Source organism: Corvus cornix, chromosome 11, assembly GCF_000738735.6.
Source record: "Corvus cornix cornix isolate S_Up_H32 chromosome 11, ASM73873v5, whole genome shotgun sequence".
Classification (NCBI taxonomy): Eukaryota; Metazoa; Chordata; class Aves; order Passeriformes; family Corvidae; genus Corvus; species Corvus cornix.
This window is the reverse complement of record NC_046341.1, coordinates 3051096-3164332: the sequence shown is the minus strand read 5'-3', so window position 1 is coordinate 3164332 and position 113237 is coordinate 3051096. Positions and strand designations below refer to the sequence as shown.

The following is a 113237-nucleotide window of genomic DNA, read 5'->3' as shown; positions in this document are numbered from 1 at the left end:
TTTGTGTTTTCCATTACCTATGCAACAAGATAAACATTAAATCCAGAGAGGTTTGCATTACTCCGAGGTTGGGCTGATGCAGTTATGGTGGAACAATATTTCCCTGTAAATCCCAGCCTAGGAGTGATGAATTAACACCATCATTGCACTGTCAGTGGTTTCTCAAGAAGGGAAGTTCCATGGCTCCTGCATGCTCTGCAATTCAAAACTGCCCCTTTGAATTTACTTTGTGCTTTCATTCCCCCATTCCTATTGCTGCAGAAATATCTCCTTCGCTGAAAGTATTCGGGAAGATTTTCATAAGCAGAGCTTAAAGGTAAGCAGAGAGGGGAATTCAGGCTAATGGTTAGTGTGAGGCTGATTAGAGCATCCTGTTAATGACAACAGTTGTTTGATATCCTATTTGGTGGTGCTACAAAATGTCCCGCTCTGTGATTTGGAGCAGGGTGATCTTTAAGGTCCCTTCCAACCAAATCCACTCTGTGATTCCTTGAATTCTGTGCTAAAATTCAGGTCCTGGTTGGCCTAGAGAGCAAAATAGCGTAACACTCAAGATTTAGGGCTGAAGCCAACCCATCCTTTGGGTCAGCCTCCCCTCCTTTGACACTGTCTCTGGTTTTGTCTCCTCCTGCTCGAGCCATGTGCTTTGTCCTCATCCACCAGAAACTGGTGTTATCACCAGTGCTGCGTGAGAGCACCATGGCAAACAAAGCTGTGCCTTCTTCCTGTACAACAGGTGTGAAAAGCAGGTAAGTGAAGGCTTGGGGCGAAACACAGAGGCAGGAGAAAGATTTATTCTTTTTTTCCCACATGGGGTGGGATTCAGATTCTGCTTTAGCTGAGAAGGCATAAAAACTGGAAGGTTGAAAGAAAGTAGAGGGGAAGGGAAAGAGAAACCCAAAGAGAAAGAGAAAGTGGAACTGAGTGAGGGTGGCTGATCTGATAGCCCTGAATTCCCGCATTGCTGGGAACCCTTGGGGATCAACAAGGAGCCGGGCTCTCCCTGCTTGCCGCCTCAGGGAGAAATAGCTTGTTGCTGGTTGTTTTGCCTTCTGCTGGCTGCTCCTCAGCCCGTGCTGAGCTCATCAGAGCCTATGTATAGCACGGGCATACCTTGGGGTGGGTGTCCTTCCAAAAACCCACAGTCATTTATAGGATGCGCCCCCGGCGATGTTTTCAAAGCCATTTTGCAAACGATGGGGTTGGCTCTCATTTATACTAAGGACCTACTTTAAGGCACTTAGGAGGCATTTATGCCACTTTAGGGTGTGGAGAGAGCAGTGTAAAGAAGCCTCAGTGTAAACAGAAGCCACCCTTCTATCTTGTTGACAGTGGTTAAAATTGGGTTACAGAGTTAAGTCAACAGACAAGGTCTGCCTTATGCAGCTCCCTCTGCTCCTCACCCTCTGTGCCACGGCAGCAGGGAGGGCTGTCCACACTGTCCCTCAGCCACTGCACAACCCAGCACATGGCAGGGAGATTAAGTGTCGAAAGGAATACAAGGATATTTATAGCGGTGGAAAAGTCAGGAGGCTCAGGTGGAACATGAGAGCTGAAAGCAGAAGGGAGCAAAATAAATTCAGAGCTTTGGGATGTCTTACAAGGGCTGCTTCTGTCAGGTTTGGGCTCCTGTGGTTTAGGGAATGTGGGTGACCATGACCCCAGGGGGGGACCTGCCAACACATACAACTGTCCTCAGAAGTTCTTGACTGATATCCTGAAGTTTTCATTTCAGTAGCTGCCTCGAGGCTTGTTTCTGCACATCTCTCTTTTGCACAAGTGGAAGCTGAGAAAACACCACCTCTGAACTAAATCCAGAGGAGAAGTTTGTCAGAAACAAATCTCAAAAGCAGCCTAATTTCCCTGTTCATCGGCTGAGCAGGCTTTGTAAGTTTGAAAAAAGAGAGTAAAATCCAGTACAGATGGACTGTAGGAGGGGTATTCACACCATCTTATTTGATGTGCTTGTAATGAAAATATGGTTTATATCAATGCAGGGAGCTCCAAAACTGCATCAGTACCTGTGCTGGAAGAAACAGTCTGGAAAAATCATAAGACACTTGGAAGAGTACAAGGAATAATAAAAGATGGAGACCAACTGGTAGGGAATAGCTCAACCCAACCAAGATAAATTAGAATCGAAAGCATCACATTACCAAGGAGATAAAAGTCATATCAAGTGTGAAAGGAGGGGCACGATCAGCAAGGCAGGTGAGAAAACTTTCAGCTTTGCTTGGTCTGTTCAGGTCTCTGGTGCAAAATGACAATGTCTGGGTTTGTACTGTTACTGCCTGGAAAATACTCAACTGGCTGTGGGAAGTCCAGGAGGAAGCAAAGAGAGACCTGAGAGCTAAAACAATTCCTGAGAAAGCAGGAGAGATCTTTGAGGATGAAAAAGGTGAGGAAGAGGATGCCTGAAGTGTGTAAAGGTACAGTAAAGGGAGAGAGGGCATTTGTTCTTCATGCCCCAAGGGGCCCCACTGGGAAGGGATGGTCTTAAATGTAGTAGGAAACACTGAGACCATTGATAAAGACTCTGACTGGAGAAGATTATCTGTGTGGTCTTTTCAAGCCATATGGGTTTTAAGAATATTCTGGATGGCAGCTCCTAAAATGAGATCCTGCTCTGAGTAGAGGATGGACTAAAAAATGTCTTGATGGTCTTCCCAGGTGGTTTTTTGCTATAATTTTCAAGGGTGAAGGAAACATTCCATCACTGTTGGGCCAGGATGGTGCACAAGCAGGGACTGTCATTTTTCCATGGGCGACACAGACAGAGATGACCTGGTGGAAGTGGCCTAAGTAAAGGTGTGCAGTGTCATGGCATCATGGACTGAGATGATAAAAAATAGTCAATTTTCTCTTAATTCTTTGTTGCTCAGGTTTTTCAGTTGGGTTTTTGGGTTTTTTAGGTCTTTTGGCAGTGAAATTATTTTTGAGGTGTGTTTGACCAGTGGCCATCATGTCTGAGGTAAAATACTGGGGACAACCCTCCAAAAATGCTGCTCTGAGATGCTGGCAAGGGGTGATTTAGGGCATCCCCTGGAGGTCACTGTGCAGAGTAACCCAGACTGAGTGCTGGCTGCTGCAGAGCAGCACAGACAGAGAAGGCTTCTCCTCCCAGTGCCAGGCGTGCAGCCACCATCTGAGGACAGGCTTCGGGTGGGGAGAAGGGAGACCATGGAAATTTTCTCATCTGCAGAGTCAAGAAACCATCTCAGGCGTCTGAGGGCAGCTGGCCAGCTCAGCAGGCTGTGTGTGCCTTTCCAAAGACACGAGGGAAGTCAAGCTGTCCCAAGCCCTTACAGCAAAACAGATGCAGGGATCTGAGTAGCCCAGTGCTGGACAATGCTTTCCTTGGGAACAGCTTCATTATCAGCAAACAATGATCTCTGCAAATCCAAAGCATTAAATGGGGATTTGTTTGGATACCGACCACTTTAACGAGGGCAATAAAATTAAGAAAACACCCAAGTTTTCATGAGCTCCAAAGTTTCGAGTCTAGACCAAGAAAAGGACTTTAGGAGCCAACTCTAGTTGATGTTGTGGACAGCTCTGGATGCAGTTCCAGAAAATGCTTGTGATCCACTTTTAAGGAGAGTTACTGGAAAAGAGGTCAAGCCCTGTCCCCTTGGCCATGGGCACGGTGTGGCACAACGGGGGGGCTTGGAGTGGAGGGTCCCTCCTGCCCCGGGTGTCCTGCACTGACGCAGGAGAAAGTTGTGTGAGGTCTCTGCTCTTCTCTTATATAATCCATGACTTCAGATAAAGTTAATGCCAAGTACCCAAAAAAGGGATTGTGTGTGTGCTCTCTCGCAGCCTCTTCCCGTAATCTGAACACAACTTTCGACTGTGACAGTTTTGCCAGTAAAATCGAGGTTTTTCCTTTGCCATGAGATCCAGATTTAAAATTAGCTGTGTCCCAGCAGGGCCATCCCTGCCAGCCTCAGTGCTCAGCATTGGAGGGTCAGGGCCTCAAAAGAGCCCAGCAGCCCAGTTTAAACAGTGACCAGAAAAGTTTGTTCAGGGAGGGCTCCCTGGCTGTTAACAACAGGAGCCTCCGTTAGCTCCTACTTCGAGAAAACAGTCAAACTTTATAAAAATACCTCCTAAAGTAAATATTAGTGAGTCACAGATACTAATTACTAATAATTCATACATTGGGAACAGAAATATCGGCAGGACCTGTCAGGCAGGCCTTTTTAATGAGCAATAGCACAGAATTAGGTAAGTGTTCCTCTGGTTTTTTTCTTTTTCTTTGTGTGTGCCAACCTTTCCCATTTGAGACCCAGGCTTGGAGCTGCTCCGAGGCCTTGGGTCAGTGAAACCAGCTGGAGTCTCAGTCCCACGAGGGGAGCAACTTCCCTGGAAGGGACCCAAGCTGGGAGGGCGTTGAGCAGCGCTCCTCATCTGAGGGTCAGTAGTGGGGCACTCCTGGGGAATTGGAGGGTCTGACCCTGTAATTGCAAATTACAGATAAATTGAGGTTTTTTTCATTGACTGACCTTTAGAAAGAAAAAAAAAAATCAACCCCAAACCAACCACATTATTTAAATTTCATGCAACTACCCAAACCCCCAAAGCACTTTTGTTTCATTAAGGATCAAAATGGAGTGAAAGCCAATCCTCATTTTTGTTGTGAGGCAGTTTAAACTGAAAAGTGGTTTTGGTCAAAATATATTAAAAAAAAAATTTGAAAATATGCCGAGTTTTAAAAAGTGAAATTGCAGTTATTTCAGTAATTTCTTTTCATGTTTGAAAGTGTGGCTTCTTAAAAGCTTGTTGGCACTGCAAAGTATTAATGAAAAATTTAAATTAATTTTTTGCTTGGTTTTTTTTAATTTTCCCATGGTGTTTCACTGGCATTTGCTGGCTCATGCAGCGACTGAGATGCTGTCTGGGTGAAGAGAGGAGCAATCTCTTTTGCTGAAATTGAAAAGGAGTGTCAGCTGAAAAAACCTAAGAAGTTCCAGGCAGAACTGCAAAGGAGAAAGGCTTTTCTTGAGGAATGGAGCTAAAGGAGGAGTGAAGAGCAAAGAGCCAAGACAAGGACTCAGCCTGGAGCCTAACACCTTATTTTTGTGAAATCTGAGGGGAGTTCTGCTGTGCACTTTGAATGAAAGCCAATCCCCAAAATCCAGAGGGGTGAGCAGAAGACAGAGTGTGAGGTGATCCTGGTGCTTTGAAGCCCCTCAAACTAATTTTCCTTTTCTTCCCCAAAAGAAAAGTGTTTCATTCTGGCAGTTATGAAAGGCTCCGTTTCATCACCGGTAACTCCACGATGCCTTGTCCTGGCTCTGCAGCCCATCCTGCCAAGCCTGCTGCCACTTAGGTGGTCCCAAATTACTTCTTGCTTCCAGTTCCTCAGCTCCTTTAAGCCAAACCTCGGCTTTGGAAGGACTCTGTGAGAGCTTTTAGCTCTGAGCAGTTGATTCATCAATTAGCACACACATTAGCTCGAAGGGTTGTAGCTTTTTGGTCCCACACGGCCGTGCAGGTGGAGGTTCTTTTCCAGGAACGGGGAATGGAGTCTCCTCTTCACATTTTGCTTTTTAACCCTGAAGTTGATCCAATGGAAAGAGAAAAGGGACACTGTGGTTGTAGGGACAACGCTCCCTCCTGAGCTGTGTTGGCACAGAGATGCCAGCAAGGACACATGGAGCCAGTTTTCCTTTCCTCTTAGCCCGAGGGTCTCAGGGTTGTCAGACATAAGTCCATGAACTGCAACTCTGCTCCAGACAGATTCTCATGTGGTGCTGAAATTATCCAGAAATGCTGAGGACACATTTTTCCCTTCCCCTGAAAGCACCTGGAAAGAGTTTGACTATTGGCTCTGCCTTCTTCCAGGAAAGCCATCTCCTGTGGGATACCAGAGGGTGTCATTCTTCCAGCTCAATGCAATGTAAAGGAAATTTTCTCACTAGGAAAAGACAGCCACAAGCAGCCTCGCTTTTCCTGAGCTAACGTTTGGGTTTTCTGGAAATTATGTGCACCTTTCCAGCTCGGTGGCTGGGCAGACAACACAGCCGTTGTTTTCTACCTCTTCATATCAACGGCTTCCCCGCGGACTTTCCTCAGGGAAAATTGATGGAACAGCTCACTCAGCTGGTCAAACAGCACAGGCAGCCTGGAAAACTGCCAAGGATGACAAGCCTGGATAAAAATCCAACTCCTGTTGTTACGGCAGCGATAGACACCATTGGATTTGTGCTTGGTCACTGACGAGTAGAAGGGTCCCTTGCAGCTGCTCCATTTGTAGAGCCAGCTTGAACAGCCCTGTGCTGAGGGGTGCCTTGCTGGGTGCAGTGAGATTTTGTGTCTGGATAATCTGCATCCTGTCTGTGGGAGCATCTCTGGTTTGGTGGATGGGTAAAGGAGTCATTCCCAGAGCTGGGGGCATGCAAAGCAGAGGGAAATCCTATTCCCACCAACACCTCTGACCCACCAGCCCTCTGGGCATGGTGATTTTGGCAGATGTGAGTTTCTCATCAAAGCCACATTTTAAGCTGAGCTCTCCTGTACCTTCTCATTATCTTCTGTGATCTCTATCTTTAATTAAAGGCAGACCTGAGACCCCTGGGACTTGCACACCACCCCCCCTTTTCGTTTCCCCTTCCTTCCCTGGTGGCAGAGAAGGGCAGGCAGGGCTGTGCTGCTCACAGGGGATAGTGGTGGCAGCAGTTGTGGGCACAGACTGAGCTCAGGGAACCCCCTCACACTGATGGTGGGGAAGGTTTTTCCTGGGAGAGGAGGGAGACAAGAAAATTATTGGAAGAGGAAGCAAAAATGAACCACAGACTGTTTTTTAATGAGTGTACTGAGAATTACTCTAGATTTCAACATCTGTTTTGACTGGACAGGAAGAGAGTTTTGCAAAGGGTGCAAGGATACAGATCCCCTGTGAAGAGAAAGGCTCACAAAGCCCTCTCAGGATCTCCTTTATGGAACCATTAACAGGGGCCTGAGCTGGTGATTGCAGGTCTGCTCATAGTTTGCATGCGAACCTCAGTTCTGCACAAATCAGAGGCTCCAAACCAGCCATGCAGAGAAATGTAGATTTTCTGGAGTGGTGACATCTTTGAGAGGATATGTTTACAGATGAGTGATTTCCACCATGGCAGAAGAGGACAGGAGATGGCATCAGACCATGCCTCTTGTTGCTGCTGGCTGTGCTGTCCCCTCTGGCACTAAGAAAAAGGTGTGGCAACGCTGCTGTGGGAATCCATGGGGCTGTGGGAAGCGGGTTGTAATACTGGCTCACCAATTTTCTAATTAAAGGTCATGAGTGGTCCTCACGATCTGTTAAAGGATATTGCACAGAAATTAAAAAACAGGCAAATGTGTCACAGGAAGCCCAAAGACTGGAACCACAGCTGCGTAATTCTTCCTCTGGAAACTGCGCTGTGGACTCGAATCATGATGCACCGCTTGGTCACAGCCACTCACTGAGCTGAAAGTGTCCCACTGCTCTTTTCCTTCCTGATTTTATTGAGCTCTGCTTCAGGCCCATTGTTGAAATCGCTGCAGAGTGTTGGTGGGCTAATGTGGAGCAATGTCTGGGCGGTGTCACTATTGAATGAAGTGTCTGGCACAGACGATGCCCTCCAGGCACGGCAGCACCTCTTCCCGAACATAATCACCCTCATTTAGCCCCATTAGTGCCAGCTGAGTCGGCGGTGATGGACGGCGTCACACCTTCTGCTGCAGCCTCATGCCACGGTGTAACACGAGCTTTTGGTGTCTGGACCTGTTTTATGGCAGGAGCAGGATTTACGGGGCAGGAAAGGCGTTTCCCATTCCAAATCCAGAACCAAGGCATCGTGAGATGAGGCCTGTGATGCACAGCAGAAGCGAGAAGGACATTTCCAAGTAAGTCTTGACTTTGGGGAACGGGATATGACAGTGATGGGGCTGATGGGATGCATCCTCTTATCTTTTTAGTCACTCTTCTGCCCACACCAGCTGGAACAGTTGTGCACAAAGCTGTCATTGTGACAGGGCTTAGAATTAGTGCTTTAAGGACATGTACTCCTCAGTACTGCATATCTGGTAACAAGGCAGGAGGGGATAAAATGAACTTTCATGAGGAGAGACCACATTTTCATAAAATATATATCAGAAAAGCGAGAAAGGCTCAAGGGAACAAAACAGAGCTACTGCAGTTCTTGACTGTGTCTAGAGCAGATGTGAAGGTCTTCATGGTGTGCCAGGAGGTGAAATCAGCCACCAAGAAATGCCTGTCAGCAGGACAGTGTTGCTCCAGGTCAGTGAGTTATGGATTCTGGACAGGAGGGCTGGGAAGAAGAAAGTTTGCTCGTCTCCTTATTAGTAAGGCCAACTGTTCCCTTCCAGCAGCAGGGAAGGCAGATGTGGAACATCTTTCCAATAACATCAGGGATGTCATTGCATTGTTTGCAGCCCCGTTTGGCTGAGTCAAGATTTCCAGTGCTTGTGCCTCATCCAAATAAAAGCAGGAGCTGCTCACATCCTTGTCCACCCAGAGGAACCAACCTTAACCAGGAGCTTTTGGAGCCAAAGTAAGGAACTGTGGCCACGTCCTGAGCCACAGGAAAGGCAGCCACGTGTTGAAGCTTGCTGGATTTTCCTTCATTGTGCTTTTGCTCATGTTGGATCCCTGTGCACAGCCTGACTCATGGCTTTGGGAAAGAGAGAAGTCAGCGTTGCCCACTCAGAAATCCAACTGCTTTCAATTCACCCAAACCACCAGCTGGACGCTGAAGTTCCTTGTGTGGATGATTTCCAACTAAAATTTCCCATCTGTAGTCATCAAAGGATGCAAGCAACAAACAGTTCCACATTTCACTTCGCTGCTCTTGTACTCTGCTTTACCCCTATCTTGTCCTCTTTGGCATAATGTCCACTTGCATCAATCTGAGGTTTATTTTTGGAATGAACATGAGTTTGCCTGGCACCTCTCCAAAAAGCTCATTAACTCAGGTCACTCTTTTGATCATGGAGCAGATAAACATAATTCTGTTCTCGCCTTTATTCTCCCCGAGAAAGTAACTGGGTTTTTGTCCATGGACAGTAGAGCTTGCAGTATTTCTTTGGGTAGCCAGGAACAGGGATGCCCAGGACATTTGACGGGTTTTGGTGCCTGCTTTAGCAATATTGGTCTGAGGTGTGGTCGTTTTCTGATCAAACCTTTTTTTGGTGGGAAAGTTGAACTTCTGACATCTGAATTTTGTGGCATTTCAAGCTGGGAGTTGACTTTTCCTCTGGAAAGTTTTAGTTCTCTCGTGGGAAAATGAGAGCATGGCCAATCTAAATACAAAATAAAGTCACATATTACTTGAAACACTTTTTCTGTGCTCAGGGAAGTGGTCAGTTACTCTGTGTTGCTCTGTTGCTTTACAGAAAATCCCTCCACCCTGCCCTGTAGATGTGTCATCCTGAGTTTTGATGTTACGTGGTCTGGATTTGAGCAGCAGAAGAGACAGGCCTTGCATTGTGCTCTGAATATTGGGGTACTCCTGATTTTAGAAGAATGTCCTTACACACACAATTTCTCTGCCTTGTGGTAAATCTTTTAATCTCTTTTGATGTCTCAGAGAATCTTGTCCCGGGTATCTGGGAAATACAATTTGTAACCCAACTTCTCGGCCAAATGAATGAGAATCTTGAGGAAAGTTTCATCCCAGAAATTTCTTTTTCCCTAATGAAAGCAAACTGATATTCTGTGCTGGGTTTGTAACCTGGGAGCATGTGGCTCAGGCTGGGTTGTCTGGGAGGCTGAAACTGTAAACGGCTTTCCCAGGGTGTGAATGGGACACTCAGTTCTTCAGGCACAGTAAACCCTCATCAGAAATACCCGAGGGGGTGTAAATTGGCACAACCTCACTGCTGCTGCTGGACCTACTTCACACCTTGGCTGCAGCCCTCCAAAGCCCCACACTGGTGATACCAACAGAGTGATATGGGGCAAGTCAAACATGCTCAAGCTATTCCCAAATTCAGGGGCAGTTGGACTGGGGACAAGCCCACCACTGACCAAGCTTCGGAACAATTCTTGGAGGGGCTTGCAGGTCTCAGCTGTGAATTATGACATTGCTGAGGGTGGTTTCCTGTTCCAGTTGGAAATACTGCATGGATTCGGGCAGAGCTGCCTTCTCCCAGGGAATCACATGGGCCTAGAAACAGAAATAAACTTCCCATGGCATTTCTTTGATGTGCCTGCTTGCTCCTCTGAGGTATAGGGTGTATCCAGAGGCCAGCGTCAGCAAATGCATCACTCCTCCCTTACTGCAGTGTTATTTCTAGACCCTTGCTTGGTTTACAATGGACAAAAATCTGATCAAATGCCTGGATGAAGCACAGGACAAATTCAGCTGTTCTACAGATGTGAAAGGATAGAGAGCCTTTTGGTTCTGTCCCTTTTTAAAACAAACCAGCTCCTCCACTTCTTCAGCCTCTTAAGCACTGTCACAGCCTGTCCCCCCCAGGGATAAGAACAAATACCCTCCCCATCTTTCCCGGCTGGAAACCCATCTGCCAGAGATGTGTTCGAGTTATTTTTCATATTGTTCGAATTATTTTTCATAGTCTCAGGGCTCTCTGTGGGTAAAATAATGTGAGTAAAGCAATTTTGACGAACATCACAGTTGTCAATAAAACGAGGAACAATGTTTAATAAGAACAACTTAACGGTGAACTTGACTTTGTTGCTGTTAATCTGTTTTCTCAAGCTGAATTTCTGTGGAGAGGTTGCCAAAGAAGTTCAAGGATTTCCTACGTGCCTTTGTCCATCGGATGAACTCAGCTCTTCTCTTGGCCTTCAGATTTCTTCACTTTTCCTGATGTGCCCAACTGGAATTGCAGGTAAATTGCATGAGAGACTTTCTTCAGGTGTTCTGATGGAAAAATTGCACCTGTCTCATTTTTTCAGTGCATTTAAAGCTGAAACAAAATTGTCATTTATCCTTTTTTCCTGTTGCAAGGTTTTATGGAAATACACTCTATTTTCTCCTCTGTTCTGCTCTCCATGTTGTGATACGCTGGAAGATATTAAACAACAAAACAGCAAAGAGGATATGTTTTTTATTATTTTGTTTGTAAGAACACTCTGGACTGGTAAATAGCTACACCCTTCATAAATGTTTTCAATTTTCCCTTTGAAATAAGAAACAAGTAATGCTTTCAGCAAGCAGCTCTTCTTGGTCAAGGGTTTTTCTCTTTTTCTCATTTTAGGGTACATACATAATTTGCAAATCAAAATGTTTCCAGAAAACATGTTTGGGGCATGTGGGGTTTTTTATGTTTTGTTGTTGGTTTTACTTTTGGTTTTTTAGAGCTATGTGAAATCCAAGCTGTGGCTATAAAGACATGGCTGTTCATGATGCTGAGGGCTTTGTGCTGAGTAGAATATCTTTCAGTATGAGAACCTGCAAGGGATCTGTAAAAAACCATAGCAATCCCATAAAGTCACTTGCAGGAGAGACTTCACTCGATTTATTTCTTATTAATTTCAGCAAAAAGCCTCTTGTATAACTAACCAATAACTTGAGCTGTGTAGGGAAGAGTTGCACCTTCAGACACAAGTCAGTGGCCTGGATTAAGATCATTCCTTGGAAACAAATGGCCAGGCCGTGGTGTTTCTGTTCTCCTGCTTTGTTGCTCCCAACAGTATGGAATGACCTCAAAAATCTCTTTTTTTCCCAGGCCGTGCTTTTTCCCTGAAGGATTCCTGAGGGCATGCCAGGTACTTGGTCCCAATTCCCAAGCTGGGCACAGGCATGGGATCCTCCTTGACTTCACCATGAGAGAGCTTGAACAATTAGGTCCAAAAGTGAGATGGCCTAGACCCATCTCATTCTAGGTTGGCCTTACATCCTCCCTAAAGGCTTTTGGTCTTGCTCTGGCTGGGATGGTTTTCTCTGAATGTGCTGTATCGTTCTGGACTTCCAGAGAGTGTTTGTGCAACCCAGTTTGAGGTCACCTTGAGAGTGGCTGGGCTTGGCAGAGCTGACTTCTGGGCCCAGGCCTTGCTGTTGATGTCGAGCTTTTGACTGATTACACAAAACATTTTATAGATTAAGTTTGAATGAACCCTTCAATTAAGGTCATAGTAAATAAGATTCTAAGGTTAAAGCACTTTATGGCAAGCAGACTTTTGGGAACTGGTTGTATTAAGAGGAATGGTTTGATTAGAGAATGAGAAACAGGACTGGGGAGACAGGAACCTGACCTCAGCAGTAAAATGCACAGAGTTGCTTTTTTTTCTCCTTCTTGGAATCTGGTGTACAAAGGTACAGTTAAACAACATGGCCAACATTTCAGCAGGCCAAGGCAAACCATCTGTGCTTTTCCTGACTCTGGGCATCTGCACAGGGTTTTGCTTTGCTTTGCTTTAAAATTCTGGGCCAAATCTGCTTCTTAGCATGCAGCAGGAAGAGGTTGCAAGGTGGGAGCCGGAGTGGGACCCTCGGGAGGCTGGAGGTGCCCCTGGAGCTGAACTGACCACACTGAAATCCAGAGCTCTTGGGCTCCTCCAACTCAGAATCAGCTTCTGGACACCACCAATCAGTACAAGCTGAATTTAAGGATATCTGCAGGCAGGATGTAATTTGGAAGAGCTACCAGGGCAGATAGTCTGGGTCACATTGTTGGAGTCAGCTCAAGTTGGAATAGCAGGGAGGCGGAGGGGATAACAGAGAAGCAGCCAAACACCCACACGACCCCAGTGCCAACCTTCATTGCTTTTGCAGTGTTTGATTTGTTGTTTCCTTAGAAAACCAGGCTGAGCTCCCAGCAGCAGATCATTTTCAATCTCTATGTCTGAGTTAGAACGAAAAGGCTTTGTCCCGAAAGTGGGTATTTCCAGTATCACTGGAAATGCTGAGTGGGGTTTTCATTCCTCTTATTCTTCCTTATCTTTCTGCAGGAGGAAGCCTGTCCTGGGAGCAGGGCTCAGACACTTGGATGCTGCTGCTGAGGTGAGAATCAGATGGCCCCTGGTTTGCTCATAAGCCAAGAGGGCTGGGAGAGAAAAGGATGGACACAGGGAGGATGAATCAGCATTTATGCCTGGTAGCCTTTAACCAAGTTTGGGTGTCCTGCTCTACAGGATGAATGTGATTGTCCCAGTTCATATGGGAATTGCAAGGTAAGACCCGCTGAGCCAGCAAATATTTCCATTTACTTCACTCAACCCCTTCATCTGAGTATTGAAGCCCTGCACTGGAGGTAACACAAGTTGAAGAGACTCAGACAAAATTTAAACATGTGCTTTTTCACAGGCAAACACTGAGTAAAGATTGCACTGGCTCAGGAGAAATGCCCTGGTCTGAAGGCAACACTTTTCAGCTCCAAATCAGCTCGTGTTTGGGGAAGTTTGATGCCATTTTGCAAAGTTTACTTTCTCAAACGAGAAAGAAACAGCCAAAATATTATTATTTCTAGAAAAAAACAAGCTGGAATAGGCCAAATAAAATGACAATCTCCATTTGGCAGGGAGAAGAGGTGATGCAATTAGCTGGTTTTTATGAAGAAATGAGTAGGAAGTTGGGAATTTGATACATAACCCTTTTCTGGCAAGAAATACCTCAGCAAGGAGAGCAGAAAAGATAAACAGCTAAATGCTTTAGCAAAGATGACCGGTGTCTATAATCAGATAATGCTCGAATATAACACTAAAGAAATGAAATAATAGGCTAAAATAAATCTCCTTAATTTATTTTCCTCCTCTGTTCTGCCAGTTTCAAGTTTCCTTCAAATCCCTCCCATTTGCTGAATTTTTCTCTGGCAGAAATTTGGCCGGGCCTTTTGCAAACCAGAGCAAAGGGAATGCTTTCAAATATCCCAGACAGATAATTTTCTCTTTGCAGTTCTCTTGATGGTGTTAGAAAACACAAGCTGTTTGTGTGAGACCTCTGCTGCTGTCACCATGTAGGAAGAAACATCCAGGAGATGACATATACAATTCAGAATGAGTAAAAATAAAAAAAAATATAATCTGCTGATGCTTTGAGAAAACCCTGTGTCTCTACATAAACCTCTGGATTTGGGGTTTGGGGTTTGTTTTCGCTGTTCCCATGGGGATCCATGAGATCATAGGTACCTTAAAGCACCTAATGAGAAGCAAGAGAATCTTGCTGATCATCTGGGTTGCCTCTGCGTCCCTGGAGAACAACAAACATCCCTGGGGACCCCACAAATCTTCTATTGATGGCTGAAAGACCGGAGAAGGAGGTCAGCTCTTAATTGAGGTAAGGAAGTTCTGTGTTATGGGAGGAACAAGGAGGTTAACCCAGTCTAAACTGGTGCTGAGGGCAGCTACCCCTGAGGTTATGGTGTTGGGCTTGGCTGTGTGAGAAGCACCAAGGGTCAGAGAGAGGGTTTGGAGGGATCCCACAGATCCCTCCAGGTCCTGTCATCCCCTCTGAAAAGTGGGATTTGATATCTCCAGGTGTCAACATTGCTGCTCTTTCTCACCCTCCAAACCCTATAGCTGTCCTGCCTTTATTAGAGAAGTGTGGGTTTAATTACGTGTCTCTATGGCCATTTTTCAGGCCGTGGTTGACAAATCATCGTGTGTGGCTGACCCAGCAAAGCTCCACCTCTCTCCATAACTGTGTTTTCCATGGGAGCACATCTGTTCTGGCTGCTCCACCTATTTTTGAAGGTATATCAACAAACTCCCTCTGGCTCTGACCTCCCAGCAGGCCAACAGTCCAACCCTCACCTCTCTCATTAATCAGCCTTACATCATTAGCTCAATTTAGTGGCAGTTTTATCCTTTTTCTCTCTTTCACTGGTGGAGAAATGTCTGCAAAATATTTGGGTTACCTGTGGCAAAGCATGAAATGTCACTCGGGATGGAGCCCAAGCCGGCAATGCTCTGCTGCTTCAGAGGTCTTTGGAATGCAGTCCCTCCTATAAAAACCAGAGTTCTCTGAGGTTACATCACCAGAGGTGACCCTGAGAGTTGTCTTATGTTGAGGCAGCTTCTTGCTTTTATTTTGGGGTTTTTTTGGGTGTCTCTGGGACTATTTCTGGTGGTGTTGCACTGGCGTCTCCTCAGAGCAGAGGTGCTGGATGAAAAGCTGCCTCTGGTGGCACTGCTGGGGCTCAGTGTGTGGCTGCAGAGCTGTGCTGACAGAGGAACTTTGAAAATCTTGCTTGAAAGTATTTTTCCCACTTGGCAGCTGAACAGAGCAAACACACACAAAACATCATTCTCGTGAAGGTTAGAGCTGATCCATCCACCACAGGCTGTGAGAAATGAGAATAAGCCCATTGTCCTGAATGTTTCTTTGTCTTAAGCCTGGTAGAATTTATTTCCCAATATCATTTCTTGACCAAACGCTGCTCTGCACTAGATTTTATCATTTCCTCATACAATAATAACCAAATCTTTTCAATTAGAGGACATTCTCCTACCGGTGCAGCCGACATCCTGTTTTGCCTTCCGTGCTGCAGCTGCGCATGGAGTATAAAAGCTTCAGGAATATTTCCTAAATCTCCAGTGTAATGTTCTAGCTGCAGCCCCTGTCAGCTCTTACAGCCCCTCCCATCTGGATCATGGGATGGATTGCTCCAGGAAACATTGCCCAGCGTGGTTATACGTCACAGAGTAAAACCTTGATTATTTGCATCCTATTTAGGACAGCAGAGCTTGGAATGTCCCCCGGGGTTTGCCTGGCACTGCAGGAGTGCAGGTGCTCCAGGAATTTTGCTCCCACAAAGCTCAAACAGAGCAGGAGACAAAAATGAGTGGTTTTGGGTGAGATTTGTGCCTTGCACAAAGGATGCACTGGAGGCTGTTGAGGGCGCTGGTGGGGCTTTGGGGGAATTTCAGCTTGTGCCTCAGTGATTTAATTTTCTGCCATTCAGTTACTGAGGGTGCAAAGGTCACCCTAATGCCACTGTGTTCCTCAAGGGCAGTAGCAGGATGTGCTACAGGACAGCAGGTGAAGGAAAAGACAGTGGGCATCTGTTGATGTAAATGGTGCTGGATCCTCCCCCTTTTCTTTTAATTGTCTTAAAATCCTGAGGCAAATTAAACCCATATTTTAAAAGAAGTCTGATTGTGAAGCGTAGTTTAGTGCTGCTTGGTGCATTTGGACCTCATGTTCTGCAATAACAGCAGCCTTGCATGTCGATGGCAGAAAGCTCAGCGTGTGACTCACTGCTCCTGCTGGTCCCAGGGGTTCAGGTGTCATCATTTTTATGGGCTTAGTGCAAAAATTGCGGTGAAAACAGAGTCCTTGTGGCAAAATCAACCATGTTTGTGTGCCAAATTGAAGTTTTCCCAGGGTTTCTACGACTAAGACGTGTTGTTCATATATATTTGTATATTTATTTGTTTTATATATATATATATATATATTTAGTGCTGCCTTCAGGTTGTTTCACGCCAAGAAGGGAAAAAGAAATCCCAACAAACAGCGAGTTCATAGAGTCCTTAAATCTGAAGACATGTTCAAGGTATTTGTTGCAAATAATGCCAAAGGTCTCATGTACTCCTTGGAGCATTCCTGGAGAGCTGCTGGCTGCCTTTTCCTAGATAATGATCTTTATGTGTTTAGCTGTGAACACACATTTCCCATCTCCTGTTGCTGCTTTTCTAGGTTAGACAAAAAATTCTTGTTCATGCATGGTGTTCTCCAAAATTGGTTTGGATTTTTTTCCCCAGCTGTTCTCTTCTGCCTCCCTTTGAGTTTATTGCCATCACCTTTCCAATCTTCACATCCCCTCCAGCCCCTGTTCCCAGCCCCCCCACTCACACCTGGTTTTCCCTTTCTTTCTTTGCTCTTCTTTGTGCAATTTGATGATTTTCATTTCAGCAGTTTTCCAAGAATATTTGGAATTTAATCTTGGCCTGTAAACCCTTCCTACTGCAACACAAGCTCAGCCTTTTGAAAGTTCTCTCCTTGTTCCTTTGTCTAAGTCCTGAGCACAAACACCACCCAGAGCAGACTTACGGGTCTACCCAAAGACCTGGCTCTGAACTGATAAAGCAGAGCAGAGTGTTTTAATTAGCTCCAGATTCATTTTAAAGGGGTTTTGTCTCCACCACACTCCCCCTGTTACTGATCTGAACACCACGCAGAGTCACAGCCAGATTCCTAGGATATAAATCTCCAAAACTTTGTCTCTGCTCCAGGCTCACTGGTGCCCTGCTAGGAGCACTATCTAGCTCTTAGCTAAGGAATGCCACATTTTTTCATCTCTCTTGATAAAAACGATGCTCTCAGCCCAGCCCTTTTGCCTTCACAATGCTGGTTCTGTGCTTCCCCCTACATTCCTCTTCCCAACAAACCCCTGGTTTTGCTCTACTTAACACAGGGCTCCACAGAGAGAGTGAATCCCTTTGCTTTTGTCAAGGAGAGAGAGATGAGAAGCCTCAGCAAAACAGGAAGCAATGACAAGATGTGGGTTTATTGGGTTATTAGCCCTGGGGCACAAAGACTGCATGAGATGGTATTTTTAAAGCAGCAGCATCCAAAGGTCACTGAAAGTGTCAGGCCTGAGATACAGGATGGTGATTTCTTGAAGTCCAGGTGCCTGATCACAGGGTTTGTTGGGAGCCATATGTTGGGTTATCCACATGGATTATGTTGGCCTGAATTGCAGGATTTGGTTGGGAGTTTGTTCTTGTTAAGCAGAATTTACTGTGCAGTTTTCTTTGGTAATTCAGCACCTTGTTGCCAGTCTGTGAACTTTTATGTGGAGGAAAGCTATGGAGACGGACTGTAAAGGCTTGGATTTATATTTTCTGGGGTAGAAATCTCTACCTGGGCAAGAGCTGCTAAAATGGGATCTGCACTTGAGGTGCTGTACAATTAAACAGGATCAGAGCTCATGCAAAGAGAGGTTCAGCTGCAGCACTGCAGAGTCAAACTCTGGATGAAGGGAATTAATTTTCTGGTCCACAGATGTAGCAGTTAGAGAGGTTATTCTCTTTATTCTGCTTCACTGGGCCTTGTATTCCCTCTTATCGCAGGAATCTACTCTCAGAAATACCTGACATATTCGAATTCTGCTCAATTTGGGCTAGAAATGTCTCGATTAAGTCGCAAAATGAAAGAACTCCCAGTTTATACTTCCATTTCTTAATTACGTTTTATTATATAAATGTGATTACACTTCATAGCGATGGAACACAACGTACCAAACATCCAGGGAAAAAAAAGAGATTGGAAAGAAAACAAGCTTCATCCTTGAGCTGAATTTGGACCCTTTGCCTTTTAAATAAAACCATCTGTATTTATATTTTAAAAGTTTGTCAGGGCCAGATGTTGACAAACCCTACTATTTCCTAATCAGTAACCTGGAGGGTGACCCCTTTGTACAGCCAGGCATGTCCTGAGCCTTCCTATACAAAATAGGGTGTGAGAAGCCAGAGATGGAAATTATTTGCCAAAAATCTTTAGGAAAAAGAAAGAAAAATGAAGGGTTGTATACTACTGGGATTGGAGCCTTGGGAAAAACAATCATTCATCCTTATGGCAATCAGGTAGGCTCAGATAAAATAAAAATGAGGTAGAATAATATTCCGTAGACTAAGAAACTCTTCTCACCAAACTGAAATATTTTTTTCCTTGATTTCAAGCACAAAATTTAGATTGGAGCATGGGCTTTCCTTAAGCCTGGAGTGTGTTTGGATCCTTGGCTTGGTTCATGCCTACATCCCGATTCTGTTTTAATTTAAGGCAGCAAGAGAAAGATATGTTTTTAGTGCCAGTTAACCAATTCATATTAATTAACTCTAATGAAAATAAGGATAAAGAGAAAGAAGGAAAACCAACATAGGTTCTTAATAAATTCAGCAATTTTAATTCAGCCCCAACCTAAACCCAAATCACCTCTGGGCTCTTACTTTGACCTGAAGGAGCTGGGGTGCCCACACAGCAGGTTTAAATCAGCTGAGGAGCAGTAATTTGTCCCACAGTCCATCCACCAACCCAGGAGCTCACTTTTGTGGGATTTTGTGGAGGCTCAGCTGTTGCATGAAGGGTTGGCCCACGAGAGGCTCATAAATATGTCCATGTTGGGACCTGTGACTTCAAACCTTCCTAAAGCTGGGGGTTTCTGAGGGCTGCATATGGTGTGGGAATTAGTCACAGCTTCCTATGCTTGGGTGTTCCTCCCTGAGCACATGGGGACCTTTGATGTGACCCAGTCCACCCCTGTCCTGTTCCCGTAGTCTTTTCACCTCTATTTTAGCCCAGGTTAGCTCATGGGCCTTGGCCAAACTGAAATGGAAACTTTTTTTTTCTTTTCAATGTAGACATAACATCAGGCATCCTTGTTCAAACAAAATCCTCTTGGAGTGACTGCAATTAAACCGAGAAAGGACATGGGCCTGGTCTTTATTTTTGAGCTCTTGCCTCTACAGTGATTCAGATTGGCTTGGATAATAAAAATAAATCCCTCTTCCTCTTGCCATGCATCAGCATGTTCTGGCTTTTGTCCCCAGGAAGAGCCTGTCTGTTCTCTTGCCAGTGTTATTCCCAGTTCTTTGTCCCAGTTCTAGGACTGGATTATCTTCAGGGACAGGCTGTTGCCTCATGGTCACTCTAACAGCTTTCAGAGGAGTGGGGAGATCTTTGTGAGTCATCTCCTTCTTGTCTCTTCTCTAACCAAACTGTCCTCAACACCAGCTGAGCTGCAGAAGGGTTTGTGTTCTGGACATTTGGCATTTTTTGCCCAAATTTACTGAAATGTGGGATGGATGGGACACGTGGAGCAGAAGATGGGGCAGGTGATGTCCTTTGGTGCAGAAACACCACCAGTGCTGCGTGTGCATTGATGCCCAGGCCACCCAACCACCACCCTCTGGTTCCCTCTCCCTTTTTAAATCCTTCTCCATGTCCCTGCTCCCTTTCCCTCAGCCTCCATCCCTCCCCAGCACTCAATGTCTTAAGATTTCATCCCTCTTAAAGGCCTTCTTTTGCTAAAGATACTACAGGTAATATTTCCCTCTGGAAACTCAGTGTTGGGACACCAAGGAGGCTCATTCCAAATTTCTATCAAAATGATGCATATTAGAATAAGCAAATGCGGGGTTTGCTGTTGCCAAAAATTGGAAGCCAGGTGTATAAGACTTCAGGTTCTTCCTCTGTGAGAAGGGTGTTTTTTCTTTGGCTTTTTTTTTTTTTCCCTGTTGGATGTCATCTGTCTGAAGGCTTTAGAAAGAATCCACAGGAGTTGCACAATTTCAGCAATTGGTGCAATAAATTAAATAAAGAAGGTGTGTGGTTTTGATAGGGAGAAAACAAGTATGAGCATAACAGCCTCACTGGTAAATAGAGGACTTAAGGAGCTCATGCAGAGAAATCTGTAAAAAAAAAAACAAATTAATTTCCAGACCAGGCTTGGAGTTGCATCAAATATAATTGAAAAATTTCTTGGTTTTACTCCATGGCTTTCTCAACAAGTTCCCCACTAATGCTACATTTCAAGAATGCACATAAATGCAAGTTTCACTACAGTTAACTTCAAAACAATGTGAAAAATTATTTAAAGTCCCACCAAAATCACACAGGATATTTGAGGTTGGGTGGAATCTCTGCTTAAATCAGGGTCTACAAGAGCAGGTTCCTCAGGAGCAATTTAGGTGCTGATTTTATTTAATAATTTTTTTCCTGAATGATGACTTCAGTTTTTCTATTGTATTTCTCAGGTCAGTGGGACACCAGGGAAATTGTGTTTTGTGTTTTTGAGTTGCCAGGTCTGTGTCTAATGCAGTTGCAGTTCAGATGATTTTCAGGCTTTCTGCTTTTTTTTGAGATGACAGCAGCCCTGACACTGCAGCAATATTGGACAGTGAGTCACCATGAGAAAAACCAGCATATTCCTGACTTCTGAATACTTTGAATCCATCAATAAAGGCTTCATTTCAAATTTCAGTTAATTCTGTCCCCCTAAGAATAGTGCCCAGTGCTGATGTTCCATGTAATGTAACTGTCTAGTGGGAGTAAGAATCTGCAGGAGCTGATGTTGCTGGGCCCATGAAGGAGTCAGCACTGAGAGGAGCCGCTCAAAAACTGCTCAAATGCTGGACCAAAGCCTTGGAGACTCTGTGAAATCCCCTTTTTTGGAGATTTTCAAAGCTTGGCTGGATGAGGTCGTGAGTAACCTGATGTAATTCCTTCTCACAGAAGGTGTCCCTGCCCATGGAAGGGGGTTGGATCTAGATGATCTCCTTCCAACCCAAACCATTCTGTGAGTCCATGAATTTAGAAGTTAGCCCTGTTTCAGTTGGTCCCACCAGAGCCCCCCTGGAGCCCACAGTGACTCCTGACTTTTGCAACCAGGGCTTGGAGGGTCTTATCACCCTCATGGTCTCACACTCCCTCATCAGTCTAAGATTGCCTAAAACCTGATTTTTTTCCCAGGATTCCTTTGCTTTTTGAAAGGATCTGCTGGCATTTATCTCCCCAGCTCTCTCTGAGCGAAGGCAGGCGGGCTGGCAGACGCAGGTGGCTGAAGGAGTGCAGCATAAACTCCAGATGATTGTCTGGACTGGCTCAAAGTGCCATCAGGTGTGAGGCTTGGATGGAGATTTGTGGAGTTTGATGCCTTGCCCAGACAGAGCTGGAGTTCAATCACTTGAAGGCACGTCCGGCCAGACACAGCCATTGTGTCGGATCCTGGAACGGGAATATCCTGAGATTTCTATCGGAGCCGCAGAAGTGTTTGGCTTCACAGGTCACTTCACTTCTTCCTGACCCCTGCTGATGATAAATAGCTCCATCTCCTGTGCTTGCAGAGCTGTTTGCTTGGTGCCTGTAGGCATTAAGATCTACCTGAGATGATTTTTGCCTTTTGGCCGAGGTGGTTCAGCCCCCGGGCTGGAAAGCTGTGCTCTGTGAGCTTGGCATGAGCCAGATTTATTGGAGTCTTCTCTCCCACTCATTAGAAAAAGCCTGAGGTGCAGACGGTGTATCTTAGTAATGGTATCAAGGGGATTTATTTGGAGACAGGTTGAGATTTAGAGTGTCACTTTGGATTGTTATAAATTGAGCTGTTTCCTATTTGCCCGATTGTTTATGCTGCGATAATATTGCAGCTGTAAAATCCACTGCTCTGGCAGGATCAGCCCCTGATCCCACTGCTGGAGGGCCGTGGCCAAAGCTCCTCCATCACAGATGCTCTGTGCCCAGAGCTGTCACTGCAGTGTCCCTTCTTTAATCTTTACACCACAGCAAGAGCCACCATCAGGATTGCAGTGACCAGACAGCCCAGGGTGACTCCCAGAACGGTGATGCCAAAAATACTCAGATTATTTTATCCGTGCCAAATCCCAGACTGATCCATCATCCCCCAGAGAGCAGTGAGACCACCCCAACAGCTGAGGGACAGCACCCACCCTCTTCCTACAGCACATCTGAGGGGGCTGGTGGCCTCCTGCCTGCTGCAGAGCTGTCTCTGTCAGGAAAGTGGCGTGGGTAGCAAAGTACACCCATTTTTAAAGGCCTGGAGAGGTAAGAATAATCCAACCTCAGGCTTGGCAAGGCACAGCATTGCAGCACATTCCTTCAGCAGTGTAACTGCAGGCTGGGGCTGCACAGACAGACGACACTGGCAAGGCAGCAGGAGTTGAGTTTATGTTTTTTGGTGGGGGGAAAAAGATTAATGCACTGACTCTAAACTCAGGGTGGGGCAATTTCAGGAGAGCAAAAAAAATGTCCTGACTCCGAGTTGTGCCAGAAATTAATATCCCAGTTCTTGTAAGAAATACAGTATTGCCTTTCCAGTATAGCCAGGGCTGAATAGCTCCTTCTCATCTGAAAAGAATAATATCTCTCAGGCAGCATATCCAACCAGACTTGGATGGCTTTGCTTTTAGGTACAGGTGTCCTGACTCTGTTCCTCAATCCACAGGGTGGAAGGAGTCCAGGGCTGAACGGAGCATCATTCCCCAGCAGCTCGGACCAGCTGCTGGAGAAATGATCAGGAATGAGAGGCAGCATTCCCTGGGACAACGGTATCGAGGTATTTCCTAGGGTTCAGTTTCATTTCTGGAAAGCTTGAGTGGGTCCTGTGTGTTGGTTTTGAATGGATTTTCACTTCATTCCGAGGGAAACAGGTGGACACCTGGCTGGCTCTGATTAATTAAAATGAAGGGGATGTCAACATTAAAACCAAAAAGTGTGTGTGCAGGGGAAGGAAAAGAGGGGTGGTAATGCTGAGTCCTCTGTTTTCTGCCTGTCAATCGCTGACCTGTCAATCACAGCTGTGTCTGTGCAGGCTTTGGCAGTGATTGCAGGGGACACTGCAGCAGTTCTCCCTCACAGCTCCTTTTCACCAGCACCACCACAGTTTCAGGTAAATGCCTTATTTTTCTAAAGCTGTCTTGCTTTCCGTGATCCTTCCAAAATAATTTTTCTGCTGATCTTCACCTGGTGATTAGAACTTTGTGGTGGCTTTTTGTGGGCTCAGATTTGCAAGGTGCTTCTGGTCCCATCAGTCATTCAAACCAACCAAAAATGTTTGGGAGAATCTTGGGTAGAATTTCCTTAGGTCTGGATAAGTGTGCCATGACTACCCTTAAACATAACTGGTTTAAGTGTCTCCAAACCAGAATAATCCTGGCTGCAGCACCTCCCCAGGATACGGAGGAGGAATGTATCGACTGTGAGTTAAGAACCCAAAAATGTCCTACTGAATTCTCTATTGCGATTCAGTTACCATAAACAGCAATTAAAACATTTCTTGGGCTCTCCACTGGCATGAGGAACATTGCATACTGTTATGTTTTCCACAGGCAAACAGCCAAGCTCGGGCCAGAGTCAGTCTTGATGTCTTTTATTTCATGCAAAAGGAATCACAAACCTGGGGCTTTCCCTCAAAGCCCTGCAAAGAGCTCTCCCAAGGAATTCCTGACCCAGAACTGGGATGCCTCCAGCTCTGGAGCATTCAGGAGGATCCACATGTGGTGGGGCAGAGTGAGGCAGACAAGTGACAGCCCACCCAGTCCTTGGGACACGTCTTTGTAACCTGGTTCATATCCAGCAAAGCCTACTTAAAAGTTTACTTAAATATTTCTTACTTAAAACATTTACTTAAATTTTTCTCTTCTGTTACCTGTGCAGGGAGGGCTGTTCCCGTGCAAATGCCCTGCTATCCAACCTGATTCAGACCTGCTGAAGAGACCTCAGGAGCTTTGGGTTGAGAAAGAAGGACAAAAAAGGTGACCAAGCACTGCAATGCCCCTTTGGAAGAAGGGAGCTGAAGTCATTTATCCTCTACTGTGAATTTTCTGAGCCTCAGTTTCCACCTTTAAGGGTAACAAGAGCATCACCAGCCCCCAAATGAACAGTTTAAAAAGTAATGCATTTTTAAAATCTAACAACTTCTATGTTCTAGCTGGATGTTTTCTCCCTGGGGATCTATTCTTTCCCCTCCTTTCATGCTTTTGTTTTAAAGTCAAGAAAGAACCTTTGCAAAGGAATAAAGCCCCAAAATCAAAACAGCAAATGACAACTGATTTGTTCCCAGAACGTGGGGCTACACCCACGTAGGAGAGGTCCCAAAGTACCTGGAAAGCTCAGGAGAAGTGGTGCCAGGGGAGCTTCTTGCTCCTCTTTTTCTCCAGTGGATTTTCTTCCCTGTTGCAGATGAAGGGCTCTGGGATGTTCCCTGTGCCACAGCCACTGAATTTATAGCGCTGTTAAGGGTGAGGAGGGGCTGGACTGAAAAGATTTTGCTCTCATGGGGGCACCTGAAAATTATTTTGGATCTCAACCTTTTCAAAATCTGGGTGTAAAGTGCTGAGATACCTCCCACCTCTTAGCTAGGCCTCCTCCAGAGCAGGTCAAACACTTACAGAAGTGGTGGGCAGTCCTGAACCCAGCAAAATCCAGCCTTGAGAGTATTCAGGGACCTTGTAGGGAAACTGAGGCACTGGGTTTGGCCAGTGGTGGCAAAGGGCTAGAGCCCAAACTCTTCTCTAGCTGCTGCATCTGTTGGTGAGCACAGCTACAAGGTTTGCATGCAAAGGTTCCTAGAAATGAGATAGAGAGCCTTGATTAAAATCACCCAGCAGGCTCTGCTGGGTAAGAGTTTCCACCCTGAACAACTGTCTGAGCATTCAGCTCCCATAAATCTCAGCTCCATGTTCAGCCCCATCCCAGCTGGCGCAGGCTGGTTGTTCATTCCAGCAGATTGCTAGAGAAGAGCTTGTTGAAAAAAAAAACAAACCCAAAAGAAATAGGCAAAAGTACAAAAAGAAAAAAAAAGGAAAAAAGCAGAAGATGCAGCCAAGACTTCAGTGATAAAATGGAGCAGATGAGGCTTGGACTGCGGCGCAGGACATGGTGTGCTGGAATCAGGAGTTGCTCCACACAGATCAATATTTGTTGCCCTTATGGCCCAAATGTCAAAGCACTGTGTCACCAAGGGGCAGAAATCCATCCTGGGGAGCGAGTGCTGGGGTGGGACGTGCAGGCAGCAGGGGACAGTGCAAGGAGCCTGGAAAAGGAGATCCATAGACCTTCACTTGGATATTTGGTGCCTTTTGGTTTTGCCTTTGGCTCTGCCTTCCATTTGTGTTCCTGTCTTTGTCTTCCATGTTTCACCCTCACTTTATCCTAGGGTTTCCTGGGCCTTGCAAGCAGAATTGGCACTCTGGGTGGTCCTACCAGCCTCTTTCTAGGGCCTGCTGAGAGTCACCTCTTGTACCAAGCAAGGGATTATGGATCCACTTGTCTCTTCTCTACCCAGGTTTTTTCAGCATTGTGGGAAGCAGTCACTGGGAAACTCCTTTGCTTTTCTCCCATGTGTGGCCAGAGGTGGATGAAGCCTGGCAAGCCTTTGTCTCCAATTCCACACTGAGAAGTCCATCAGTGCAGCTGAGCAGGGGGTGCAGGTAACATCTGGTCCTCTTCCCCTTGCCCAGGAGAGACCTCAGGCACCAGCATGTGACTTTTAGGGTCACACAACTATCCCTGCTTACTCAGGGGTTGCAGAGGACTTACTGCCCACCTACAAAATCCAAATTTCTGCTCTACTTATTGTACCTCCCATTAACACTAAATGTCACCTGGGCTGCCCAGTGGCAGCAGTGTCCACCTTAATCTGGAGATACTCAGCAAAATTTATTTCATGTGTCACATGTGCATAAGAGGCCAGGCTTTAGCAGCTTTTGGGTTGCATAAACACAAACATGGGTGTTTATTTTTGGCCCCAGGATGAGTTTACTCCCAGATTTTTTGTTGCCTGGTGAAGGCCTCTGTACTGCCCTCTGGCCTGTAAGCCTGGCTTTGGCAATGATGATGAGGTGACAGAAGAGGTTTCTGTTCGCTCGGGAGATGATGGCAGAGGGAGCATAACCCCATTGCTGGGATAGCAGCAGGCTGCAAGCTACAAATCAGCTGCCAGAGGAGAGAAATGCTCAAACCCAACCCAGCCCAGACTTCTCTCACAGTCTGCTGGGAACAGAGGCGAACACAGGGTTCCCCTGCAAAGCAAGCCCTGGGGAGAGCCCCAGAAGGATGGGTGAAGGTGTCAGAAGCCTGCTGCAAATCTAGGCCACATCAGCTCTTGCTAGCCATGAGTGCTGAGCCTTAGCTAAACCCTGACAGTAATTTTGGAGAGTGTGTTTGGTGTCTGGCCAAGGAACTTTTTTTCTTGCTCAAACTTTTCCACTACAACTGGCAGAGCTGCAGCTGCACATGGGGGATTGCACAATGCTGGGTCCCAGGGCTCCAAAAAACAGGGAAAAGGCACAGAGCATCCCAGATCGCAACTAGAACTCAGATGAAACAGTTTCATAATAGAAATATACAGCATGAATTAGTCCAGGTGTAAGGACTGTGGTTCGCTGCTTCCTCTTCAAGACTTATCAGAAATATCAAGAAGCTGCAGGAGATATCAGGAAAAAGATGATCCTTGGTTTGTTTTAGAAACTGCCCTTATTTTGTGTTTCTTCAGTGGCAGGAGAAGCTTTCCCCCATTGCTCTCTGCAGCCTTTTCTTGATGAATGATTAGAGATTAAGAGATCTCCTGTAGGTCTGTGCTGGGCAATTTGTTGGCTGGTTTGTAGCGCAGAGAAACTTAGATGAGATAAACCCCTGGCCCCTTGTAATTTGGAAGGATCACGACCCCCACTCCCTTGGCACAACAGTAAAACCAAAAGAACGATTTTTATTAGGATTTAGAGAGTAATTTAATGATTTAATTTTGATCATGCTTACCCATACTCACCAGGCACGGCAAAAATCAGGTAGACATCCAATTCTTCATTCTCCCCTTTATCTTCCCCATCTGGTTTTCATCTGATCACAGAAAGAGAATAATAGTCTTTTGGGAGAGGAAGAAAGAGAAACTAACACCAACAAGATAATTACAGTGGGGTCATGGAGGTCAGAAGAACATCTTAAAGTAATAAGGAGTATGGGGAGCTGCATTAGTTGAATCAACAAAACCTTTGCAGGAGAGGATAAATTCTCTGTTTCACTATTGAGCTCTATTTTCCCCCAAAGTTTAAACCAGTGGTGCTTCTTCTGTAACTCCCTTGCTGTGGCAGGCTTTGCATTGACTTTCAGACAGAGTTTTCACTGCTGAATTTACAGAAAATAAAAATGCGTGGGGTTTTTACTGCTGAGAGTCGGTGCAAGGAGAGGGAAATAAGAGAAAGGAGTTCTGTGCAAAAGCTTGCAGGGATATCCAGCTGAAGAGCATTTGATTTAAAGTTCAGACATGCAACGCTCTCCCCAGGTTACCTACCATAAATTTTAAGCTGATCTTATGGTTTTGATGATATACTTTTTATGATGCATTTCATGCCTCATTTCCAGGCAGATTTACAGCCCTTACACAATGCTGGATGAGTGACTCCACATGCTTCATGTCAACAAGTTCTTTCCCTTTATTTTTTTCCCTCCTGAAGCTCCTGCTGGTTAAAATTAAGCTATATTGCAGTCAGAGTGCATTTGCTTTTGTAATTTTTTAACTGCTTTTGGTCATCATTTGGTGAAAATGGCCCAAAGAGCTTTGACTTTACAGATAGACAGCAATAAACATGGGCTGGTATCCCTAGAAATTCCAAAATTGAACCTGGGTCTTTCTTTTTTATAGGTATATCTTTTGTTTTGACCACCTGAGTTTTGACATGATTTAAGGGCAGGATTTAATGTCCTACACCTACAAGGTGCCTTTTCCAAAATAATCTCACCCACAGAAACAGAGAGAGATCAATGTCACCTTTTACGGGCCTACAGATGTGAAAATATCTACAAAAGCAGAGCAGCCAACAACAACTTAGCACAAATCATGAGCTGTTGGAAAGAAAAATATCTTTACACTGGGCTTGGAATAAATGCTGTGGCTTGGAGATGAGCACAGATTTTGCTCAAATGTCCTGGCTGATGCTTTGCCTCTGATGGGTCCCATCACCAACCTTGTACCCCCCCAAAGCCTTCCACCTGTCAAAGCCAGCAACAATAAGCAAAACACCCTGTTTATTTATATTTAATTCTGAATAAACACAAGTATATTTATATTTACTTCCAAAACCCTCAAGAGCTGAAAGGTTTGACTAAGGCTGCTAGGACAGGGTTATCCTTTGGCATATTCATGAACAGGGGGCAGGAGGAATCTGCCAGGATGTCACATCACAGCATGATGGAAGCGCAAGGCAATTGTACCTGACTCACACAGGATGTGGCTTTTTTCGCCAGCTTGCCCTGAAATAGGGAAATTTGGGCCATTAATCCCTAAAGGGGAGTAAGTGTCTGTGTGGGGTGTTGCAAGGCTGTACCCACAGCACAAGGAAAGGAGAGGCTGAATCAGAAGAGGAAGGGATGATGCCAGGATGATCCGGGCAGGTCAGCCCACAGGGATGTGTTACAGCCTGGTGGCAGAGTGACCCATCTCCCGTCCCTCATGCAAGGGCAGACACAGGAACACTGCTGAGATAATTAATCCCTGCTGGGCCCATCAGCCCTGCAGGAGATGGTGGTTGGAAGGACACTGCCTACATTCCATCCAAATTTTACCTCGTCAGTGAGGCAGAAAGCATCCCAGGTGTGGGAAAACACCTAGTTTATCCTGGGAGCTGCTCCTGTGTCCCAAACTCAGAAGCAGTGGAGGGATACTGTAAATGGGCTGGCAGCTGCACCAAATGCCCAACACACCTGGAGCCAACATCCCTGGCCCACGGTGGGGATGCTCCCTGCTCCCACAGGAGCCCAGGAACAGCTGCTTTTCAGGGAGCTGCTTCAGGAGCAGAGATTTACGCCGTGTTTGACAGGAGCAGAGCCTGTCCCAGCAGCTCCTGCTGGCAGCTGGGGGCACGCAGGGAGGCGGCCGCCGTTCCTCAGCTGCTTTTCCAGTCCCACACGTTTGGCCCTGGGGATCGAGGGCTCAAAGGGGCAGGGAAGAACCTCTGCTCAAGGACAGAACATCTTGTTAAAATATTTTCTCTCTGTTAAAATGACTTCTTTCAGGCTGTTGCCTGCCCGTTCATGAAGAAAAGCTAAGAACAAATTCCTCAAGTGCAGTGTATTTCTCTTTATAACCTGATTTTCTTTAGGCAGCACTGATTTATCTCACACCTCCCTCCACTCCCAGAAGAGGTGTGTCTTATCTTTTTTATGTCTTTAATCCTGGCCTTTCCAAATTGTTTCTCTTAGCAGCCCAGACACTGCCTGGGCATCCTCTCACTGCTTTGCGCCCAGACAATCACTGCAATTGGAGCAGTTGCTGTCTCCTGTGGTCCTCGTGTTGCTTTGGTGATGGGGCTTTGAGCAGCAAAGAAAAGCCCAGCCAGATATCCCAAAAGCTGGATTTTAGACTTTTTTTTCTCCATGTCACAAAGAACCAAGTGCTTGATCATTCCCTTTCTGCATTTTGTTTTGCTGTGGGATGTTGTGTCTTCGCATGTGTGAGTTTAGGCTGTTGTACCAAAGGTTTTATTTGCTCTGCAGGCTGTGGAGTAGCTGGAAAAGCTGCTGTGGGGACAACTCACATATTAAAATTCAAAAAGAGAGGAACCAAGATGAATTTTAAACTCCAAAGGAAAAAAAATTGGGAGAAAAACCTGGACTGTGGGTCACAAATATTACTGACCTCACTCTTCCTGGTGTCATCCTCTGCAGTTCCTCGCTGCTGCCCCCAGAAATGGCTTTGCTGGACCCCAGCACCTCTGCTCTCCTTTGTCCTCTCACCTCTCTTCACGGGATTTGCCAAATCCTTTCCCACAAAGGGTTGTCAAAACCTGGGAAAGTTCTTTTGACACAGTGTGAAAACCAAAGGTTCTTTGTTTTAATTTCTGTGTTTTCCAGCAAAGGTCCAACATCCTTTTCCACAGAGGGAAGAAATGCTTTCAGTTCATTTCCCTGACAGCTGTTATAGCTTGTATGTTCTCCATTCCTTCAAATCCTCTCTTAACACCATTAACAAATTTTCCCAGTTGTGTTCTTCCCAGGAAGTGTTTGTATTTGTTTGTACATTGTTAATTTTGTTGATTTTTTCCCCCTAATCTAGTTAAAGCCGTAAATTCTTCAGGGTGAAGAAAAGAGCTACATTTTGAGTTTCTCTTTGATAGCATTGACTTTATCTGGGTTAAATCACCAAGAATAGGGGCAGCAGAGGGGAATTGTCTGCTCCATGCAAGTTCACATTTAGAGAAATTTTGGGGTTTAATATTTTGCAATTTAAAGCAGAGGATGGTTTAAGGACAGGAGAATCTGGAGCTCCTCAGGCCTCTGCCACTCAGCTGTCTGTCACCTCCAGATGTTTTCTTGGCATTATTCCCTTGCAGCAAACAGTGGTCTCTCCCCAGCTGCCCAGAACCAGCTAAATGCCCGAAGGTGCTGAGACTCCTGTGGTTTGTCCCTCATCCAAGAAACTTTTCCAAGGCACCTGCGTGAGCTGAAAATGCAAATGCAGTGTTGATCTGGCAGCAGCCTGCACTGGTCAGGGATGAGATCTCCAGAACAGACTCACCTCTTTTCCTGCTGATCTCACTGAGCCTGTCACTGCTTGTTATCCAGAAGTGATGCTCCAGAGAGCTGTTATGGCTGCAGCCTCTGAGATGTGTAGAGAAAATGGTCAAATTTGTGTGCAAAGTGTGTGCAAGTGGAAGCAAACCGAGAGTTCTGGAAACAGGCAGGTATTTCTAAAATAATGGTCTTTGCAGTGTCTCCTTCCCTGCAGAGATGGGGTTTGGCCATGGTAATGGTAGCTCTGTGTATGTTTATCAGGGTCCAAGAGCTCACATGATCCTAAACTTTAGATTTCGTGAAAATCTTTACATTTTCATTGGTTTCTATTAGCTACGCTGACAGAACAACCAATACAGAAGCCCAGCAATAATGAAAGCAAAGGTGGTGTTTATATCTAGTTCAGCTAAGAGAAATTTAAATTTATTTATTTCTAGCGGTGTTCCAGGAAAAGTGGCAACAACGACAGATGTAAAGGTAATTTTGCCTATTATTATGTGATGACAGTGTCCTTTCTTAACGTGTCACTAATATTTCAAGCCTCCCTTTCCACACAGCTCTAGAAAGATGTGACTATTTCCAACTGGAGGAATACATAAAATAACATAGAGCTGTTACACTCGATAGTGCCTCATGGCTGGTGGTCTGGCAGATGATCCATAGGAATACTTAGAGGAAAAGCATCTTGGAGAACTTTAAAAGCCTTTCTTAGAAATGGATATGTGTGTGATTCCATTCACTCCTCTGCCTCAGCCATGACAAATAAACGCTACCAGTGTCAGGAAGAGCAGCCCTGGTGAAGGGCAGCAGCAGCTCATTCAGAAAGGGATTACAGCTGAAATCTGGATGCAAAACACTGCCTGCCTTGCCCAGGGAAGATGGGAAATGTTCTCAGAGGGAGGGATGGGACAGAAAAATAAAACCCAAAGTGTTTCCTGCCCTCATGCCAAGTTTTTTTTTTTCTCTCCTAGGGAAAGTTTGACCCTTTTACCTGGGGGGATGATGTGCAACCCCATAAAGAAGCAATAGACCCCTCATCCCTTAGCCAGGTCAGGCCAGACAAAGCCTTTGCTTTGTCTATGCAGGTTTTGCCCAGGAGCAGAGGAATTGATAATTGATGAGCAGTATAATTAATTCATATTTGAATTTTTCGAATCAGCCAGTAAAGACTGTAACTAATAGTTGCATGAGTAACTGCAGGAGAAAAGAGACACATTGTGGTGTCTGCTGCAAGCTGTATTTTTCTGGAAACAATGACTAATGCAGCTTTTCCCGCAGGGGATTTGATGTTCATCCAGGCTGTGTGCATGAATCAATGCTGACAACCAACAAACTGCAACTCCTCTCGCTCCTGGAAGTCTCTGGTTTTGCTTCTGCACGGGAAGGACCTGATTTGCTTCCTCTTGTATCCATTGCATTACTGCTGCTGCTGGGAAAGGTGACACCAGAGGGCTGCTCAGGGTTCTCCCATGGTGTCACCACCCGAAGGTGTGGCAGGTGTCACCTGAACTCAGCGTTCAGGCTGATGCAGCCTTTGCTCACCTGCTGTGGTGGGGCTGTGACACATCCTGAGCACCAAACCCAGGGGGAGCACTGCCGCTGCGATGTGCTGCTAGCGCTGATCACACCCCAAAACTCTGCTCACGGGAACTGCGCTGCAATTCCAGGAAAACCATCACCCTTTATGCCTGTAATCCAGCGGATTTGAAAGGAATTATAAGGCTGTAGCAAGGAGCATGAAGGGTTTCTCCTGCAGCAGCAATCCCACCTTCTGACCAGCTCCAGGAGCAGCTGTGTTTAGCAGAATTCACCTTGCTTCAACAGCTTCCACAGCTGGGAGAGTCTGAGATTACCCAGAAATATAGAAAGGACCAGGGAAGAGGTGGGTCATGTCCAATATCTGTCCTTTCAGCACCACCTTTCCACAGGGAGAAAATGGAGGAGACTGGAGCTGCAGGAGGGTGGACACAATTAGGACCTGTTTTTGGGAAGACATCGCCAAAAAAGCCAGAGATTTTAACCATTATTAATGTCAATTCAAGTGTCTTTATGTTTTCCTAAATTCTGTTTTTCAGTGTGGTGCAAAAGTCTATCAAGGACTTCAGTTTCCAGTGGTTTGTCAGTATAAAAAGTGCCATTTCCACCCAGCCTGTTGTTCCCAGTGTAAATATGTTTTTAGGCACAGAGCAATACAATCCTACAGATTTTCAGAGAAGCTGCAAACCCTCCTGGCAGTGCCTGAGGCAACATAAAGGCTCTGTTTCCATCACTCCTATTTATGGAAAACCAGAGGCCATTTATCTCCTCGATGCCCCCGAGATTTTCTATAGCTTAGTCAATAACCATGAATTACTGCTTGGCTGAGTTATTTTAGGGAAAACAGGATAGCATGGGAAGAGGATGTGCCTCAGCAAACAACCAGTGTCTCTAGCCTGGCTTCCAAATGGGGCCAGAGTGAGGCCCTCTCCCCTTGCCTAAGAACTCATTCATTTCATTGCCAAAATTAGACTTTCATTTAAAACTTCTTTGATTAGAAATGAGTTTAGAGTTTGTACCGCTGATCTCAGGCTCCTGAAAGGATTCCATCTGTATACCCCTAAACCTGGATTGTTGCCATAGGCAATTCCAGCCTGAGGTAAAGGAATTACCTGGGCTCTGCAGCAGCAGGAGGGGACCCAAATGGGATGTACAGAGGCATGGGACAGGGAGAACATGCAGGAACCCTCCCAACCGTGGTGGCTGCTCAGTGTCCCTCAGTCCTGCCAGGGACAGGCACAATTATTTTTCCCCCCCCATAGACATTCTGTCATTGCAAAGCTTTTACTGAGCAATTCCAGCCATAAAGAAAAAAAAAAAACACAAAAAAAGGGGAATATTTAAATCTTCCTGACTGGACCAGGAGAAATTCCTTGTGGTTTAACTGGTTAGACTTCAGCTATGTGCTGGCAGAGGGCCCAGCTGGAGGAGTGCTGGGGGATACATCCATGGCACTGAGACATTTTGGAGTGTCCTGGGTGTCCCTCAAAGTGCTCCTGGATCCTCCAGGGAACATCCCATGGCTTTATACCTCAGCTGATGGCTGCTGCTGGTGTGTCACAAGATTTGCCCATCACCAGTGACACTTTGGCAGCCCCTGAGCTGTTTTTTGGTTGATGTTTACACTGCAATAAACGCCCTCCTATTTATTTCTGCCCTCAGCACCTCACCTCAGTTTGTGGGAAGCTTTATGTTTCTGAAGTGCTTTGGCAAAAGTGGAGGGCAGAGCGGAGTTATTTCAGGTTTTGTTTTAACAACACCCTGAAAGGCAGATTATTTATTTATTTATTTATTTTATTTTATTTTATTTCTAGGAGAAGGACGTGTAAACCACTCTGCAAGATCATCCCAGGAAAGGAACTAAAGGAGCCAGAAATTAGGTACAATTCTCCCTTATTACTTTATGGTAATAATTATTTGTGGCAAATCAAGCTTCTAGATAAAGTAGTCTAGCTTTTGAGAGGATACAGTACTTCAAAATTAAGAAAAAAAAGAAGAAATTCCCTTCACTGGAAAGTTCTAAGAAGCAGGGAAAGAAAGGAAGTTCCTGATCTATTTCTTATGGAAGATTTTCCCCTACTCCATATCTGAACAGATGTTTTAAATTACATGATGACTTTGAAAGTGTAGTAATTTCTTCTGGGAGTTCAGTAGTTCCTGGGTTTGCTGTCAAGAAGAGCTGTCTGCTCCCCCTGTAGCTTCTCTAATTAGGCCGTAAGTTGGCAAGAAAGGACTTCAGTCTCAGATTTTTCTGCTCCATCAGATGATGTCACATTTTATCAGGACAGCAGGGGCTGCACTGTGGAGCTCTTGGGAGTCTTTTTTCCTATTTTTGCTGTCCCCACTGCATGCTTAACAGGCATCCCAAAGAAATCATACTGCCAGCCTCATCTTTGTTTCATTGGATCGTTTCTCATCCCAGTGGTTCAGTGAGTTGCTTCAGCTTTAGGATACCTGAAGTCCTTATGACAATTGTTTTGTTAAACATGGCCTGGGTTAAGAAAGAGTGAAATGATTTGGGCCAATTCTTTGTTTCCATAGCACCAAATTGGGTTTGTAGGGGATTTGCCAAGAGGAAAGGTGTGCTGGTCAGAGGTGAGATGATATTTGGTTGGCCAGATACTCTTTAATTGCTTTTTTTGAAGGTACAAATGTGGATCATTCTCTAGGCAAATTGTCTGTAGATGGATATCTCTTGTGCCCTTGGAGGTTTTGTCTTTTTAGAGATGTTTGTAACCAAAAGCAGATCAACTTTGCCTCTAATACCGAAGAAATAGAAATCATCTCCCTGAGTACAATTACTGAGGTAATTAGAATAGATATTAATGTCATTATAATTCTCCCCTTGCTCAAGTTCTTGTGCTGGCTCACGCCTTTGCCCTCCAGCTCTCCCTCACACAGACTTTCTCAGATTCATTAAACGATTCCCACGGGTTCCAGGGCAATAACTGAGGTTTTGGAACTTATCTTGGGCAGTTGGTTTCTGCATGGATCTTCCTTGGTGACTCTTGTTGCTGCTGGGTGTCATTGCTGGCCTTGTGCCCCTATGAAGAGCAGAGGGCCAGGTCAATCAGCCCTTACTGTAATGGAAACTAAAGCCTGTTTGGTTCTTTTTAAAAAAGGGGTTAAATTGCTGGTCTGGTCAGGAAAGAACTGGAAGAGTGTTTGTTCCAGTGTTGGCTCCTGAAAGATTCAGTGGACAGAAAGAGACTCGTGTTTGGGTTTGAATCCTCTGCACCAAGGCTGTGATAAAATCCCATTCAGATCTTAAGTGTGCACCAATCCATTTTAACAGAGCCTGAAGAGCCCTCTAAGGAGGCTTTTGCTGCTGCTCTGAGCAGTGTTAACAATCTGCTGTGGTGCCTCCACCCCAGAGACAGAAGAAATCCTGGCAATAAAAATGCTTCCTCCAATAACACCTTCACTGCTTAATGGGCTGTGAGCTCACATGGAAGCAGCTGCCTCTCACCATCACAGAGGACACATCTCCCAGTCAGTTTTAGCACATGGAAACCACAGAATAAGAAAAAAAGCAAATCAGGGCTGAAGCATGACATTTCCACCTCCACATACAGGAAATAAGAATGGTTCAGTAGTGCTGGCACGAAAGGGCCTGAACTCAGCTTTATCGTCTTGGGAAAGAAATAAACACCCATCTTTTAGCAGAGCTGGAGGTCACCTCGTTCTTCCTGCACACCCACTGTGGTTCTCTTGATCCTGTCTCCTGCCGTTCCACAGAGGAGGTGGAGTAACAAGGATGTCTTGCAGTGGATGGGAGATTGCTGAGGCATGGGACTCGTTTTGTCCATAGCACAGCAAAAAAGAGCCACTCCTTGCTCCAAAAAAGCTCCTTAAGCTTCCAAAGAAAATTCCAGAATAAAGGAATAAGGGTGGCCTAATAGATGGGGTCCAAGCACAGTGGGGGAAATGGAAGGGGAAAGTTTTAATGGAGACTTTTCTTTTTCCACACCTGGAAGAGGAAGGCTGCCTACAGAACACAGGCAGGATTTTGGTTGCAAGTGCCAATTTTCATATTCCTTAGAATGATTTGGGGTGAAAGGGACCTTAAAGGTCATCTAGCTTCGACCCTCATGTTGCCCAAATATTTCATATTTCGTATTTCACATTTCATATTTAGTATTTAGTATTTAGTATTTCATATTTCACATTTCACATTTCATATAGGACTAAATAAAGAGCAGGTATAGACCTGAGTTTTTGTTGTGGCATTCAAGCTACCAGGGTCCCAAGAGCTCAGATTTCAGCCTTAAATTTCATTGCTAAAAGGAAATATTCAATCCAAGCTATGGTCATACTGGCATGGGTTATGTGGACCTTTCGGAAGGGACCTCACCTACTGGGAATGCTCCCTGCTTTCCAACTCTCTTTCTCTTTGCCATCCCTGGAAGAAAATTGTGAGTAAAATTGTGAGAAACTTGTGAGTAAAATTTCATTCCTGGAAGACAGAAATCTTGGAGAAACATCTTCCTTTTCTCCTCAAAGGGTTGTGGTAGAGAACATGAATTGTGGTGTGTCCTGTGGCTGGGAATGTCAGAAGGGGGAATCTCTCTGGAGACAGAAATCCCAAATCCCAGGTTTCCTCCTGCTGAATCCAGAGACATTGTGTGCGATGGGATCGTGGGTTTGTTGTTCAACAGGGCTGGTTAACAGCAGCTCAGATTTCAGGAAAGGCAAGGCAAGAAATTCCTTGTCCTTATTGTTTGTTCTCCAGGATGGAATCCAATGTCTGACTGTCCTGCCTAACTTTATGGGTAGCTTGTTTCCTGGATGTCCTGAAACAGATGACCTGGAACAGATAGAACTTGGCTTTTTCCTCCTGCAGCTGTGAGGGACAGGAATATTGCTCTTCCATGTTATTTACTGGAATTCACACCCCTTTCTGAATTAGTTCCTCCCGGTCGATTTTTAGTTTTGAACAGGTTTAGCTTGATGCTGCCATTTCCGAGTGCTGGTCCAAACACTCCCTTCCAGAGATGGAATAACTTCAGGGGGGCATCTCCATGGGCTATCCAAATGTCTCCATACACTGTGGCCACAGACCTGATGGGATCTGGGGGAATAATCTTGTCTGATGTTCCTTCAACAAGAGGAGCCATGGCAGTGTCAGACTGTGTTGGTGGCATCTAAGAGCAGCAGCAATTCTTAATTCAGGTCTTCCCTTCAGCACAGCAGGTCCCATGTGCAGCATCTTCCTGCCCAGTCCAGCTTCTGACCTTGCTGGAAAACCAGTTTGTTCCACAGGTGTTTGATGACTGGTTTACAACAGGATGCTTCTGTCAGTAGTGACCTTTCAGAAATGTTGCTTGAAGAAAATCCTGACAAACACCACTGAATGGTGAGGTGTGGGTGTTAACAACCCTCACTGGAAAGGACTGGAGGAACTGGGAGTGGGTTTGGGGTAAATAATTTATCCTCCTTTTCACCACTTCCTCCATATCTGCCTCGCTGGGGCCATACCTGGTGGCAGGCATGTCAGACACAGTTAGTTTGATGTGGGATTATTTTATGTCTATCCATCTGAAAACAATTGCCATGAAACACCAAAACCTTAGTATTTCCAATGTTTATTTAATATTTTGTTCTTGGCTTCTTGTCCTTAATGCAGCTACTGAAAGCAAAAGAAATATCTTGCACTTAGCTTGCACTTTCTCTTCCTGTTGACTCTTCTGTTTTAATTCAAATTTGGGGGCTTTCTCTAGAAAACAAATACGAATAAAGTACTTAATGAGAGTTCACATGGTAGTTTAACTTTTCAGGGTCCAGCACTGCTGTAGTTTATTTGCTTGCCAAGTAATTACCAGTTTGAAATTGCAGTTCTACTCCCAAGTTTTAGGACAGTCAAACAGGAAAGATCATCCTCAGGGTCAGACAGGTCTGAGAGACTTTAATGTCCTTGTTCCTGATGTGGAGAGGGCACAGACTCATCCAGGTCAGTGGGGAGTTTGTCTGTTCTTGCACCAAAGCCTCCAGCCAAGTGTGGGAGATGTGTGGAGCTCCCTGGTTTTCTGTTTGCTGCCCAGGTGATGTCATCCAAGTTACTTTTAGCTGGGGCACAACAATTAGTCCTATTTTATCCCTCCTCAAGTGGTTTAATGAAATTTTACAGCTTCCAACCCCATACTCAACTGCCAGGGAAATCTAAATTTCCTTTAATAAATGTTCTTAAACAGCTAAAAAATACCTGTGCCTGGGGTCTTAAATGTACTTAAAATGTGGCAGTGATGAGGAGATGGAAGTTTTAAACTTAGCAATAGGATCATAAGAGAAGGTTTTATCACCTGTAGACCATCTTGGAGCAGGCCTGAAGAGTGGCCTGGAGGAGGTGGGAATACAGAGGTGAGGTAATCTGGGAGATGACCCCGTGTGAGTCTTTACTCGTGTATGAAGCATTTATTGAAACAGATACGAACCCCACACCTCTGCCTTTCCCATGGTGGGTCCTTTTGTCATGGTGCTGTGCAACCTGGCTGGAGGGACCTACAGGTTTATTCAGCAGCTTCAGATGCTGAGGTTACAGAGAAATACCCCCAGTGTTCAGATACTGGGAGTATCATGGAATCACGGAATGGTTTGGGTTGGAAGGGACCTTAAAGCTCATCTCATCCCAGCCCCTGCCATGGGCAGGGACACCTTCCATTATCCCAGGTTGCTCCAATCCCCATCCAACCTGGCCTTGGACACTTCCAGGTCTGAGGAAATCTGCAGATAAAGTCATAAAAGGTGTCAAGGATCAGGCACGTGAGAGTATCACAAATTGATTATGGCTACTGCCGTGACCAGATATGAAATAATGATTTACACCTCTTTTATGGCTGGCTGATATCTCTTAGTGTTGCAAATGTACACTCTTTAATCAGTGGATTTCCATTCACATTTTCAGTGGCCATCTGCCCAAAAAGGCCCTGAATAAGTGGTACTTTTTGAACGAAAAATGTTAAGGAGGTACCAAACCTTCAAAATAATCTGGATGTGCTCCCTGTTTTAACCAATCCAGCAAAATCATAACCTGTTACCTGCTAGATGTGGTGTTTTCTTTCCTTTGTTTTCTTCTCCCTATAGGAGCTCCATGTTGTGTTCCCACAGCCTTAGAAGGGGTTAGAAGCACGCAATGGCCACGGGGAGAGGAAGCTACTTTCCAGGCTAAATCCTCCCTGATATAAATCTGTTCCACTGGCACTGCATTTTATCAGGTCAGTGCAGCAGGCAAAGCACGAGAAGTGACACCAAAGCAGGTAAGAGATCCCCATTTGTTGTGTGCCCAAATATTCCAAGCAAAAGAGTTTACGTCAGCCATGTGTTCTTTTTCAGGGAGGAGGAGGACATCAGGAAGTCTCCTAATCCTTGCTGGGTTGCCAAACGATGGAAACGTGAAAGCTGCCAGGAAGAACAGGGATCAAAAGTGTAAGCATTCAGTTTTGGGGGGAATAAAACTAACTATCCCATGGAAAAAAATAAAAACGCCCTGCAGTTCAGTGTTGTATCTGTCTCTGAAAGGTATTTGAGTTGACAGCTTAAAATACTTCTTAAAATACTCTCTTAGTCAGTTTATGGTGGTGGTTTCTGAGTTCTTTCAAGTGTCTCCTTTGAAGTTGTATGAGGATGCATGAGACAATTCACCCAAAGGGAGCCTAGGCTGAGAAGCCAGAGAATATAACCCAGGAGGGCTTTTTCTGACCATGCTGAAGATCTTAATTTTTTTAAAAAATAGGTACATTCCTAATCAATCTGGGAAACGATACAAAGAGATCACAGCCACATGTACCTTCAGGAATGCACTTCAAACAACACGTTGTGCTCAAGTGTTTCATTTTCACTGCAAACTACTCTGAAACAGAGCTTTCCTGCAGGGTTATTTGTGCAGGCTGTGTGGTTCAGGAGCTCTGCAGAGGCTTTCAGGTGGTACCTCCTGCCTCACAGGGACTTGGGATGATGAGCTGGATCTCCCAGGCAGACAGTTAAGGCACTTAGGGCTGATGTCACAAATAGAAAGTGTTGTTTGATCATTTGTGGTTTAGCTCAGAGTGTCTCAGCCCGAAGTATAGACCCTTAATCTCCTCCTCTTTGACTTGCTGCCCAGTTAGAAAGCCCCTGAAAATCCACCTCCATTCCCACCAGGAGGTTCCTGAGGCATCAGAACGTCCCTTCTGCTGATGTTTCTGGGCAAACTGACCATCACTGCCCTCAGGGAAGGTGGAGGCAGAGACACAGATGTCCATCTCTTCATTCCCATCCTTGGATCATGGGCATCCCTTCATTGGCTTGTCTTCTCCAGAGGCCTCTGGCTACCAGGGGAGGGTGTCCCCAAGGCATTTTTAGCCATCGAGCTCAGTCTGGAGAGTTGATTGAGAGCCCAGCCAGAGTGTGGCCATTGACAGAGACCAGGGATGGCAGCAGGGCATGGGATACAAGTGGAATTCTTGGCCCAGGGATGAGGGAGATGTCTCATGCCTCAAAGGTGACTCCTCCAGCACTGAATGAGTAGGTGAGGGCTGTGATTCTCCTCAGGACTCTGCCTCAGGGCATTTATCCAGCCGTGGATGGATAACACTGAGACTGGGAGCCAGCACCCGGAGCCCCTAATTCCCTGCAAGGCTGTGCTGAAGGCATGCTTCTTCCCTTGGCATTTTCTTTTGGCCCTGATTCCCATGCCAGCTATTTTGGAGCCTGGGCCAAGTTGTCTTGCTGTCTCCACAGGCTGTAAAAGGAGCCTTGGCAGCACTGCCTGCTTTGCACTTAGGATGTCCCAGCTGCCTGGGCTCCTCAGGGATTTAACCCTGCCTGATTTGCTTGAATCTATGTGCAAGCTCTTGTTCTCAGCTGACCACAGCAGCTCAGGTCACTATTAATTCATGAGCAAGTTATCCCTGCCAGCCTTTTCACCATCACAGAAATCCATAAAGACAAGTCTTGCTGGTTTTCTCCCCACTTCTTTATCCTACTAGTTTTAAAGTTGTGGTAAAAAAGGCTGATTTAATCACCTTTCTCTTGCTGATGAACATAATAAAGCACAATAAGCTTAGTAAGGAAAAAATCTACCCTGAGTCTGAGTGATGTGTTCACAGCATCTCAGAGAACTACAAACCCAAGTAACTGCATGACTAATTTGCCCCGTGTCGTTAATTATGTCTTATCTCTGTGGAGAGAATGGGTTTTCCTAATAGCCCATATTAATGAAGGAACGAGTCAGGAATAAGAAAGTCAAGCAAAGAGCAAGGCCAGTGGCCAGGGAGGCACAGGGCGTGCCTTGGGATCATACTCAGTCCGGGCAATAAATCCCTGGGGGTTGTTCAAGGGCGCAGGGGAACTCGGCAATTTCCTGGGGCTTTCAACACCTCACGGGATCAGAGGTTGGGGTTCTGCGTGTGTGACGAGAAGGAAAAGCATGACCTAAACACCAGTGGGCACGTAGATGCCATTTCTCCAGGAGCTTTGCCAGGCTGAATGCCCATGACCTGACTTCTCTTGAACGCCTGCATTTGTTCCCAAAATTTAATGAGCCCACTTCTATTGGTTGTGTTGAGCAATTTGCCATTCTGGTGCCAAAGCAGAAGAGGAGGAATGAAGGTGATATTTAACCTTCCCACCTTTCCCACAAGGGAGAGAAAAAGGTCTGGAGAAGGTCAGTGCAGAGGGGCTGGGTTCTGTCTTCGGAGCCATGGGAAGGTTGTTCTTGAGTCTGTTGGTACTGCTGAAAGCTCTAATGTCTGTGAGGACCCTTCCAGGGTATGTGGCCTCAGTGTTGCTGTAATTTATTGAATTCACTGTTCCTGGGAGAGCTGGGGGAAGTCCCTAAACCACTGACCAGTGGTCTCTGGGAGGGTGTACTGGCAAAAGACCTTGCCCATCCCACCCCTTCCCTACCAGGAGCAGGAGCCTGGGTCGTGAGCGGGGTGAACCCTCTGCTCTGGAGCGGGAAGGCAGTTCCCACAAGCAGCAACCCAACATCTGTCAGGCACTTCAGCTGCAGCTTATAATATTTATTTTTCCCTTTGTTCTCCGCCCTTTATCCTTTGGTGACTTACCAGGCCACCCAAACCAAAGGAGATCGCTGGGTCTGCAGAACAGCGTCTCACACAGCGGAGCAATATCAGGGGGAAGAAATGCTCCCCCAATTTCTAGGGAAAAGGGCAGTAGCACTTCTCAGAAGGTTTATTTAAACATGGCTGTTTGTTTTTGCTGGAGATTGAGTTACCTTCCCTTATAAGAGTAATGTTTTTGGAATCCTCCTTGTTTCTCCTGTAATCAATCACAGTTGTCTGAAGGAAACGAGCTGGGCTCTTTGTCATTTTTCTTTGCTTTTCCTCCATTGGCAAGTGAAGGAAGTGCCCCAAAAAGAGTAATTTATTATGAACTTGGTTTTGACATTGTTGGCAAGTCCTTGGCATGCTGGCTACATAAATTACTGCCCTATCTCTGGGCAGACAGAGCACAAAGGCACAGCTCTTGTTTCTAATTGTAGGCTGGCAGGACCTCTGCTATCAGGCAACACAGACAACAAAGAGAAGAAGAAAAAAGGCTCCCAGCTGGCTCTCAGCGAGGGTGGCAGGGCTGCAGGGAGGGGACCCCAGGTCCTGTTATGACTCCAAGCCATGTTTTGTCCCAGCAGCTGCCAACAACCACATGGACAAAATCTGCTGGCTGGTTTTGTGGCTTCTCGCGGATCACGGGCTGCTCTCCTCAGCGCGGACAGGCAACAATGCAAAGTTGCACCCAGGGCTCTTTAATTCTTGTGAGGGGATGGCATTTGGGCTGAGGCACAGCACAGTGACCTCGGGGAACAGCAGACTGATGGGGAAGACTAAGACTTCAAAGAAGTTCTGAAGTGGTTCTGACTCTTCTCATCCCCCGTTCTTGTTTTTTTTTTTTTGATCAGCTTTTCATTGAGATTTGCTGCTCTGGGCTAAATAGTTTGGAAGTGTTTGGCTGATAGAACAGCTGGAACTGGTAATGTCCAGCATCTAACAGGGTCTGTAATGATGTTGTTTTCCTTGTTTTTCCTCACAAAGTTCTGAAGAGCTTTTACAAAGAAGAACTAATTTTTGTGTAACTGTGGAGGTGTACATCTCGAGAAACTGAGGCTGTGTAAGTAGGACAGGAACAGACCCTGCATCAGCAAGTGGACAATGGGAGAAGGAAAAAATAGGATTAAAGTCATGGAACGCCTATAATTTTAAATGCAATTTGCTAAGGAACTGCAGTCCCCATCTCTCTGCCCCTAATCACTTCTTTATCACTTGAGACAGAAAAGTGCTGGACAATGAGACACAAATATCTGTAAGGTGGCAGAAGTGGAGGTGGTTTTTAGGAAAAAAAGGCACCTTCCCAGCACTGACCACCATTGCTGTGGTAGAAATGCCTTCATTTGGGATCCTGGCAGGCCACTCTTTGATGTATTTGAGCTAAAAAATGCTGAGTGTTCAGTTCTTTCTACTGGGTGGTTTTGTTTCAGTTGCCTCCTTTTGAGCCCTCCATATTATTTGGCTTCACTGAGTATTTGGTGTAATGGTGGTGTTCTTTGAATGACGTTGATCCATCATTTCTGAGAGTAATGTCTACTCTGCTTTTCCTGTGGTAAGCTTTGAATGCAGCCATGCTGCACAGCTGGCAATATATACCCAAGAAAATGGAAAAGGTGCAGTTATTTTAGGCTTTACAAGGTTGGAAACAGGGAAAGTTGTTTTGATTTTCAGCCTCCATCTCTCTTTAGTAGCGTTTAGGATTTACAAGGACTTGGAGGGTATACGGTTCAACACAAGCATTTCCCCAGATTAGGTGATGCTCATTCCTTGGTCTCCTTAAAAAATATTAGAAGAAATTTCATCAGATCATGGAGCTCAGAATGTCAAATCAGAGTCTTACACAAATAATCCAGGTTTTGGGAAGCTTGTCATGCTAAGTGGGTTCTTTGGCATCGACTGGTTTTATTATGGATGGAGCCACAGCAGAGCCACATTAGAAAAGGATATTGTTACCACACTTTCAGTATCAACAATGCTACTTGGAGAGGAATAATCTGTTCCAGATGACTGTAAAGAACGTCTGTCCTCTTTAGAAGGGATTTTTTTTTTGTTTAGTTGATTTATTCTGATTAGATTTGGGATCATTTAGACTCCTGTCAAAGAGTCAGTAAACATGAAGATAATGTGATTCACAGAACGGGCAGTCTGAGAGGCTACTTTCATTTAATTCAATTAGATGGGCTTTTAGATTGGATTTATTTGTTTTATCTTGAGTATTGTAGCAAATTTTTTCTCCGTGAAAGAGGAGGCAGAGTACAATTACTGCAGACATCAAAACTGCTGGGTTAATTCCAGGGCTTTTCCATGCCACTGGCAAGTGAGGGGACTGCAGTTACCTGCATAAATGACTGGGTGTGAGAGCGGGCACAGATAAAGCAGATGAGATTTTGAGGGGCTTGAAGGAAAAACTCTGTTTGTGATATATATCACACCAGCATTTCCCACCAGAGCCATGTGCAAGGCAGGCGCCAAACTGAACTCTTTGAAATTAAAGCAAAAAGATATTTTAAATTTGGCTTTGCTCAACATGGCTGAGGGGAGTCTGTGAAAAAACTAAAGTTACTGTAAACTCACAGGTTTCTTCAGTCTCTTTGTGTCCCTCCTTTGTTCTGGTCCTGGGATAATGCCCATGGTTTTTATAGCACTGATGAGGACGCTTTTGGTATCTCCTGTCCATCACTGATGTCCCTCTGTACCACATCATCCTGCACACAGGAACTGCAGGTGAGACAAGGCTGGGAACACCCCTGGATAGAGCTCAGGAGCAACAGTGCAGGAAAAATATTCCATGGCCAAGGGTATGGGCAAAGGCTGTTGTGATGTGCCTCAGTTATTTGTCTGTTCTTCTCATAACTTGCTGTATCTGGGCTCTCTCCCAGCTTCTCCCTAGGCCATTGCTTGGGTCCCTTGGATCAGGTATTCCCAGGAGCCACGGGGAGAGCAGTGGGGGCTGACTGGCTGCATCTGGATGCCTCTTCCACTGAGCAAAGTGCTTGGTGACCACCCTGACAAAGCTCAACTCTCACTCCTCTCTGCATTCCCAGCACATCCAAATCCATCTCTCCAGCCACTGAATTTTCCCTCTGAGGACTTAATTTTGGTTTTGAGTGTTTCTCCAGCAGGCATTAGTTATGCCTGAAAGGCTTTTGAAGATGTTCCCCACAGCTGAGGGCTGCTGAGCATCCAGCAGTGGCAGAGTATGGGGAGCTTTGTTAGTCCTGGATGTGCAGATTCCTGTTTTGTATTTGAAATAGATCTGCACCCTCTTGGTTAACAAAATATTATGCTCAGGACAGCTACCTGAGCCACCTCACTGAGCCAAAGGGCCCTAAGAGGGTTCCAGAAGAGCCAATATTAAATCCAGAGACATCAACATTAGTGAAGTAGGACTAAATTATCTCCAGCTGGTGCTGGCTCTCACCTGAGGCTCAGAAATAAGTAGCTCCCTGGAAAAGAAGGGAAGATGAAGGGTGCTAATGAGGACCAGAACCACGCTTGGAGCTCAGGTCACGTTCTGTTTCCAGCCCTATCAAGTGCAGTCAGAGACAATTTTTCACCTCCTGTCACTTGTGCACCAGCCAGTCCATCAAAGCCAAATTCCTCTGGCAGTGAGGAAGGATCCAGTCCCACTGTTGGAGCATTGGAGGCATGGCTGCCCCTGCTTCCAAGGTCTAGGTGAGAAGCGGAGATCCCTTGAAACTTCTGTTTTCCTTCATTCAATTAACTCTTTGTAGCTGTTAATTGCATGTTAACCATGATCAGAACTCACTACCAAGGGCTTCGCTCCTCACTGACCAGTGCCATTGAGTGCAAATCTTGAAATATTTGGGGAAAATGATAGGGAAACACCAACCATTGCTCTGTGCTGAACGTGACTTAGAATAGCAACTTATGAGCAGATTAAAAATCAGCTCTCACATCACCTGGATATTCAGAGACCTTCACTGTGTGTTTCTGAGCAGTTCTTATGACTAAAGTGGTCTTAGAAGAAACAGGGATTTTCAGACATTAATTATTTACTCATGTGATAGGTAAGCTCTGCTCTCACATGTACCATACTATTATTTTTAATTAACATCTCTAGATTCTCTGGAAAACCCTACTTTCCATGTGACTCTTTATAGCTAAGCAGCGTTGAAAATACCTGTATTCCTCACTGCACCTAGAGCTGCAGAGTCAGAATGGTTTGGGTTGGAAGGAACCTTAAAAATCCTCTTGTTCCAATCCACCTCCCACTATCCCAGGTTGCTCCAAGCCCTGTCCAACCTGGCCTTGGACACTTTCAGGGACCCAGAGGCAGCCACAGCTTCTCTAGGCAAGAAGGAGATGGGTATTCATATGAGTGTGGCACTTGTGCAGCACTTTGGGGCATACTGTTGGGCAGAGACGGATATAACGAGGCATGGAAAACATAAATTCAGCTGGCTGGGATCACTGGGTGAGTAATTATCCCTGTGGAAGCCCAGCAGGTGGATTAATTACTGGGCTGCCTCTGCAATAAGCAATTAAGGGAAAACATCTGTTTCACATCACCCATCTCTCCTTTTCCAGGATACTCCTCTGGTTTGTCTCTCTGATGCTGCAACCTGGAGACAAGTCATTTCTGTGAGGAGGTTGTGCAAACATCATGTGTTCCTGTGTGGAAAGCAGAGGACACGGCCAGGAGCAACAGGACACGGTAAGGAACATCCGGAATGAACTCCCGACTCCCTTGTTTTATTTTCTATTGGGTTCTGCCTTGTTCCATTCCAGAACGAAGCTGTTTCCAGGCACTGGCAGCAGCCCTGTTAGAGGTGCAGAAAATAAACCCAGGAGCCAGCTCTGCTCGGTGACTCAATATCTCTGCTGCCATCTTGAGTAAGAGGAAAGTCTGAGCATCTGAGCAACCTTTTCCTGCTTGATTAGGGGTTTTAAAGTGGATTTTGTTAAATTAGCCAGGCCAAACTCATATCTGGTGTGCAAAGTTGGAAAGGTCCTGTCTGCACCAGGAAAGGTTCCCATGCTCACCAGTGCTCCAGGGTATCCATGGCTGATGCTGAGTGTCCTTGTGCTGCTGAAAACTGAGAGCAAGTGAAGCAAAATGGTTTTTGTATTACCAGCAGGGTTTCTTCATGCTCTGGGTAGATTTAATTGGGAGAGAATCTGTTCAAAATGATGGTAAATCCAGAACGACCCTGCTTTAGGTGAGCTGGTTTCAATATTGCTGCTGTAGGTCGACATGCACAGATGTAAAAGAATGGTTTTTCCCCCTAAATTGTGGCTATTTCTTACTGGGATAAGTTACCCAGAAGTTAAATCTGGTTGTCTATAGATTATCACAATGTCCAGGCCTCTGCCTGCTAACAGAACATAGACAGAAAAATAATTTTTGAAGGTGTGGACTTCATTATTTACTTTATCCAACTTGCCTTTAATTTATCCATCTTGCCTGAGCAAGCATTGCTTTCTCTAGAAGTCCCTTATCCTTATTGCTCTTGTCTGGGATTTATTTTTCAAGCAAGGATTAGATTAAATTTCTGTAAAAATATTTAATACACTTGATCAGAAATGTGGGGTTTAGCAATGGATCAGTGTGTCACCTGCTGTGCACACAGCAAATGTTGGTTATTTTCTTTGTGTCTTGATCTAAAATCGTGAATATACAATTGGAACATACATTTGGTGAAGAAATGTATCCACCCTCCTTTAGAATGACATGAAAATCTCATGTTTAATTTAAAGTACAATGGAATTGCTGCTTGGCTTGAAGTGCTTAAGCAATATTAGAAACTTTTGCCTAATCTCTGTTTTGCAGATTAAAATACCAGTATTTCCAGTGCAACCAGAATTTATTAAAGCAGGCTATTGCCTAGGGAAACATGCCTTTGGATGTGTTTCTATCAACTCCCCTGGAAAAAAATTGAATATAATTAGTGTTGCATAACCATAGAGAGAAAAATGGGCCAAAACCTAAGTGCATAAAGGGAATATTGCAACTGTGGAGTGTAAATTGCTTGTGGCTTGCCAGGCTGGTTGTCATTCCTGGGGGCCAATGCCAGTCAGAAAGTCCTAACTGGAAGAAAGCAGCAAGGCTGGCGATGTCCAGGAGAAAGATGAGAGGAGCTGTTGTATAAAATTGGGAAAACAGAGTCCCAGAGTGACAGGTAATTTGTTTTATATATACCTTGTATACCCATCAGTGAAATTCAGGCCAAAATGAAATTATTCCAGTCCCTGGTGATGGAGTTTCACTCTGAGTTCATGGAGACTCCAATGGCTCGTGAGACGTTGCTAAATAATTCTCAGTAATTGTCCCATTCTTTCTCCTTCTCGTGGTGAAATCAGTTCTGTGAATCAGCTCCTCTTCCAATTAAAACAATTGGCTGATTAAACTCTCTCCATGCAGTGAGATCAGATTTGGGTGATTCTCACAATGCAGTGACTGGATTTGGTGGGGGCTATGTGCATCTGGGACTGAGCTGCTCTGGTTTCCCTCTTCACTTCTCCTCTTCACTTCTTGTCTGCTGCACTTATTATCAGCAGGGTTGTTTCTTGCAGCATTTCTGAACAGCACCAGGGCTGGAGGCTTCCATCCCCCAAGTGCTGCTGAAGTATAAATAAGAGCAATAAAGAGCCTTTTCCCTCTGCTAATAATTCATTGGTGTTTTTATGCAGAATTCTGGCCTGGAGCAAAATATAATTGGCAGGCAGCTTTTAACAGGGGAGGCCACAGTGACCTGTTTCAGCAAGGGACCACGGAATAACAACCTCATGTTGTGCTTTAAGCATCACTGAAATCAGAAACGAAGCTTGGCTTGGAGAGCTCCTCCAGGATTTAAGGCTGGTTTTCCCATTCCTTCCCTGAAATATCTGGGGGAAAAAAACCCAAACAAACAAGAGACAGAGATTAGGTTATTCCATGTGTCAGGGGAGAAATAGCTGTAGTAAGTAGGTATATGGTGTAAAAATGCAGGTCTGATCTGTCCCCAGGCCTGTGACATTTGCCATACACTTGGGTTCCCCAGATTTGCTAAAAAACTCTGCCCTGAGGGAATGTCGACAGTGGCAATTCACAAATGAAAAAACAGAGGAGTGCATAATTTGCTGGTTAACTCCAATTTCTAAATGACTCATTTGATGTCACATATTCTTGAAGATATGAAATGGTTCTAATTAAAGGCAGATGTGCAAAATATAGCCTATAGGATGGATATAGGGAAAACATACTTTTCCATGTGAGTGGCAAAGCCCACAGCCACAAATACCTCTCCAGTTTGGCAGCCTCAAAAATGCATCCACAAATATTATTCATCTCAGTGGTCTGCAAAGATTTATCAGGGGTTGCAGCTTCCTGAAAACATCTGTGAGGCTCAGGGGTTTGTATGTGTGTGTTTGTCACTTGGCAAACAGTCACTTGCTTTTACTATACCCTCTAAGAGAGCAGCAATTATGAGTAAGAGAGTCTGGAAGAGACTGAAGTGTTCAAAAATGGATCTTATAGGGAAAATATAGCTGGATGTTTACAATAATTTCTCCAATTTAAAGTCATGAGAAGCATCTTTCCACACGTCAGTATGTCTGCTTACTGCTTTTTTTTTTTGGGGGGGGGGGGGGGGGGATAAATCTCTTAGAAAGGAAAATGTCTGAATTTGTCCCAAATACTTTAAAAGTAACTTGTCATTTTGGATTGTGAAGGATGGTTTGGGTTGGAAGGGATTTTAAAAAAGATCATCCCATTCCATCCCCTGCCATGGGCAGGGACACCTTCCACTATCCCAGGTTGCTCCAAGCCCTGTCCAACCTGGCCTTGGACACTTCCAGGGATCCAAGAGCAGTCACAGCTTCCCTGGGCATCCTGTGCCAGGGCCTGCCCACCCTCACAGGGAAGAATTTCTTCCTAATATCCCATCTAAACCTAAATTTTTGCAGTTTAAAGGCATCACCCCTTTGTCCTATCTCCAAATGCCCTCTCCAACAGATGAACACATAATCCTGAAGCTCCAGGGGTTGAGTAAGAGGTGTCTTATTGATGAACAACCAGTGCTTCCCTTACGGACACTGTTGAATTGTTATGTTGTATCTATGATTCTACGGTTTCTCCACGGTCCCTAAGGCATTTTAAAACATATCCCTTACTAGAAATAACAGAAAAGCAAAAGTCTCCATGGGATATAGGATGGACAACCTGTTAGAGATGATTCACACACTGGAGTGTGCTAAAGACTGTAAGGGTACAAAAATGCACCCAACCAGCACCAGCATTGCTTTCCCACGTTTCCAGAGACTGGAGTGCAGTTCATGTCCCTCAGAGCCTTGGTTTGTGAAGGAGTCAGGGCATAAGCTGCTGAACACCAGTGAGGGATTAAATCTTTGCTGATGAGTCTCATTTTCTATCTCTCCACGTCCAGCTGAGATGGATATTTTTAATGACCTCTGGGTGCAGAGCTGGAGAGCAGAGACAAGCAACGAGTCCCAGAATTACTGGGGTTTCTCATCTCCTGCTTTAAAAAGAGATAAAATAGGGATTGCTCCTGTGCCTCAGTTCTCTAGAACAAGCTATTGGACCTGATGGAGCTGAACTCAATGATTCTCTTCCCTTCCAACTCAGGATATTCTGTAATTCTGTGATCTTTTCCTACAGGTTTTCTCATTTTTCTTCTTGACTTTACACTTTTGATGCTATTATGACTCATAGATGTTTTCTCCAAAGCCTCATCAATTTCAACACAATAAACATAGATAATCCATCATTAAAAAAAAAAATTTAAAAATCAATATTTACTTAGGTTTGTGCCTGTTTCAGCTTTCCAGTCCCCTGCAGAAATGGAAAGTTTTTCTCCAGAGTACTTAACATGTTGGTTGAGGATTTTTCCCTTTTACCCTTGATGCTGAACTCCAACAAAATGTTTGTGTGTGTGCAAGAGCTGCAAGGTCAGATGTGCAAATAGGTAATGGATTGTTGCAGATGAAATGGACCTAGCCTTTGAGTTTTGTTTTGGTTTTTTAAGTGGTCTGTCTCCTCTCTGAAATGTTTATATTTGCACTTAGTTTACTTAGAAGACAACACTGAAAGGAGTATTTTGGAGGAATTCCATCTTTGTCCTGAATTATTAACTTGTCTGAAGAATGGCAAAGATAGAAAATCCGGTGGACAGAAACAGAAATCAAAACTATCCAACAAAACACTGCATCATTTCCCTGGAAGGAACGTTGTTGAGTTTACTGTAAATCTGATGATGATTCCTGTTATCACAGTCAAAGGTCAACCCATTCTTGGTGATACTCTGAGATAACATCTGTTGGTTTATCTCCTATAACAAAAACACAGTGTGAAGACACTGAGGAGAATGGTTTGCAAAAAATCTTACAACCGGAAAAGGCGGCTTTTGGTGACATTTGAATCTTTCTTGTGATAAAACTGGATCCAGATTCCACCACAGAAATCTTAAAATGCAAAAGAAAAACAAGGGACAAGGTAAATTCTTTTAAACTCAGAGCTTGGCATTTGTAAGATACAAGGCAAAATCTAAGTCCTGGGTTAATTTTTGGGAATGTGGGAGATTAGAGTTTAAGATAAATGAGTATGGCAGTGATAGAAGAATCCCTTAAAAACGGTGCTTTACGTGCTAGAAAAGGGCTTGTAACATAAAGGCATTCCCTAAAATAGAAAGCACAACACCGACATAAAACACTCATCATGGTTTCAGTGCAAGGCGAGGATTTGCACTCCTAACCTCCCACGATGGAGCTGGGCCTTGAATAGCATTTCTGTTCTCTCCTCAGCTGAGCTAATGACAGATCTGAAGAAGTGTCAACACCGCAGCCGAACAAGCTCGAGGTGGCAGGAATGCTGTTCACAGGGGACGTGGGAGTCACAGCAAATACTCTTTTCAAGGCTGGTTGCTCCTGATTAAACAGTGTTTTCAGCAGGAAAAGCCAAAAACTTGCCCAGAGGCAGTGGAGTGCTCCAGATGAGTCCCATGCCTACTCCAGCAACGGCGGGTGAGGTAATGCTCTCCCTGGCTCCTCTCTCCTCTCCTGCTGCCAGCTCTGGCTCAGGCTGGGATATTTGCTATTTGCTTACTATTTATTTTTTATTTATTTGCTATTTATTTGGTATTTTTTATTTATTTGCTATTTATTTGGTATTTACTTTTTTAAAATTTATTTATTTGCTAGTTGCTTTATTCAGAGGCCGATGTCACCCACGGTGGAGGAATCCAACCTAATTCCCGATGGCTCCATGTGTCATTTTCATTCTTGGCAGGGGGAGTTTGTCTTCTGTGACTTCACCTCCCATAAAATTTGCAGGTTGAGTGGAAGTCACCTAAACTGCCCGTGAGCTCTCTTTAGGGAGGTTGGCATTGCCGTGCAGTTCCTCCGAGGTCTCTTGGACACCTGTCTGAGTTTGGGATGAATCACCCTCTGGACACAGCAGGAGAGGAAACGGCCTCAAGTTGAGCCAGGGGAGGTTGAGATTGGATAGTAGGAAAATTTTCTTCATGGAAAGGGTTATCAAGTGTTGGGACTGGCTGCCCAGGGAAGTGGTGAAGTCACCATCCCTGCAGAGATTTAAAAAACATGTGGATGTGGCACTTGGGGACATGGGTAAGTGGTGGGCTTGGCAGTGCTGGGGGCATGGTTGGACTCGATGCTCTTGGAGGTCCTTTCCAATCTTAATAATTCTATAGTTCTATGACACGCCAATTTTTCTTTAGGGGTTGAAGAGATACTGATCTTCCAATCCATGTGTGAAATCTTAGTTTGGGATGGTGAAAATTAGGAGAACGTCGTGATGGTGGTCTGGAGAAGGGGCTCTGATGCAACCTCGTAGTTCTGTGAGTGACAAAATCTGGATGAACACATGGGAACAACTCATCGCAAGGGCAGTGAGGGGAAAATGAGGGCAGAAATGGAAGTTTGATTATTTCATGGTCTTTCCCCCATGTTTTGGTTCTCTGGACAGCATATTCCAAAGCTGTTTTCCAGTTTCTATTCAGTGTTGGATATATCAACAATTTGGAGGAATTTGGGCTGCATTGCTCTGAGACAGAGCAGAGCTCAGCCCAAACTCTTGCAAATTATTTGAGTTTCGATTTTCACATGTAAGCCCAGCCCAGGAAAAAGTTTCCATCTTTGTAGGAAATAACTAGAAAAAGAACATTTGCCTGCCAGAGAGTGAAAAACTGTGCAAATCTCACCTGTGAAACGCAGTATGAGTTCGTTGAAATAAGTCCCATCTTAATTTTGGTGAGTGAGGTGAAGTTTCACAAATGTGTTGACGTTTTCACAAGTTGATGGTGCCAGATATGATCTCTACTGAATTCTTATATTTTCAGATAAAATGTGTTGTACCCACAAATTTGTCAGTTTTGCTCCCTAGGACATAACTTTCATTTTAGTTTCAGAAGGTTGCCAAGGGTCCCAAATTTGAGTCAGAAACTGGTACCATACCTAACATTTACAAACAAAAATAAGAAGCAAAATGTTTTGTTTCTGTCCTTTTAGTACTTTAAATTTTGTTCATAATTAAATACTTTAATTTCCCTCCCTTCAGCGACCTTCAAAGTTCAATTACAAATGAAACCAACAACTCTTTTTTTCTATAAAAAGAGTATTAAACGAAACTTGTTCCTGTTTTTCCATAATTTTTTCAAGTGTTGATCAGCTGATCTCTTTCCAGAAAAGAAAAGAGACAAGAAGTCCCTGAAAGGAAAAGAGACAAGAGGTCGTTGTTGATGTGAGGAAAAACATTGGGGTTTTTTTTCAAAAATATTGCAGCCATTTCTTTTTTCTGCGAATTTACTTCTGCTCATGGAAAACAAAGAAGAGAAATTCCAGCTGGTGCATGGAGGCATCAGGTGTTGGCTATGAAGCGTTTGCCAGGCAGGGACAGGTTTATAAAAGGCCTTGGACCCCACGTAGGGGAAATGAGATTTTTAATCAGATTTCACTCAGGTGTCCAAAAAAGGGGATTTATTTCTAAATCACCAGTGACCTGTGGCTCCATCTTTGCAAATCCAGTTGTTATTCCCAGCGGGAGCTCCTGTTTCTCAACAGAACTGAAATTCAGGCGGCTTCACATTTAGGAATCAAAAGGAGCCCTTTGTGCTTCTGAAAGTCTGGCCTTGGCCAAGTGTTCTGCAGCCAAGAACAAAAATTAAGTTAACTCAGAAAGAACAAGTCATCAGCCTGACCTTTGGTCATCAGAAGAATGTAAAACATCTCAGATTTATTCCCCAAATCCAAGTCAGATTTCATCTGTGCTGAACATTCGGTGCAATAACTGGGAATTTCATGAATTAGCCAACGTGGAGTCACTGCTGGCAGTGGGGTCTCCAGGTGATTTGTACTTGACAGTTTGTAAAGACCAGAATCCAGCATTCCAGCCTGCTGGAAAGAGCTCTTTAAGGGTTTTTTAATTTGGTTTGGGTTTGATCTTTTGTTGTTGTGCCTTTTTTTTTTTTTTTTTTTTTTTTTTGAGGGGGTGTTGTGGTTTAGATTTTTTTTGTTTGTTTGTTTAAATTGTCCTAAAGGAATTCTTTCCAGCATAGTGATTGGAGCTTGTTTAAGTTTCTATTTACTCCAAAGGGTTGTTATGGAAGAGTGAACCTCATTGTTCTAAAGCAAAATGAGTAAATGATAAATGAATGTGTTTGGCAGCAGTAAATCAAAATAAGTTTGTCTGCAGAGACAGGAGGTGGAGGTCCTGATATTTTGCTTTTCTCCCCTCCATCCTCCTGTATGATGGGTGATGATCTCCCACGTCTATCAGGTCTGTCACAGGACTTGTGAAATTTCTTAAATGATTTTTATTTTATGAATAATCACTACACAGGCAAAATCTTTTTGGGAGATAACAGCTGGAAGAACAAGGAGCCCCTCACAGTGGAAGTTACAACATGTGGAAATGTAATGTTCATTGTAATAAGAAATACCTGAAAATGTAGAGACATTTTCCTGTTTACTGTACCATAAATATCAAACTGCACCCAGGAAAGGGGAGAATTGATTTAATAACATCTCTTCTAGATAACTTTGAAATGTCTGCCATGGTAATTACATGCTAATGATATGATTTCACACTGCTTATAATCTCAGCAGCACACTGTTTCTAATTATACATTGCCCAGAAAAAGGGCCTTGCTGCTTTCTGTCTCTAAATTATTGTTTTTATCCAGGCACCACCTGTCCAGGTAGGTAATATTATAGCTACTGTTGCTTCTGAGAACCACCTGATCATTGATGGATTTATGTTCACTGCATAAAAATCCTTTTCCTGAACCCTGCAAGTTCACAAAAAACTGTAATTAGTGCTGCATTTCAGTCAAAGAAAATTTCAAAACAGTGGTAGGGGATTTTAAATGGCTCTCTATGAATAAAAGCAGAAAACTTCTGTTCCAAAAATACAGTTAATGACTTCTGCCTCACCATTTTGCATAGCAACAAGTCCTTCATTAAGTTTTAGTCTCTCAGACACCTCTCCCCATATGCAGCATTGAGTTAATTTCCTTTAAAATCATCCTCCAAAGATGGATGTGCAGCTTCCATGGCTTGCAAACATCTTCCCCAATCACTTACCTCTCCAAGGAAATGTTATTTCTGACACCCTGCCCACAGTACTTTGTGTTCTCTCTTAATCAATCTAAGCGTCCTTATCTTTGTTGCACTTCATCTTGTCTAACAAGCGTTCCCAAAAGCACCTGAATTTTATTTCTAGGAATAAGTGTGCTGTCTTATTGGGACCATGTGTTCTTCAGAGCCTGCCCTGTGCCCTCACATAGGAGAATCCACATTGATTCATTCCCAGAGCATGAACTTTGAACACTCGTATTATTTTTATTAAACTTAACTCTGGTTCTTTCTCTGCTCTCCCCTTTCCCCTGCACCCTCCAGCTATATCCAGCCTCAGAGTCAAAACAGGGATAAATGGAAAACACATTGGAAAGAGGGTTATGTCCATATGGAGGAGGATTGACATCCATTTCCAAACTGGGAAGAACGTGCTATACCAGCCAGTTTTGCCCTTGGTTATCCACCTGAGATGCCTGTGCAGGTGAGTGCCTGAGCACCCAAGGAAAAGAGGGACACTCTGGGAAGTGTCTCAGCAGAAAGTGTTTGTCAGCCTCACAAATCTCTACTCAAATCCATCCTTTCTGCGGTCACAGTCTGGAAAGGATTTGAGTTCTCTTCCCCTCTCCCTGACTGCTCTGTCAGGTTGGATCATGGTAAGGTAAAAAGAAACCAGCTTGATGTTCCTGGCTCTTGGCTGGGCCATTGTCACTTCCTTGTGACATGAGCAGTCATGCTCAGGAGATGTGAGGCCACCTCTGAGTCTCCTGATGTTGATAAAACTCAGCCCCAGCCTTGAGTAGGTCCCAGCTGAATTGCAGCTGTGACTCAGAAAGTGATGTAAGAAAGCAGGGAGAGGAAAAAGAAGAAACTGTTCAAACCTCAGCAAGGTTTTGTCCATCTTCAGGAGTGGTTTGGAACAGGGCACTGACATCTGTTTGGAACAAATGCCATGTACTGTCCCTCCAACCCCACCTTCCACAACAAGTCAGTCCTGATTATCAGTGTGGATGTGGTGCTGAAATCTAGTCCTGAACTATGAAATTTGCTCTATAACCTTTTGTCATTCCCAGAATGAAAATTGTCCAAGCACATCCTCATCCCACAACTTTCCTTGGAAATTATCCTCAACCCTCACATTGTACTGAGGGATGGAAAATGCTGAGAGATCTCTAAAGCCAACAAGATCAAGGCAGGAGCCCTGAGTTCTCCTCTCTGAGCCTCAGCTGCCCAAAAGCTTGGTAAATACCAAAATGGCTATTTTAATGGTGAGAAATCCATTAAAAAAACTCTCCTGGAATTGTAGAAATGTGAAAACCCTTTGCTGTAATAGTAGCAGAGTTCTGAGAATCAGGCAGGATTGTGCCCACAGCTCAGTTTAAAAAAAAAAAAAAGAGATTAATGGGAATAATCAAGCCTGACATTGAGTAAGAGGCAAGAACGAGTAATCAGATCCCAACTTAGCTGATGCTGGCATTACTGGGAGCCTGGGGCACAGTCCAAGGATAAAAACATAATGTCTTATCTAAGCAAGGAGTCATTTGTGCACCACTGGTTACAACACGTTCTTAAAAAGGGAAAGAAGGAAAAGGAAAATATGGCACATGAAATTATTTTATTCCCCAGAAACGATAAGAAAGTAAAGCTAAAAGTTCCTACACCCAATCTTTATAGAGGAAAAGCCTTTCTAGAGTTAACCCCTTGCAATGTCCACTGTAAAACCCCAGGAGATGAAAAGATATTAAAAAATAAAAGTGAAATGGGGATTAAATCAAATTAATATAATGAAGACACTTAAAACCTCAGATTTTGGAATATTTCTTGCTATTTGGAGATTGCTGGGATCCATGGGGCTGGCCTGCTCCTCGGTTCAGTGAGAGTTCAGCAGTCTGGCAATCCCATCCTTTTGGCCGAGGCTCCTTTTCTGGCAACGCATCTTCCTGTTTCTCAAGACTCTTCTTTTCCTCCAGATTCAACAGGATGTTGACCTGGATCTCTCAGAACAGCTCATGGAGAGGAAAGACCCTCTGACACAAAACAACGTCACTGGAGAGAGAGCTGTAATGTCAGGGAGGGCATCTGGAAGATCAAAGTGGGAATAAACCAATCACTCCAAACTGTATGGCTTTGCATGGCTGGGTTTTATTTCCATTCTTTTGAAGCACATCTCATGAGTCTTAACAAGGAAAGAACTTTTGTGTAAATCAAAAAAAGGTTGTTTGTGTAAAATTCAGTAAATTAAAAAAAACCCCAGCCCAAACGCCACAGGCCTGCGGGGAAGAACTGGAATTGAATTTCTGTAATATGGACCTTTCCCAGAAAAGCCAGGCGTGGGTCAGCGTGCAATGCAACACCACACATCTGCTAGGGATTCTGCCCAGTTCCTCCCAGTCTTTTCCATTTCCATCATTTGCCATCATTTGAAACCTTTCACGATGACAACTCTCAACCACAGCCCAGCTCTTCCCCAGCAGGGGCTCTGGGACTCTGGGGCTGCCTGGAGTCGGGAAGAAGACACAGGTGAGAGGGATGGAGGGTGGTGGGTGGAAGTCACCTCCTCCACCTCGCCTCTGCCTATGGAGCAGGGTGAAACCATGTGTGCAGCTGGAATGAAGCCTCATTTTCCCCTTCCAGTAGCGACTCAAGGTGTGACCCAGTGTAAGCACTGTGGCGTCTCACGGAAATGACTCAGGTTCTCAGTGCTGACCTGTTTTGATGATCTTCATCCAGTGGGACATGGATTTATTGTCCTCATCAGCCTCAAGTGACACCGTTTGCTCTTTCTCCAAGGGCTGGTAGGCAAGCAAGGTGACAACTGGTGATTGGACGTGACCACTGCTCTGCCCTGGGAGAGCGACACATGTGTGCAGTGGCCTCTCCTCAGCCCTTCTCAAAATGTTTGTCCGGGAGCTGCCATAAATCCGGCTATATTGACCCGAAGATGCAATCCAAGGCGTTTGAGTCTAGGCCTTATCTACATCACCTTATCTGGAGCGAGAGAGCGAGATGCACCCCGGGAAGGGAGGGGACTGCGCCAGAGGGATCGGCCTCGTCCCTTCTGTCCTGGCACGGGGAGGGGACTGCGGGCAGAGCTGGGTAATGATTTGTCATTGCCGGGACTGGGGTGTCTCTCTTTGCAGAGGAAACCTTGGCTGTGATTGACAGCAGGGCTGTTTCTGCTGCTTCCCTCGCTGTTGTCAAGTAATAATGAAGCTTTGTCAGTCCATCATGGACATGGATATGCCAGATTATGTTGACTCCTTGGACTCCTCTTATACCATGCTGGAATTCGACAACCTTCGTGTGCTCCCCAATAACACCGGTGAGATTTTTATTCATTTCCTCTCAAATAAGCTCCACTATCTTTGTTATAAAGCTGGACGCCGAGGAAAGGCTGGTGGGAGGTGTGGGGCAAAGGGTGGAAGGGGTAATATTTAAGCAGCTGACCTGTCAACCTCTGTTGCATCCGTGGTTTTGTTTGGGCTGAAATGTGACCCCTTCGCTTGCCGGTCCCATTTTGGGTTATTCTTTTCTTTGGTGGGCTGAGCGTCATGTCCTGAAGAGCCCACCAGGTTTTGCAGATGTTGGTAGAGGTCTTCATGGCATTCCCTGTGTTTGTCCCCCTGTACTGCTTATGAGAGGAGTAATTACCAATATTTCTCATTAAAACGTGTGTTTCATTCCCGTATATGACTTCGGTTGATATTTAATTCTCAGGAAAACATGTCGTGCCAAATGGCATTTGCCTGTGACTGTGTGTCCCGTTTAAGTTGGTCCCAAGGACCTGGATTGAGAAGCAATATCCAAATAATTACTTGCCTCATAGTTTTTTTCTGGCTACCAAAATGGTCCAACAGTTTTTAGGGCACAAAAGGACTTGGCTGGGAGATGGAAGTGTTTATACGCCGAGACTTCCGCTTCCTTCACAGGAATAAGGCGCTTTGTGTAATACTTAATTTTTTTGCAGTCAAAAATACTCTGACATAAAGTGAACTGTATTCTGTGAAATCAACTGCTTACTGTGTTAAACTAAAGGGCATTGTGGTCATTTTGCATGAACTCAATCGTGTAACTGAATGAGATTCCAACGTTAGCGATCCCTTTGGAGAGTTTTGGCAGCCTTTTCTTTTAATTTGTTAAGGAGCTTAGTGAAATTAAGATGGGATTTTCACATTTGCTCGTTAACTGGCTCACCAAAAGAAATCAGAGTTTCAGTAGGGCTATCACCTACAGTATAAAATGATTAGAGTTATTATTGTGGGGCATGGAGGGAGGTCAGGAGGCAAGTTAAAAGGCCTAAAGAAACTTGAATTTAAAGTTGACTTCAGTAAAGCTCTGGCTGTCCCCAAATCAAGGCTTTTCAATGTATATAGGTTTTGCCATCTCCAGATAGACTGGATCTTACTCCTTATTCTTGCAGAAAGGTTTCCATCTCCCATCCTACTCCAGAAATAGTATTTAACACAGAGGTTTTACTTTGTCACTTCCCATTGAACAACAAGATATTTTTCACTTTTTGAAGCGGCACAAATTTCCTCAAAATTTGATATAATTTTGCAAATGAACCAGCAACGCCTGTTTGGGCTCTCTGTTGATTCATGCAGTGGAACTGACAGGTTGAGTTTTTTTCTGAACTTTATCGAGCTCGGTATTGTGTTATTTGTTTAGCTGTTAATGACTAACCAGCTCTCTCGGGAAGTAGCTGCTTTGAAATTAGCTTGTTTGTCTTGGGTAAGTGTCCTTTTCTACAGTTTGTAAAAATAACTTCAAAAAAGGCCTGAAATGGTCATGCCTGGAAATCTATTGCTGTCCAGCTGAGTTCAGCCCCCTGAGATAACTCAAAATCACAATTTCCTCGTAGCTTCAGAGATATTTTGAAATTTGTTAGAATCAAGAAACAATCTCATTTTAGGTATTTTTCACAATTATACTGGACTTCTTTAAGATTGTTTATATCTCTCCTAAGACTCATCTGTATTTTCCCTACTAAATGATGGCAGCTTTGCCCTCTATAAACACGAACAGGAAGGGATGCAATATTTATTTTAAAGGACTCAGCTCAGTTTCTTACCTTTTGAACAATTCCAAAAGTGAAAATTGGAATATTGTCAAATAAGGTCATGCTTTCTTGAAACCAACTCTTTCCTTCTTCAGAACATTATTTCACCAAAATTTTGGGTGGATTAATATTCTGGAGCACTTCTTGTGCTTAGATGTTTCTTCTTCAGGAAGCTGCTATCACTCTGAGATTTGCCCAGATACGTATTTTGGATTTTCCACCTTCAAATAGCTCATAATTTGCCAAATATTTCAAAATTAATTCAAAACAAAGACTAGAACACTTTATGGGAGTGATATAAAAAATATTTTGGTTTAAACAGATGGCAAAAGGAAAGGAGCAAAATCACTTCTAATTCTGTCTCTCCCTTGAGAAATATGTGTTGTAACAGCAGAAATTTTCCCATTCTGTACAAATTTGTTTCCTTTGCCTTGGCTGGCACTACAAACCTTGTTCTCAGGTTCTTTCGTGTGGTTAATGTTCTTGTCAGAGCTCTCATTGTGGTTAAGATATGAAGCATTATTGCAGGGCAGCCCCAACTCTTCTGTCAAGAGTCGGGGAGCGCTTTCTCCCGGGGTGGTGCTTGTTGTCCTGCCTCAGCACACACACACCTCACTGATCCTTGGGATTTTGGCACAAGGTTGGTGAAATTATTCCCAGCCCTGCTGCAGTCTGACCCAATTCAGACCATGCAAAAGCCACCAGAGATGTTTTGGCAGTGATTTACCATCCCTCCAGCTGCAGGAGTGCCTGGAACAGCTCTGGCCTTTCCGGTTGGCCCTTTCATCATCGTTCCTGTAGGATTTGGGATCACTAAGTCACAGCTTTGTTTTATATCTCAAAAACCCTTCTATTTGCTGAAAGCTGATGTAGAAAGAGGGCAACCTGCACGTGGCCAGGGTTTAAACCCCCTCCTGCCCTACATTTGTGTGTACAGGTTTCGCAATGCTGGCTTTGGCACCGAGTTTGACTCTGTGTGTGTACAACCCATACTTGTGATGTCTTCACATTCTAGCCCAGCATGTGTAACTTGGGGATTTGTTAACTGCAAATTCTGTGCACCAAAACTGGGATTTCTGAGTAGGTAAAAGCCACTCTGGAAAGTATTGCAAGACAATTCTCTTTTACAATGGGAGATGGAAGTGTGTGCATCTAGAAGAGCTGTAGTCCATAATGGAACTGAAAGGAAAAGCACTGCAGGGGTCAGGTATCATGAGAACATCCTCAGTGTCATTTCTTATCACTGTAAAACTGGCATTAACACTTCAGCCCTGGTTAGGCAATGATTTATATCCAGAGGCAGTAGGTAATAAAAATTTGTGTGCATTTCAGTTGTGAGCTTGGCTACCCCCAAAGCTGAGGAAGCCACTAGGATGATCTTCTCAGCCTTAGACAGCTCCCAATCTGCACACTGACTATATATAACTCACAAAAAATGGTCAACACTTCAGATATTTCTGCCAGTGAACCTTGGGGACAGCCCCAGTGAGGAGTCTGGCCACAAGCAGAGCCTCAGCTCAGAGCCCCACAAAGTCAAGATGAGTTGTGGTCTCTTCCTGGAGTACAAAATCAAGTGCATCTCTCCAGTGGAAATTTCTGAGGCACCATGGCATAGCTTAGGAACTGTTCAGGTTATTGCCTTGTGTCAGGCAGGGATGGAGCACACGAAGCAGATTGCACAGGCAGTGAGGGGACTGTGCTGCCAGGGGTGCTGGCTTTCCTCTGCCTTTCCTCGCAGAGATCAGTCCAGGAAAAACCCAAACACTGGCTGGGTTTGAAAGAATCTTCTGGTGCCTGCGAGATCCACTGTGTTTTGCTCTTCTCTGAGCTAATTCTCATTTGGGACCCATCATTAGCTGGTGACAGGATTTTGTAATTAAAATTTATCATCCTAATTAATGTGCATTCTGGCTTAAGGCTTTCCTTTTATTTATTTAATTTTTTTTAAATTTTCTGGTCACATTCAGCCAATTCAGCTGAAAAGGACACGTGGATCCTTCCCAGGGATTGAGCTTTTAGCTGTGGAACTGCCCTAACACAGAGCCACCCGACTCACTGGTGGTTTGTTTGTGCTTCCATGGATACAAGTGAGGGCAAAATTTGGTTTGCTAATTTCCACAGGCCCTCTCACACACAGTGCTGATGGTTCCTCCTTCAGTAATCCCTGGTGTAAGGCCGGATTATTAATTCCTTCCTTATATCAGCAAGCAGATTCTCATGGCCGACTCACATAAAGGAAAAAACAAAGCTTTTCTGCTGAGTAAATACTTTGCAGCATCAGGAATGTTTTGTGGTCTGGACCTAGCTGAAGGATGAGGGGTTCATTGGAGACCTAAACTTGACTTGATTCCTCTAAACTCTAGAGAAAGCATGAGTGGAGTGAAGAGGAAATTGGCTGCCTTATCTTTTTTTTGGTTGTGCAAAATTTTTAAACGGAATCCTACACACTCGGTGCATTTGTTTATGGTTATATGCTCCTTCAAAAAATGGATGGAACAACAGATGCCCAAATGTTCTGCAGTTATCCTCAAAGGAATATTCTGTACAGCTCATTTAATATTGAGTTATTAAGGAAAATAAAATCAAGAGTCATTGCAAAGAAAACCCCTAAAAATCAACCGAAATTACTCTTAAACACGTCTGACACAGACAACGTCCCCAGAGGACCCAAGTGTCACTTCCTGACAAATGTCAGCGCTGGGAGCATCTTACGCAGATTTTGGGAAGAGGCAAATCTCAATTCCAAATCTCAAATGTCATTATGACCTAAGAATGATTTTGGTGCTGTCATTCTTGCTTGTCATGTTGCTCCCATCCTGCTATAACCCACTTATTTACTCATCCATACACCAGAAGGTGGATATGAACCAAAAGGGTTATTTTAGGGGGTGACGGGAAGTCTGAACTTTGCATTACTGAAGTCTTAGCTAAAAATATCTTAGCCTTAGCTAAGAAACTTCCCAGTTTTTGAAAAACTAAAGCTTTGTTGGCTTTGTTATTTTTGGGGGTGTTGATTACAATTTTCCTTGCACAGCAAATATTTTCACTATAAATTTTTGAAGTGTGTTCACACACAAAAACAACCTTCCCTCGCTCTCTCTGCATATGTACCCAGATTAACCAGAGCTATTTTTATGCATTATGGATTAGAAAACTCTCTCTAGGCAGATCAGATGGCAGTTCCTCCCCTTTGAGTAGTTTTCTCTAAGAAACTGTTAAGCTGAGCTTTCCCTGTCTCTGCTGCGAGGACGTCTCATCGCAGAGACGTGTCAGGATGTGCCTTGTCCCAGAGACTTTTCTGAGGTCACTGGAGCACGAGATGGGCTCCTCTGGAGCACAGAACATGCTCCCAGAGGTGTGATAAATTCATAAAACTGTCCTGTAGTGAGTGCCCAGGTCAGGCTCTACAAACAGATGGAGAGATACAAGCACTGTCAGCTGCCTCTTCGCAAGGATCTCCTGTTTCTTCCTTCCCCAACTGTGCCTCAAATTAGGAGGATTAAGAGGGCAGCGATTCTGGTGGTTAGGGCCGAGGGAGAGGTTCCAAGGGGAGTTTTCAGCAGTGTGTACACACAGGGCAGGCAGGGGCAGAGCTATTCCTGCCCCAAATGAGTGGGTGCAAATGGAGGACATGAGAGAGGGCATTCATATGACCTAATTTTGGGTCCCTAATTTAGAAATCTGATCTTCCTGCACACCTCTGTTGCTTTCTCGTGGAAAGCAATGAGTCTCTTCAGAGGGAGTTTCAGAGCAGGGACCAGACTTAGGACTAAAGGGATCCCTGTGGGAGCTGCTGTCTCTGCTTTCCAGCTGCAGAGGAGCTCTCAAGAACAGTCTTTTTTCTTCAGCACCTCTGTCATGGGCATGAAGTAATTCATCCTTCTGCCTCTGCTGTTTCTTCTCTGCATTCTATTTATTCAAGTCCATGAGGTTTTTTTGTATTTTCTGCTGTGGACACCAGCTTTGAACCACGTTCTCCAGGTATCTCATTCAGGAGGTGGCTCCCTATCCCTCAAAAACATAAAACTCACATCCAGGTGAGGTTTCTTTATATGTGTCCACAAAAGTATTGATAATTGATAAATTCTCAGGAGTCGTTTGGGTTATGCAGCTTGAACTCTTATCACTGAAGTGAAGAAAAACACCAATACCAGAAGCAAAGGAGCTGAGCTTGGGAAGAGCACGAACCATAAATGCTGAGGTTTCCATTAAAAGGGGTGTCTAATTGTCCCCATTTTCTGCCAGCAGAGGCCATCGCGGCTGAGTCAGCAAACACCAGCCTGCTCCCCAATGGTGTCAGCTCCCTGTGCTCCATCTGTGGGGACCGGGCCACCGGCAAACACTACGGGGCCTCCAGCTGCGACGGCTGCAAAGGCTTCTTCAGGAGGAGTGTCCGCAAGAACCACGTCTACTCCTGCAGGTACCGGGACTTCGGCAATCGAGAAATGCAATTTATGGATGTGAGAAATTATTTGGGGTGGGGATCAGGGGCTCTTTTCTCAAATGTCAAGTTGTCACACCATGAAGGCCAACAGTAGGACTGCAGTTTGGTTTGCAAGGAGTAAATTCTGTCCTATCTCTAAACTCAGTCCTGTCTCATCTTGGACCCTGAGACCCGCATTGAGTGAACTCACCACCACTGCTTTCCCCATGGTGTAAATTGAAGGAAACTTGTAGACTTGAGAATCACAGAAAGACAGAACTAGGTTGGAAAAGACCTTTGAGATCCTTGAGTCCAACCTAAAACCTGAGGTTTGACTGATGTGTAAAATGCATAAATACAGACCCTGAGTGTGGAGTGACACCATGACCTCGTCACAGCCCAGCAAGGGATAGCCAAGGTGGCAAAGGACCAAAGCTCCAGAGATTTAATCGGTCTTGCTTTTCCTGGTAAAAAGCAACAGGCATCCAAGAATCTGTCACCTCCAAAGCCCTCTCACAGCTTCTCTGTTCTTGTTTTTGAAATACAAAAAATGATGTACACTGACTTAGCAGTGATGATTTTATGAATGTTCTGAGAAATAAGTGTGGACTAGAGAGGATTCACATCCACTTTGGCACACAGGTGTACATTTGAGAGAGGCTTTTTGCCAGGAGGAGGCTATAAATTACAAAGCTGCTATCTTGCTTGGCCTTAGAAAAATGATGTTTATTTTAGCACAGGAGAGAGTGGAAAGAAATCCCAAACCTGAATACACTTGATCCCTTCATCTCTAGCTAAAACCTGGAAGTTTTCTTTCTGTTCCAAAGCTTTTTCTCCTCTGAGGGCATTTCCAAATTTTTGCAATGCAAGTCACCCTACTCGTTCAAAATGTTCCTGGTGCCCTTATCGCTCCAGGACACACCAGCCACCAAAGACACCTGAGGTGACAGCAGTGTCCACCCACACGGTGCCCATCCCATGAACTGTGGGATTCCTGCAGGAGGAGATGACAGCTAGTACTGGTTTCTTTGAAATTTCAGCTGTTGGTCTCCTGGGAGCAGAGTTGTTGCCTCTCCCCAGGAATCTGTGAATCTCTGTGATAGTTGGCAGCTCAGGGAAGATGTACAGCATCTAAGCCAAGCTTGTGTGCAAGCCCTTATTTAGTGAGCTCAGCCCAGCTTAGGGCTCTGCTTATCACAGACGTGAATTCCTCTGAAAGTCTTTGGGCCTTTGTACCTTTGGCTTTTTACCAGGCTGGGAAAGTGCCTCAGCTTTTACAGCCTCTTGGTCCTGGAGCAACCCACGTCATCTCCTCTCTGCATGGAAGATTCCCCTCCCATTGTTTCACCCACCATGGGGAGAGCTGCCAAGCCTGCGTGGGCCGCCCCTGGAACAGCACAAGGGTTCCTAAATCCCCATTGAAATGAGGAGGAATTAGGAGACCACAGGCCTCAGAACAAGGCTGCAGACCCAAAGGACTTGTGGCCTTTAATGCAGCTTATCCTACACAAATCATAGAATACTTGACAAGTGAAATCAGACAAAAACCCCAACACCCAAAAACTGTCTGGAAGTGGGAGATGGAGCTCCTACTGAGCCCAGCTTGAGTCACAGTCATGTTTTCACAGCCAAAACCATCCCAGTCCCTGCAGGGTGGGTGGTCTGAAGCTGCTGTGCTCCCATCTGGCAGGAGTGGCGGTGGGGAAGAGGAGGAGCTGGGCCAGACCAATGTGGATTCAATCCATTTCTCGCAAACCTTTGGCTCTTCTCTAGGATTGTGCAGTGTGGAGCTCAGGGAGGTCTGGGGCTGTATTTGGGGCTGCTCAGGGTGAGAGGGGTGCAGATACCAGGCTGGTTGCTCCATGTTGTATTTCCCATCTCCTCCCAGGTTCAACCGACAGTGTGTGATAGACAAAGACAAGAGGAACCAGTGCAGGTACTGCAGGCTGAAGAAGTGCTTCAGAGCTGGCATGAAGAAAGAAGGTGGGTGCAAAGAGGCATTTCAAATGTGCCAGCTGCTGTCTCGGGCCCTGTTCCCATTGCAGAGCATGGCAGGGAGCAGCAGCAGCACTGGCTGGAGAGAGGATGATTGTGTGTCACAATGAGAGATCTTTTGTTGCAGCCAAAAGCCCCATTTGCCATTTTATCTCCATTTCAATGAGAGCCTGGTGACATTATTCACCCATCCTGTGAGGCTGGTCTTTTTGGGATATTTTAATCCTGGGAAAGGAATGGGCTTCCTCAGGGTTTATCTGTTTTCTAAGTGTTTTGCAATAGCAATTTCTGCTCTCCATACCCATTGGTGTGACTCCTAATTCCACCTGTGCCAGTCTCAGTGAGGATCTGCCACCTTCAAAATCATAAATGCCATCAGTTTGCTGCTTCAGATGGTGTGGTTGGCTTGGCTGATGCTCACATAGCTGCGTGCAAGGGCAAGGTACAGCCTGAGTACAGTGCCTTAAGGAGCAAGAGCCCGTCCTCTGTGGCACAGGGCACACAGGCAGAGCTCCTGGAGCAAGGTGACCCATGTGTCCCCCACAGGTGACACAGGAACCCCAAGAGGGGACATGAGTCAGAGCCAAACCCTTTGGTTGTGCTGCTGGTTATAGTGTGACCATGGAGCCACCAGCAGCACCGGCATGGAAGGGCCAATCCCACAGTGGCCAGCACCTTTTGTTGCACGTTCCATTGGCTCTACTGAGAAGGAGGTGGAGAGTTGTAGGCTTGGGTGCCAGTGACCATCAGGATGTGCCCTTTCTAAAGGAAATACTGCTATAGTGCCTAATGCTCAGCAGCAGAAACCCCATTTCTGTTAACCTGTGCCTACATCCAGCTTGCCAGGGGAAGTCTGGGATCTAGCACAGCACTTCTGGTCTCTGCTCATCCAGTTCTGCCTACTAGGAGAGTGTGGATGATCCTGTTTTACTGTGATTGTCCTTGTCCATTGAGTGCTTGACAAACTAGGGGCCCAACCAACCTGAGGTGTAGGTTTTCAGGTGATGGTTTCAAGACTCTTCACCTTTCATTTGTGCTGTTTCCAAACCCACTGAAAGATTAGGGAGGTAGAAAGGAGCTTGAAAGTTTCTTTCCATGTCACCAACTTCACCCAAGAGGTGAAATTGCTGTCCCATTGAAATCAAGGGGAAATTTGCCATTGATTTCTGGTAATTCTTAAGATTTTACTGGTGATGAAATGATCTTTCTGACGTTCTGACCATATGTTTCCCTGGAAAAGAAGGGTGTCTTGAAAATTGGCATAAGTCATGGATGAAGCAAAAATGCTGGCTGGTTTAATTTAGGAGAAATGGAGTAAATAGAGCAGATGGAAAAATAAATAGAGCTCAGGCTAATAAAGACGAAACTGAAGCTGATCTGGTTAGTTCTAGATGGGATAAAGCCAAGTACCAATGCAGCAAACTTCACTGCTTGGAAAGGCTGAAATCTGGTTATCAGATCTATTCTTTGAGCTGAAGCATGATTTTTATTGTTTTTTATGGTAAGAGTTATAAAACCTTGGCTCATGCCTCCATCACTGAGTGCAGCTTGATGGAAGATGACTCATTTCAAGTTCCACATTGTCACATTCCTTCAAACTTTTTTATGAGTGCAGTCAGGTTGTGTGCTCAGAAAATGCTCCTGTGTTTGGCAAGGAAGATTTTAAAGCACCTTGAGCAACTGCTGCACAGAAATTAGCTTAGCTGACCAGAGCTCTATCCCAAGCACATACGCAGGACTGGGAAAAAAGTGCTCTTGCACAATTGTGTGCACAAAAAGAACACAGCTATTTGCTTTTGGATGGTTCTAGATTAATATTAAACAGTATTGCAAAGATTTAGGGAAAAGGAGAAGCCATGTCTTGGATAGAGCACTATTGGAGTGCACAAATATTTGTACTAAATCTTTTGGAGCGTGCAGCAGTTCATGCTGGGAGGTGGCAGCATCCACACTCGCCGTGCTCTGTGTCCCAGCACTGGCACAACCCTCTGTCCCTGGCACATTCCTTTTGGGCCAGCCCTTATAACAGCAATCAGAGTTTCCAGGGTGTGGCAATAGCATTGTTTATCCACAGCAGAGGGGAAGAAGCTGGAAACGATCCTTTTCCCAGGCTGGCTGTGACAATACACCTGGGGTGGGGTCAGCAGAGCTGCATCACCCTCGAACGCGCCCCACTGACCCACTGCTCAGTGTCTGTGTGCACAGCCTTGGAGAACTTGCTATTCCCTGGCAAAACGAACAGATAAATGGGAATTTTTGATCCAGAGGGATTTCCCCCCCCCCCCCCCCCCCCCCAATCTTCCTGTGTTGTAAGATGTGACATGCTTGGATCTTTTTTTTCTCTCCTTTTTTTTTTTCCCTTTTGACAATTTCAGTGGATAAGGAATTACAAGGAACTGTGTAGAAGGGAAATTTCTCCCTAAAGAAAAAGCCATGTGATACAAATACCTGAGTAGCCTTAAACTGTGCCAGCAGGGTTTAGGTTGGATATTAGGAAAAGGTTCTTCCCCCAGAGAGGGGTGGAGCGCTGGCCAGGCTCCCCAGGGAATGGCTGAAAAATTACCAGTAGGATCTTTAGATTGCCTTGTTTGTGCAGACTGAATTCGATCCTACTTTCTGAAAGGACCAACACTGCCCCACACGAGCCCCACACCTTCAGGCTTGTGCTCTGAGATGGATCCGGGTTCCATTGGCACTAACGAGAGCAGGGAAGGGATAAAACTTGAGTGTTGTGGAAAGTCCAGTTCCCAGATTTCCTAGAAAATAGCTTGTTCAGAATCACTCCTCTCCCAATTGCATTTTTGGTATCAGTAATTCACTCTGATGAAGACCATTAAAGTTAGCACAAGGGGAGAGGGAAAGGAAACCCCTCTTATGTCCCAAAAACACCTCTATGATCAGGATTTAAGATTTTTACAGGAGATTCACTCCTTTATTCTTGTTTTGTGGTTAAGGCTGGGACTGTGCCAGAGGTTGGTCTGGATGTTTTGGGGATTTTCTGGCTGTTCCCCCTGGTTTTCTCTGTTGGCTCAGAAGGTTCGATTTCTATTGTCTTGCACAATGCTACCAGGCAGGTTTTTGGTCACTGCAGCATCAGTGGCTCAGAACACCAGGTACTTAAACACCCAAAGAGAACAGCAGGATTCTATTTTTAGCATCTCCCTGAGATCATGTTTAACCTTGAATAAATCAGCAGGGTGTGATTTCTCAAGTGAGCCTGGTCATCTCCTCACACGGAGCTGAGTGCCTGAAAACCTGGAAGCCTTCTGAAATGCCAGCACTGCACTGTCAGGGTTCAGTTTGCTGGTGGGAAAAGAAAAGACAGTTAATATTTAACCTCTCATCCCCTTCAAAGTAATTTATGAATGTACATGAACTTCTTTAGTTTTATGCAGAAGTAAAAAGAATGGTTGTATCACTCACTGCTGCAACACAGTGGGAGGGTTTGAGGCTTTATTTATTATTGTGAAATTGGACAGGTTTATAGGACAGTTTTATTAGTGCTCCACAGGGCCTCTATCTTGTTTCATACCTTTTGTTTGCACATCTCTTTTGCCAGCTTTCAGAAGGCTGGGACTGCAGTTTATTGCAAAGGATGGAAAAGATAAAGGATCTTCTCTACCTTCAGTAGTCATAAATCATCCCACAAGCCCATGAAAGGATTAAATGTACGTGTACCATCAGGATTTATTTGTGAATAAAACACACCACACCTACAAAATCTGAGGTAGCTCAGGGAAAAAAAGATTATTTGTGGCTATGAATTGATCAGGCAGCAGGAGGAGTAAATCTGTCAGTGAAGACAGAAACACTGTGAGCACCAGTGAGTGCACCACGCAGGGACCTCCCTCCTCCTGCTCTCCCTATGCCATTTATCACCACATTTCCAACTCCACCAGCATTAACTGACACTGGTTTTAGTGGAGTAAGGATGGAAACAGTAATTCTCGTGTAGGCAGGGGTTGAACCTCCGCAGTTGCCATGGAAAGTTACTGGGTTGCTGTTCTCCCAGCCAGTGCCTGTGCCTCATTTATTGGACTCTCTGGAGGTTCCTCATCCCAGGCTTTGGCTCTGAGTGGCAAGGACAAATAGTTTGGGAAGCAGGGGCTTGTTGCAATCCCACAAACACGGCGCTGTTTGCCCGGAGCTCGAGGCAGAGGGTCCAGCCTTGCTCTGAGTGACAAAACCCTTCCGAGGCTCCCCTGCGTCACATGGAGAATATGTTTGTTTTCCCGTCCTCTTCCCACAGCCAGGACATGCCGTAGCCAGGGACAATTCCCTGGAGGGAGACACAGCTATCATCCTGCCCTCTCTCCCCTTTCCCTGTGGGAAAGCCCAGCTTGGGGCCACACTGTCCCTGGCCAGCACCATCCTGGGGACTCACAACCGCTGACGTCCCTTCTTGCGGGGCTGTGGTGGCTCTTTGTGGTGTTTACTGGCTTTGGGAATGTGCAGAGGACAGGATTAGAGTGGGAAAAAAACAGGGAGCAAAGCTTTTGCCAGGCGCTTCTGGAAATTGCAGCCCCTGGGAGACAGAGGGATCCAGCATTGGCTTTTTAGTCCTTCCTGCAGGTTGTTGCGTTTTACTGACTGCAAAGCCAAGATCACACCTGAGCCCAGCACCCCCAGGGCCAGCACGTCCCTCGAGCACTCCCACTGCCTCACCAGGAGTGAGCTGTCCCTTCCCTTTTACAAACACAATAAATATAGCAATATAATCAGTGCACAGTAAGAGATTAATTTTTGTGGCGGGTGAAACATTAACTCCCCTTTGTATCTAATTCCATCACATCTTGGGTACTTTCAGCGATAACACCCGAATCACCTTGAGAAAGTCGGTCTGTACCATCCACTTACACTGGAAGATTGAGCTTATCAGAGCATGAGGGAAGCACTGAAATATGTGCCATAAAAAGACTCAGGGGGAAAAACAGGCTGAGGCTTCTTAAAGGAGTCTGTTGTGGTGACCAGGTCTGCCTGGGACTGTGGGATTTACGTAAAATCAGATGTGTAACTCGGCTGGAAAGGCAAAACTTGTACCTTTTCTTGTAAGGAGGCAGAGAGCCCTACCCTGAGAGCATGTGGGGGAGCATCTGATATAAATCCAGGTGTAGAAGCTTGGATGGGGACTCTCCAGAATAGCCAGTGATGGCACAGATTGGGTCAGGCTTGTTTCTCCTGAGTGCTGGATGCTGCCACTCACCTTTCTGGTGGACCAATAAAACCCCTGAAGGGTCAAGATTATGGTTCCTATAACCACCTTCACCTCCAGGCTTCGGGGAGGCGTCCCTGGCTGACCCCCCCTGCCTCCTGCATAGGGCAACTTATGCTGCTATCTAAGGAAGGTTAGCAGAGCCTCCCAAAAGCTGTGGTTGGTTTTTCTCTAAATTGATGACAAATTGCCTCTCTGTGGTGTCCATAGCCTGAAAATGCTCCAGGAGTGTGTGTGTGGCACTTTGCACAAATGAATGCACCCACCCAGCCCCTTGCAGGCAAGACTGGCTCGGAGGTACAAAGTGAGATCTCCACAAGCTGATCCTGACTGACAGCAAGGCTGAGCCCCAGCTCTTGGAAAATAAACACTGCACTCCAGTCAATAAGGGGAGACATTGATTTTTGTCACTGGTGCTTGTTTTCTGCCCTTTCACTTTGTTGGCCCCTCATCAGAGGCTGGTTAGGAAAACAGAGCAGTGGTTGGACATGAGCTGGCAAAAAAAAAATCCACCTTCCCTCAAATTGTGCAAAGCAGTGCCCATGTGTTTCCTCTGTATGGATTCCCAGGAATGAGCCCTGTGCAAAGAGCGATGCTCTGAAACAAGACCCAGCAGCGAGGCAAAGGCTCAAGGGAATGATGGCAAAATGACTCTGCTGATCTGCAAAAAAAAAAAAAAGATCATTGCTGGAAAAATCTTCTCCAGTGGCCACTTTTGAGATAAACCCACACTGTTCTACACCCGAGGGGTTAAAGCACAGAGTGAGCTCTGGCAGCTCTGTTTGAGTCGCTCCCCCCCGAAATAAAGCGAAAGGAGTCTGGGATTGCTGGATGAAGGAGGAGGGATGTGCTGCACTGTCACCACATGCTAAATCTTCCTGCTCCCTCTGCTTTAAGGACCTGACAAGTGCCTTTCTGAGCTGTTTGTAGCCAAGACCCGTGAGCTGCCAGGGAAGCACTGAGTCAGTGTTCAGGCTCCTTCCCCCAGCCCCGAGCTGCTGGACAGAGGCAAGAGGGCTTGGGGGAGACACCAACACTGAAATCAGGTTGGGTTAATTCTAAATTCTCCTTCTTTCTCTGCTGCTGTCTCACTCGATGGCTGCAGTGGGGGTGAGTCAGCTCTTGGAGACCGTGTTGCAAAAATGAGCTGCTGAAGTGCAATCCAGCTCTTCTGTTCCCTGGTCAGGGCTGATGGAGCATGAGGCTGGATGTGGCTTGTGCTTCGGTGAAAAGGATTATTTAAAGGGTGGAATGGGCCTCAAAAATCAGTGGGTTTTTTGCAATTCACCATGGCATGTCCATACCTTTCTGTCAGTAAAGAGCCTGGGCTGATCTTCGCTCTGCTGTGGTCCCTACAAGGTGTGGTGTGTGTCCAAGGTCTGTGGTGTTGCTGTTGTGACCAGTTCAGGACACTGAGCTCGTTTCCAGCAGGCATTTGCACCAGCAGGGCTGGTGACAAACCATGGCTGCATCTTGTCCTCAGCTGTCACTGCTGTTGGGGTTCCAGGCTCACTGAAATCAGATGGGCAACACTGAGGGAAAGGTTTTAAAGGGGGAATCAGTGGATTTAATCTTCCTTTTCTTGAGCTTCCTTAATGGAGTGGCTCTTTCTGTGTCCCATGAGTGGTGACATCCCCTGGGATCCCACCTGCAATGCCTCAGGGACAGGGGACACTCCAAGGCTGCTCCAAGGTGGGGTTAGGGGATGATTTTCCAGCACTGCCATGAGATGAGGTGCAGCTCCAGGAGCATTCTGCTATACCAGGAGCCCAGCAGGGGAGCCCTCAGCGCAGCCATGGCAGAAAGGGTACCAAAGGCCAGGGCTCCAGCAGTGTGGGTGCATTGCCAAGGGGAAAGGGGTGACACCAAATCCCTAAATTACCCCTGAGCTGCATCAAATCCAGTGGGACCAGCTAATATCCCATGGGTGCTGCTCTGACCCCCAAATGGCCTCATCTCCCTCTTATTCTTGGTCTTCTCCCTCTGAGGTGATGTCTTTCCTTCCCCCAGAGCCTGTTGATTCCAACATCCAACAGGAGTGGACGGTCTTGCAGGAGCAAAGCCTCGTCCACTCCTGTTTAGGGACCGCATGGAGCAGCAGCCATTGGCTGGGGGAGGAATTCTCACTGACACAAGCACCTCTCTCTCTCTCTCTCTCTCGTTTCAGCCGTGCAGAACGAGCGGGACAGGATCAGCATCCGCAGGAGCAGCTACGAGGACAACGGCTCTCTCTCCATCAATGTCCTCACTCAGGCTGAGGCCATGGCACAGCAGGTAGGACACGTGGGGACAGCCCTCCAAACGGGTCCGTGGCCCTCAGCAATCCCAGCCCTCTAAACCAACCAGGGCTGGATGTTTTCTCTGCCCTTGGATGGCTCCTGCACAAACCCACAGGGAAGAAAATGCAAAATATCTGAAAGCAGACAGGAGAAATCCATTATCAAGGCAATGGAGCAGATGCAGCCTTTGGTGTGAGATACAAAGCTGAAATTCCAAGGGCTGAGGGATGTTGCAGAGCCCAGGTCCCCTCTTCCCCCAGCTTAAATTGTTGCTGCATTCCTAGAATCTCACTGCATTCACACGGAATTTCACCCTTCCTTGCTGCACTCTCTGTCCTGCTCCGAACTCATTGTTCCAGTCATGGTTGATTGTATCTGTCCTCATAACTTCTTTATCAGGATAACAATTTTAGGGCAGAAAAATACTGTGAATAATTCCCTGGGCTTCAGCTGACGCTGATTGCTTTTTCATTTCATGCTCCACCATAAATTTCACCCTGAGCGTCCTTTAAATTCTTATGCAAATACCCTTTCTCCACTGAAACGCACGGCCCAGATGTTGCGCATTACATGCAGCAGTGAGCCCACTTCCTTTTCAAAAATTACGGCTTTTTAACCCTCTCCCTGCCACGCAGCCCTTTAGAGACCAAAATGGGAATTTTGTGTCCCTGACAGCAACTTGGAGGAGAAAGGCTGGATGCATTTCATGCATTTGGCTGGCTGGAGGGATGGATGGGAGGCTGAGACGCAGTGCTGCTGGCTCCTGCTGGGAATGGGAATGTTTATTTTGTCCTGAGCCAGCCTGGAGGGTGGAGATGGAGGTGGAGGAGGGCTGGGTGTGTGTTGGGACTGAGCACCACCTCGTGGAAGCTGCTCCATGGGCTGTGAGTCGGACACAGCCGAGCACAAGGGTCCAGCCACAACGGGAGCATCTTCTCAGGGCCCTGATGGGATGAATTGTTGCTGTGGAGGGTAATAAAACAGCGGGGTGGTTTCTCTTTCAGTATTTATCCCTGAGCCCCGTGCACAGCACAGACATTGCCATGAAGAAGGTTGCTACCATCCACGATGTGTGTGAGTCCATGAAACAGCAGCTCCTGGTGCTGGTGGAATGGGCAAAATACATCCCGGCCTTTTGTGAGCTCCCCCTCGACGACCAGGTACAAATGCAAATGGCTTTTCCCTGCAAACCCCCTGCCTTTGAAAGGAATTCCCAGCTGGACCTTTCGGCAGGAGAATCCGGCATTAACACACAGATCACCCTGTGCAGAGTTATAAACAACAGGAGAGAAAGAGGAATAAAGGCCAAAGGACCAATTAAAGATAACTTCAGCAGCCAAAGTCCCTCAAAATATAGAGCTGGTCGCTCCAGCCTGCAAAAGATCCAGGCAAAAATTCTGATTTTGCCTTTACTGGTGCCTAATAGTTGAATATAGAATCTGCTTATTTCCTAAGAACTCGAATTACTCAAGCCTCTCTTTGCTCTTTTAGTTAAAAACAGCTTCTCATTTAGTAGCACTTCTCAAAGTGAACACACACTGATATTTTCTAGCCCTGAACAGAGCTTTATCTGTAGATCTGCCAGATCTAAGCAAACACCAAATGGGGCTTAATTAAACAGCAACAGCTCAGCACTCCATTCTCCGCTTTGCAAATATAATCTTATTTCTTCCTCCTGTGCCACCTCCAGGTTGCCTTGCTCAGAGCCCACGCAGGGGAACATCTGCTCCTCGGGGTAGCCAAGAGGTCCATCCCATACACTGATTTCCTGCTATTAGGTAAAGTAGTGAAACACACTCCTGCTTTTATCATTCCCCCCTCCCAAGTCATTCCCAAGCGTTCTGCGTCCCTGAAACCCCCTCTGCACTCCTGGGTGTGGGCTGCACATCTGGGTGGAGACTCAGTGCTGGAGGGGAGAGTAAAAAGGAGCAAGTAAATTCACTGGGATTTTTGTAACTGTTCCCTCATTGCTTTGAAATTGTGGATGAGAAGCCCCCAGTATTTAACTGGGTTGCCTTGTTTTGGTACCTGAAATTGCCAAGGCACAAGCAATGAGGTATTTGGGTATGGATGATTAAAACCTTAGCAGAAGCCTCTGTTAAAAATGACAGTGCAAATAGGTGTTTCCTTTTCACGGAGCTCTCTGCCACCACAGGTGGGATTGTTCTTAGAAAAATGAGAATACTGACCCTGAAAGGCTCATGTTAAAGAAAAGAGAGAGGGATAAATTTGTTTCAGAAAAGAAAACCAAAAATAAAGATGCAACACTGCTTACCAACAGATGCTTGATGTAACAGAGGGCAAAGCAGAGCAGAACGGGGAGCAGGCTGTGGGCACAGCGTGGGTGCACTGACGTGCAGTTGAGATAATTAAGGACCAGGGAATGAGATCCAGGGCTTGCTTCTCACTCTCAGATCAGATTATAAAGCTGCAGAGTGGAAATTGCTGCAAATGGCACTGGGACTATCAGGCAACACTCCTTGGGGTAACTGCTGGATGAGACTAGAGCCAGAGCCGAAACCTGATGGGGAATTTCTCTTGTCCTCCCAGGGAATGATTTCATCATCCCAATGCACTGCCCAGAACTGGAAATCGCTCGTGTGGCCACCAGGATCTTGGACGAGTTGGTGAAGCCCTTGCGGGACATCCAGATCGATGACAACGAGTACGCCTGCCTTAAAGCCATCATCTTCTTTGACCCAGGTGAGATTCCTTCTGACTGCCAAGCATGGGGCTTGCAGTGCAGTTGGAGGCTCTTCAAAAACCAGGAAAACCCCTTGGAAGCAGCTTGACATCTCACCCTGCCCGTGCTGGAATGAGCAATACTCAGCAGTGCAGTTTTAAGTTAGAAGTGACCTGTTCCTGAGTGTTCTACTCTTTAGCAAGTAAGAACTGCAGCCAGGTGGATGTGCAAAGCTCTGCAGGCCCTGGAGGAGTTTGGCTGCTTCAGGAGCTTGGCTTTGGGAAAGTCCATCAGCCTGAAATGCAGGAGATGCCCATTAAGGACATCCATGCCTGTATTAATTATGTATCAGCAAAGTGAGCCAAACGAGCAGCAGCGTGGAGCATCCATCGGAGCCCAGAGAGCACCATCAAAAACCACAGAGAGCTGGGCTGCTCAGAGTGCCCAGAAATATCAGGGATCTGCTAATGGATCTTGCTGGAAGCCAGCAGTGACCCAGGGCAGGGCTGATCCACAGGATGGAGAACAGGGAAACACAGAGGAAAGCCACAGGTTGCTTTGATGCTTTGCTGTGTCTCATTCCAGAAGCACAGGGGGTTCTGCCTCAGCCCAGATTCCAATGTGTATCTCCCTGGAGCTAAGGGAAAAGATGGGAGAACAATCCCAAGCCCAGACAATGCTCTTTTGTCTTTTAGCATGGAGAAATCAAAATATCTTCCATTAATTATTGGGGTATTTTGCTGTATTCACTGATTGAAAATCAAGATCCGGGAGTTTTAGGAGCATCGTGAGCTTTGGCTCACCAAAGCCTGCTGTGACCAGAGTAAGGGTGCTTTCATCAAATTGATTTTGACAAATCACCTTCTCAGCTGATCAGTGTCTCTGTGCAGCTTTAGATCAATGTGACAATGAGGTGCTGAGGTTTCAGCTGGAAGGAGGAAGTGTGAAGCTCCCCAGAAGTGAAGTTCATCCATGCTAACGAGCAGGAATGTCCTCAGAGCTTCATGCTGACATACAATCATTCGTTAACCACTTTATCTAATCTCTTGGCACTACAATCCCGAAAATGTGGTGCCTGTGGATTCTTTGCAGACAGTGAAGGAAATGGTGCAGTGATGCAGAAATCTCAGGTTTAGATAACAGCAGAGGCAGGAGTGGAAGGCTGTAAATCCCAGCACTTCACCCGACCCAGGGGCACATTTATTTGTTTAAGCAAAGCTGGACCAGTGGTCCTTGAAAAATAGGTTTGACTACAGGTCAAAGACAGGGAGAGCAAGACAAGAACCTGGTGCTGCAGTGAGTGTAATCACAACATACATTGCATTTAGAGGGGGTAGTTGTGACTCATAATTTTCAGGGGAAAATTCCAGGCTGTTTTCATGGAAGGATAAATATTTTAACTTCTAAATTTTTCCCTTTTGCCAATGGCAGTAGGCAGACATATCCTGAAGCAAGCTCCTTTACTTACTGTTTCTCTTCAAAGTCTCCTCGAATTACGGTTTCTCCTCCAATTACTGTCTCCCCCCCAATTCCCCTCCCTGTTTCCCTGCTCCATGTGAGATGTGAAGCAATGGCAGCCCCAGCTGTCAGCTGATCTCTGTCAGAGCATCACTGCCATCTCATCCTTTTCCCTCCACACAGCCCGGCTGACAGGGCAACATTTGCTTACACAGGCCAGCAATTAACTCCGTTTTTGCCTCTCCCAGACTGCAAAGGCCTGAGTGAGCCCGGCAAGGTGAAGAACATGCGCTTCCAGGTGCAGGTGAACCTGGAAGATTACATCAACGACCGCCAGTACGACTCCCGCGGCCGCTTCAGCGACATCCTGCTGCTGCTGCCGCCCCTGCAGAGCATCACCTGGCAGATGATCGAGCAGGTGCAGTTTGTGAAGCTCTTTGGTGTGGCCAGGATCGACAGCTTGCTGCAGGAGATGCTGCTGGGAGGTACGGACCCCTCCTGAGGAGGGGCAGCAATGCTGGGTTATCTCAAAGCTGTTATAGGGCTTTGGGTTTGTGTCTTCTGGGGGATGTATGGGAGGGAGGGCAGGGGGAAATGGTTTTAAACTGAAAGAGAATAGGTTTAGGTGGGATATTAGGAAGGAATTCTTTATTGTGAGGATGCTGAGGGCCTGGCACAGGGTGCCCAGAGAAGCTGTGGCTGCGCCTGGATCCCTGGAAGTGCCCAAGGCCAGGTTGGACAGGGCTTGGAGCAACCTGGTCCAGGGGGTGATATCCCTGCCCATGGCAGGGGGTTGAAACTGGACAATCTTTAAAATCCCTGCCAACCAAAACCCTCTGATGAATTGTAGCTTGAAGGGTCCCTCTCACTCCAGTCCAATCCCTGAGCAATTCTTTCCAGCCCAGCTCTGGAAATCTGAGATTTACGGCAAAGGATCCACTCTGTGGTGTGGCACTCGACTTAGGCCTCTGTCCTAACTGAGGCAGTTTAAGGAAGACAACACATCTTTTGTTAGGAAAGTGCAAAAGTTATAACTTTATGGGAAACCCAGATAAGAGCAGCACTTGGGACACACCCCCAGGCAGAACAGCGCAGCTGGAGAGCAGCTGAAACCCCAGACATCCCAGGAGGCTGTTCCTGCACAGTGAGAGGCTGAGAGCAAAGAGGAAGGAAGCGAAGATGAGCCATTAACCTTCACCCACAGAGGTCTTCCTCATCCTCTGGATGAAAAAGATTTAGCCCAGAGCACCTGGCTTGTCGGGAACTGTGCAAGGAATGATGTCCCTTCCCACTTCCACTTGCAGGAACCACTGCTGATCTCCAGTACCAGTCAGCACCTCCCAGCCTCAACCTGGAACCGCTGCCGGGACATGTCCTGCAAAGCAACATGAGCTCTGTGATCCACGCTGCTCCAGACCGTATGTGGCCCTTTTTATATTATACACAGCCCATTTTTACATCATTTACAGCTCATCTTTAGATTATTTACAGGCCAGTTTTACATCATTAGTGTCAGCATAGCCAAGGGACTGGGAAGGAGAAATAGTTCAGGAAAAAAACTTTTATTTAAGTAAATTAAATTTAAGTTCATTTAAGTAAATTTAAGTTTAGTTGAGTTCTTTATTTATATGAGTTTAATTGTTACACTGGAATCAGAGCTCTCAGTCCCCCTGGCTGACTCCTTTCCATGATTCCAAAGAGAATTTAATGGATTTTTAATGGCAGCTTGACCCAGGGGGGTTTTGAGGTGTTACTAAAACATTGCAAGATCGAAAAAAAAAGCAAGAACTCAAGACTGGGTGTTTCTCTAGATGTGGCAGCACTGGGAGATGGCACAAAGGAGGACTGAGTGCTGATTGTGGCAGGAGTTCACTGTGGTTGTTGCCAAACAATAGGACCTGAATCCAGGACCATCTTCACCCACGCTGGGCACTGCTGGGGTGTGGGTTAAGGCATTTATCCCCTGTAGGACCGTGCTGTCAAAACCAGAAAGTAGAACAGGAGCTGTAATTCAACAAGCACTGCCATGTAATCACAGTGTCCTGCACTCACAGTCTCCCTCCCTCTGCCAGTTACAGTCAGGTACCTCCCAGAGTGTATTCTGCTGTTTCTCAGCTATTTAAATGTTGGCATCGTGCATTTTAGGTGGCTTTTATTTAGTTTTTAAGCCCCTTTCCAACAAAGGAGATGAGAGAAATGCTGTGCTCTGTAAATGAGGTACAGTGGGGCTGCAGGCTGAGCTCTCCTCTGACAATGAGATGAAGGATTGAAAAGCAGTTGGGGGCATTTCCCAAGTACAAAATACTGAGAAGAACGGGCCCATGTCTGTCACTCCACCCTGTGCCTCCTCACAAACCAGGAAAGAAGGATGCGCCAGGATCCCCCAAGCTCCTGCTCCTCGGTTTGTAGGACGGGTTGCTGATTTCTATTGAACAGCATCCAAGTCCACCTTAACCCTGTTTTTTTTCTCTCCCACAGCATCTCCTGAGACATCCCTTCCATCTCCTTCTGCCAGCACAGGAAGTGAAGACTATAAACTAGGCTCTAGCGCAGGGCCCAGCACTGTAGTGCAGCTCCTGCCTCAGACAGTGATCCCCAAGCAGGAGATTTTATAGGGAGAGGAGGAAGGAGAAGGTGGGAGCAATGTGGAAAGCGTGCTGAAAGTGAAACGGGCCCTTTCTCTTTGCAGAGGCAAAGCACAGCACCCCCCTGCCTGCAGCCGGATCCGTCGCTCCCACCCTTCCCCGTCCGTGAGCCAAGCGCCAGGGGCAGCCTGCAGAGGAGCCTCAACTCGGAATTCCCACCACCATCACCCCCATGGGATTGGGGTTCATGCCCTCCTCAGTAGGGCCAGGACTGCCAGCTCTTCAGGGCAGGGCTCCTCAGTGTGTCTGTGATCATTGCTTGGTGCCACCGGGACCCTTCCGGAACCTTCGGCCGCTCTCTCCATCAATCCCAGTGCCTTGCACAGCTCCTGGTAACCCTTCATGCACACAGCAGGGCCTGAATTGGGGTGAAAAGGTCTATTCCCAACACAAATTTAATTAATTACACTCCCATTTCTCCTGTGGCACGTTCAGCTTTAGGAAAAATACCGTCATAACCTTTAGCAGGCCAAGGCCTTCTTGTTCCACCCAGAGGGGCCTTGTTCCCGTAGAGAAGCCAACATTTAACACTGGCCAGTTGTTATTTATAACCAGCAATGCCAACATTTTGCTATTTTCCATAATTTCCAATATATCCAGAGTCTAGTTGTGAGCCAGTTGATGGACTCGACCCTGTGAGCACATCTAACACAGGACAGCAGCAAAGATCTCTGCCTCTCACCGTGGCTGCTGGTCTGGTAAACGCCCAAATCAAGGTTGACTTATCCCAGCCCCTGCTTTGTATCTTCTCCAAATGTTTACTGCAAACAAACCTGGAAGTAGCAAGTGCCCCAAAATACCTTTTCTCAGTACAGAGATGTGATTTTTCTGCAGTTTTATATTTCTTTGTAATGTCTACAATGTAAACTTCAAGGCTCTGAATTACCCACGAAAAGGAACAGGCAGGTCTGTGAGCCACTTATTGTAAAAAGGGTTTGTGTTTAAAACAAGGTGCTTCTGCCTTAATGTAAAATTTAATCAGCAGTTAAACAACAAATTAAATAAGCCCAGTGATGACTACACAGCCTGAAGAGTTCCCAAAGTGCAGTCGTTGTGCCACAGAGTTGATTTGAATAAATGGGACCTTATTAGAAAGCAAATTATCAGATTTCCACAACACTTAAGCTCATTTGTCCACCAACCTCTGTCAAACAGCCACTGGGGGATCAGGAGTGGCTGTCCTGAGCACTGGGGCACGATGGAGAACCCCTAGTTCTGACCCTCTGCACAAATCACCAACCCCCCCCACCCCTCCCTGCTCATGGCAAAGCCGAGATGGTGGAGCCCAGAGGGGCTTTGGGGAGCACCTGGAGATGTGCAGCTGGAGGAAACACAATCCCATCACTGAAAGGGAGGGTGGGAAGAGCATCCGAGCTCCCAGCAGCAGGGGAATTACAGCCTTGCCATTCTGCAGCACCAGAACGAGCTGAAAACCATCAGAGCGCAGCTCCAATTTCACCTGGACCAGAATGTTTTATTTTTCTCCTGCCTATGATGAATTTGATCTGACATTTTATGCTGATAAGTCTGATTTGAAACAGCTCTATCTGGACAGCAGGTTCCACTGCAGGCATGCCTGCTGCATGACAGATGCAACTGTTCTGAGCCAGCACTGCTTCCAGTGCCTCCAGCAGCTCCATTCCATTCCTCTTCCAGACATTAAAGGTACATTTATACTCATTAATGGTAAGAAAATAAATCTATGGGGGAGATAAATTCCATATTCTCGTATTTCATAGGGACAGTTTGCCTTTTTTCTTGAATTCAAAACCAAGTTTCCAAGGTTCTCCACCGATTTCTCCAACACAAATATCTATTTTTCATTAAAAAGAATCACCTACGGCTGCAAAGTCTGGCTTTCAGTGGACACCGATGGAATTCACAAACTAAGAAGAAAATAAAGTTGTCCAGGCACCAGCAGCTATCAGAGTCAGCCCCCAGTGTTCAGCTGCTCTGGTGAAGATTTGCAGCAAGAATAATTTACTGTATGAAGGCCCAAAATGGGGAGTTTTGCTGTGAATCTTTCTGGCTTCCTTATCTCAAACCCCACTGTAAATTAAACCAATATTCTTATGCAAACACACCTCAGAAGTGGTTATTTTATTGGAATGATTGGAATCATGATTAACGAAACAGGTTCAAAGCCATCATTTAAAAATATCTCACTTGCCAGCTGCTTATCAGAATGGGGCACCTCAGGCAAGAAAGCCTTAAATATTTCTAAGTTATCCCTTTCTGTGACAATTCTCGTATTTGGCATCTTTACCATTGGATCTGGGTCTAAAACTAACTTTATGCTGCACTATAATATAATGAGAAATTGCAGAAATATTTTGGAGGTGCAAAGTTTCACTTCTGTTATTAAAAAATTCAGCCTGTGCTTGCTTTGATGCCTGCTGGATAATTTGCAGGGCTATGGTTGGGGATGACAAGAGTGAAGTGCAGGATAGGAGCAGATGTGCTACTGGAATACAGGCAGGAAAAAAAAAAATCAAGACATTTAGAACATACAAAACCATGACTAAGTGAAAGAAGCCAAATAAAAAATTAACAATATCTCATCAATGAAGAAGCACCAATCCACATGAAAACATGAATTGATCTGTAACCCTGTTCAGAAGAAAATAAATATATAGAACCAATGCTGGTGCTTTCCATTTTAGTGTTATTAACAGATTCCAGAGTCATTTTACAGCCCAATTTCTGTATTTCAAACCCCCTTCAGCCACCTTCTTTCTCCAACATCATTAAATACATTCACATGTGGACCTGAAGCCAACAGAAAGAAGCAGAAAAGTTGTAGAAATTTAACATTTCTGCACAGGACAGGCATAAAAAAATCCATAAATGAGTTCTTGCTAAGTCAAAGACTTCAGAAAGGATTCCTGGAACAATATTGACACTACTACCAGAAATTAAACAAGAAAATAAAAAGGAGATAAATTGGCAGGAACCATCTGCAGGGGCCTCTGTTCCCTTTGGAGACGAAACAAACTCTTCCCTAAAATACACATAAACACAGCCCTGCCCGGCTGCTGTGGCACACAAACACAACCAAATCATTAACCTGCTCAAAAGTATCAGCAGCACTGGCACCAAGTCTGTGTTCATGGATTTGGAGCTCTTTTCTCCATGGAAACAGCAGAGTAGAAAAGTGTGATGTATCTCCAAGTATTTAGAAATATCTCCAAGTATAGGAAATGAACAGCTTTGAGTCTCTCCATCCTTTACTGCCATTTGTTCCTCCTCCCCCTTGTTTGGGTGGACACTCCCAACCTGCTGCTCTCCAGGCTGCAGAACTGTCTTTGTTCCTGAAGCTGCAGAAACAGAGGAAAAACCCAACATTTGCAGAGAGAAACTGGGGAGTCCAAAGCTGTATTTATCCCGAATTCCTTGGAAGTGCAAAGGCTGGAATGCTGAGGTAAGTTTTCAAATTGCAAGTGTTTTCCCACCCACCTCAGAGCAACAGGGCTGGAACACAATGAGCTTTAAGGTCCCTTCCAATGTAAATCATTCCATGGTTCTATACCAAAATAAGCAGCTACACCAGAGGAGGAAGAAAAGGGAATTCCCAAGAAGAGATAAAGAGTGTAGCTTAAAATTCTTAATAAGCAGAGGAGCCTCTTTAATTTGGAGCAGTATCACCTGTTAATTAATATAAATACAAATTAATTACAAACGGAAGGATTCAAGACCATTTTCCTGAAGCTGCTTCAATCTAAATATACGTGGGGAAAAAAAAGTGACATGTAGAGAAGTTAATCAACTAAGACTTCAATTCATTAGTTTATTCTTTTTTTACATAATAAAAAAAATTACAACATAAGGATTTGAAAAGCCGAGTAAACCGGATTTCACACGCACACATTTGCCAAGTCACAGGGTTCAATCACCTGGAGTGATGTTTTCTGATTTTCTCATTGAACAATATACACAGTAAGAGCCTCAGGACAAAGCCAGACACTTTTTTCCCCCCCCCCCAATCTTTAAGGTGTGCAACTGAATATGCACAGAATTCTGTGGAACTTCCAGCTTTCCCCTCAGTTTTGTTCATTGGACTGCAATTCCAGTGGATTTCCAACTAGGAAGCCTCCAGCATTCCACACCACCACCACCACCCTCCCCAAGAGAAGTGAAAATATCCCAAAGTATTGCACAGTTTTGTTCACAGGGCCACAGACAAGAAATGGATCCCTCAGTACCTTCAGGCACCCCATGGAACAGAAGCTGATGGAGCTGGAACCAGGATGCCACAAAGAGATGGAGAAGCAGGGCACTGACAAAGGAAACAGCTCCTGCAGGGCACAAAGGTTGGAATGCAGGGCTCTGAACTGCTCGAGGTGGGACAGGTCACCAGTGCCACTGGCTGAGCAAAAGCAAGAACAGGACAATTTTAAGGCAAGTCCCAAAACAGGGAGCTATTAACTTTCTAGGCACGATTTCAAGCTATGCATCAAGGCTCCTGCTTTATCCTTTATATTGTCAGTAATTTATAGGTTAACAATAATACAAAAAATAGTCTAAATGTAATTTTTAAAGAATCAACTTTTAGCTGGATTTTTATTACTTGCAGCTTGTATTTCATTACTTGCAGATTTATGAACATTTTTTAGCACTACTGCTGTTTGTCAGGCCCACATAAAGCAGTTCTAGATCTATATTGCTCTCATTTCTTCAAAGTAGTTTTGGTTGGAAATGGTTAAACTCAAAATAACTCGTTCTATTGCAGATATTTCTACATTTAAGATGTGTTGTACTTGAGAAAGGAGGGAAGTTGCCTCTTTCTCTGATGTCTTTGTTCAAGGGATCATTAACAGCTTTCCTTCTATGAAAAGTCTGTACAGTAAAAAAGGGGCAGAGCAAGACCCTACAAGGACGAAGTGTTTGCAGTGAATGACCCCCAATTTGTCCACTCATTGTCACCCCACACAGCAGGACACTGGTCCCACTCATCCCTGCACAGTCCACACTTGAGTTCCTCGGGAAACAATGCATGAGGAATTGGAGATGCACCTCCCAGGGCAGGATTTGGCCCCCAGACAGGTTACAAGTGTTGTCGAGCAAAAATGTAGCCTTTCCCTAAATTCCAGATGGGATGGACACTGCCAAACACAGGCCATGCTTTAGGGAGCCTGGGAAGATGCTGGGCAGGGCTGTGACAGTGCCTCTGTGCTGGGCACCAGCCCTTGGCATCACCTGCAGGTGAGGAATGTGTGGGACGCAGAGGTACAGCTCTGTTTAGCAGGATGAGCTGAAAGAGAAAGGAGAACTGAACTAAGCACTATTCCCTGAAATCTGCATTGAGAAGGCTGTGTCTCCCTGGAGATCAACTTTCACCAGAATGCTCCTCCTAATGATTGACAACTGCACCCAAGGACTTACACTTGGTATAAAAACACACTGGTAATTCCCCAGACATTTATCAAATAAAAAGGATTTAACAAAAAACGGGGAAGTCATCTCAGAAAATAAATTACAGTAGCATGACAACATTTGGCTTCTTTAGTGTGACCACGTGCTTTTCCTCTGGTATCCTGCTGTGAAGATCATGGCAGATCCAGTTCCTGTCTCAGAATTAATGAGATGTCTGTGACAATAAACGTAGAAAACTCTGCTTGCTACAAGCAAATGTCTGATATCAGTTTCACCTGGTCACAGATTATATGTAGACAGCCTTCTCTGGCCCCAAAATAAATATTTTATAGGATTCTTGCAAGTTCCAGCATATTTAGACTCAAACAGAAAATTCAGGTCCTCCTTTCTTTCCTCGCAGTAGAAGTCGCCTGATCCGAAATCCTGCGAAAGGGTTGATCCACAGGAGTGAGGGCTGGCCCCCAAAAACAGATTTCATCCCTTCCCAGCGGAGTCTGCGCTCCCACGTTGGCTTTTCACTCTTCAGTCTTTCAATCTCCTGTAAATAAGCACAGGCAGGGGTGCACTGCTAAGTCCAAAGTTTAGTTTAATCTAATGGTGGCTGTAAAAACTGGGTTTGCATTTTTATTGCATTGCTCCTCAGCTGATTAGTTTCTTACTGCTATTTAATTATTAAGGAAGAAAGTAGACACTGTTTTAGCCCCTTGGACACAGGGCAGGAATTTAGGATATAAAATGCGTATAAGAAGGCTGATCTACCTCAACCTCTTTCCCCCCCATGAAAAAAGACAAAAATCCCAGAAAAGCTGATGGATCCACATGCAATAGTCCTACCCTGCAAGTTGTTTACTCAGTTAATGAAAGCAGACAATCAGGCTCCTGCTCCACAATTACTGGAGCCAAGATTGCTCTCCCAAATGCATTATTTTGATGGTCATTTTCTGTGCTTCCCACTAATGAAGGCTCAATATTTACCAATTGTTTTGCACTTCTCCTCAGTACAGAAACACACTTTTAAACATGAGAAAATATTGAACAGTCACAGGATTCAATTTCCTTATGTTTCCAGTCAATTATTCTCTCAAGATGTAATACAGCAGATCTAAGGGCAAGGGAGCTAAAGGCCCAAACTATGTTTTATCCTCTGATAAAATGTATCAAAGTGAAGTGAACAACAGTGATTTTCAGTGTAAACCTGAGAAAAGCAAACACTTCCCATGGCACCCATCAGGAATTTGTGCCAGCAGAGAAGGGAAAGTCAAAACTCAAGTCAGAAGCTTTGCATTCTTTGTCATTTAAAACCAAACTACAAAATGTCAGAAAAGCAAATAGTGCAATAAGCTCTGTTAGAAAGCAGCCCCCAATAAACTATTCCAATCTTCCCAGCTGTCAAAAATAAAAATGAGGAACTATTGAAGTTTTGCAGCTTTCTCCAAAATAAGAGCCTCTCCTCACGCAAATAAAACCACATCTAATCACATCTTCCCAAAACAGATCTTATAGAATACAAAAAAGTCGAGGTTTTTACCGTTTCATCATTGCATATTGAGTGGATTTGGGTGCCAAACATGACTGCAGTGAAAGTGAGAAACAGAAAACCTTCAAGGCACAAGAAGATCATCAGGATCACAGTTACAGGTGGGGAGAAGTCACTGCACTCTGTGAAAATGAGATAGGTGGTTACAAAAAAACCCCAACAGCAAATTATAGAGCATGTTCTACATGTCTGGCACTTGAAATAATATTTCACAATTAAAACAAACTTCTGTTTTTGCAGCAGCTTTATCTGCTGACCAAGAAAATAAAGACTTTTATGGAAGTAACACTTCTGGCTTCCTATAAAGCACGTGGTAACTATTTCTGCAATCCTGCCTTGGGATTTCAGGGATATCAAATAAATGTTTGCACATGAGGTGACTGAAGAACTCAGAACTGCACATGTGAGAGCAGCTTAGAGCTTCCTGCACGACAGATGCTGTAAAAACCATCCCCACTGTCAGCCCTGACTTGCTGGCTAATACAGATGTTCTACTTGGCTGTGATTGCTTTATTATTCTTCTTTTAATTCTCCACACAAAGTAATCAGGTTCTGCCTCACATTTACAGTTACATCTCTGGAGAGCCTCTGATCACCTGATTAACTCAATTCTATTTAAACAGGGAAGGCATGGGATAGTGTACAGGAAGGTGAATGTTTCAAGTAAAAAAAAGTTCTAAGATTCCATCCATTTAATGAAATATTCAGAAAAAAATGAAAATCACATGGAATTTCCTGTTGCTTCATATACCAAATGAATATCAACAATATTCTGCTAAAAGCACAAGACCAGAATGAGCTCTGGCACACCAGCACATTAAGAAATGCAAGCCAGAAGTCTAAATAAAAAAACTGGGACAGTTTAGGAAATTTCTTTTCTGCAGGAGCTCCGCAGTTGGCTCCAGTAATGGAACGAGGGAGAAATTCATTTAAATTTCAGATGTCATTCCCAGAACTGAGGTGGGACACACAAAGCCCTAATTTAGGTGATGTAGTGCTGAGGTGGTTGAGGACCAGCTCAGTTTCCTTCCTACTACAGAGGTAGTAAATTACTACTGTGTGTAAAGGGAGTGAGAATGCCCCTGACAGCCACAGCTCTCACAGAGAATGACTGATGGAAAAGGGGGGGAAAAAAACCAAAGAAAGAAAAAGGAGAGCGTTGGATAAACAGATCTGAAATGTTTTAAGGACATCACTTTAAAAAGATGGGACTAAAAGAGGTGGAATGCTATGACTTTTCCCTAATATCTGCTAGATGATGATAATGAAAACTAAGAGTTTATTTGCTCACCAGTCCATTGCCCTCGGACACAGGAGAAGAACTGAAACCCACAGAGTACGAGAGCATGAGCTGAAATTAGGGCTATGTACATCTGCAAACAAGAGACAGCATCATTTCACTCACTGTCACTACACAAAACACAGCAGAATAAAGAAAGTTTGGAACAACAGCATTGCACAGGATTAAAATGAATATGGGTAGAAATATCTTGCAAACCCACCCAACCAAAACAACACGATCGTGTCCTAAAGCCATTATTCACTAAACACAACCAAAATTGTTATAATCAAGGTAGGTTCAGACTAAAATCAAGCTGCTGGTGATGTTCACTTACCGTAAACAGAACAAAGAATCTCTGATTTTTCTCCCCCACACAATTATTCACCCACGGGCAGTGGTGATCCATCTTTCGGATGCATCGCTTGCAAATACTGGAAGAAAGGACAAGAGGCTTCTGTTGAGAAATTGTATTTTAGATGTAGAAACAAGGGCAGCCAGCAGCCATAGGATGATGTGCTGAAATATTTCTTGACAAACTGCAGACAGAATTTGCATTTCTTTATAGAAACTGTTTGTTCCCTCTCACAACTCAGCTTCTGTTACCTCCAAAACTGTGTACATAAAATATTCCTCACAATAAAACACCATCACTGCATAGCCAAACACACAATCAAGCAAATCCAGAACTTCAGATACTTGTGAAGTTCTTTGTTCAGAGCTGAGCAAAGCTTCAGTTCTCTCTAGATTCAGTATTACTGAAACCTTTTCCCTTCTGGAGAAGCTTTCTTAGCTTCTAAAGTAAATATTTCACGTTTACAAGCTTTCAAGTTGTAAATTTTGCTTGTGGATAAGAAAAAACCCAAGAAATTCACATTTTCAAGAGAGAAACTGTCACTCTTGAGGTCTCAACCGGCCATAAAATTCTAAACGTACGCAATCAGAATCTGAAGTAAAGCACAGCTTATACAGTGTCAGACCTCGCTTCCTCAACAGAAAACACAAAGACTGAAACTATAACCAGCACTTATGGAGAGGCTACTTGTTCAAGACTCCTTCAACACTCCTGTTCTCTGCTGGTTCACTGGGTTCCTGCCCAGTTTTGAGTCAAGGCTATGTCAACAGAAGTCAGTAACTCCATTTTACATTTGCCATACAGCAGCAGAGGGCTCAATTCTGCAGCCAAATATGAAGAGTTATACACGAAAAACAAAACAGTTCAACATCTGTTGTAGTTCTTCATAAATCAATAGCTTAAGCAATGCTGATGTTCCATTTTCCCAGCTTTGTACTTAACACAGCCACACACTCAGTGCTCCAGATTTTCCTGTGGAATACCCAGAACATTAAAGATTTTTCACTTCAGCAGTTACCAAGCCAAATAAGCCTAAAAAAGGCAGGCACTCTTATTCAAACCCCTTTGTTTTTAACACAGGCTGATTTATGTGTGGTATCTACAAGTACTGCAGTGACAAACCACAAAGCAAAGCTGGGTGACTGTCACTGGAGTGACAAAAGAGGGAGGTGTGGGGGGAAATCAATGCTCTGAGGCAGAAAATAATTTTTAAGTCATCACATTTGTATGATTCTAAGGTAATTCAGCAAGAGGCAGAATATACTACTGTGCAGGTGATGTGGAAGAATCCCAAATGAAGCTGCCTCTGCCCTGAGCTATCAAAACCCAGCCCCTATGTTCCCCTTGCCTCCTGTTTTATGGACATTAAAGAGGATTCATCCTCTGCTACAAATGACTTTTTAAATACAGGCGAAAATCCCAATACCAGATAAACACCACAACCATTCTCTGGTGCAGGAAAACCAGGTATCACTCAAGAGGAGGCATTCAGGAGGCTTCTCAAAAGACTTTCCTTGCTGCAAGTTCAGCCTCTCATTTCCCTGAGTACCACAACCACGCAAGGCTCTTGATGTGTCACAGAATCCATGCCAGCACTCCAAAAGCAATATTAATGCAAAGTGCTGAGTAAAATCCCATCCAGGCTCAACTGAGCTGAATGCTGGAGGATGTGAGGTGGGCAGGACTTGCTTCTGCTCATTCAGAATTTCTCACAAGCCCACACAGAGCTCAGATATCTGGAACCCTGCCTTCATTCCTGATCTCCCACCAAAAATCTCACAGCAATGCTTAAAGCAGTGGTTCTGCCTTCTTCCTACCCCATCCCTTGTATTTTATTCCTCTTTATGCAGCAGGAGTTTGGGGAAATCCCTCCCTCAGCTGCACCCTGGGTCATTCACCCTACACAAAAGAGAAGCAAAGAGAACAAGCACCTGTGGGTGGAGGAAGGTCTCTCCTCCAGCCTGAAATTGCTGCTCCATGAACTTAGGGAGGTGCAATTACAGCTCTGAATGCCAAAGATAACATCCAGAAAGACACAGATAAAGACTCAAGAGAAATGGGTGTGGATAACAGATATTCCCAGGGAGCCTAATGGAAACATCTCAGTGACTTAATTCAGAGTAACAGCTCCCCACACACAAACAGAGGCACTCAGAACAGGCAGAAATGATGACAGCTGTGCTCCTTCAGTGAAAATGAAAACCCATTCACTCAGGATAGGGCTCTTCCCCATGCTGAAAATGTTAACTGCTCAGTAAAACATCGGTTTAATGTATTTCAGACATGCTTAGCTGTAAATAAAAGGTTCTTGCTCTTTTCCCCATCACTAATATGTGTTTTGAAACTATTTTTCTTCCTTAAAAGAACTTCTGTTGCAGTGTTGCACAACAATTTTCGTAACTACATCCTAAGAGTCTCTTCTGTTAATAATGTACTACTCAAAACATGCACTGTGGCTTTGAGTGAAGTATTTCCCAACAGGAACCAACTTCAATTTTCATTTTCAAGTCTCTTCTATCAGCAAATTGCCACTTTGAATACTTGGGACTAGACCATCCTTTTAATGTGCTTGGAATGGGTTTGCAAACCAATAAAAAATTGGCAGCATAATCAAACAAACCCTTTTTCTACTGGGCAAACTCCTGCAGCGATAAATCGAAGGCAAAGATTCAGATTAACAGAAACAAAGACAATAAAACCAGAAATCCAGCTGCTGAGAAAAACATGACAGCAGCCTCACAAAAGGATACCACAACACTATCAGGCTCTGGCTTTCTCTTTCAGAGGTTCTGTGGAGCCAGAGATGCACTGAGCAAGCCCCAAAATGCCTCCTTTGCCCTTAGGTAGAACATCAAACAGAATATTTAACCAAGGATTAAAACAACTCATAAGACACACAGAGCTGGATCCCTAAACAGGTGCTTGGGGAAAACAAACCCTTTGAAAATATCAGATATCTCCTTTATCACAGGCATTATCTATTCTTGCTCTGCTTCAACAATAACTGTTGCTCAAATTCTTGCTATAAAGAAGGTATTTGAGCTCCAGGCTCTCTGATACTCCAGCTCTTTTTCTGTCATATGGAGAGTTCAACATATGATGTTGAGGGCTCCTTCCAAATTAGCAAACCCTATCAGGACCAAAGATGTGGCAAATGCTGTCCAAAGATACCTGCAAGGTCTCTGTAGGAATCAACCTAAATGTGGGATGAGAAAATCAGTGAGATCCCACCCAAACTCAGCAGGGGCTCCCAGGTGTCCCTTTGTGCAGCCCATGGACACAGAGCCAGGCCATGTGAACACTGCACAGCTCTTCTGGATCCCCAGGGATTTATTTCCACCTTCCATGCTGCCACAGGAGCAGCAGTGCTGTCTCCACCCCCAGCCATCCTCATGAACACTCCCGAGCTGATAAAGCATCAGCACCACACTCCCTGCACAGGAAGGCAGCCCTGGGATCTGCACCCCAGCAAAATCCACACACAAACTAGCTGGAGATTGTTCCATAGTCGCCTATTCATCCATGGAACTTCTCCCTTCACACTCCAGATACAAAAACCCACTCACAGCTGAGAGAAGAACAAGAGTTCGGTGCCAAGGCTGAGTATTTATAATGGGAGCAGCTTCTGAGCCGTAGCATTTGCACTGAGCAGTGACACACACGAGGCTTTTAATTTAGAACCCACAAAGCTACAGAATCATCTCAGAGTCCTGACAAGACTCTGCTCTGTTCTTTTGACAGGCACTAACTCAAGGATTTCAGTTTAATACTCCTCACAATTCACCACACATCACTCCCCACACCTAGAGAGCCACCAGAAGCATTTGCATCTTTATGTAAGCCCTGATTATGCAGGCACAGCTATTTTCAACTGGCACACAATAAACACTACAACAGCATTTCCACAGTGCCTGAAAACTCCAAAGATTGAGAATTAAAAATATACATTTACTATCTCTTCCATAGCATGTTTAGTTCAAATGATCATCACTTCTGTCCTTATTCAAATGGATTTTCAATAAGCAGAAGTGCATTTAACAATTATTCATGCAACTTTGGGAAAATAATCTGCTAGTTCACATAAAACTTCAAATGCACTGCAAAGAAGAGATGACACAAAGTAATCATTTAAAACTACTCTGAATTTTGTTAATTTAAGACTGCAGGAGTCATTTCTTTCATCAGCTCCTCTCAGAAATTTCTGAGATCCTTCTCTTTGCCCTGCATTACCCACATCACAGCACAATAACTGCAGTGATGCATTGGAAAGAATATTCACAGATCAAAATTATTTAAGACACCAGAGAACAGTTATTTTTATAAAATCTTTGAGTCTCTTACTTCTCTCCCCTCACCCACAGTCATTTTTGGCCACAGTATATTACACTTATAAAATACTCTGCAATGTAGAAATTTGAAAGTTTAGCAGACATCAAAAGAAATTTGTGGGGGATAAAAATGAACAGATAAATATCAGGAATGTTATTCCATGCCTCCAAATGCAGAACTCTTTAAGGAAGTCTGGCATACCTGCAGTGGTGTGCACGCTCGGGTTTGATACTACAGCACTTGGGACATTTGTAGATCACTTCTCCTGGTTTCAGTTGCAAATTATCCATGTATTCTTTAGTGGCATTTCCTTTGGGCACAGCCCCCTGAAATCATTTCAATTAGAGGAGAGAAAGCTTGTTAAATGGCATGAGAGCATTTAAAAATACATTTCATAGACTTCATACCAGTAACCTCCGGATAACTGCTGAAATAAGTTCATTTATTCAAAGCCAGTCTGCTGTAAGCCAGAATCAATTCCAAATGAATAAATTACCTCTGCTTGACCTCAAATTCAGCTTTATTTCAGCAAGACTCATCTCTGGCCAAGTATTAGCTTAATTCTCATAGAATATCCTGTCACCAGCCCACAGAAATGAAGAGGGAGACACATCTTACCCTGCAGATACAAGCACTGCTCAGCATTTGCTGAGAAGTTAACCCAAATATTTGTTGCAGCATTTGATTATTGGGCCAAGCCATCCACAAAAGTTAAATCAGCAACTACTTGAAAGATGTTATTTCCGCTCTCTGAAGCCAGGGTTTAACCACCTGCCCTGAGTTTTTGGGAACTGTCATCCTTTTTTCCTTAAATATTTGGCTTGGACACTGTTAGCATGAACCAGCACTGGCTTCTTCATTCTTCTTTATTGGGCAGCTTCATGGCAAATAGTTGAAGGAACTGATTCAAAAGAAAAATAATTGATTGGGAAAAGAAATTAATTTTCAGTGATTAGTTCTCTGATCTGATTATCACAGAGCAGATCAGCCTCCTGAGTTCAGGATCTAAATTTGGATCAGTAAGCAGAAAATAATGGACACACCACTGTCACCCTGCTCATTTATGGAGGTAAAGTCTTATCTGTGAGAGGAAGTGATTGTGAAATAAACTGGGATGTGACACCCAAGTGCAAGGGCCTTTCTGTACCAACTGCTCCAGGTCAGCACTTCCTTCACACAGGGAGAGCTTTCTCCAGGTCAGCCTAAACCAACTGCAACATTCTACAATTAATTCTCATTCCAAAAAAAACTCGTTCAAAAAAAAAAGGCAACTTCAGCACTTGACACAGACACCTTAAGAAGTTCTGAGACAGAATTAAGAAGCCAGCAGGAATTCAGATTCCACTGCCAAACACTCCTCTGCTTAGGCAGGGAGTTTTTGTTATTATGGCCTGGAACAATAGATTTGTGTTTGTGTTGCCCAAGAGACAGCCCAGGTCCTGTCCCAGCTAAGCTCTTTGGCTGAGTGGTGCTTCAAATTTGAACTGGTACTCACAGGGGTTCAGAGAGACTTCCTTAAACACTCATGTTTTACTCCTCAAGTGTATTTTGCAATCTGAATGTTCTTACTCGAGTTAATAATTTGGTGTAAACATCTCACATTCCCCTATTCACCTGTCACAAGGATGAGAACCTCAGGCCATGCTTTTAAGCATTTTGCTGACAAAAATATGCTCTACTTCAAAAACACCTTTCACGGTCACAGCCAGCCACCAAAAATCTATTTTTATAGTTACAAGAGTAAATTTAATTCACATATGTTTCGAGGCAGTTCATTCCTTTCTTCCTTTAATCTTAAGTTTCTATCACACAGTTGCGTCTTCCATTCTGGGAGTCAGCAGGAAAGGAAGAGAGGAAAAAAGCAGTGACTCATCCCAGTTTAGATCATGTTTTACCCATAAAGAACAACACAGGTCTAGAAAGACACCCAGGTTTACCAGCTCATATGTTTAAGCAATAAATCCTTAAACCATTAACTCTCTTAGCTGTCACAGTTTGTAGAAGTTGTAATATTTCATCACTGGGTGTGGGCAGAAGCAAACCAAAGACCTAGAAAATCATTAACTACAACACCCTGCTGGGGTTTTGAATGCTCCCATAACTTCTCTATACACTGCTACTGTCTCAAAATCTGGAGAAAATAGATGTTTTCCCCCTCACCCCCCTTTTCCCAGATTTATTCCCTAAAAATAGTAATAGATTTTAATATAAAATAAACGATTTCATCTCTTGAAGAGTAAAAGTCCTAAGAAATGAGCACTTTCAAGATCTCTTACACCTGTACTGCTTCAATGTTTGTTCAGCTTAAATCTCCCTTCTCTCTGACTCCAAAAACCTAAACACAAAAATGCAGGAATCATGTGGGATAGTGATTTTTCCATTATGCCAAAGTGTGCCTGAGGTTTTGCAGCACATCCACCTCTAGAAGTTCTTCCATGTGCCACAATTGGAAGAAACATTTCAAGAGATACAACAGGATGAAGGTACAAACTGTGAAAATAAACCTGATGGAAAAAAAGGAGGAAAAATGAGGACAGAGAAGACTAAACTTTACTAGCGTCCTCAGGACCTGGGGTAATATTTTACTGGTTTTTCTTGAGTCTAACACTCTTATAAAAATTTTATATTGACTGTTCCTTTATGATTTCATTAATGGAACAACAAAAGAAGTACAGGTACCATCCTGACGGTAAGTACAGGGATCATCAAAACCTTGAGGGTTTTTAATCTAACATGAGGATTTTGACTCTAACACTACTTTTTCCAGCAGGAGAAGACTGGTATCACTTCTACAAACTTCTCTGCAGATGGAGGGAACAATCCAATGCCAAGGAACTCTTGGATACTTACTGGATCAGTCAGCATAGTCCTCAGGTGCGACGACAGAGCCAGCACTGCCAAGCAGTTAAAGAGAACCCCATTGATCACAGAGTACCAAAAGTCTTTGGAAGGCAGCAACATGACAAAAGTCACTACGAAGTCTGCATAGACTACCAGGAGCCAGGTCATGATGGCACAGACCATGCCACAGCCATCCCGGATGAACCAGACCCTCTCGGCCATGTCGGCCTCCGAGGAGGAGGAGGAGTCGTAGCTGTCATTGTCAGCCAGGAGCGGGTGGTGCTCGACATCGCGGAAACGGTGCCCTGATGACTGCATGGTTTGCTGGCCTCGCCCTGCAGGGACAAAGACACCATCATCATCATCCTCATCATCATTATTATTAACTAATTATGAGGAAACTCAGTGCCGGTGGCTCTGGGTTTTTGTTTCTGGGAGGTAAAGCATGTCTGACTTCAAAACAGAACTGAGATTCATTTTGATCGACACCTGAACAATTCTGTGGCTACACAAAAATGAATATGAGAGAAGGGGGGACGTGTTTTAAGGTTTTTTTTTAAGACTTAGTTTTTCATTCTTATTCTTCTACTCTAATGTCATTGGTAATAAATTAGGCTGATTTCCCCAGGCCAAGCCTGTGATGGTAATTTCTGAGTGATCTCTCCTGCCCTTAGCTCAACCCACACGCCTTTTTTTCTATTTTCTCTCTCCTTTCCAGCTGAGGGGAGTCACAGACCAGCTTTGGTGGGTGTCCAGCCAGGGTTAACCCACCACAAACATGCAACTTCAATGCCTGACAGATTTTAGACTGGTTTCATTTCCATCACGCTGTGCCCATAAACCACTCCTCTTCTGTTAAAAACACAACTTCTCTCTTTTATCTCAAACTAAAATGGCAAAGTCTTCATTAAATTGCAGCTCATGTCTCTCTGAAAACAGCAAATTATGGCACCAGACTGTTGACTTCTCATTCTGCTCTAGTAAGTGAGGGAAGAGCAGAAAGGAAAACCAGGATGGGAAAAAAGCTGTTCTAATACATTGCTCACAACAAACAAGCAAGTCAGAAAGCAACTAAATATGTTGACAAAAATGCAACTGTTTTGGAAAAACCACAAGCCTGTTACAAAGATATATTGGATAACTTATGAAATGGTCTCAGATCAGCCCAAACTTAAGGGAAACAAATGGTTGTGGTTAAATTAACATGGCAACAGATTACATGAATCGGATTTTCAAAGAACACATTAATTAATTTAATTTCATGAAAACTCTTTTAGGGCTTTGTTGTCCTTCCAACGTGGAGCAAAAACCAGACTTGAAGCCTTAACCGTTCTCATGAAAACTGAATTATTTTCCAGACATCTCTCCCAAGGAAAGATATGGAATGGCAGAACTGAAGTGCTATCAACAAATAGGAGACAAATTAAAGCCTAAACATTAGGCCTGAAGAATATCCTGCTGCTTTAAAACTATACCAGGTTCTAAAAATCATATCGATTCATGCTATTAAGGGCCATGTCTGAGAGAAACTTGAAAGCTTTTCTATTGATTTATGACAGGCACACAGAGGCCTCCCTTTTCCCCCCCTTATTAATGGCAGCCTATATACGGCTGTAGGGATTATGGCACTGCAATTTCCATCCCAAGACCTTGAATATGGGATCACTTTGTCCCTCCAGAATGGGCCAAGTGACCATTACCAGGTGAAGAGAGTGGCACTGAGATGGGTTTTGATGAAGCTGTGTTTGTCTAAACCCTTTAGAAACTCTATATCAGGAAGCAGATAAACACATTTTGCCCAGGAAATCCTTCTGATGCTTGAGCCTTGATGTCAGAACCAGGCAGGAGCAATCCAAGAAACCAGAAATGAAAATAAATATAGGCAGATGCAGCAGAGAGATGCGAGAGCAACTGCAAAAATAGCTGGGAAGCTCCCAGGACACAGTGAGGTGTCTGAAGGACACATTCTCTGCTTGTGGAACAGAACAAACTGAAATTCAGCTCTGCTGCTTGGATCTATTACAATTCCTAGGAGTTAAATTGTGTTTTCTGTCCACACATTGGGGTTTTTTTGGACTAAAGTCCTTTCTCTCATCAGAATGCAGCTGCTAAGCCAAGGATGAAGTTGTCACACACTAGAAAATCACTGTAGGAAAGAATGAACTTCACCTCCCTTAAAAGTAATTCAAACTTAACCTAGATAAGGCCCTCTTCTCAACCACTTTAAATTATCCTAATCTTTCTAAATGTTCATAGTTAAAACTACAATCTTTGCCAATTAAGTCCAATAGCATTTTGGGACATCACCAGCCCTTGTGGTCAAGAAAATTCAAGTTTCATAAACTCCATAATTAGCAGCTGGAACATGAAGATAACCATGCAAATCAGTTATTAGTCCATCAGAAAAGGGCTTATAAAACTTTCAAGGAATGTTTTAAGTATGGAATTGCACAGAATTACTGCATTCATTTTGCTTAAATGTCTTAAAGACAACCAAAAAAATTTAGCACAATAAAAGAAACTCAAAACAAAACAAATACCTCAAAAATGTTTTGTACGTTATTCTGACATCCTGTCCTGCCTTTGGGCTATCCCAGGCTATTCACATAATCACGTCTGATGTAATCTGAAAAGACATCACCAACAAACTGATTAGCAAAGCTGCATCACGAAAATACTGTTAAATACAAATAATAAACATCAATGGTAGCACTTTGAAACGCTGCATGTAGCTACAATGAAAAAATTTGTATTTTATTTAGAAAACCAGGTACTTGAAAACTTGGCATTTTTAGCTGTTAACTTTTGGAAATCACCACATGGCACTTGGAGCAGGATTGCAGCACAAAACCTCACATTACATTTCTATTTGGGGAAGAGAACAGAAGAGGTGTGGGCTTGAATTGCTGTCTGATTAAAGCTGCCTAAAGAAGTACCTAGGGGTTTTTTCTTCATTTGTTCTATTTTCTATTTATTTGAAGTAAATTTTGTGATGTGGAAATCACTCTCATTTGCAAGGTTAAATTAATAGAGTTTGAGAGTAACATAAGGATTCTGACATTTAAGAGCTACAGCAAATACAAAGTCACTTTCTTGAAAAGGAAAGCTTCTGAAAGCAGCTTGTTAGAAATAGATACTCCAAATAGAACATTACTGATAGACTGCTTCAGTATACATTTTCAAATTTTCCCAGTTCAAGGGGAATTGAAAAGGAGAAGTCTCTTATTCAAACAAACACAAACATTCTACTGCAAGACTAAATGGTACTGCAAATGTTTATTATGCACATACCAGAATTATTGAATAGATTGGGTTGTTGGAAGGGACCTTTAAATGTCCCCCAGTCCAACCTCCTGCCATGGGCACAGACACCTCCCACTATCCCAGGTTGTTCCAAGACCCCATCCAATCTGAGCTTGGACATTTCCAGGGATGAGGCATTCACAGCATCTCTGGGCAACCTGTGCATCCCCATTGTAAAAAACTTCTGATACCAAATCCCAACTGACCCTCTTTGAGTCTAAAACCATCCCCCCTTATCTTGTGTATCACTGCAGGAAGCTGTGATTGCTTTGTGGTTTGCTTTACAAATAACCTTTCAGGCTTTTCTTAAACTTCACAATATTGTGAAATCCACAACCATTAAGTTGTCACTGATGTGGCATTTGGTGGCAGCTGAGCAGAGACACACGAGCAGACAGGTTGAGTGTCTCACATTAATGTGCAGTGTCACCCACCCGTTTGGAGCTGAGGATGACAGGCAATGGAACACGACACACTCAGCCTCAGCAGGTGAAATATTCGAGTCAGAGTAATCAGCTGCAATTGCTCACGGAGAGTTTATTGACAAGACAGGGATGTGATTTGTTCAGTCAGGCCCTAATCCCAACTGCAATCCTGTGCAAAATCTGTGTTTATCACAGCCTCAGCAGTTACTGGTTTATGTGCAAGTGTCCCCTCAGATCAGCTTTGCAAGAATAATGGATTTAGGCATTCTCATGTGATTTCCCTTGTCCTTCTCCCCTCCAGCTGCTCCCACCTCGGTCCCTCCAAGGGAAGAGGATCAATGTTTGAAAGCTCTCCCTTTATGAAGAGCTCAGCATCCCCACTGAGATGCTCACAGCTTCCCTCTACTCTTCATTTATTTGCTTCAATGCCTCTCCTAACCAAATTTACTCTTTGTTGCATACGTAAGAGTACAAAAGGACAAAGCATTACACTCCAACCTCTAATACACCAAGCAACAGTTTTTAATTTGACCTTTCCCAAGTCATTATCTTGCACCAGAAGATAACACTACATTATTCAATGCTTCATGCACAACATCATCTGTTTGCACACGTGGTTATATTAAACCTGACCCAATCCAGTTCCACTCTTAGGTGTTACTTGAAATTCTCAGGTTGGGAATGTGTCACCTGACCGGCACCTCACTGGTACTGAAACTCAGGCCTAAAATGCAGAAATACCATTGGAATAAAAAAAACCCCAAACAATTTTTGAAGAAGTTACATTATAAACTCATGATCACCAGAAAGAGAGTCCTGTAAAATGACTGGTTTCAGTGGAAGATTACCACAGGGTATTAGGAAGATAAATGACACAACGTAACTAATTGTATCATAAGACCCCTGAACTGGTAATTAAATTAAAAAAAACAGGCACTTCAGGGTTAAGAACAGCCCTTTTCCCTGCTATTTTTTGAGGCAGAATGGAAAAGCATTGACAGAGGAAAAAAGAAAAGCTTATTTCTCTGCAATTTTTTTAAACAAGAATTTATATACAGGCTAAAAATCCATCAGCTGTCAAAGCATTAATTTTTTTGGCTGCCTTTTCCTTCAAGCTACACAATGGACAGTTCCTAAGTTTCCTTCCATTTCAGTAGTAACATAATAAAGAAAATGCCTTTATTTCAATATTTCTGATTGCTCTCAATAGTTGTAGGGACACCAACACATATTGCACATCAGAATAATAATCCTGCAGCACTTACACACGATGGATTTAAATCCTACCTGGAAGCAGAGCATTGGCAAATCAAAATCACAGCTCTGTAATCTCCCTAAGAGGTTACAGTATAAATATTAACTCCAGGAACTTCTGAGTTTTAAGTAAACCAAGCAGGCAACCTCCTCCTGCATCCAACTCCGTGGGCAATTTGGACTGTTCACTGCTGACAGATAAATATCCATCAGATAATGTCTGCACAGAGTCATGGCTAATTTAGAAGAATCACCTACTTTTATTACAGATCCAGGCAAGCCATACTGCAAAGGCATTTAAAAAGTCAGCTGTGGCTTGTTTTCAATTCAATTCAATTCAATTCTGGTCTAGCAGCCACCCTCACTGCAGTTCAGGAATCTGGGATGTCCTTAACACAGCACACAACTCTGGAGAAGAGCAGCTGAAACAGCTTGTGATGGAGATCCATGATACAACCCTGAAGTGTTATTTATCATCAATATATCCCCAAATCCATCCTCAGCGGCACAGCTCACCATCTTTTCAAATCCTTGTTGTTTTTGCTCTAATGAAAATATATTAAGTATTTATCTCTTGAACTTCCTATTTATACCTTGCAGCCCTTTCCTTGTGCTGGTCCATCTCTGCTCTACTGCAGGCACACATGAACAGGTCACAGTGGGAACACAGAATTAATATGAGACTGTGTGCAACACATTGACAAAAATATTCACTAAGTACATATTTAATACAGTCAAGTTTCAAGCTACTGTAACAATTCTCCTGAAGCCAGACCATCAGGAACACTGGAATTACTCCTTTCCAGGTTTGAAAAGGGGATGTGCTGCTTCTAAATCATCTCAGACTAAGGGTATATTAGAAGTACTTCAGCATAAGTATGAAGCTCTTATTGGGAAGTTGAGCACCTAATTACTTATGTATTCTTTCAAACTGAAAGAGAAGAAGTTTAGTTTAGATATACAAAATGAATTCTTCCCTGTGAGGGTGGGGAGGCCCTGGCTGCCCAAAGAAGCTGTGGCTGCCCCATCCCTGGAATTGTTCAAGGCCAGGTTGGACAGAGCCCTGAGCAATCCCATCTAATTGAAGATGCTCCCACAGGGAGTGGGGAACAAGATGATCTTTAAGGTCCCTTCCCACCCAGACCATTTCTAGGACTTATGCCAGTAGTATCTTTACAAACATCCTCAAAACCCGGAAATGAGGATTCACGGTAAAAGAAGTTATTAAAAATGAAAGAAAACACCCCTATGCATGTATTCAGAACACATATTTATACAAAGTATTACGAAGATTTGCTATCAGACACAGAACAGATTTGTGATATCAAGTCACTCTTCCATAAGCACATAATAACACCTGAGACGTTCAGCAGGATAGCTTTTCAATAACACGTCTTTCACCCAGAGATATGAAAGCCAAAGAAAATATATTACACAAGACTTTTCTGCCCAGCAAAGAACCAAACACATTATCTGGTACATCAAGAGGTCACTGAGGTACAGCAGCAAGGACAAAACACTCCTGGACTAAACAACCTTCACTTGAGAAGGACACGAACATAATCTATGGCTGGGCTTTGATTTCTGCCTCTTCTGGAACAGGGCCACAGGCTTGAATTCAGATTAGACTCCAGAAGCCTGCAGGCTTACACCAATATCAACATTGGTATGTGAAAGCTGAAAGTTTTACCTCTTTGCAGAGAGCAATTGAATGAATCACATCCTACTTAAGAGAGTAATTTTTTTATTTCTAATTTTTGCATTCATCAGTGCACTCTCCATCCTCACACTCAGTTGAAGAGAGCTCAGGTATCACATACAGTGATTGCACTGTGATATCAAGCCAGCAAGCACATTTTTATGTCAGCTATTATATCCACATCCATATCCATGTGATTCTTCCTTCCAGATTCTAAAAATAATGCTATTGGTCAAACTTTCTCACTAGCAACTTTCAGTACTCATTAGAGGAACATTCAAGCCTTTGTTTCAATTGCTCCTCATATCAGACACATAAACCCTCATATTTCCTCAATGTTCTTCATGTTCAGCCTTTCAACCGCTGCAAAATTCTATCAATTCACTTTCCTTAAAAGTTCTCTGTCCTCATAAAAGGCATAAAAAAGAAATACAGCAGATCTGTATGATACAATATATACTATGCTAAAGGAAAACCAAGAAGCTTTAGAGAGATAAAAGTATTACCAATTCCTTTCAGCCACAAAGAGCTCTCAGCTATTTAACTCTAATCTCAAACCGCTAAAATTTCACATCAGTTTATCTCCTAATGAACCAGTACGGCTCCTCTTTATCTGTAAATTTTCAAAGTCAGAGAGCATTCACTTCAAAAGAACTAATTTAAGTCTGTTAATGTGAACAGTCACGGCGACTTCAACCTAATTATGTCTCCAGCAAAGCAAACAGTTACATCACTGTAATTCTGCATCCTGATACCATCATACGAGTGGATATTCAGTATAAAAAGTAGCCAGTGATTTCCCAATCCCTTTTTAATGGCACAGATCACACTCACGCTGTGCTGTACGAACCCACCCTCTCATTTCAGAGCTATTTGCATTCCCACTTCCTGCAAGCGCTGCTCTTCCCTCCTGGAAGTAAGGAAAACTAGAACCACATAAATCAGGGAAACTCCCTGGAGCAAGCGCCAGGGCACGGCTGGAAAGGTGGGAGTCAAATGGGAGCTGCTCCCTGCCCTTCCAGCTTCCCACGGCGGCAGCTCGGACTCTCCAGCACCCGCGCTGGTGCTCAGGGACACATCCAGGCTTCTTCCCAGAGCTGCTGATGGACGACTTCTTTTTTTTTTTTTTTTTTTTTTTTGGTGTAAATAACGCGGAAAGCCACAGGAGACGCAGAAACACCCCATTAACGGAGCCCAAACAGCAGCCCAGCCCTCAGCCCGGCCTGAGGCGGCTCATCCCCGCTCGCTCTTCCCGGGGCCACCGCGCTCCTTCCCGCGGGGACCCGCCGGGGCGAGGGGACACCAGTGCGGGGAGGGACCGCGAGCGGATTTACCTCAGCAGCAGCAGCAGCAGCAGCAGCAGCAGCGGCGGCGGCGGCCGCGCTGCCCTCGGCGCGGAGGGGCGCTGGGGCCGGGCCCCGGCCGCTGGAGCTCCGCGCCGCCCGCCACCGCGCCCGGGGGTCCCGAGGCTCCCTCGGACCCGCAGATCCCGGAAGCCGCGGGGGCGGCGCTTCCGCGGGAGGCGGAAGGGACGCGCGCACCGCCCCGCGCAGGCGCGGCGGGAGGGCGGGGCGGGGCGGGGCGGGGCGGGGCGGGGCGGCCCTGAGGCAGGGGCGGGCCGCGCCCGGGCACACCCGCAGTGCCCGACCTGGAGCGGCCCGGGCGGGAAGGAACCGCCGGGATCGTCCCGTTCCACCTCCTGCCTCGGGCAGAGACACCGCGCACTGGCCCAGGGTGCGCCGAGCACCGTCCGACCTGGCCCGGGACAGTGCCGGGGATGGGGCCGCCACAGCTTAGCTGGGCAGCCTGTGCCAGGGCCTCCCCACCCTCACAGGGGTGAATTTCCTCCTAACAGCTAATCCAAACCTGCTCTGTCAGTTTGAGGTCATTCCCTCTGGTCCTGTCACTACGTGGTCGTATAAACAGTCGCATTCCATCTTTCCTGTGGGCTCCCTTCAGGCGCTGCAAGGCCACAATTAGGTCACCTTGAAGTTTCTCTTTTCCAGGCTAAACAATCCCAGCTCTCCCAGCCTTTCATCCCAGCAGAGCTGCTCCATCCCTCTGCTCATCCTGGTGCCTCCTCTGGGCTCTCTCCAGCAGCTCCAGGTCCTCCCTGTGCTGGCCCCAGGGCTGCATTCAGCTCTGCCCGTGGGGTCTCAGCTGGGCGGGGCAGAGGGGTGCGATCCCCCCGCCTTCCCTGCAGCCCACGCCGGGGGATCAGCCCAGGGCGTGGGGAGTTTCTGGGCTGGGGCGTGTGCAGCCTCTCACCCACCAACGCCCCCAAATCCTTCTCCCGGGGCTGCTCTCGATCTGCTCGTCCCCAGCCTGGTTTGAACCTGGGGTGCCGTGACCCATGCGCAGCACCTGCAGTTTGTCTTATCATACCTCATGGGCTCACTCGGGATTCGAGAGTAAAACTGAACTTGTAGGCTGCCAAGTGATGCCTCATGGTGTTACTGCCTCCCTGGAGATCTGTATCCCTCTGGAGGCTTCCTTACCAGCAGCAGGACATCACCCTGCCCCTGCGAGAACTGAACACGGGTTTTACTTCAGTTTCTCCATGAAGAATTTTTGCTTTATGTCTACACATATTTCATTACAATCCTTCATTAGCTTGTATGTCATCCGTAGAAGTGTTCAAGGCCACGTTGGATGAGGTTTGGAGAAACCTGGGATAGTGGGAGGTGTCCCTGCCCATGGCAGGGGGTAGAACTGGATGAGCTTTAAGGTCCCTTCCAACCCAAACCATTCTGGGATTCTGGGATTTCACTTCCCAGAGTCTCAGAAAGGTGATTTGGCACCTAATTCAAGAGCATGTTCAGCAGTTCACTAAATTTGGTCAACGTGTGCTTAAACATCAGTAGTTAAATTGTTTGATATGGAAATAATATTACATGATGCTCATTCGGGATTTCCCACTGTGTATTAGGAGAAATACAGACCCAGTAGCTTAAAAAGTAGAGGCAAAACAAAAAACCTTGCAGTGTGTGGGCTGAGGATATTTTAAAAACACATAAAAAATGCTGAAGGATGACAAACAGAAACGATGACAACTCGGGCATGCTTCTGCATCCTTTTTTTTCTTGTAGCATGACCACCATCTAGTGGGACACGGGCAGCCAGCGCATAAGAGTTGTGTGTGCTGATAAGTGCAATAAAATACAGCTGCTCACATGCCTGTTTGTCTCTTCTCTGTGATGAAAACCTTGATTTTACATATAATAATCTATTTCCCCACAGCTGGGTTTCACACACTAAATCAGTCGATGCCAGTGTCTCTGCTATTCAAATAGAATTATGTAAATATCTATAGACACAAGACCATAAGAGCTGATCTTTTTCTAAAACTGCCTTCTCCCTCTGTGTTTTCCTTAATGTAGCTAATACGTCATTTATGCAGGAATGAAAACAAAACGAATATTATATTCTTAGTTGTATTATATTTATTATTCTCTACTATATTAAATTATAGTGAGCTTAACCCTTGAGAAAACTACCATTCTTGTGCTTTTATTTCTGGATGGCTGAGATACAAGAATTACCCAGGAGTTACAAAAAAGTCAGGTGCTGTGTCATCTTTTTTTAGCAATATTGCAGATGCTTAAGACAGTATGCAGAAGGTTAAATTTATGCTAGTCAGGAATTCTTAAAGTCAGCTTGCTTTTTCTTTGTGTATCAGTCACAGATTTCTCATTTCCTCCTGACCTTAAAAACAAATCAGTTGAGTATTTTCCTCCCCGCACTTTTGCTAAACATGTGGAGCAGCTCTTAGGCTTGTTTTAATACACACAGCGTTGGTGTTGTCACGCAAAAAACATCCCCAGACATGTCAGGACTTTGGTTCTTCTGCAAGTCCCGCTGGTGTGGAACCCATTTCCACCACAAATAATATTGCCAAGATAAACTGTTTGCCAGAGATAACTTCAAGTCCTCAAACAAATTACCTAAGAAATGTGGAAACAGACGGTTGCATGAAACAAATTGTTTCCATGCTTCCTGTCCTCACAGGAAGGAACGGAGCTTATCTCTGTTACAGATTCCACAGGGACACACACACACAATGCCTTCACCGTGGCTTGGGGAGACTCTGGGAGGTTTGGAATGCTTCACATATCAGAAGAACCGTATGAAATCTCCAAGCCCCATTTCTCCTCCCCTCAGAAATGCAAATATTGAAATTCAAATGGTTTGTGTAAGGACTCTGACAATTTGGCGAAGGGCAGCAAAGCTCTTGGGTTGCACTGGGAGCAAAAAGAGTTTAGAAGAGTCTGTCATTTGTTGTAGCCCCTTCCATCTCAGGCAGACTCGAGCTGCTGAGAATATAATTATGTGCATGTTTGTAAAGTCCCAAAGGTTTGTCATTTGTGTGGCTCTTTCCCCATTGACTATTCCTTTGTGTCAATAATGTCTTTAAATTCTAGAAGAAAAGAAAAGCTGTTTTTCATAATCCATTCCCTTCGCAGCATTTCTGTGGACGAAGCCACATCTGCCGTGCTGCAGGTGCAGGGTGATAACATTGTGACACATCTCTTTCTTTCAGACTGTTTTCAATCCCTCCACAGCACAATCTGAAGTATGAAAACAACCTTATTATCCCTCTGGCTCTCTGCCTACTCTAGATGCTTAACTTTAAGATGTGCCCCTTCAATATTGGCTGAAGCAAGGGTGATTTACCGAAATTAATTTCTGAGCCTCATTGTCTGAGTCTCTGGTGCCTTCTGTCCTTCTCCTTTTAATTTGATGTGGCCCATGGACACCAATAAAGCAACACAGAACAGTTGTGCCAGTCTCAGAAAAGGGAAGCTGTGTAAAACCGAGGAACCTTTTTAAGAAGATAAAAGGAACATCATATATACTAGAAGCTTTTGAGGGAACAGTAGAAACATGATCACTGAGGCAGTGTGAGTGCACATCAATATCAGGACAAACTAGATAAAGGGCAGAAAGGAGCAGCAGAAAACAAGTTACATTCAGAGAAGAAAATCAAAAGAACCACAAGCAATGATCCGTTAGATGCAAACCGGGGCAGAGGTGGTTATAAAACCAAACTGAGGCACAACTGAAAGAAGGCATTAAAATGCACACTAAATGCTTTTGAAAGTTAACAGGGAGTCCGCTGAGAACTTTGGAGAGCTAACAGGGAGTCAAAACACCCAGGAGACAAAGAAAGCACAGGTTCTGAGAGCTCCAGCTTTCTCCAGGGCAAGATGAGCTTCACTTCAACTTCTCCTGAGAGGCTGGGTTTGTTTCAGTGTAGGAAAATGAGACTAAATGCTTGCTAACTGCAAAAGGAATAAAAAGATCTCTTGTGCAGCCAGCCAAAAGCCTTCAAAAATATGGCATCTAGAAATGGTACCTATAAGAGATGCTGAAGAGTGGGTGGGGCTGTTTGGCTCCTTGCGTGAAGTGAGCTGCTGCCTGTTGGCTGGAGCTGGCAGTGGGAGCAAGTAAAGGACGCACTTACGCCAAGAGCCCAATAAAACAGGATCATAAATCATAAAATCATAGAATAGTTTGATTTGGAAGGGTCCTTTTAAAGGTTATCTAGTCCAACGCCCCCTGCCATGGGCATCTTCAACTAGACCAGGTTGCTCAAAGCTGCATCCAAATGTTTCCAGAGATGGGGCATCCACCGCCTCTCTGGGCAGCCTGTGCCAGTGTTTTACCATGCTCCTTGTGAGACACTTATTTCATATATCTAATCTTAAACGGACTCTCCTTCAGCGATCTGCAGCAAAGAGTTCGGTGCCTCGGGGAAGAGAGCCTAATACGCACTTTTTCTGCACCGCATCACTGGACGGTTTCCTAGAAATTCGGCTGCGTCTTTCCCAGGAGAATTGCCTGAACTTCCCTTGGAGTGCATAGTAAATAAAAGGCGCAAAAGCAGCTTCCCATAGTTGGACAAGCCCCTCGCGGAAATGACTCGAGCCATCCCGGGACACGGAGGGGAGCGGCCGCGAGGCGGGGTTTGGAGGCGGCCGGAGCCAGCCCCGCACCGGGCTCCGCACCGCGTCCAGCTCCGCACCGCGCCCAGCATCGCTCCGCACCGCGCCCAGCATCGCTCCGCACCCCGCACCCCGCACCCCGCGATGCCGGCGCTGCCGGCGCTGCTGGCGCTGGTGGCCGTGGCGCTGCTGGCGCTGCTCGGGGCCGGACGAGCAGCCGCCCCCGGCTCCTGGGCGCCGCTGAAGCGCTGGGCCCTGGGCTGCGTCCTGCTCTGCCTCGGCGCCTGCAGGCAGCGGGCGGCCGGAGGCACCGCCGAGCCGCGGCGGCCGCGCCCGCTCCGCGCCGACCCCCACGTGAGTGGCCTGGGATCCCCGATCCTGAGACCGCCTTCCCCGGGACCCGCTTCTGCGATACCCTATTCCCATTCCCTGGCATTTCTGTCTCACTCATCCCTGGCACTTCCATCCTCAGCATCCCCACGTTCCCTCAGAACACCCTTTCCCCTTTGGACTCAATCTTCCCTGGACCTACACCACCTCCACCTTCACCCCACTGCATCCTCTGCATTCCAGCACCTTGCATCCCCCTGGCAATCCCTCAGGTACTCCCGTTCCCTGCGTCCTGGTGCCTGGCAGCCCTCACTGCCCAACCCCATTTTTTCGAGCTCTCTTGTCTTTTGACTGATGTTTCACTGCTGCTTGCAAAGGTCTCTGGCTGTTCTCGGGGTGCCTGCTATGAAGTACAAAAAGTGAAAGTAAAATTTGATCCCTGAGAGGAAGCCTATGGAAAACAAAAGATTGCTGACCTACTCTTCTCCCTTTCCTGCCCCCAGCTAGAGCTGAAATCCATTTCCCTCTCCTCAGGCGCTCGATTCCTTGTACTTCACTGGCTTTGCAGAGACCAACAAGACCTTTGTGATCGCTCGCCTTGCCAGGCGTCCCGCAGGCCTCTGTGAGATGTGGCTCTTCCTGAGGCTGGATGGGATAGGGGAGTTCGAAGTAAGTGCTGGATGTGGGGTGATGTTCAGGAGCAGTTTTTAACTCCCGTCTTGAGCCTGTGATAGGATCCCAAGCCAAAATTAATGTTCTCTGCATCTTCACACCAGTAAGACACCAGTGCTGTGTCTAAAGGCAGTGGAAGAACTGGCCAGAATACTGGGTATGTCCCTTTTTCAGTAGGATCTGACACTCGTTCCCCTTTCCCATAATGTGCACAAAACCACATATTTTCTGAAAAGTGGCTTATTAAATCCCCCAGGAAGAATTTGAGCATCCAGTATTTCCAATAAGGTGCAGCACATGGTTAATGAGTTCCATTTTCTGCTTATGGTTGGTTTTCCCCCCTTTTTTCATTTTAATGCTATAAAACCATTTGGAATTGCCTCTTTGAAAGAGAAGGGAAAGCTTTTAGGGAGTTTTATGCACATCTGCTTCATTCTGGCTGAAAAGAAAGCTTAATCAGATATAATTAATCACATTTTTGCCTGTGGATTTTCTTTTTCTGTTAAGAGCTGGCTACATAGTAAAGAAGGAGAGAAGACCTGACATAAATCCCTTTGCACTCAACTCTCTTTATGTTCACAAATCTGTTTCACTAAGTAGCCATGACTGGAAAAAGCAGGAGAAATCCTATTTGCAGAATATGGGGGGGGGGGAACATATAGGATTGATGTGCATTATTTTGGGTTTTTAGTAATATTTAGTATAACAAGACTACTTTGTAGCATCATCACAATTGAATAAAGCAAATATTTTCCTGAAATGTTTCCTCTTTTTAGCACCCACAGCATCCAAACATGATGGTGAGAGATGAATCCGAAGAGATCTGGAGTGGAGGAGGGCTCACTATGGAATACTTGGAGCCCCAAATGTGCTGGAAAATAAATTTTGATGGATTACTCAGGTATTGCAGCACTCCCTAATGTCATTTATCTATACTTAAAACCAAGGCTTTTTCAGCACTATCTGGAAACATATTTAACCAACTTGAACCAAAAGCTGTTTGGTAACTGACATACTTTGATTTTAAAGGAATGAAATCATATCTGGTAGGGTATAGTATTATAGATTCTTCTGCAGTGTCTCCTATTCCATCCGATGCCAAACACATAAGAAACATTTGGTTGTTTGTTTAGGAGTGATATAAAATTATAGTGCTTTGCCTTGCAGGAAAGGACCCTTCAGACAGCAGTGGACTGAAGAGGAAGGAGAACTCGTACCAGTTAAATTCTCTTTGCAGTAAGTGTTTAATCTTTGCTTTGGGAGGTACAGTGAGCTCATGGCTCATTTAAAATGGTGAAAATCAGAATTTTCAAAAAAAATACAAAGATTTCCACTGTCAAAGTAGCAAGGTACAACTTGGCCTAGCATGATCTGGATGCTAATAATGTCTTTTTTTTCCCCTCTTTTTTCCTAGTTGGGAGAACTCCACAGAAGTTTTTAACTTTAATGTTGACAGTAACCCCAGCACATTTGCTCGTGCTTTAGCCCAGGAGCCGTGGACTATCAAGCTCTTCCAGAAGGTCAAAAAGTGAGAGGCAAGATCAATGTCTTCTGGGATTAATAATAATTTTTTTCTACAGATCTCTTCAAGGTCTGTTGTGTGTTGTAGTTGGTGGAAGATTTTAGAAGGTGGGTTTAAATTTGAAGTGTTTTAATAAAGGACATGGCTCCTGTTTTCAATGCCACACCAGACCCGGGGGATCCTGCTCACGGGTGGGATCTTCCTTCATGTGGTGAAGGATGGGGGTGAAACCTTCAGCATCAGGAATATTTTTTATTCTTTTTTCATTGGTTTAGCCAGCTTCCAAAATCAGTGGTCCAGGTATATCTAAGGAAAGGAATATAACCCTGTGAAAAACAAGCTGAAGTGGGTGTTTGAATTACTATACAAGCTCTGGAGAGCTGAAAATATGAGCATCAAGAATATGTTGTCCAAATAGAAGCAGAAATTATGTATATCAATAATGTGTGGGTTTTGGTGATACCTGCTGAGTTCTGAGCAGCAGCTGTTTGGCAGCCCAGCATTTCTTCAACCAAAGGGTGATTTTATAGTCTGCCAGGGTGAGAATTTGCTGTTTTATTCTCAGGTGTCTCATCATG

At 44.8% G+C, this 113237-nt stretch overlaps 3 protein-coding genes and 1 long non-coding RNA gene across 7 annotated transcripts in view; 3 read left to right on the top strand and 1 right to left on the bottom strand.

Annotated features, from left to right (window-relative positions):
* The first annotated feature begins 8239 nt into the window (after positions 1-8239).
* On the top strand, positions 8240-13102 carry LOC109145158. Its single transcript, XR_002046422.3, has 4 exons — positions 8240-9541; positions 10707-10839; positions 11680-11719; positions 12902-13102. It is a non-coding gene; the product is annotated as an uncharacterized LOC109145158 (long non-coding RNA).
* A 19085-nt stretch (positions 13103-32187) lies between these two features.
* On the top strand, positions 32188-84437 carry LOC104691842 (hepatocyte nuclear factor 4-beta-like). Of its 4 annotated transcripts, XM_019288277.3 has the most exons (18): positions 32188-32796; positions 34265-34330; positions 39531-39661; positions 39780-39872; positions 47042-47168; positions 52253-52476; positions 56366-56525; positions 58012-58561; positions 59182-59363; positions 65346-65520; positions 67412-67506; positions 74898-75004; positions 76014-76169; positions 76700-76787; positions 77560-77712; positions 79399-79635; positions 80455-80568; positions 81629-84437. In XM_019288277.3, the coding sequence occupies exons 9-18, from the start codon at positions 59249-59251 to the stop codon at positions 81763-81765; spliced, it is 1377 nt and encodes a 458-aa protein (XP_019143822.1). In that variant the 5' UTR covers positions 32188-32796; positions 34265-34330; positions 39531-39661; positions 39780-39872; positions 47042-47168; positions 52253-52476; positions 56366-56525; positions 58012-58561; positions 59182-59248; the 3' UTR covers positions 81766-84437. The 4 variants fall into 4 exon arrangements, with proteins under 4 accessions (XP_019143822.1, XP_019143823.1, XP_019143824.1 ...); XM_019288278.3 differs by lacking the exons at positions 32188-32796; positions 34265-34330; positions 39531-39661 and having other exon boundaries at positions 52253-52471; XM_019288279.3 differs by lacking the exons at positions 32188-32796; positions 34265-34330; positions 39531-39661 and having other exon boundaries at positions 65349-65520.
* A 1116-nt stretch (positions 84438-85553) lies between these two features.
* On the bottom strand, positions 85554-105612 carry ZDHHC7 (zinc finger DHHC-type palmitoyltransferase 7). The gene is made up of 8 exons (XM_039558246.1): positions 105525-105612; positions 100050-100135; positions 97519-97844; positions 94870-94994; positions 90322-90418; positions 89997-90078; positions 88697-88827; positions 85554-87706 (listed from the first exon to the last, which is right to left on the bottom strand). Exons 3-8 carry the CDS (start codon positions 97825-97827, stop codon positions 87530-87532), a joined length of 921 nt encoding a protein of 306 aa, XP_039414180.1. The 5' UTR covers positions 97828-97844; positions 100050-100135; positions 105525-105612; the 3' UTR covers positions 85554-87529.
* A 4543-nt stretch (positions 105613-110155) lies between these two features.
* The window catches only part of LOC104691904, an 8604-nt gene continuing 5522 nt past the window's right edge, over positions 110156-113237 (top strand). The window contains exons 1-5 of the mRNA XM_039558551.1: positions 110156-110489; positions 111000-111134; positions 111914-112038; positions 112305-112373; positions 112552-112665. Coding sequence (XP_039414485.1) covers positions 110280-110489; positions 111000-111134; positions 111914-112038; positions 112305-112373; positions 112552-112665 — 653 coding nt within the window. The 5' untranslated portion in view covers positions 110156-110279. The remainder of the gene's footprint in view (positions 110490-110999; positions 111135-111913; positions 112039-112304; positions 112374-112551; positions 112666-113237) is intronic.

Coding starts and splice junctions, on each gene's coding strand:
- ZDHHC7 (XM_039558246.1), bottom strand. CDS start 97,827: ATGCAGTCATCAGGGCACCGTTTCCGCGATGTCGAGCACCACCCGCTC. Junction 90,419..94,869: donor GAGCGTGCACACCACTGCAG/GTATGCCAGACT, acceptor CCTTTCTTCCAG/TATTTGCAAGCGATGCATCC. Junction 90,079..90,321: donor GATTCTTTGTTCTGTTTACG/GTAAGTGAACAT, acceptor TCTTGTTTGCAG/ATGTACATAGCCCTAATTTC.
- LOC104691842 (XM_019288277.3), top strand. CDS start 59,249: ATGAAGCTTTGTCAGTCCATCATGGACATGGATATGCCAGATTATGTT. Junction 65,521..67,411: donor AACCACGTCTACTCCTGCAG/GTACCGGGACTT, acceptor ATCTCCTCCCAG/GTTCAACCGACAGTGTGTGA. Junction 79,636..80,454: donor GCAGGAGATGCTGCTGGGAG/GTACGGACCCCT, acceptor TTCCACTTGCAG/GAACCACTGCTGATCTCCAG.